Here is a 144,179-nt window from a genome sequence, read left to right on the forward strand (position 1 = left end):
AAGGATTCCCTGTTCTCCACGTCCTTACCAATGCTTGTTATTTCTTGTCTTTTTTATAATACCCATTCAACAGGTATGAGGTGATAGCTCATTCTGGTTTTTGACTTGAATTTCCCTGATGATTAATGACTTTGAGCACCTTTTCATGGATGTGTTGTCCATCTATATGTTTTCTTTTGAAAAATGTCTACTCAGATCCTCTGCCCATTTTTAAATCAGATTGTGTGTATTTTTTGCTGAATTGTAATGAGTTCTTTATATATTTGGTCTTTATATATTTGGATATTATCACCTTATCAGATACATGGCTTACAAAATTTTCTCCCATTCTGTAGGTTGCCTTTCCAGTTTGTTTATGGTTTCCTTTGCCATGCAGAATCTTTTTTAGTTTGATGTAGTCCCACTTGTCTATTTTTGTTTTGTTGCCTTTGCTTTTGGTGTCAATTCTAAAATATCACCACCAAGACAGCTGTCACATAGCTTACTGCATATGTTTTTTTCTAAGAGTTTTATGGTTTTAGTCTTACGTTCAAGTCTTTAATCTATTTGTAGTTAATTCTTTTGTATGGCGTAAGATGGTCTAGTTTCATTCTTTTGCACGTGGCTGTTCAGTTTTCCCAACACCATTAATTGAAGAGTCTGTCCTTTTGTCGCTATATATTCTGGGATCCTCTGTCATAAATTGATATGTAGATTTATTTCTGGACTCTCTATTGTTCCTCAGATCTATGTGTCTGTTTTTAATGCCAATATCATACTTTTTGATTACTATAGCTTTGTACTATAGTTTGAAATCAGGGAGTGTGCCTCCAGGTTTGTTCTTGCTCAAGATAGCTTTAGCTGTCTGAGGTCTTTTGTGGTTCCATACAAAATTTAGGATTGTTTGTTCTATTTCTGTGAAAGACGCCATTGGAATTTTGATAGGGATTGTATTGAATCTTTAGATTGCTTTGTGTTGTATGGATACTTTAACAATATTAAGTCTTCCAATACATGAGCATGGAATATCTTTCCATTTATTTGTGTCTTCTTCAATTTGTTTTATCAGTGTCTTATAGTTTTTAGTGTACACATTTTTGGTTAAATTTATTCCTAGGTATTTTATTCTTTTTTGTTAATTTCTCTTTCTCATTGTTTGTTATTAGTGATAGAAAGGCAACAGATTTTTGTTGACATTTATATTGACTCTATATCCTGCAACTTTACTAAGTTTGCTTATTCTAATAGGCAGCAGCTTTTAAAATATGAAAATATATATAGTCCTGTGGGACCACAAGCATAAATCCTACTGGCCATCAGAGCTAGGTGACCTGAAGCCATCTTCTGGAAAGCAGTTGCAAAAATTGGGGCATGAGATGAGTGTGCAAGCCCCTTTCCAGGAGATACTGGCAACCTGGAGTGAGGCAGAGGGAAGCACACAGATGGTGTCTGCTTGGCCTCCCTCCCCTACACTTCAGTAGACCTGTAGATATATGCGAAGTCAGAAGCCTGCCCCATAGGTTGCAGCTCCAGGACAAGCAAATAGGCCTCTTTCCCATAAAGACTGGGGGTGTGTTTCAATCTGCTATCTGCGCTGTTCCCTGGTGGTGGTAACCAGCTAAGAACTCTCTCTCCATTTGTTACAGTCCCATGAAACCCATGAATGAAAGCCCCATTTGCTACCAGAGACAGGCAGTCAAGGGGCATCCCCTGGTTGACAGACAGAAAAACTGGGCCACCAGACGTGTGTACAAGCTCCCCTCTGGCAGGTACTGTCACTCAGGAGCTCAGCAGAGGGATAGTGAAAAGAAGAGTGCCAGCCTTCTGAAGTCTCTGGAGAGGATTAGAGTTGGCCCTTAGATGTGTGTTTAATAAGCAGCCTGCCCCTCAGGCTGCAGCTATGAAGATGAGCTAATGTAGCACTTTCACAGAAAGACAGGGCACAGCAGTCTCTGGTCTCTGGCTGGGCCCTGGGGATGGTAGCCCGTTAAGAACTCTTTCTCTGTTTGTGACAGTCTCTTGGGAATGGTGAGTGTAAGCCCCACTGGCCACCAGAGCCAGGCATTCTAGAGGTGTCCCCTGGGCAGCAGCTGCAAAAATTGGGGTACCAGATGAGGGTGAAATTTCTTTTCCAGGAGATAACATGCGACCTGGAACAAGGCAGACGGAGCCCACTGTCCTCTGTCCCTGGAGAGTATTTCAATAGGTCCCTAGATGTGTGTTACAATAGATGCCTGTCTCTCAGGTCCATGCTTTAAGATAAGCATAAAAGCTTCTTTCACAGAAAGTTTGGGTGCTTTTCAGTCGGCTGCCCCTGTGGATGGGCCGTGGCATTGGTGCGTCTGTGCTCCATCCCTCTGAGAAGTGTTTCTGTTTGCTATAATCTTGTGGGTCTCATGGACGTGAGTCCACTAGCTTCAAAGCTAGATGTTTTGGGTGCTCATCTCTGAGGTGCAGGCCTTAAAAGTTGGGGTGCCCAATGTGGGGTTCAAACCCTTTGCTCGTCAGGGAGAAGCCTGGGGTTTTGAGTTCTGTTCTGATTGTGTGTTGCCATCCCGTGGCTGGGTTTTATGACAAGATTGTGTCTCAGTTTCCCTTACCTGGTTCGATGTGGGGTTTTTTCTCATTTGCCCAGTGTGTAGGAGTTGCTCAGCTAGTTTTTCGGTTTTTTTCCAGAAGAAATTTTTCCACATGGAGCTGTAAATTCAGTGTGTCCATGTGAGGCGGCAAGTTCAGGATCTTCCTATATTACCCTCTTGAACCAGAACCCAGGATTATTTCATTCAATGAAAATTAAAGACAGAATTGTTTAGAAGTAGCTTTGACTTCACTCAGTTTTGATTTTCAAAAGTAAGGAAAAGGATCAAAGTTGAAATTACTGTGATATTTTCACAGAAAATAAAATTCAAGAGGGCATGACAGAAAATTCCAGGTAATATCCAGTCTTCATAGTGGCTTATTTGTAAGACTAGCTTTACAATGAAATTGTACAAATATGTCAATTTAGTAAAAATTAACTACAAAATCGTACACCTGTGTTGGAAAAGGAATTTCTTTGGTTTGGATTCTTAGGTTCTCAAGAGTTCTACTCCATGTACTTACTTTCAGGTGAGGCACTATGCAATTCAGAAGGATGTGGTACCTTCTTTTGCTAAAAGTGGCACTACCGCCTGCTGAAATAATAGTTAAAATCTGCTTTGACTGATCGTCTATGCATCGTTTGCTAAATACTAGCATCTCATTTTTAATCAGTTACAGTGCATTCTTAATTTGAACACTATCCCTTGGCAATGTTTCCATTCAGTTTATGGAGACCCAGGAAGATGGCCAGTGAATCAAAGAAGTTGAAAATATTTGACCTTATATATGGTGCTCGATATTTATAACACGGTAGGCCTGTCCCAGTTCAGGCCTCCTCAGCCCAGCCCTGGCCTGCTAGGTTGCAGCAGATTCCTGCCTGTGCATATTTGGGTGTTTCCGGACTTGATGAAATGTGTTTCATAACTTTTAAAGTAACTAAAAAATCCAAGTAAATAATAGAACACATCACAACAGACACCAAAGCAAGCAGTTATTGGTTAAGGGAAAAATGCCTAGGAAACAGGCCAGTGGAGTTGTAAAACATAAAAGTTTTGATATAAATGCCATTTTAATAATTAAGATGGGGGTTTTCAGAAGCAAGAGAAAATTTCCCAAATGAACTTTATAATAACATAAATCTCGCATATTTTTGGTTACGTTAAATAACATCATGACAAATAACGCAAATAATTTAAAAAAATAAAGATAACAGAAGTGTCCTGAAGTTAAGGAGGTGCATTTTTTTTCTTCTCACATTTTTCCGATATCATTACCAATGTGAGACACTCTGAAGTTTTAACTATAAAGATCAATTATGATAGTTAGCTTGTTTGGAGACATTTCATTCAAAGCTCATATCAACAGCTGCTGGTTAAGCACTGATTATGACTTTAAAGGCACCCCCAAGTTAAATAGTTTTTATAGTCAAATAGCAATAATACTTACTGAATGTTTACCACATGCCAGGCTCACTTCCAAGTACTGAACATGCATGTGAACTTAATTTTAATGGTCTGATTATTTAATCCCTATTTTTTCAGATGATAAAAAGGAAGCCAAGAAAAATTAACTTGCCCAGGTTTACTCAATTAATAAGAGATAGAGCCAGGGTTTGAACTCAGACTGAATGCCAGGGCCTAGGCCACCCCCACTACTTTCAACTTCTCTCTAAAATAACACATTAAGCAATGACAATGCTAACATCTGTAATAGAGATTACATTATTAAACTCCTTTACACAAGGCACCGTGGGTGGTTCTGTAGACAATAAGTGATGTAAAAATGCCCATCACTGTCCCCTTAAGTGCCTTCAAATCTAATGGGTATTGATAACATAAATAGCTTTGATACAAGATATAATAATTATCATATATATTGTTTGACGTTTTTATGTATTTTTATTGATCATATAACATTGTATTAGTTCATGTGTACAACATAATGATTTGCTATTTGTATATATGGCAGAATGGTCACAATAAGTCTAGTTAACATCCATTACCATATAGTTACATATTATTTTTCTTGTGATGGATGAGAACTTTTAAAATTTACTCTTAGCAACTCCCAAATATGCTACCCAGTGTTATTAACTATAGTCACCATGCTGACTATAGTTAGTTAACTATAGTTAACTGACTATAGTTATTAACTATAGTCACCCATGACTTATTTCATAGCTGGAATTTTGTAGTTTTGACTTTCTTCACCCATTTTGCCCACCCACACACCGCCTCTGGCAACCACCAATCTGTTCTCTGCATCTATGAGCTGAATTTTTTTGATTCATACACACGATATTTTTCTTTCTCTGATTTATTGCACCTAGCATAATGTCCTCTTCAAGGTCCATCCGTGTTGCCGAAAATGGCAAGATTTCATTTTGTTTTATGGCTGATATTCCTCTGTATATGTGTGTATCATGTTTTCTTTAGCCATTCATCCATGGATAGACACTTAGGTTGTCTGTCTTGGTTATTGTAAATAACGCGGCCATGAACGTGAGGGTTCATGTCTTCTTAAGTCAGTGTTTTCACTTTCTTTGGATAAATACCCAGAAGTACAATTTCTGAATCATATGGTAGTTCTATTTTTAATATTTTGGGGAACCTTCATCCTGTTTTCCATAGTGACTGCCCCAATTTACATTCTCACCAATAGGGCACAAGGGTTCCTGTTTCTCCACATCCTTCCCAACACTTGTTACTGGTCTTTTGAGAATAGCCATTCTAACAGGTGTGAGGTGATAGCGCACCGTGGTTTTAGTTTGCAGTTCCCTGATACTTAGTGATGTTGGGCAATTTATCATGAACCTCTTGGCCGTCTTTATGTCTTTTATGGAAAACATAACTTCATATTCTCAGGCCATTTTGTAATCAGGTTGTTTTTTTGCTATTGAGTTGTCTATTTTGGATATTAACTAACCCCACATAAGATATATGATTTGCAGTTTTTTTCTCCCATTCCCCAGGCTGCTTTTTCAGTTTGTTGATGGATTCCTTTGCTGTGCAGAAGCAGCTTCTCAGTTTGATGAGGTCCCACTTATTTTTGCTTTTATGGCCTTTGGTTTTGGTGTCAAATCTAAAAAATTATCACCAAGACCAATGTCTAGGAGCTTACTGCCTATGTTTTCTTCTAGGAGTTTTATGGTTTCAGGTCTTCCATTCAAGCCCCTAATCCATTTTGGGTTTTATTTTTGTGTGTGGTGTAAGATAATGATCCAGTTTCATTCTTTTGCATGTGCTGTCCAGTTCTCCCAACACCATTTATTGAAGCGACTGTCCTTTCCCCATTGTGTATTCTTGGCTCCTTTGCCATAAATGAATTGACCACATATGCCTGGGTTTATCTTTGGGCTCTCTATTCTGTTTCTCAGATCTATGTGTATGTTTTTATGCCAAAAGAACACTGCTTTACTCTAGTTTTCTAATATAGTTTCAAATTATGGAGAATGATGTGTACAGCTTTGTTCTATCTTAAGTATTTTTATTCTAAAAATATTATGATTCAGATAAACTCAGAAGGCGAGAGTGGGAATGGTTAAAAGACTATTTAGCCATTTTCTGGAAATAAGGTAGCATTATCTGGAGTTCTCTGATAGGCAGGAAGTCAGAAGTCATAGGTTTGAAACCTTCATCTTGCTCGTTAATTAACCTCTCTGAGCCTTTTTTGATGTATCTCACAGTTACTGTTGGCATTCAGTAAGAACATAAGCATTTTATAGTATGGATTTTGGGGGGGAAAAGATTGAAACTAAATGAATGTGATGAAGCATGAAAGTATTTTTTAGAAGGGTACTGAAATAGATGGAAGGGGATTTTAGAAACCAGAAGAGCTTTAGGAACTTTGGGAATGGGAACTAGGACTGTGTGATTGGTTCAGCTGGGGTGCTCGCCCAGTGATTCCCCAGTCGAGGGAGGTAGAACTGTGATTGGCAGCCCTATCAGAACCATGCCGTTCCCAGGAGGGCGGGCTGAAGAACAGATGCCAGTTGATCTAAAAAAGAGACCACAGGGCTTCCCTGGTGGCGCAGTGGTTCAGAGTCCGCCTGCTGATGCAGGGGACACGGGTTCATGCCCCAGTCCGGGAAGATCCCACATGCCGTGGAGCGGCTGGGCCCGTGAGCCATGGCCGCTGAGCCTGCGCGTCCGGAGCCTGTGCTCCGCAATGGGAGAGGCCACAACAGTGAGAGGCCCGTGTACCTCAAAAAAAATAAAAATAAAAAAGAGACCACAAACAAAAGTGCTAAGAAGTAAAAATAACAACATTAACAGACCTGAATGAACATTTCCCCTGTTCCAGGTATTGTTTTGAGCATATTTCAGGTAGTATGTAGTACAATACTTGAAGGAAAGCCCAGGCTATGCACAAAGTATTATCAGAATGTGAGGGAGAGAGAGGGGATGTAGTGAAGTGGGCTCAGATGATGAAGAGCCTGGAATGGAAGGCTTAGATTTCACTTTATTGACAAGTCAGAGCCAACGCACAGAAAATAACGCAGCCAGAGTTCTAGATTAGGATAAGTAACCTGGATTAAAGAAGGGAGAAACTGGAAGTGGGGAATGTAATAAGCCATTTTAAGTGGAAGTTAAGCAAAGACCTGAATTCAGTAGGTGGTAGTGGGAATGGAAAAGAGAAAACAAACAAAAGACACATGCGAGGCACTGGGAAAGTAGACTTGTGAGCAAATGGTGACTTATATGGCTGAAAAATTCCCCACTGAGGGATTAAATGAATGATGGTGCAATGACAAAGTCAGAGGGTGAGAACTTGTTGGCAGGGAAAATGATGAATTTGGTTTGCACATACTGAATTGGAGCAGGCAGTCACTTCTCAGAAGGGGGTATCAAGCAGGCAATTCCAAATGTGGTACCACATCTCAGGAGGAAACTTGGGGCAGGGAAAACTCAAGCTTCTGGAGTAGATGAAATTGCAGAAGGACAACACAGAGAAAGAAGAAATGAACACACAATAGACTGATACTTAAATGCTAACGCAAAACATGTATTAGCCAACAGGTTTGTAAAATTTTAAAAATTCAAATTTATTAGGTTTTATTAGTAACACAATTACACAGACTAAAGTTCAGGAATTCATCAATTATGGTCACCAATATGTGCTTCTTGTGGCGTTTTAAACTTATTTCTCATGATTCAAATTGACTTACAGGATAGTTGAACTTCATAGCTTCATAATATGAATACAACAGGTCTTCCATCCATAAAATTAATGAAAACATATCTTTCCTCAAAGGCACATAAAGAATCTAAACTAACACATTTGAAGAATTTTGTTAAGAAATTTTTGAATTTCTCTACATTACAGAGAAGAAAAACAAATCCCCAAAATGAAACGGTTATACACACACGCGCGCACACACACACACACAACCACAAAGAGACTTCAACAGAATGAGAGCACACAACTAAATTTAGAAACTACTTACCCATGAAGCTTACTGAAAGACTAACTTTTTCAAGATGAGTAAAAAAGAGAAGTAGGGTATGGAATGCTATTCACTTTGCTGAAACAAGGTCATACAGACACACCATGAATAATTAAAAATGACTATCAAAATTCAGTTATCTAGCAGAAATGTAACACTTACTTGAGGATACACACAATCACTGACTTAATTAAATCCTGCTACTCATTTTCTAAGTGTAATTGCCCATTTCATTCTCAGAAATAATAGCACAGTTTAAAAAGAAATAATACAAACTCAGGCAAGTGGAGGCAATTTGAATAATCTAAGGGAAAAAAGTAATTTTAACATAGCGTGATAATTAAATTTGAAACTAGTTACTTACATATATGAATTTAAAGCTTGCATTTTATCATCAGCAGAATATTCAAAGATCTTTCTTGTTATCTTCTAAACAAGGAGCTATCATGTATAGTAGGTACAAGGGATTTCCCAAAGGAAATACGCAAATGAATGTCTCAAAATTCATTATGCTAACTTATTTTTTACCCACAAAAATGCTCTCACACCCACCTAAACTTAGTTATAAATAAGTGTATAAAAATCTGGCATCACCTTTAAGGCAATGCATGAATACCATCCAAATATTAAAATTCAAAGTGAAAACAAACCAACCGAATAAAAATTAAGAATTTATAATAAGTCTGTAAGTATATCCTCAAAAATCTGAAATTTGTTTTCAAACCAAATCTAATGTAGAATCAGATTAGCATGCATTCTTAAAAGAAAAACTGAAATGCATACGATGTTTAACTGATCCAAAGGCAGGTATACTCCTCCACTTCAAGAACGTTTCAATGAAACACATTAAATTTAAAGAACAAATCATGTTATTAAAATAGTCTGTGCAATGTTTGTACAAATAACATTTTTATGATTACAAGTATACATATAATCAAGACAGGGCTGCAATGTGTCCTAATATTAATTACTGTACTTAAAAATTTACAGGATATGAACATAAATAAAGCTGTTTAAAACTGGCAAACATAATAGTCTTTCAGTACAAAGTACTTAATATTTCTGTTATTTCCCAAGCCATCACGCTAAAATCATAAGTTGCCACTCTTAATACCTAAAAGTAATGTGGAAAACTAAAGTCATAAATACATGTATACATACATTTGCATATTTACACTTACACAGAAGTCATCAGTACACCAGAGTCCAGCTTTAACACTGCCCTTAGTTTCACACTGCAGGACCACCTCTCACATTTAAGAAAGGACCTTCCATTACTTCCAGTTAAAAAAAAAAACAACAAAAAACCAATTTTGGTCAGGTCCCAGATGCATTTCCCATATACTACATTCTGTGTTGCTGCACGACTCTAGTGTAGAGAGATCCACATATAAGTACTCATTTGGTTTGAAAATGCATTTTACCATTTACTGCAAAACTCAGAAGAGACCACAATCTTTTAGATTATTTTTTATGATGACATCTGTTACAGCATCAAAGACAAACTGCACATTCTTGGTATCTGTGGCACATGTGAAGTGGGTGTATATTTCCTTCGTGTCCTTTCTTTTATTGAGGTCTTCAAACTGACATTGAATATATGCAGCTGCCTCTTCATATGTGTTTGAGCCTGATACGGGAAAAGGAAAGAAACATAAGGCGAAGTTAAAATGAGTATACCACTAAGCAACATGGACCTTAAAATACTGACATCAGTTTCTTATGTGTAAAATATGTGGACTCTATAATCGTCCTTGCCCTTCGAGACTAAGATAAACTATTTCTTCTAAGTGAAGAATACCCAATGTTAATCACCCTGTAATGACTATAAGTTACCCTTAAAAACAAAAAACAAAAAAGCATGGTATTCCATGTTCCCCATGATCTTTGTTCCTGCCTCAATCTCCAACTGTCAGAGTCCCTTTTTTTCTAACCCCTTACACTCTACATCCTAACATGGTGGCAGCACACTATTTCACTCCTAAGCCTAGTGGCTGGATCAAGAAATGTTGGCCGATGCTGATCGGTATTTTTTATTCCCCTTCCTATATATACATTAATTAGCATTTCTCAAGTTTTGTATTCAAAAACTGTACAAGGGTCTACAATGTGGTTTATGCCTATGAGGTTACAAAAAAGTGAACGACACACTTCTGCTTTCAGGTGACTGAAGACTCCTGAGTACAACACTTTGATACTTGGCAGTATCTAAAGATAATCACACATACTCTGTGACCCAAGAGTTCAGTTTTCCAGGTGTGTCCTTGACAGAACTATATGCATATGTTCACTAGAAGACACATAGAGACTGTTAACAGCAGAACTTCTACTTTAGGAAACAACCCAAAAGTTCATTAACGGTAGACTGGCTACTAAATCCTGTTATATATTCATACAATGAGCTGCCATAGAGAAATGAGAATAAAAGAACTACTGCTACACACAATACTATAGATGAGCTTCATAAACATACTGTTGAACAAATGAAGGCAGACACAAAACAGTATATACTGTAAACAACTAATGTTTAGAAAACAAGTTTGGAAACAATCAAAATTAATCGATGAAGACAGAAGTCATAATAGTGGTTAACGCTTTGTGTGAGTAGGTGGGTGGATGGAAGTTGATCAGTTAAGACTGGGGAGGGGCATGACAGGGTTTCTGGGGACCTGGAAATGCTCTATTTCTTGACCTGAATGGTGCATATTATCAGTGTTTTCACTTTTTAAAATTCAGTAAGTTTCACATTTGTGCTAAGTATGTGAGTATCTATATACTTTAATCTCTATAGTTCATATATGTATACATATGATACTTTAATAAAATGTTCCTTTGAAAAAAACGGTTAATTCTGTCTCTTGCAGTAATAACACAAAATTATATGCCTGGACTTCAAGGTCCTCTGTTACCCAGCCTGCTTGGTAAAGCCATTCTAAGACCCTCTGTTCCACATCTGAGGCTCACTCCATGTCAGGAGGAAACCTGTATTCAAAGTACCACCTGTGTTACTGCAGTGCTTTCCCTCCCCTGTACTTCACCAGCTGTTTTCATAGCTTGGCTACTCTAAGTAATGCTGCAATGAACAGAGACGTGCATGTATCTTTTCCAGAAAGTGTTTTCATTTTCTTCAAATAAATACCCAGAAGTGGAATTGCTGAGTCATATGGTAGTTCTATTTTTAATTTATTGAGGAATCTCCATATTGTTTTCCATAATGGCTGCACCAATTTACATTCCCAGCAATAGGGTACAAGGGTTCCCGTTTTTCTACGTCTTTACCAACGTTTGGCATTTCTTTTCTTTATGATAACGGCCATTCTAATGGGTGTGAGGTGATAGCTCATTGTGGTTTTGATTTGCGTTTCCCTGATTGTTAGTGATGTTGAGCACCTTTTCACGGACATGTCGGCCACTGGTATGTCTTCTTTGGAAAAATGTCTATTCAGATCCTCTGTCCATTTTAATAGTGAAATTGTGTTTTTGTTCCTGACTTGTATGAGTTCTTTAGACAGCTGGCCCTCTGTATCTGTGGGTTTGTAACCAGCAAATATGGAGGACCAACTGTACTATGCCACTTTATGTAAGGGACTTGAGCATCCGTAGATTTTGGTATCTATGGCAGGTCCTGAAACCAATCTCCCAAGGATACTGAGGGATGACTGTACATTTTGGATATTAACCCCTTATCAGATAAATGTTTTGCAAATATTTTCTCCCATTCCTTAGGCTGCATTTTTATTTTGTTGATGGTTTCCTTTGCTGTGCAGAAGCTTTTTAGTTTGATGATATCACCCAACTTGTTTATTTTTGCTTTTGTTGCCTTCGCTTTTGGTGTCAAACTTAAAAAAAAAAAATCACGACTGTCAAGCTTACTGCCTGTGTTTTCTTCTAGGAGTTTTATGGTTTCAGGTCTTACGTTCAAGGGTTTGAGGTCTCACGTTCGAGTCTTTAATCTGTTTGGGTTTATTTTTGTGTATGGTGGAGAAAGCAGTCCAGTTTCATTCTTTAGCATGTGGCTGTCCAGTTTTCCTAACACCATTTACTGAAGAGACTTCTTTCCCCGTTGTATATTCTTGGGTCATCTGTCATAAATTACTTGATCATGTATACACGGGTTTACTTCTGGGCTCTCTATTCTGTTCCTCAGATATATGTGTCTGTTTTTTATGCCAATACCACACTGTTCATTACTGTAGCTGTGTAATATAGTTGGAAATTAGGGTGCACAGTGCCTCCAGCTTTGTTCGTCTTTCTCAAGATTGCTTTAGCTTTTGGAGTCTTTTGTGATTCAGAATTTTAGGACTATTCTCTTTCTGTGAAAAATGCCATTAGAATTTTGAAAGGGACTGCACTGACACTGTTAGACAACTTTAGGTAGTACGGACCTTTTTAACAATATTAATATTCCTCCAATCCATGGGCATGGAATATCTTTCCATTTATGTGTATCTTCTTCAGTTTCTTTCATCTATGTTTTAGTTTTCAGTGTACAGGCCTTTCCTCTCCTTGGTTAAATTTATTCCTAGAAATTTTGTCCTTTTAATGCAACTGTAAATCTGACTGTTTCAGTTTTTCTTACAGTTCATTACTAGTGTTACAGATTTTTGTATACTGATTCTGTATCATGCAACTTTACTAAATTCACTGATTATGCGTTTTAAGTTTTTTTGTGAATTTGAGATTTTCTATGTATAATACCATGTCTTGTGCAAACAAACAGTGACAGTTTTACTTCTTGCTTTCTGATTTGGATGCCTTTTTCTTGCTTAAACTGCAGTGACAGGACTTGTAAATACTATGTTGAATGAAAGTGGCGAGACTGGGAAACCTTGTCTTATTCCCTATCTTAGAGGAAAAGCTTTCAACTTTTTACTGTTGAGTATGATATCAGCTATAGGCCTTTATTATATTGAGGTACATTCCCTCTGTACCCATTTTGTTGAGTTTTTATCCTAAATGGATGTTGAATTTTGTCAAATGCTTTTTTTTTTGCATCTGTTGAGATGATCGTGTGATTTTTAGCCTTCATTTTGTTTTGCAGACAGTGAACTATATGCTTGCATCCTCGGAATAAATCTCACATAGCTGTGGTGTAATGATCCTTTTAATGTATTGCTGAATTCAGTTTGCTAATATTTTGTTGAAGATTTTTGCATTTATGTTTATCAGGGATATTGGCCTGTAATTTTCTTTTCTTGTGGCATACTTGCCTGGTTTTGGTAACAGGGTAATGGTGGCCTGGTAAAATGAGTTATGGAAAAGGAGAGAATGCTTCCAATTTTGGAAGAGTTTAAGAAGGACTGCTAACAATTAATTCTTTTGTGTTTAGTAGAATTCACCAGTAAAGCCATCTGGTCATGAACTTTGTTTATTGGGAGGTTTCTGATTACTGATTCAATCTCCTTACTAACATAGGCTGTTCAGATTTTCTATTTCTTCATGATTCAAACTTGGTAGGTTGTATGTTTCTATGAATTTTTCCATTTTCTCTAAGTTGTCAAAATAAGTTTAAATTTTATCTCTTAAGTTGCTAGCAGACAACCATATACTCTACAAATCAAATTTTAACTTATTAAATCATAATAAGGTTGGTACTTTGAAATTCTAAAGCAATAAACAATGTCTTCTTGACTCACAGAAGCTAATACAACCTCTAAATTAAAAACATGTTTTGAGAAAACAGCTTGCCCTGAGTGCATGGCTCAATTTGCTGTAGCTATTGTGGGCAGCTAGTTAGATTACTGAATCCCTAGAACTACAAGATACATTCCTCAACTTGATTTTAAGTTTTGGAAAAGAATGACTAGGGGGAAGCTGACAGATCTTTTCTAACATGATAGAACTGTCTTGAATAAAGGTTAAGTACAGATGATAATCTGGTTCAATACTGGAGAACTAGGTGCCTGGTGATATAATTCAAAGAGAGCTAAAGGAGATTTGAATAAAAAAAAATAACATGAATTCAGTTGGAGTCTCAGGTGCTAAGACACATGGACAGATTCAACAAGCAGTTGGAAATGCAAGCCTGAGTCTCAACAGAGAAATTAGAGTTGACAACTGAATTTATCATGCTGAGAATAAATATGACTATGAAAGAATGGAGTGCTAGAAGATTATAAGACTACAGATGGAATCTGGTGAAATGCCAAAATGTAGACAGATAAAAAGAGGAGAAGACAGGAGCAGAGAGAGGTAGGGGATCAATCAAGTGAGTAGTCTGGAGGCTACAATGGGTTCTCCTATAGCAAACACAGCCACAGGGATTAAGAGTTGAGGGTGCAACAAGAGCTGACAGCATCAATACTTAGCGTGTGCAATGAAGTTTTTAATTATAGTCTTAACAAACACTGGGACTATGAAAGAATTATGTAATACTCTCCTTGCTCACAGAGCCTGAGATCAGTGATTCTTATTAACTTGACAACATACGAGAAACATTTTGAACACAATGCGTACCTGGCAAAAAAAGAGCTAACAACTATCTTCTTGGCTGCTCTAAACATCCCTGTAAGTATGTAATATCTGAGGATTGATCTGGGTCCTCTGATAATATTAGCACAAAAGGGCTACTTCACAATAGAAAATGACAAAGATGAACTGAAAGACAGGAAAGTAAAGGCCAAACGGAGCCACCTTGATTCTGGGGAACTTCAATCTTGGAATTAGAACTATAAATAATTTTATTCCTATAAAGCACGAAAAATGTTTCTGAATAAGGTGACTTAGGACACTGACTTTCAAAAAGAAAACAAAACTAAGTTAATTCTGTGCAATTCTTTCAAAGTATAACTTTGCGATACATAGAAAGGGCTGTAGTAATGAGAGGAGGATCATACTGATGGGAGACCCTCCTGCTTTGCCTCCACTGAAAATATATAATTAAATGTATTCTGGTTGTTAATGTCCTGGATGCAGGAGTGCAACAGACTTGGGTCTGGATTTGGACTCTATTGCTTCATTAAATCACAGTGCTCTCACCTACGTAAGTGGGATGTGAAAGCACTGATATCATATGGTTGTTTTAACACTGCCTGTGAAAAGGCAGTACAATTTACTGAATACAAAATTGACAAATTTTCTTTATAATGAAACAAATTCCTGCGACTTGGGCAGCAGTGGGGGAAGCCGGATTCCATGACAGCAACAGCAGGGATCATGGCAAGAATCACGGCTTGAAGGCTGCCCCGGGTGGTCTCATCTTCCTGCAACTTGTAGACCCTCAGGCTTAGTGGAGCTGTTAACAGAGGCGGCGGTCACCCGGAGCAGCAAGAGTAGCACCAGCAAGCTCCTTCCCCTGGAACTACACTCAGCGTCGCGGCATCAAGATGCCATTTGTCTCCGTGTGGCTGACAGGGACTTGGCGCCTGGGCCTGGAGGCAGGCCTGAGCCGCTGAGGTGGGAGAGCCGAGTTCAGGACATTGGACCACAGAGACCTCCTGGCCCCATGTAATATATCAATCAGCGAGAGGTCTCCCAAAGATCTCCGTCTCAACGCTAAGACCCACATCCACCCAACAGCCAGCAAGCCAGAGATCTCCATCTCAACTCCACCCAAAGGCCAGCAAGTTCCAGTGCTGGATGACCCATGCCAATCAACTAGCAAGACAGGAACACAACCCCACCCGTTAGCAGACAGGCTGCCTAAAATCTACTAAGTTCACAGCTATCCAAAAACACACCACCGTACGCCACCCCTCCCACCAGAACACAGGCACCAGTCCCCTCCACCAGGAAGCCTACACAACCCACTGAACCAACCTCACCCAGTGGGGGCAGACACCAAAAACAACGGGAACTACGACCCTGCAGTCTGCGAAAAGGAGACCCCAAACACAGTAAGTTAAACAAAATGAGAAGACAGAGAAACACACAGCAGATGAAGCAGCAAGGTAAAAACCCACCAGACTAAACAAATGAAGAGGAAACAGGCAGTCTACTTGAAAAAGAATTCAGAGTAATGATAGGAAAGATGATCCAAAATCTTGGAAATAGAATGGAGAAAATACAAGAAACATTTAACAAGGATCTAGAGGAACTAAAGAGCACACAAACAGTGATGAACAACACAATTACTGAAATTAAAAATACTCCAGAAGGAATCAGTAGAAGAATGATTGAGGCAGAAGAACAGATAAGTGACCTGGAAGATAACATAGTGGAAATAACTATTGCAGAGCAGAATAAAGAAATAAGAATGAAGAGAATTGAGGACAATCTCAGAGACCTCTGGGACAACATTAAACACACCAACATTCGAATTACAGGGGTCCCAGAAGAAGAGAAAAAGAAAGGGTCTGAGAAAATATTTGAAGAGATGATAGTTGAAAACTTCCCTAACATGGGAAAGGAAATAGTCAATCAAGTCCAGGAAGCACAGAGAGTCCCACACAGGATAAACCCAAAGAGAAACATGCCAAGACACATATTAATCAAACTGTCAAAAATTAAATACAAAGAAAATATATTAAAAGCAGCAAGGGAAAAACAACAAATAACACACAAGGGAATCCCCATAAGGTTAAGAGCTGATCTTTCAGCAGAAACTCTGCAAGCCAGAAGGGACTGGCAGGACATATTGAAAGTGTTGAAGGAGAAAAACCTGCAACCAAGATTACTCTACCCAGCAAGGATCTCATTCAGATTCGACAGAGAAATTAAAACCTTTACAGACAAGCAAAAGCTAAGAGAATTCAGCACAACCAAACCAGCTTTAAAACAAATGCTAAAGGAACTTCTCTAGGCAGGAAACACAAGGAAAACATCTACGATAACAAACCCAAAACAAATAAGAAAATGCAAAGAGGAACATACATATTGATAATTACCTTAAATGTAAGCAGATTAAATGCTCCAACCAAAAGGCACAGACTGGCTGAATGGATACAAAAACAAGACCCGTATATATGTTGTCTACAAGAGACCCACTTCAGACCCAGGGATACATACAGACTGAAAGTGAGGGGATGGAAAAAGATATTCCACGCAAATGGAAATCAAAAGAAAGCTGGAGTAGCAATTCTCATATCAGACAAAAGAGACTTTAAAATAAAGAATGTTGTAAGAGACAAGGAAGGACACTACATAATGATCAAGGGCTCAATCCAAGAAGAAGATACAACAATGGTAAATATTTATGCACCCAACACAGGAGCACCTCAATACATAAGGCAAATGCTAACAGCCATGAAAGGGGAAATCGACAGTAACACAATCATAGTAGGGGACTTCAACACCACACTTTCACCAATGGCCAGATCACCCAAAAAGAAAATAAATAAGGAAACATAAGATTTAAATGACACATTAAACAAGATAGACTTGATATTTCTAGGACATTCCATCCAGAAACAACAGAATACACTTTCTTCTCACGTGCTCATGGAACATTCTCCAGGATAGATCATATCCTGGGTCACAAATCAAGCCTTGGTAAATTTAAGAAAATTGAAATCGTATCAAGTATCTTTTCCAACCACAATGCTATGAGACTAGCTATCAATTACAGAAAAAAGTCGGTAAAAAATACAAATACATGGAGGCTAAACAGTACAATACTAAACTACCAAGAGATCACTGAAATCAAAAAACACCTAGAGGGCTTCCCTGGTGGCGCAGTGGTTGGGAGTCTGCCTGCTGATGCAGGGAACACAGGTTCGTGCCCTGGTCTGGGAGGATCCCACATGCCACGGAGTGGCTGGGCCCGTGAGCCATGGCCGCTAAGCCTGCACGTCCAGAGCCTGTGCTCCGCAATGGGAGGGGCCGCAGCAGTAAGAGGCCCATGTACTGCCAAAAAAAAAAAAAAACAACCCTAGAAACAAATGGCAATGAAAACACAATGACCCAAAACCTATGGGATGCAGAAAAAGCAGTTCTAAGAGAGAAATTTATAGCAATACAATCCTACCTCAAGAAACAATAAACATCTCAAATAAACAACCTAACCTTATACCTAAAGCAATTAGAGAAAGAAGAGCAAAACCCCCCGAAGTTAGCAGAAGCAAAGAAATCATAAAGATCAGACTTAAATGAAAAAGAAATGAAACAGAAAGATCAATAAAACTAAAAGCTGCTTCTTTGAGAAGAAAAACAAAATTGATAAACCATTAGCCAGACTCATCAAGAAAAAAAAGAAGACTCAAATCAACAGAATTAGAAATGAAAAAGGAGAAGTAACAACTGACACTGCAGAAATACAAAGGATCATGAGAGATTACAAGCAACTCTATGCCAATAAGAGAGACAACCTAGAAGAAATGGACACATTCTTAGAAGAGCACAACCTTCTGAGACAACCAGAAAGGAATAGAAAATAAAAACAGACCAATCACAAGCACTGAAATTGAAACTGTGATTAAAAATATTCCAACAAACAAAAGCCCAGGATCAGATGGCTTCACAGGCAAATTCTATCAAACATTTAGAGAAGAGCTAACACCTATCCTCTCAAACTCTTCCAAAATATAGCGAAGGGAGGAACATTCCCAAACTCATTCTATGAGGCCACCATCACCCTGATACCAAAACCAGACAAAGGTGTCATGAAAAAAGAAAACTACAGGCCAATATCAGTGATGAACATAGATGCAAAAATCCTCAACGAAATACTAGCAAACAGAATCCAACAGCACATTAAAAGGATCATACACCATGATCAAGTGGGGTTCATCCCAGAGATGCAAGGATTCTTCAATATACGCAAGTCAATCAACGTGATACACCATATTAACAAATTGAAGGAGAAAAACCATATGATCATCTCAATAGATGCAGAAAAAGCTTGTGACAAAATTCAACACAAAGTTATCATAAAAACTCTCCAGAAAGCAGGCATAGTGGGAACCTACCTCAACATAATAAAGGCCATATATGACAAACCCACAGCCAACATCGTTCTCAGTGGTGAAAAACTGAAACCATTTCCTCTAAGATCAGGAACAAGACAAGGCTGTCCACTCTCACCACTATTATTCAACATAGTTTTGGAAGTTTTAGCCGCAGCAATCAGAAAAGAAAAAGAAATAAAAGGAATCCAGATCACAAAAGAAGTTAAACTGTCACTGTTTGCAGATGACATGACACTATACAGAGAGAATCCTAAAGATGCTACCAGAAAACTACTAGAGCTAATCAATGAATTTGGTAGAGTAACAGGATACAAAATTAATGCACAGAAATCTCTTGCATTCCTATACACTCATGATGAAAAATCTGAAAGAGAAATTAAGGAAACACTCCCATTTACCACTGCAACAAAAAGAATAAAATACCTAGGAATAAACCTACCTAAGGAGACAAAAGACCTGTATGCAGAAAATTATAAGACACTGGTGAAACAAATTAAAGATGATACTAACAGACGGAGAGATATGAGAGATATACCACGTTCTTGGATTGCAAGAATCAACACTGTGAAAATGACTACGCTACCCACAGCAATCAACAGATTCAGTACAATCCCTATCAAACTACCAACGGCATTTTTCACAGAAGTAGAACAAAAAATTTCACAATTTGTATGGAAACACAAAAGATCCAGAGAAACCCCTTACCTAAATGTAAGGCCAGACACTATAAAACTCTTAGAGGAAAGCACAGGCAGAACACTCTATGACATAAATCACAGCAAGATCCTTTCTGACCCACCTCCTAGAGAAATGGAAATAAAAACAAAAATAAACAAATGGGACCTAATGAAACTTCAAAGCTTTTGCACAGCAAAGGAAACCATTAACAAGATGAAAAGACAACCCTCAGAATGGGAGAAAATATTTGCAAACAAAGCAACTGACAAAGGATTAATCTCCAAAACATACAAGCAGCTCATGCAGCTCAATACCAAACAAAAAACAACCCAATCCAAAAATGGGCAGAAGACCTAAACAGACATTTCTCCAAAGAAGATATACAGACTGCCAACAAACACATGAAAGGATGCTCAACACCACTAATCATTAGAGAAACACAAATCGAAACTACAATGAGGTATCACCTCACACCAGTCAGATTGGCCATCATTAAAAAATCTACAAAGAATAAATACTGGAGAGGGTGTGGAGAAAAGGGAACCCTCTTGCACTGTTGGTGGGAATGTAAGTTGGTGCAGCCACTATGGAGAACAGTATGGAGGTTCCTTAAAAAACTAAAAATAGGACTACCATACGACCCAGCAATCCCACTACCTGGCATATACCCTGAGAAAACCATAATTCAAAAAGAGCCATGTACCACAATGTTCACTGTGGCTCTACTTACAATAGCCAAGACATGGAAGCAACCTAAGTGTCCATCGACAGATGAATGGATAAAGAAGATGTGGCACATATATACAATGGAATATTTCTCAGCCATAAAAAGAAATGAAACTGAGTTGTCTGTAATGAGGTGGATGGACCTAGAGTCTGTCATACAGAGTGAAGTAAGTCAAAAAGTGAAATACAAATATTGTATGCTAACACATGTATGGAATCTAAAAAACTAAACAACAAAAAAGTGGTTTTGAAGAACCTGGGAACAGGACAGGAATAAAGACGCAGCTGTAGAAAATGGACTTGAGGACACAGGGAGGGGGAGGGGTAAGTTGGGACGAAGTGAGAGAGTGGCATGGACATATATACACTACCAAATGTCAAATAGATAGCTAGTGGGAAGCAGCCGCATAGCACAGGGAGGTCAGCTCAGTGCTTTGTGACCACCTAAAGGGGTGGGATAGGGAGGGTGGGAGGGAGACGCAAGAGGGAGGGAATATGGGGATAGATGTATACGTATAGCTGATTCACTTTGTTATACAGCAGCAACTAACAGCATTGTAAGGCAATTATACTCCAATAAGGATGTTAAAAAAATAATGCAATAAATGTAATATTTCACTTTCACATTTTTCAACCAAAAAAATTCTTGAGACCTTTTTTTTTAAACAGTGAGGATGGAGTGAGGGTAACTTGTATCAAGCTAAATTAACCAAGCTTCATAATGTTTAGATTTAGAGATGAGATAAACTATTGGTAGTCAAACTTTTTTTTTTAGGCATCGAACTTTCTTCATTAAAATAAAATAAAGCCTTATTCAGAAACCCAATATGCAAAACAGATGAAAGCTAAATTACTCTGCCTTAGGGAGGGAGAAGTTGAGTGTGGAGGGGGGCAGGGGGTGGGGGGTATCACTGTTCCTTGCACCCACTTTCAATAGCAGCCAGGGAAGTGTTCCAAGGAACTAAACTTAACCAATGTTTTAGCCCAACTTCTGATTTCACAGATGGGGTAGTGAGACCCCATTAACTGCCTTGTTCAAGATCAAAGAGCTAATTATGGAAAAGCCAGGACTGCATCTCAGGTCTCCTTTTCTCACTGCAGACCATTTTACACAGTAGTAAAATTAAAGTACCACTAACAGTCTCATTACCAAAGCCTGGATTTCTTGTGAAACCTTTCCTGACTCCCCTGAGGAGTTAGCTAACTCACAGACTCCTTTCTAATTTTTCCCCCTTCCAATTACTATCCATGTTCCTTTGTACTCGTGTGCTGCACTGCTATTGTTTAGGAGTACCTCTGTCTTTGACATTAAGTCAGTGACCAGAGACACATTTTATTTATTGTGCATCACACAATACCTGACATAAGATCTGTTAACTGGATGAACCAATCAATACCGTAAGTTTATGAAGACTTGGAGTCATCATAGAAAATTATCTAACAGCTTTTCCCTAAAATGAATGTTATTTTCAATCATCTCACCCACAACTCAAGGAACTACTTGTGCTTGAATGCAGTTTGATAAATAATTTCTCTTAAAGGTTAAGAATTACTAAGCCAAAAGATTCAAATCGACAACTGAAATCTTGCCTTAGGGGACGTTCACTTAGAAATATACGAGCTGACAAGTTATCTACAGAAAGTAAAATACCTGCATATTCTGGATAGCATATAGTGAGAGGGCTCTTCTTGATTTTTTCTTCGAAGAGATCCTTCTTGTTTAGAAAAAGTATAATAGATGTATCTGTAAACCATTTGTTGTTACATATGCTGTCGAACAACTTCATGCTTTCATGCATTCGGTTCTGTAATAGCATACAGCCAGTTTGTCATAATGGCAAGGATTTTAAGAAATATTACTTTTAAAAAATGAGCGTGGAAAAAAAAAGTATGGTAATACAATAGAACTTAGCTGAAAAATAGGTAACATCCCACAAAAACATATTTTTGCCATTTAAGAACAAGCACACACTTTGATTTTAGGCAAGATGAGTGTCTACATCACTCATCACTCAACCAGTACTTGCTGAGTGCCGGCAGCGTGTCACTGTGCTGCAGGACCCTGAGATCTAGAAACGCAAAGTGCAAACGTTTCAAAGGAGACCTCATTATTACAGAGTGAAGTGAAGTTTCCATTAAAAGATAAGTAGAGTTTTCTAAAGATTAATAAATTAAACTGAAAAAGCTGAAACACAATTAGCCCAATACCCTAAATATAATGGTATATGAGGGAAGGAAACCTCCAATTCCTGTTTCCTGCCCTTCCAGTATCTGTGGTTTCAAAAAGGGCACTAATATATTTTATAGTGCCAGAATGACAGAAATGAACATGTGCACTACACCTACTGCATGATAATTGTATATAACTTATTTTAATAAAAGAAGCTGACACTTATAGCTTTTTTCTAATTAAAAATATTTTCCCCAGATTAATGGTACACTGAAACACATCTGAAAATTACATGACAGTAGCAAAGTATAACAGAGATCAAGGATTACTGAGCTGGCAGAAGTAATAAGAAAAATAAGCCTTGGACTATAATGGAACTAACTTTATTTTCATTTAGTATGTAGATACCAGATCTCATAAATGCCTAGTTATTAAGCAACTAGGGTTGAGGTGAGATTAACTTTTTGTGTTTTCCCTTTTTTCAGGATCCATCTGTTCTTTGTATTCTAAAAGGGAAATATACTAAACAAAAGTTAGAGGAAACAGCCTGAACTTTCAATTAATTTAGGCATTAGTACGAATTCTTCAAGAATTTTTCACAGAAAAATTCTTGGCAACATCTCCAGCTCTTCATATGCCATGCTCAATCTTTAAAAGTGGTTCTACTTGCCATTTCTTCATCTTCAGCTAGAACCAGGTCATAGTCACTCAGTGCCACACAGAAGATGATGGCGGTCACTCCTTCAAAGCAATGAATCCATTTCTTCCTCTCAGATCTCTGTCCTCCCACATCAAACATTCTGTAAGAGGAAAAATAATGAGTTTGACATCACGCTGAATGTTCAGAGGCTCTGAGGAGTTCTATAAAAATCAACAAAAAAGCTCCAAATCGCATAGGGAATGTGGGATGGAAAGAAAGGAGAAAAGGATTTTATGGGAGGAATATAATGTCACAAATTGATTTTCACAAAGGAAAAAAAGTCTGCTGGTTTTTAAACCATTTTGTTTTTATCTCACAGTAAAACAAAACAAAAAACCCAAAATACCCTAAAAAAAAATAACACATTCATTAACATATGAGAACACTTTAGAACAGAACATGAAAACAAATACAAAAGAAGGGGCAGCACTATAAGAATGCAGAGATAATAGAATATATTTAATTTGCTGAAGTCACAGAACATTAGAGGCAGAGAACATGGTCCCCTCATCCAACTACAAAATGTTTTCTCTCAGAAGCAATACAGCAGATGTAAAGGAGAAACCATCCCAGGTAACAGAAGCTGGGCAAGCAAGTCATATTTAAACAGGGGCAAACAAGCTGCCTAAATTAAAAAGTAAAACCATGGTATAGAAAAAAAAAAAATGAGATGAGATAAATGGACGGCCTACTGAATAGTCTGAAAATTAGGACTGAAAAAACTCAATTTTTACGTGATACACAACAGTAGACCATTGTAGGTTACTGTACAGGGTAGTAACACAAACAGTATAAAAACAATAATCTTCCTCCTTTCCTTGTAAGAGTTTAAGTTAAGCACAAGTTGAAATTCACATAGATTACGTTATGCAACCTAGAAATAACCACTTACATAATGGAAACACTATGCAAACTGGTACATTTTTAAAGGCTCCATTTATCTAGATACTGCACTAATTAAAATAGTCCCTATTTAATTCTCAGGCAAAAAGAATTTTCCCTGTAGAATAGTTTTGGCCTATAAACCAAATCTGAGTACATAAGATCTGTACTCATTACAAAAGTGACTAGTATTGTTACTTTTATCATCATTTAAGTGCCATTCTTTCTATTAGTTTAGCTAGTAAATTGTTCATTAAGTTTAAGTATGCTATATAACAAAATGATTCTACTACACACTAAAATGCGTAAGATATAAAAAGGACAGCTGGTAATAAAGATCAAACAAGAACAAAAGAAATTAAAATGATTACCCATTTGTTAAATTGCCAAGGAACACAACTGGAAGACAACTTTACCAAAAAGATAATATATTTTAGCTAACTCCTCTGATCAAATGTCACATATTTCCTGACCACTCCATGTAAAATAACAACAAAACCCACGCTGTCCCATATTATCCCTCTGTTGGTGGCTGGTTTTATGTGTCAATCTGGCTAGGCGATCATACGCAGCTATTTAATCAAACACTAATCTGGGTACTGCTGTGAAGATATTTTCTGGTTATGGTTAACATCTATAGTCAGTTGATTTTCAGTAAAGGAGATTATCCTTGATAATGTGGGCAGCCCTCATGCAATGAGTTGAAAGGCCTTCAGAGCAAAAACTGAAGTTTCCCAGAAGAAAAAAAAAATTCTGCCTCAATACTGTAACATCAGTTTCTATCTGAGCCTGCTGTCCTGCACTACAAACTTCCAATTCGCTGGCACCTACAGTCACGTTAAGCCAGTTCCTTGAAATACACAGAACCTACTGGTTCTGCTGCTTGCAAGAACCCTGACTGACACAAATTTTAGTAGCCAGAGTGGGGTAATACTGTAAAACGAATTCCCAAAACTGTGGAAGTGGCTTTGGAAATGGGTAATAGGGAAAGGCTGGAAGAATTTTGAGTTACTTGACAGAAAAAGCCCAGAATGCCTTGAAAGATAGTTGGTTAGAAATACGGATATTACAGGTGATTTTTTTTTTTTTTTTTTTTTGCGGTACGCGGGCCTCTCACTGTTGTGGCCTCTCCCGTTACGGAGCACAGGCTCCGGACGCGCAGGCTCAGTGGCCATGGCTCACGGGCCCAGCCGCTCCGTGGCATGTGGGATCTTCCCGGACTGGGGCACGAACCCGCGTCCCCTGCATCGGCAGGCGGACTCTTAACCACTGCGCCACCAGGGAAGCCCCTACAGGTGATTTTGATGAGACTTAGATGGAAGTAAAGAGGATGGTAGAAAAGCTTCTATCTTAGAGAATGAATATATATCATCATGAACACAATGTTGAAAGATATATGAATGTTAAAGATGTTTTTGTTGAGGTCTCAGAAGGAAATGAGAAGTATATTATTGGACACTGCAGAAAAAGTAATCCTTGTTATAAAGTGGCAAAAACTTGGCTTAACTATTCTAGTGCTGGGTGTAAGGTAGGACTTGTAAGAGATGAACCTGGATATTTAGATTTAGCTGAGAAAATTTTCAAGCAAAGAATGCAAGGTACAACCTTGGTTCTCCTTGCTGCTAAAGTAAAATGCAAGATGAAGGAGAGAAACTGAGGAGTGAACTAATAAGCAAAGAGGAACCAGACCCACACAGGGAAGAAGGCCAAGGACTGGAGTGATATGACCATAAGGCAGGGAACACCAAGGATTGCTGACAACCACCAGAAGCTAAGAAGAGGCAAGGGAGGATTCTTTTTTCGAGCCTTCAGAAGGGGCACAGTCCTGCTGACAAACTGATTTTAAACTTCTAGCTTCAACTATCAAAGAATAAATTTCCATTGTTATATGCCACTAGTTTGTGGTAATTTGTTACAGCAGCTTTAGGAAACTAGTATATCCCCACCATCTTGCTTTATTTCTCTTTGTAGCAATTATCACCCCCCGAATCCTCAATAGTTATTTCATCTCCTCTCCTCCCCCATCCCTAAAACAACATAAAGGCAAAGACTTTGTTTTGGCCATGTTATAGCCCCTCCACTGGACAAACACACGCACTTCATAAACATTTGTTGAATGAAAGAATGAACAGTGTCTACAGAATATTTTAAAACACTTTCAATCAATAACTTTCAAAACACTTTCAATCAACTATTTTTTACCAATGGCATTTTTCACAGAACTAGACCAAAAAACTTTAAAATTTATCTGGAAACATGAAAGACCCCGAATTGCCAAAGCAATCTTGAGAAAGAAAAACAGAGCTGGAGGAATCAGACTCCCTGACTTCAGACTATACTACAAAGCTACAGTAATCAAAACAGTATGGTACTGGCACAAAAACAGAACTATAGATCAATGGACTAGGATAGAAAGCCCAGAGATAAACCCACACACCTTTGGTCAATTAATCTATGACAAGGGAGGTAAGAATATACAATGGAGAAAAGACAGTCTCTTCAATAAGTGAGGCTGGGAAAACTGGACAGCTACATGTAAAAGAATGAAATTACAACATTGTCTAACACCATACACAAAAATAAATGGATCAATAATAGGTTAGTTTTACCATGTTGAAGATCTAGACCTTCCAGTTATGCTGTGGGAATGTTAAATATAAAAGCACTTTAACTTGATAATCAAGTAATATGAATACAGAAGAAATCTTCAATTTATTTAATGTAGAAATGAATGAGGGTCATTCATATACTGGTCATAAAGAACCTTTAATCTAAGCCACTGCTTCTCAAACTTTAGTGTGCATTAGAATCACCAGGTGGGTAAGTTGATGCTGCTGATCTGGGGACCACACTTTGAGAATCACTGGCCTAATTCATAAGTCAAGGAGCAAAAATGACTAAGAACTAATATGACAAAGGATCAGACTGTGCACAGAGCACTTTCATTATTTCACAAATACAGGAGAATTATCTTCAAATTCTGAACTTCTATTTCTTTAACCCAAAACAAAGCAAGATTATAGTATGTTCTCCTTCATATGAAAAGATGAGACTTTTGACTGGTATCAAATAGGGAGTGAAATTGCGTTTTCTTAGGTTTCTCTTTTTAGAGGGAGCAAGGGGAGGGAGGGAAGATGGAAGGGGATATATTGGCTATCCTGAGCTATGCTGTCTTACCCTCAGACTGTCATCTAATTCCACTGTGACCAAGACTGAGACAATTCTAGTTGACCATATATAAATACCAACCCCATAAATGACATTCCACCCCAAAACCAACTGCACATTACATTACTAAAGAAAAGGAATAGAAACATGTTATGATGATTTTCTAATAGAAGGGATGCTTTAATTCTATATTCGGCAAAAATATAACAAGATAAAACTGTTAATCCTTTAAAGCAAAATAATCTTCATAGACACTTTCCATAAATGCCTAGTCACAGAGGTGATAATATATATTAAGTTATAATGCCTTATTGCCTCAATTTGAATTTGTTAATTCCCATACCAAAAAATAAGTGAAACTGAAATTTTATATCAGCAGTTAAAAATCAGACAATGAATTTATACCACAAAACACACAAAATGATTAAGCACACTCGAGTTTCCAGTAGAATTATTCTAAGTATATTTTTGCCCTCATTCTTCTGAGGCTCACTTAATATATAAAAAGCAAAGTTGGAACCATATGTTAGCAATGATAGTAATTTAACAGAATTCAAATCCAAAATAAGACAAAGATTATTTGAAGTTCCTGACAGACCTATGTTTATCTGTAAGCCAGCGAGTGAAAACAGTAACTAAAAACATCCTGTGAAATTTTACCTCACCCAAGGAGACTAAATAGAGCAAGGTAAGTGGACTTCCTGGAAGGATCATGATGACAGACAACTCCTGATGTTGAAATCGCAACTTTGAGAAACCTAGGCTGGAAGTGAAGTGTATGGTCTGGAAGCGAATGTTTAGGGCGCATCTACTGAAGAACGAAACTGAATTTTACACAGTTAGATTGCCCAAAGCACCAAATAATTGATGTGACATTTACCTTTGCCGTTTCCCATCATTTACAGAGCTCACACCTCTATGTTTCCTTTTATAGACAGTAACCATTTTACGTATAAACCTCTGACAATGAGCAAGATTGAAACAGTCTGTTAAGAATCTTAAACAAGTTTGCCCTTACCTAACGAGGGGCCTATGTCCAGAATCCTTACTTGCTAACCCTAACCCCATGCACTTCCTCCTGAAACTTCATGGTTAGAATAAAGTCATCATCTGAACGTAACAATTTAAATTTGCTATAGAATATGGTCTTAAAGCAAGGTAAATAGAAACCAAAAAAAAATCAGAATTTAAGGTGTACTAGGATTAAAAAAAGACCCAATAAAGCTTAAAATCTAAGAGTGAATTTCCTTATAATTAAAATCACTTTATAATTTTTAAATACATCTGGCAACAGTTATCAAATAAGACAAATCAGATTATTTAAAATAATACTATTTTAATATTCCTCAGTTTGGTTATTTAATATTCTCCAAATAGTAAGCAAACTATAAGATTTTAATAAGAGATCATACCAGCAGGGAAAGGAAAAAAAAAAAAGCCCACTGACAGCAAAGAAAAAAAAAAAAAGAAAACAGAAAAAAATTAAAAGCAAATGCAAAACAGTACCATGTTACAGTACCAAAAGTTACACGGTCAGAATAACTAATTATGATCTATATCTCTGTTTAAGAAAGCAGGGCAATGTTTGTTTTTTTGGAGGGAAGCTGCCAGGGAAAACTGAAATTAAATTTTAGTTTTCTGGAAAACTTAATTACATTAATCACTGAATGTGGGATAATGTAGTGATAAATGATAGTAACAAATGTATTATGTTTAAAATACTTATGGAGAGAATCAGAGTGTATAGTTGCATATATTTAGCTGTGCTCCCCACAACTTGTAATATTGAGCTTCTTTATGAGGTGAGCTGATGAATATCTGTTTTCAATCTTTCACTAGGAGCCTTTCTTTAAGATGGTTTCAGAAATTCTGCTTTACTATCATACTGTTTCAGAGCACTGGAGTTAACTGAAGCAAAATTCAGCAGTTTTTCTCATACTTTGAAAACTGTTGCTTATTGGAAAAAGAAAAACATAGTTCTGTAAATCTGAATGCAATGTTTAAATGAACTTCCCTCACCCCAGTTCATTACACAATGAGCGGACTAGACAAAATGAACTCCAGATTCCCTTTCATTCTAAAGGCTACCACTTAGTGCTTCTCTGTTCAGACTTCAGTTAAGTTACAGTACACTGTAAATTAAATGAACATTTTTCATCATGAAATAGTACAAACATGAGTTTGCATAAATAAAAATCATCGTGAAAAATTTTAAAAAGGTAACTTTTTAAAATATTTCCATAAATAAGCATATATTCTATCAGTAAAACCTAAAACTGGATGGCAACACTTTCCCAAAATATAAAATATTAGAGCAGTACTTTCTTTTAAAAATAAAAGCCAAAAACTATTTTTATTTAAGTCACTGTGAAAAATATAGGCAAAAGGAATTTGCATGGCTATTTTTTCTTAAATAAAAATATAAATATTCCTCCTGAATGTTTCTTGACCTCTTTCAGCCCAAAATTCTTTTGTCCAATCAGGTGTGAAACATTTTTTGTAATTTCAAACTCTAAACATTTTAAAACTTTTATTAGTATACCTTTTTTTCCTTAAACAATGTGTTCTGTATCTAAATTCATAAATCATATGTTTTGAAGATACTCACTTAAAATGAAGATCTTTGAAAGTAAAATGGGTTTCAACAATTCCTGTAGTTTTCACTCGGGTTCTGAGAACATCTTGTTGGGTTGGGATATAATTTGGTTGTGCAATTCTGTCCAAGTCATTCAAATAGCTGAAAAAATAAACAACAATATGCTAATAGCTAACACTGTCAATAAAGATCATCTAAACCAAAGAGTAAAACATTCTGATGCATGCAATACTCCAGATTACTGAAGTTTTTATATTTCTGTGGAATTATGTAATTTTAAGTCTATATCTTACACAACTCTCACAGAAATGAAAATTTTTATACTTCTCCAGCCACAAAGTTCCTTAAATATTTCAGTAATTCTCCTTGTTGGAAAAGAAAACAAAGTAATAACTTTATGAATATCCAAACTCACGGCACACCATGAATTTGTCCCTTAAAACTCTTTATTACACTTCTTTGATGTAGCACTGTGTTTATGTTCCAGACATTATTCGTTTGTTGAGAAATTAGAAAGCCTTCCTAAGTAGTGAGGAAACCTCTGGCCAAAGGCTGAATTCAATATTGTTCCTTTTCAACCAACCTTAAGTAACATACAGGAAAACATGACACATGCTCCTTCCTATACTCTACGTTTTACTGCCTCTGTGAATCAGTATTCATATTTTACTTCTCATTGATTTCAGTCACTCATTCAACACTTTCTGCCAATGATGCAAAATATGTTGTGCTATAAAAATGTAGTGGTGTCGTACCATGCAATTCTTTCATTTTGTGTCCACTTATGTAGTAGAATCAATAATGTTACAGTCCAGGTATGGAGAGATTAAGGTGAACCTGAGTGGTTCAAGAGGGCTTCATGGATAGTGAAGGGCATAAATAGAAATCTGACAGGTGCAACGGATAAAAGGGAATGTCATTCACATCAGGCAAAGCAGTAGAACAGTGTGGAGGTAGGAAGAGTCACGTCTTGTATCTCAGAAAGTAAGTCCACTAGTAGGCTACGCATGGAATTAATCCTAAGGTCAGCTGAATGTGGGGAGCATCACTGAAGTGTTTTCTAATACTAGAGTGGAAGAGTCCAAGATAATTTAGACGATACTCTAGGTTTATTATAGAGAGGCACCAACTTTTGCAACTTTAATTGATGTTATCAATTAAACATCAATTAAAGTGGCAAAGATAAAAAAAGAATCAAACAGTCTCAATATAAGTCAAATCACCTCAAAATAAATGTAAATCTGTGAGTAGTATGGAAAAAAATACATCACATCACGAATACCTAACAGGGAGTCAAAGGCCTACGCACTGAGTCGAAGAGTATTTCCTTGTAGAAGTGAGGACACCAGTTGGAGAGATGGGCTACACAGCAATAAGAAGATGTTACATACACATATATAAACTATGTATGTAATAATTTATATGTTTATACACTTGTAAAACACTAAAAATACATATTGAGAAAAATATAGCATTATAAAAACTGTGACGGGTTACACAGTAATTTGTATTACTTATTCATTCACACTAAATCATTTACCTAACACTGAGTACTCTGACGTGCAATACATGACATGCTATACGATAATAAGGTCCTCAGGAGCCATAGCCCGTTGGTTTTCCACTGTGGCAAACTAGGTTTATTTACCTGGACCTTCTAATACCTGTCATCTTCTATTTAATCCTCACTTGTGTTCCTAAGAGCCAATAGCTCTGTCAAGAAGACTGAGTAATTTTGGAAAGTAAAATGAGAGCAAGGCACATGTCTCTAGTCATATCATCTTTGACATTTCTGAGTGTGTGCGCCAAGTAACGGAAACAAATCCTTGATTTTTTTTTTTTTTTTAAATTCTATGTGGATCATCAAACAGAAAGCTCCCTGATTAGGTTTTATCAAAACTTCCTTTATAGACTTTTCTGGAGCCACCACCTGGAAAATCAGGGCAGATTTTTCTTCTAAAAAACTAGACTTAGATATCTGTAAACAATGTCCAATGCAACAGGGCACATACAGTTGACAACTTTCAACTAAATCATTTACCTGAGTACTCTGTGTCACTGAGTACTCTGTGTCTGTCACTGGACAAGTAACTTCTCAGGCACTTAGTAAACAAAAAGCACACAAATCAGTTACCCTCCCCTTTGGCTAGCCCCAGGTAAACCAGAGATACACCCAAATTCAGAGTGAATGTTCGCAAGTTCCAATTACTTTCTTGGAAATATACTGGAAACAGCTCCATTCGGCATGTTTCTATTAGTTACCTGAGTCCCTTGAGACAACTTTTGAACACAAGGGAAATATGAGCCTTGCTACCTACAAACACACACAAAAAAGACAGAAGTTTTGAAATACTGTCATCCTAAATATCCTGAGTTGTATAAGAATGTGTCAGCCAACTCTGCATTAAAAGTGACCTGGAGGTATACCTGACTTCCAAGTAATTATTCATGATAGTGTAGTTCTGAAGTTATGATTACTTACTATGCTGCAGAATCATTAAGCTGGTACTCTCGGGACCTGTTGAAGCAGGCTTGTACACCACTGTCTTTCCACAATCTCTTTATAACTCCAGCAAGTTCTGCAGTCATAAAACCTTCCTCAGCAGCGCCAGCAAGCACAAAGAGTTGGCGGGCATCATCCTGAAGATTCAAAGTCCATTTTTATTTAAAAAGTAAAAAGCCAGACACTACAGATAAAGTATATTATAGATTACCAAAAGTGCAATAGTGAATTTCCTTTATGCCTTTTATTGGTGTCATAACTTGGATTTCTCTAAAAGAACCACTTAAAAAATTGGCTTAATCAAAAAAGCATAATCTTAAATCATGAGTCCATGTTTTGTGATATTAGTAACAGCTATCAAGGCACTAAGGAGCTGAAAGAATGACGACACTTGCAGCTCATGAGAGAATATATTAACCAACTACCCACTGACAGTCTGTTGTACCCTTCTGAGAAAACAGAAGAATGTATGCTTTGCCTCTCCCTTACCAAAATGTTTCTAATCTAAAAAACACATTAACACCATTAGAGGTTATTTTTAGAATCTAATTAAATGTTAGCTTTGTGATATACTTCACAGATGCAAAATAAGTTCAGAGAAGGGAGAAATCAATGTGGGATAAAGCAAGAAGAGTTCCACAGAATGGTGTGAGATTTTTCAGAAGACCTTAAAGTATGTATACCTTCAAATCAATGGGCCAGGAGATGGGGATAGCTGTTTGCTAATCCAGGCAAGGAAACAAAATAAACACAGCTTTGGAGTGGAAATACTCATGACACATACAGAAGAGAGCATGCAAAGTTTTTAAATGAAGGAATACTACACATAAATTTAATTAAATTTTGCTTAAGTTTTGAGGCTACAATATTTAGTTATTCTGATCCATAGTTAATCAAGCCCACAAAAGAGATATGAGCCACTGACACAATTCTAAATTTTCCAAAATTTAGACAAATTTAGACAAAATTTGGACAATTTTTAGAATTGTCCAAAAGAGATATGAGCCACTGACGCAATTCTAAATTTTCTAATAGCACATTTTAAAAAGTGTAAAAAAAAAAGTAAAATTAACTGTAACAATATATTTTATTTAACCTGTATATAAAATATCATTTCAACATGTAATCAATATAAACTTATTGAGATATTTCATATTACTATAGATATTTAGTCTTTGAAATGTGGTGTTTCTTTTATACGGACAATGCATCTCAATTCGACACATTTCCAATACTCAGTAGCCACATATAGGTAGTAGCTACAACAGTGCTCTATAACACAACTCTAGTCTTCAGGTAATAACACAGTTAATACAAAAGTAAGGGATATGTGAAGTTACCATCTTCACAAAGATTCTTTCTGGCCTGAGATATGCGGCTTTATGTTAACTGGATACAGTCCATAATTTTTCTCTAGGGGCATTTTTTCCAATGTGGTGTAGTAGCTCTTCACAAAGTGATGGCACACATTATGATAAGGCATACAGAAGGGAAGCATTTGGTGACATGGGCTAGCAGAGGGTACTAGCTGACAGTATACATTCATTCTACTGCCAGTTCGTGAAACATTTTCTTTTCAGATGGAACCCATCGTGAGAAATAATTAAGTCACTCAGCATGGGAACGTTATTATTCAAGCATATGTTTCCCTTTTTAGTAAATCACAAGAGAAATGCATGCAAGCAAGTAACACTTGTACCATGTCCTTAATAAACCCCAACAAAACACAATTTCAAGTCGTTTTTAGCACCATTTACCGAATTCCAGTAAACAGTTATTCAATTTTCCAAATGACTTATATGAGAAATTTCTAAATTTGGTTATTTTTATTTTTAAGTGACATCAAATGTACTTTTCTCCAACCATTTTAGAAAAGTGCTTTTCACTTAAGTGAGCTTTAAAATGAGCTTTCATTATGATATATTTATTCAATTTCCATAAAATGTGTTGACAGAAAAGACTAATGCCCTCTGATGTGGGTCATAAGATCACGTTCTCTTCAAACTTTCCAGGAAAGAAGCCTGAAGAAGAGACCTGGGAAACTGTAGCTCTATTTATAAACTGCGGCATTCAAAAATGTCTCCTCTTCACAAAATGTAAAGAAGTCTCTTTTCCTTAAAAAACGAACTGGAATACTCATCTCCATGTCATTAGCAGGACATTCAGATGTCTGCAGATGAGCTTTAAGTAATAAATTTAAGCAGGAAGGTACTTTAGAAATTATTCTACCTAATTTTTTGTTTTGTTTAAAAAGAACCTGAGACATAGAGAGATTGTGCAATTTAAAGTTCCACAGGTAGTCACCCAATCCCACATATTAGTCAACAATTACTAAGCAGCCACTTCCTAAGACAAGATAAATTTGACAACTGCAGAATGATGACAATAATCCTATCTTGTCATGGACTGAAGTCTTTTCAAGATTCATTTAAAATGTTACTTAAGAACATTTAAGAAAGAAAGACAAACTTGAGTGTACTAAAACAGTATGACATAGTGTCGAAAAAGGGTAGGGATTACTAAAGGGCTACAGGTACGTAAAGCAGTTTACAGGAACTCTTTTTGTAGTGTTAAAAAGAAATTTATTTGCCAGGCAATTATTTGCAAGTAGCAAGGAAAAAAATCCTCGGATGTAGCCGAGTTAGTATGTTTTCAAACGACTAAGAACTAAATGAAAATAAGATGGTTTAAAGAATGTAAATTCTAGTTCATATAACTGCATGTTTGGGGAACTCAGAAAGGAGATAGAAAATGCTATCCTGTCAAGAGACACATAATAGCCTCTTCTCACACAGTGATGGTCAGGGAGCACCTGTTAGTTAGTGACAACACATTTTATTTGAAGCCGTCACCTATTTTGTGAGAATTACGGGGAAGAGAGGACTTTGAGGGACCATGATGGCTGTCTTCTGATAAATCAGGAATCATCAAGTAAGAAAGAACTGACTTTGTGCTTAGGCACAGAGCAGAAAAAGAATTCTGAGGGCAAAAGACATCAGATTTCAATTCAATAAGAACACTTTTTCACAACCAAAGCTATCCAAAAACACAAAAAAAGGAGGGAGAGTGAGAGACTGAAATTGTTAAGCAAAGGCTAGATGAGTGTTTCAATAGAAAACATCAGAAAGCCCTTCTACAATAGAGTCTAAGTAATATGATAAAGGAGTGTCAAAAAAAAATAGTGCACCTTTGAATTTCTGACCACAGGGATAATGTACTGATGTCATGATTGATACAGGTATAGAAATCCTTTGTTTCAATGCTTTAGGATAATTATTTCATTAATAACATTAGGCAACAATACCGAACACCACATACAATGAGAATTACTGACATATTTAATCTCCCACATTTCTAGAGCATACAGTCACTCCTATAAATTTAAGCCAGTTATACTGCTTTCACCAAAGTTAGTGTACTGGTAAGGAAATCTTGAGAACTTTAGTGAAGTCACCTCTCCATGGCGGCTGGTGCTAATCCCAGATGTTAAAGAACTGCTTTAAGAAATAAACAAATCTAAAACTTTTTTTCTCTAAAAACACAACTGTAACCAAGGTAAAAATGACTGAGGCAAGGAAAGAGGAAGTTGTTTTTCTTTTTTTGCCCCGTAACACTGCTTAAGGGGGAAGGGGTGGGGGAAAAAAGTAAAATCATCTAAATTGATTTTTGACTAAATTGCAGAGAGCATGAGCTTCGTTATGTCAAGAAGAGAAATTATAATAAGTATGTTACACAAATATAACTTTTATGTATATATATATATGAATCTTATAACTATATAGCTTTAATTTTCAAATTAATACAATAAACATTAAACTGTTCTTTGTATGCACAATAGAACCTATTGTGAAAAGAAAGACAAACATGTAATAAATAATACATGAACTGAGCAAGTAGAAAAATACTGTGCTGGAGGCATATAATACATTTCAAATGAAGGTTAGTATCACTTTGTCACATATATAAATCAGTATTTCTCAGAATCAAAAACAACATAATATTATAACTTCTTCATCTTAGTTCTCAACGATAAACCAGACTACTATAAATAATTCAAACATTCATCTGTAAAAATGATAAGTAGAAATAACTAGAAACATTTTGAAAAAGAATACTGGGGACAGAGGGCTGAAATGATCAGATATTAAAAGTCTACATACAATATGTAGAACATCTAGTATTAATGCAGATCAACGGGGGAGAAAATCCCAAATGTGAACTTACATGACAAAGGTGGCAAGATAAATCAGTAGGAAAGAATACAATTATTAAAGAAACACTTGTGAATAATTACATAGCCATATGAAAAGGAAAAAAAATAATGCAGATCCTTATTCCATGCATACAACAGAGTTTCAGAGGGATTAAAAAACTAACATAGAAACGATGTTGAAATTCACTCCCTAAAAAACTTTTAAAATAGCACAAATATTCAGTAAATCTTTGGTTGAGAGAAGGTTTTCTAAATTTAAACACAATGGAAGAAATAACAGGGGAAAATTTTTAAATGACAACCTAAGATTAAAGGCAATAAGCCAAATGTGAGAGAAAGGGACAAAGGGACATGTGGACAAAGGGTTAATATACAAGTACATACAAACAAGCCAAATACATAATCAAAACACCAAGACTCCAATCCGTAGATGAATAAAGGATAAAATAAGCCACTAACATAGAGAAATAAAAACAGTCAATAAAGAAATGGAAAACTGCATAGTTATATTAAAAAATTGAAAACGCAAGTTAAATTAAAATAAGACTTACTAATAAATTAGCCAATATTTTAAACATGTCAGACTCCAAATGTTGGCTACCCAGAGTGCTAAGAAAAGGCACTGCTGCTAGGAAAGTAAATTGACACAGCCTTTCTCAAAAGCAATCTGGCAAATCTGGCAGAGACATAATCTAACTAAATAATGAAATTAATTTTAAAATTAGAGGAAGAGAAAAGTGGCCATTATGCAGGAGCACGCTGAGGTTTGTGGGTGAAAGGGAGCTTAAGTCAATTCTAGGCAAGGTTTTCTGTTCCTTACAGCCCAGCTTATTCCAAGGAAGTGCTTCTCAAGCTTTCTGGGATGAAAGATCTGTCTTGTGTTTTATTTGTTTCATTTTCTTTTATTTCCAATCTTTCAAAACTAATACTATTGGAAAAATAACATTTAAACGACGTAAAATATAAATACATTTTTGTAAACTATCAGAGTTAATATATAAATTACTCTGTCAATTGCTGTAAAAGTTGGTCTAATCGCTTCCTTTACTTCTGTACTCACCTGTGCACATGCCTGTGTGCAGGCACTGTCCACGGACCACACTCTGAGCAGCACAACTCTAAGTGATGCAGTGACATGTTGATAGGCCCCTGTTCAACACTTCCCTAACTGTACATTATTAAAAACAAAATAATCTAATTTATCAATAAACTGTCATCCACAGATTGACTACACGCATTATAAGAGTTTTGAAAGGATATTAGGCACAAATTTTGATTGCTCTATGCCAGCCTTGAAAACAGTTTTGTTTCCTCTTATTTTAAATAACTAATGTGTAATCTGCTTTGCATATCTGGTAGCTGCCAAATACGAAGCAAACCACAGAAAATTGTCACTGTCTCTTAAAATTTTACATCTTTTAGTCAGTTCTCACCCAGTTAACCTACATATTAAAATGTAATTCCAATAAAGATACTGACAGGCTTTTTTTGTTTGTTTCAAAAGGGATGTGAGGAATTAAGTTGATTCCCAAGTTTATCTGGAAGAGAAATGCATTATAGCCTTTATATTTTGGTTAAAAAAGAACAATGGGATGGGTGCACTTACCCTACCAGATACCAATATCCTATGAAGCAAGAGAAACTAAAATAATGTGACTCTGACAAAAATAATAGTAGTATAATCATTATAAATAACAACAGCAATAACAAACATTTACTGAGCATAGATTATGACCAAGGCATGGAGTAAAGGCTTGTCATTATTTCTCAGAACGCTGTGAGGTGGATGTTATTATTATTTCCATCTTATTATGAAAATAAGTGACTGAGCTAGGGAAGAAAAGAATATATCAATTAAAAAAAATGGAGTTCAGAAAAACAGTCAATTTAATGCTAAGGGTAGCATTTTCAAGTCACTCAGGAATGGAGTATTTAATACATGGTTGTAGGCAAGAGATGATCAGATTATAAAATATACTTAGATTCCACCTAGAAAAAGGAAGATAATTTTTAAAAACTAATTGTAAGCTGAAGAATGTCTGACAAGGCACAAAACACAGAAGTCACAACTGATTGAAGAAAATTAAAATTTCTGTAACAAGAAAAATACTGTTTCAAAAAAGTAAAAGAAATATGCTGAATACAAACATTTGTAAAACATAAAGAAGTAATATCCCTAATATTCAAAGAGATTCAGTGTGAAAAGGACAAGGAATTTAACAGAACTGAGTAAAGAATACTAAGAGGAGTCCACAGAAGAGATACAAAAAGACAAGATTCTCAACCTCACTACAAATCAGGAAAATAAAAACTAAAAAAGAAAGATATTTTTTCACTAAGATATTAAAAAATTAAAATGTTAATGTATCTAAGTTAATGACACTCTGGGAAAGTTGACACTGATGCATGGTTGCTAGAAAAGATTATTCACTTCGTGTTTTTTTCTGAAAACAGAAAAAACTATGGTACCTATCAAACTTAAATATCTGCTTATCCTTCAACTTAAAAGGCTAATACTTCCAGGAATTGATACTGTAGAAAAAGAAATATATTCAGCCTTTCTCTATACTGTTTCTTCTTTCTAGAATGCTTTTTCCTTGTTTTTGTCTAGAAAACTCTTAAGACATGTTCCAATACCAAGCTCAAAGTCCCCTCCTCCTGTCTCAGCCATGTTTAATTCATCTTTGTATTCCTTAGCACAATTTCAATAGCCTCATAGTATTTTAAAATTTGCAGACTTCCCTGGTGGCACAGTGGTTAAGAACCCACCTGCTGATGCAGAGGACACAGGTTCAATCCCTGGTCTGGGAAGATCCCACATGCCAAGGAGCAACTAAGCCCGTGCGCCACAACTACTGAGCCTGCTGCGCTCTAGAGCTCGCGCGCCACAACTACTGAGCCCATGTGCCACAACTACTGAAGCCTGCACACCTAGAGCCAGTGCTCCACAAGAGAAGCCACCACAATGAGAAGCCTGCTCACCACAACGAAGAGTAGCCCCCACTTGCCCCAACTAGAGAAAGCCCACAAGCAGCAACAAAGACCCAACGCAGCCACCAATAAATAAATAAATAAATTTATTAAAAAATAAATAGAAAAACAAGATTTGCGTAGAGGCAAGGCAACAAAGACACGGAGTAGAGCAATCAGAACCAATGAGAGAGACTGAAGATGTTTACGTGGAAGAGTTAACAATGGCTAACGGTAACAGAAGTAACAGTCGGAAGGTAGGAAGAAAACAAGGGACCCGGGGACAGATAGAGAGAGCCTAAAAAGAGTGGGTGAAACTAGAACCAGTGAAACAAAAATGACCAGCTCAGGCCCCCATGTAGATTCCAAAGCATCAGAAAACCAGTTTTAAAAAAAAGCTTGTGGTTAGAGAGCAGTTATTTCCAGTCAGTCCTGAAACAGCCCAAATCTGCCCCAGAAAGGACAGAAAATGACAATATTCCTTGAGAGAAAAATATGAAAATAAAAAGACCTCATAAAAAGCAGCTTGCATCGACCCATCATTACCTCAGACAATGGAGGCTACAAAAACCTCTCTCTCTAATAATCACATGTAAGATCTGAACACAGAATACTGTACACATGAATTGGAATTAGAGTACAATTTATTCAATTCTTTATCATAGGGTAGCTCTCTTTTGTGTAAGACTAAGAGCTCAAAAAAAAATTTGCTGAATGAATAAAAGATAAATGAATAAGTTACAGCCTGAATGCATAGTACTGACAAGGCAAAAATTGTCTGGATATGATCAAATCTTATTTCGGATAATTTAGAAGAATGCTATGAATTAGTATCAAAAATGATCTTGAAATCTATTTGAAAATTTTAATTCATCACACTAAGCTTTTTAATCTGTTTAAAAGCTTAGTAAATTAATATGGCCTAGCAACTTATAAAGAAATATTAGATTAACTTATAAAAAATAAACCAGATTTGCTTTACAGATTTCTCCAACGTATGTTCTCTACTGTTGCTTTCATTCATTTTTTTTCCTGTTAAGCACAAATTGAGCCTCTATGTAAAAATAAAAACCTAGCAGAGATTAAGAGGACAACAAGTTACAGTCTCTATGCAAAAAATCTTCACAGTATTATCAGGGAGATAGCACACACATATTGAACACATAAAAATAAAAGGGAACTATAAAAAGGGGTAACAGTAGTAGCAGTAATAATAAATCTACTTTGTACAAAAATATTAAAAATTAATCTAGAGATTCAGTTAAAGGTTTCTGGGAAGGTCAAGTTTTACATCAGTTATTAAAAAAAGAATCAGTGAAGAATTAAACCATAATAAAATAATAATAAAACTTGAAATAAACAGATTAAGCAAGCAAACTGGGACTGGGGGAAAAGGAGAAAAAGAAAATACCCTATGGACTGGCTGGGCCTACTTCCAATCAAACTGAAAATAAGTTACACATTGGGCCAAACAAGGAAGCACAGGCACACTGCCTTGGTTACCACCGTGTGGTAATCTTTCCTTCGTGTAATGTCTTGGGTTCCAGTTTCTTTACTGATAAAATAAAGAGGTGAAACTAGCTTGTCTCCTAAGGTCCTAGCTGTGAAATTCTGAAAGATGTTTTCTAATAGCCAGTATTCTCTGATTCCAAAGATTAGCAAACTTGTATACTGTTTTCATTATCTGAGACTAGACTGCTTTTTAGTCTGGGCATGAACGCAAATAATTAGATCCTCTCAGCACTCCAAATCATAAAAACAAATTCTGAAGAATGCCAGTGTAGGCTGTATACTAAACTCAGTAGTAACTACTAAAAACTGCTATGGAGGTACAGAGGTGCCCAATATGCCATGTTATACAGAAAACACTGCAATGGATATTGAGTGGTCCCAATCATCTTATGGATAAGGAAAGTATTCTAGCTCTAAAGGGAAGATGATGCAAACCTGTGTATTCTTAGTTCACTCACTTCTAAAGCTTCTGACCTACTTCACTCACTACCATCCTTCTGGTCCTGAGACAGTTGATAAATCTATGTTATACGATATGGTGTCAATCACGCAAGTTGTTTTTTTACTCATCAGGTCTGCTCCAAGGACTTTAGGAACTTACAGCCCGGGCCGAGTCACCGAAGTCTATCTTCAACCTCCCCATGGCCCTAATGATAGCAATAATTGACTGGATGGTGTTACTGTAGACCACTGCTTTGTACTGTTTACATTCCTCTTCTGAATAACCAGCTTCGTGGATAATTCTAACAAGACAAAAAGAGAAAAGTTAACACTTACTTCCTTTGATGGAACAGTACACTTAAACATAAAAAAATTTAATGTTTTAAATCTACTTACTTCATTTGCTTCACAATTGTACTTTTCCCAGATTCACCAGCACCTAAAAAAAGGGAAATAAATGAGGGATTTCTAATTTTATCACTTATGTATATCCAACTCCCAACACACACACTCTCTCTCTGTCTCTTACAGGTAATTTAAAAAAAAATTTTATTGGAGTATAATTGACTTACACTGTTGTGTTAGTTTCTGCTGTACAGCAAAGTGAATCAGTTATACATATACATACATCCACTCTTTTTTAGATTCTTTTCCCATATAGGTCATTACAGAGTATTGAGTAGAGTTCCCTGTGCTATACAGTAGGCCCTTATTTATTTTATATATAGTAGTGTGTATATATCAAGCCCAATCTCCCAATCTACCCCCCACTTCCCCCAAGTTTGTTTTTTACATCTGTGATTGAATTTTTTATATCAAAATGATCTTTATTGGTTTCCAAACATACAGAAAATTTCTTAAAAATAAGTCCCATCTGTTTATTACATCATAATCCTTAAACTCAGCTAAAAAAAAAAAATGCTTTCATCGATGCTTTTATGTATTCCCTGAAGTATTAAAAAAATTCTTTCTTCTATAGCTTAAACTGAAGCAGTATAAATAAATTTTACTCAAGATTTTGCTCCCCACTGGAAGATGTTTAACTTTCTGGCCAATTATCGTAATTTCAACCTTTGCCTCATGTGAAGTGGACAGACCAGTGGTGCCAAGAAACCACGAAAATTATTTTTAAATATTACGTTATAATAAAATAGCTATCTCACGCATTATATAGTCAACCACCATTACTGAACAAGTGACACACAGCCGGCATGCTTCGCTAACACTGGGGATGCAGTGGTATGGCAGAAATGTCTCCCCCTATGTTTTTCTTTATTCCCTGTCATAAACCCATTCTCAAAACTCTCCTTCACTCTCTACATATTGATGACCTCCTCACAATTTGAGTCTCTAGAATTATGCCATCATAACACGAAAATATCACTAACAAAATGGCCCTTTATAAAATTAGAGCCCTCTAGATACTGTGAACATCTGAGCACAGGACACAAAACAAGGAAGGTATGACAAGTCTACTGTTTGGCTTCATACTGTCTTTGACCAGGGCTACAGATCATGGAGCTGTTATTTCTGTCTGAGAGACAGGGCTCAGGATTTTCATTATCTAGGCCTCATATTCCCATTTTTCCAGAGCCACTGCTACATGCTCTATGCTCCAGTGTCACTGAACTTACAGTACTGACAACACCTACTGCTGATGACGCCACCAATCTTCAAACATACTGTTCCTCCTGCCAAAGTGTAATTTGCTCTGCTTCCTAGAGCTCCACTGGTGATATTGTATCAACCACCAAACCTACCCCCTTCCTCAGTCTTTCCTGACCCACTCCCGCTATGATCCCTGTTGCCTCTCCCTTTGAACATTTTCTACTTAAATGCTCAGCAGCTAACTTGTGCTAGACACACAATCAACCAGAAATGTACCTGAATGTATTCAAGCTATCTGTGACGGATCAGTTAGACGGCAAACTTCTGGGCCTCATTCCCTTCTCCCCTTCCCCCTCCAGCTACACACATCCAAATCATCAGAGGCATCTGAGAATAAGTCATAGTTAAATGGCCTATTTGAAAACCTGGGGGGGAAACTGCTTAAATTTTACTTGTGATTTGATATTCAAGAAATTTTCCCAAGATAGCTGCATATTAAGTAGAAAAGCAGGCACTGAATAAACAGTGAGGGCATTATTCATCTACAGACAGCCTTTGAATCTTGGCAGGGCAACTGCCAATACAAACAACTCCAAGATAAACAACCCATTATACCTTAATCAACAAGCCATATACTTGGCTCTATGAAAAGCACAATCGTAGCCATTATGGCTCACACATTTCTCTAATTCAAGAGAAGCCCACCCAAGGAACACACCCTCGGCAGTCTCCAGCAGGGCTATCTTCAAGGGGGCCCTCTGTGCTTCTAGGGCACAGCAAGTTGACTCAGCAGCAGCCGTGTTTCGCTGATAGGACATTTTAGATCCCAACATCCATTCACGGGGTGGTGATTCCACATGCACAGTGAGCGTCGATGAACAGCCACCCATGGCCCATTCTGTTAGTGAAACAACTCAGAGGTTCAGAGGAAGGCTCACATGATACAAGCTCATGAGGTCTGAGAGCCATACAAGGGGAAAATCAGAAATAGTAAAGAATAAGATGGTTCCCAGCTGAACTCTATGGAGGCAGATGAGAATTTTTAAATCTTAATGAGAAAAAAGCAAGTTTTCCTAATGTTAGACATTATCTTTAAATTCTAACTCACTTCCTGTCTCATAGAATAGTTGGTGACATGGGACATTGAGCTTACTCCACAGTGAGCATCTAGTCAATGGCTTGAGGTTCCAAAAAATCCTGAAATATGTTTAATATTAAAGATTGGAGATGGCAGTGTTACTGGCTGGATTTCTTCCTAATTTCTTTGCTAGTTAGACAAGGTACTCTCTGTGGACCAGATTTCCTAAGGACAGAAATACTGGGGAAAAAACTTTCATAATTTAGCAGTTTATATAATTAGAATTTTCAATTCTTACTTCCATGCAGAGACTCCTAATAGGAAAATTAGAAATGCTGCACGGTTATGGTTCCAGCATTCTAAACACTGGTATTCTTTCCACATAGCATAAAGGAAGAGTTAAAGGTTGTCCTCCAGAAATCTCAGTCAGCACAGTCCTGTTTGAGAGACTGACAGGAAGCAATATTGTAAAAAAACAAAACAAAACAAACAAACAAAAAACCCCTCAGGGGTAGTGGAGGCAGGAGAAAGGAGAAAAGGGTAAATTTTCCTAGCAGTATTCAGCAAGGCAGCTATTGCTTTTCAGTTCAATCCATAGGCAAGATTAAAAGAGTGAGAGTACCCTGCTTTCAAGAAGAAACAAGGAATATGTAACACGTATCAGTCAGGAAAGATCAAAGCGTGGGACCGTTGCGGTCACAAAGCTGAGACGGTCAAGGTGACTAGGTGGCCTGTAGAGTAACCGTTGACAAGCTGGTCGCTGTGAAATGAATGAGACTTTAGGGTAGTGGGAAGGGAGGATGCAGCTCCCCAGGGCAAGAATGTGTGCAGTGTCGCCACAGTGGGCCAGGAACCATAAAGCCACGGAGGGGGATCCCCCAGACCTCTCTTCAAGGAGGAAGTGGCGGATGGAAAACTGCATATCTGAGAGTAAATACTGAGCCCAGCAGGTGTGTGAAGTGGAGCTGGGCACCTGATAATGCACCACACAGATAATGGGAGGGCAAAGGAGCATCACCACAGTAACACGGACAGGGACCCACCTGCGGCTCCGGGCTACACACGCAGGGCCGCTTATTAACAGGGCTCGGAAAAGCAAAATATATCAAGTGAGGACAAGTAGAAGGATGAGGGAGGGGAAAGACTAAAAACAAATCACGGTCTAAGTAAAGCAACCCCATGGCTAGATTATAAGTCCTTGAACAGAATTATATAGGTTACCATTATAAAAATGATAATCAAATCGTGCTCACCCCTGATTTCTGTTGAGGGGCAGTCTAGAGAAATTTGGAAGTTTAACTGTGGTGAGGTTTAAAAGAAAAAAGAAAACACCTCTGACCCCAGAAAACACATACTCCACCCCCCGGAAGAATATTCTTTATCCAACTTTGCTTGGGTTCACATTTGTATCATTTATTTCCTGGTTTCAGCTGCCTAACATCAAGGCTGTTCGGCATTAAAACGGTGATTTTGTCAAAGTCACCTTATGCTGAATTCCTGACGCCACTACTCCACTTTTAAAAACGCCCAACTTTTACGTACAATTGAACCATTTTTACGTTCAATAAAACTAAATAACAGTTCAGTTTAAACTGGAATAAAACCAAATTTACAAGTGCATTTAAAGTCGCTTCTGTTTATCATAATGCTACTGTAAGATTAGTAAGATCAAGGTCCTTATTTTTAAGATAGAAGCAAATAAAGAGGATGCAAAGGCAAATACTAATTAAAGAGGCTTAATTATCCCCCTGGAAAGTAAAGGAAAATTTCCCTCCCTTTTTCTTAGGACATTTACTTTAGAAAAATTTTAAATGTAAGTGCTTTCTCCTCTTTGAAATGTATATACAGTTGACCCTCACCAACCTCGGTTTGAACTGCATGGGTCCACATATACGTGTATTTTTTTTTCCAATAAATTCATACAGCACTACACAGTCTGAGGTTAGCTGAATCTGTGGCAGGTCCTGGAACCAATCCCCTGCAGATACCAAGGGACAACTGTATATCCTTTTGAAAACTAAACAGGCCTTTTTTGTCAGCTTCATGATCAAGAATGTCTTTCTCAAGAACCTGAGAACCATCTCTTTGAAAGGTAAACATCACAGGAGATAGCACCCCTATCTTCCAGTTTCTGCAGGTAGGTAGGAGTCTACCTTGGGTGGGGGTCTTGCTCCAAGTTGCAAAACTACCTCTTGTCATAAGATAAGTTTCTTTCTCTTCTGGATAAGGTCAATTAGCTAAAAGATGGTTACCTCAATTACCAGGCAAAGTTAGGATGAACTGTGTGTGACATAAGGTGTTGTAAAGCCTCTCATTTAGGGACTAGTTGTCATTTATCTCGAAAACATGCACGTAACCGGTTGAATCAGCTTGGCTATGTTAAGTGGATGACATACCTTTCTGTCTTGCAGTCTCTTAATGGACTGCTTGTGATGCAATGCATTCAATAAAAAAATGTTTTCTTTCTCCACTACCTTTGTGAAGATGATTTCTGGGTTGGGAGAAGACTTTGTTTTTAATTATTATTCCCCAACATGGGAACAGTCTAGAAATCTTTATTATTCAGCCGTGAGAAGCTCTGGACTTACATTTATATAAATATATATGTATTTATAGGCTATATCTGACATTCTGGGATATAAAAATAATGACTGTAAACAGCAGAATCTAGATTCCCCCAAATGATCCCCTTTCTCCAAATATTAACTCGCCATAAAATTACTCCCCGAGCCATTCATGTCTGAGGTGAGGATCACACTATCACACTGCACAAGGATGATTACACACACACGACTACTCTAGCATCCAGGTAGGACAAAAGAAAGGAGAATTGTGGGCAACACAGGAAGCTCTTTCCTGGCAGCCTAGTCAAAGAGACCACAGAAGGAACTAATTGAACTGAGAGATCAATGTTTCTACAAGTCGAGCCTCAGGACTCACACGGTGAGGGTAAGGAAGGATGGAGGACTGGGGGCCACAAGTATACGCTTCGGGGTCTACAAGTTTGCTGCAAGAAATTTTAATTCAGTGTTTTTATTTGTATAACAAGAATAATTTAAGAAATGCTGCATCATCTGAATGCCTCTATCTAACTGAATTTCAGGATCTATATTTGAGTTTGTGTTTATAGGTCCTGAGATACTCAAGCAAGTGCCAAACACTGTACCTTGCTTGAGAATCTATCCATCCATCACTCTATCTGGTTTGGCTGTCAATCACTAGACCCTCTATCCAAAGAAAGGGCCATGTGTTTCCAGCAGGCCAATCCGAGCTGTGTTTGAGAGTAAAATTCCCTATGCTTATCCATCTTATACAAACCATCAAACAGAACATTTTACAAATTAATATATGTAAACATATTTATGTATAATATACATAAAATATACTAAAAACTTAACAAAATAATCACTTTGGATACACTGATTTTTTTTTTTCCTCCAAGAAAAGAATGAGATCTAGGTGCCAGAGATTTTCCCTGGCCATTTATGTGAAGATAATGTGAAGATTATCAAGAAAAAAAATCACAGCACTGCAAAGCATAATGTGAAATCTGGCCCACAGAAGTCATTTTCCATGATCACATCATGGAAAACAACATTAAAGGATGGGGCCAAAACAGAGGGAAGCAACACTGAGAGAAAACTAGGATAAGAGAAGCCAGACAGCAACCCTTGAGCCTTTAGATATAGTCATATTTAGGGAGTCATATTACAATTGACCATCCAGAGTGGAAACACTGTTGAGAGTTAAAGGGGGCACAAGCATAAACTAGGACTGACCTGGGAAAAGGAGAAAATATATCACTCTAGTCAGAACTGAAGACAATTTCAACTTGATTTCCAAGCTATGAGTCAGTTATGAGTTTGCTTTCTGTCACATGGACCCGAAAAGAGTTTTGGACTAACCCTGTGCCAAACAGTATTACTTTAATTATCTTTAGCTAATGAAGGGAAAACAAAGGAGGTTAATGATGCATTTGCAGCAAGTAAAGGTCAAATGATAATTACTGCGTGCTTTACAAAAGAAAGTTACAGAAGTTCAGACAGAGAAGAGATGTGGGAAAGTCAGTCATTATATAGCCCACTGTAGAAGAGGGATGCCTTAATCCAAGAGTCATACTTGTAAGTACAATTTATTGTGACTTATATTGGGTTGGCCAAAAAGTTCGTTCGGGTTTTCCTATAATGTTACAAAAACCCGAACGAACTTTTTGGCCAACCCAACCATCATTATTTGTCTTACTAAATTCATATTAACTTTACTTTTTAAATGTTCATATACATTATGTTATAAAATTGTTTGTTTTTATAGTTCATAGAAGACCTATAAAGCATAAGGAACTTTGTTCCCAATGACAGTTACACACATTTGTGAAAATAATTTAGAATTACACAAGGGGGAAAGGTTTTCCTTTATCAGGGGGCCATACACTGCACTGTCTAAAACTCAAGTCTAACTGCGCTCCTGTTTTTGCTCAGCTGTTTACTATTAAGGACCAGTAAATAATTAACATATACAAACTCTCAACTTTTCCTATGTTGCCCTACAATTCTCCATGGGTCTCTGTCACATTTCTGAACATATGTGAGCAGAGGCACCGACTGCCTTTATTCTCAACCATCTTTTCAAGGATGTTTATATAGAGAATAGTCTTAGAAGACAAGAGATAATGCTTCCCTCTGGAACGGAGAGCAGGTCTGTTTGTTGTCTACCATCATAAAGATAACATGCTCTGGGACAAAGATCAGGTGGGCTTACTGCACATTATGAAAAAAATACTGGGGATCCCCAACTTAAGGGCTCCTCTACTGCAACATAACCCATTGCTTGTGCAGCCACGGCTCTCTTCGTGTTGCCCTTAGGGAACTGGGGCTGGGTAAATCGCCATAAAGGCTGATACTCTGGCAACTGCAATTGCTATAATAAAGTCATTTTTGTCTCTGAACCAGGCCTCTCATGTCTTCTGTCAGCAACCATGAAACTGGGGTGGGAATTCTCCAGCAGTCCAGTGGTTAGGACCCCATGCTCTCGCTGCCATGGGCCCAGGTTCGATCCCTGGTTGGGGAACTAAGATCCTGCGAGCTGCGTGGTGTACGCCCCCCTCCCCCCCCAAAAAAAAGAAAAATGCAACTGGGGTAAGCTAACTTGTTAGTTTGTAAGTAGGGTAAAGTCTCAGGTACTGAATAATTCTTGACATGCTCTTCTGCTTAATTTTTAATTAATTCCCAAATTTCTGACAACTAAGGACGCTTCCAGCCATGATCTCTACACCTGTACTACTTATCTTTCCTCAAATGGCAGCTTAATCAGGTTTGTCCAATAAACCCAAAGAAACAGCTAGAATAGTGGTTCTCAAAGCATGATCTAAGGACCAGTAGTATCAGCAACACTTAAGAAATGTACATTCTCAGGTCCCACCCAGAGCTTACTGACTCAAACTCGGGGAGTGGGGCCCAGCAGTCTGTGTTACAACAATCCCTCCAAGGGATTCTGAGAACAAGGGAGGTAGAAGAAAGGTCTCCTCCTTTTTTCTTGATTGCGATCAGAATTATTATAGGATTAAGTTGCTGACGAGCTTTAACAAACTATTATTTTTATGAAATATTTATATTTCCCTCCTCCCCCTGAAAGTGAGACAAGTAATATTGTTTTACATTTCTGCAAATAGCTTATTAAAAGACAGCTTAACTCTCCTATCTATGTCTGCATTTAATATGATACAATGTATTACTTTGGTTGAATGAAGAAAATCCATTTCCACATATTAATGTAGTTAGAAAATGAAAGAGCATTTTAATAGCATTTGCAGATAATTGTGGATAGTCTTCTTTGATTCTATACCAAACTTTGAAAAGGGTAGCTTAAAGTTTGGTTATAATGCATTTCTGTGAACTTTGGTAGCTTAAAATCCACTGGTCTATCTTGTACTTGGAATGGATCTCTTACCCATGTCTTATTTGGAAATTAGTTCACTGACTTATGGAGAACTGAATGTTGACATATTTTCAATATAAAAAAAAGAGCATTTATTTTTAAATTGCCTTTTTAATATTATACATAATTTCACCAGAAAAAAGCTTTAGGTCATAAGATGATATCAAGCTCCCAGTGGTAGGGACATGGTTTTTAAATTTCTTTTTTCTTTTTTTTGGCTTGAAAGCTCAAATTTTATTATTGGCAACAAATACTGTTTGCTGTTTTCCTTGAAGTGACAACTGACTAACTGCCAAATCCCCAAGTCGGATTAACCATATTTTTCTATCAGTCTTTCTTTCAAGTGAAAATGGAATGGTATTCCAGGAAAAGAGCAACTAGTTCAATTCACAACTCGATCAATCACACAGCTGCTCTTCCTCACGACAACCAACGTGCTCTGGCATATGCAAAAGTAGTTTGGGAGTACTTCCCATTTGGTCACACAGAATATTAAAGACATATGTACTTAATGGTCAAGATTTGATAAAAATCATCATGCTTATGACTTCAGCATTTTTTAAATCACAAGTGCTTAGTAGTGAAGAATACAATGACTACTGGTACAATCTCATGCTACTGACATGATTCAGCAGTTTGACCATTACGACTTTTGTACCATTAGAGCAAACAACGCAATAGAAAAGGCAAACAACATCTTAGTATTACTATGAAAATGGTCTCAGGGCTCCCAGGGTCCACAGATCCCTCCTAAAACCAGATTTAACGTCTTTCTCACCCACTGGACTATGAGCTATGAGGGAAGAGAGCCCCTGGTTTCTGTCACCATGATATCCCCAAAGCTAACTCCTATGGCAGGAGCACAAGACACTTATTCACCAGCTGGATGACAGGAAGAGAGGGAGGAGAGCGGGAGGGGAATATACAACATGAAGAAAGCATAAGAAAATGTAACGGAATATTTACATGAATTGTGGAAAGGGAGAATTCTGTCAGAAGACCAGAAGAAACAAAGAAGTGGGTGGAAGCTTGTGACTGCCCCTTAAAAACAGGTTCTCACACACACACACACACACACACACAAAACAAACAAACCCAACAACAACAAAAAAAAACAGGTTCTCTCCTTCTTCTATTGTAATAAGAGTAGCGGCTTGGAACATGGCAGCTAGAGACTACATCGCTTATCTTTCCTTGCTGCTAGGTGTAGCCACTTCACCCCATTTCTCACCAAATCACGATGTGTGTAAAAGGAAAATGCAGCCTTGGACGCTCTCTCTCCTGTTCCTTCGTACGAGCTAGAAAATGGGTGTCCCTGTCGTCTTGTTCCAACCATGTGAATTAAGACAATGTCCAGGGACAGTAGGGCAATGAGAGGGCAGGAACTCAGGTCCCTGAATGGTCATGTGAGGCAGAGCACCCCAGCTCTAGTTAACCTTGGATCCGTTACACAAGAGAAATAAACACCTATCTTCTTTAGGCCACGGTCAGGTTAGGTTTCTCTAATACAGAGCTAGGCCTTCATGCTGACAATTCTTTAAAAAGTGGTCTAGATTGAAATATACAAGCAAATATAAAACAAACTAAAAAGTCCCCAAACCTACAAATGTTTTAAAAAATTACCATAAGTAAAGTAGAAAGGCAAACTACAGAATAGGGAAAACTATCAGTAATGAGTATCAAAATGTAGATTTCTTTTTTTTTTTCCAGTGCACAGCAAAGTGATTCACTTATGTGTGTGTGTATGCTTTGTCAGATTCTTTTCCATTATAGGTTATTACAAGATATTGAATATAGTTCCCTGTGCTATACAATAGGCCCTTGTTTATTTTATATATAGTAGTGTGCATATCTTAACCCCAAACTCCTAATTTATCTTCTCCCCTCCCCCACTATCCCCTTTGGTAACCATAAGTGTGTTTTCTATGTCTGTGGGTCTATTTCTGTTTTGTAAATAAGTTCATTTATATTGCTTTTTAGATTACGTATGTGATAACATATGATACCTGTCTTTCTCTATCTGACTTACTTCACTTAATATGATAATCTCTAAATCCATCCATGTTGCTATATATATATATATATATATATATATATATATACACACACACACATACACACACACACCACATTTTCTTTCTCCATTCATCCGTCAATGGACACTTAGGTTGCTTCCATGTCTTGGCCATTGTAAACAGTGCTGCTGTGAACACTGGAGTGCATGCATCTTTTAGAATTAGAGTTTTCTCCAGATATATGTCCAGGAGCGGGATTGCTGGATCATATAGAAGCTCTATTCTTAGTTTTTTAAGGAGCCTCCATGCTGTTTCCATAGTGGCAGCACCAATTTACATTCCCACCAACAGTGCAGAAGGGTTCCTTTTTCTCCAACCCTCTCCAGCATTTACTGTTTGTAGACTTTTTAATGATGCCTATTCTGACTGGTGTGTAGCTGTCCAGTTTTCCCAGCACAACTTATTCAAGAGACTGCCTTTTCTCCATTGTATACTTGCCTCCTTTATCATAGATTAATTGACCATAAGTGCATGGGTTTATTTCTGGGCTTTCTATCCTGTTCCACTGATCTATATGTCTGTTTTTATGCTAGAACCATACTGTTTTGATTACTGTAGCTTTATAGTATAGTCTGATACAAAAACAGAACCCATATATATGCTTCCTACAAGAGAACCATTTCAGTTCTAGAGACACATACAGACTGAAAGGGAGGGGATGGAAAAAGGTATTTCACACAAATGGAAAGCAAAGAAAGCTGGAGTAGCAATATTTATATCATACAAAATAAACTTTAAAATAAAGCCTGTCACAAGAGACAAAAAAGTACACTCCATAATGATCAAGGGATCAATTCAAGAAGATGATATAACAATTGTAAATATATATGCACCCAACATAGGTGCACCTCAATATATAAGGCAAGTGCTAACAGCCATAAAAGGAGAAATCGACAGTAACACAATAGTGGGAGACTTTTACACCCCACTTACATCAATTGATAGATCATCCAGACAGAAAATCGATAAGGAAACACAGACCTTAAATGACACCTTAGACCAGGTGGACTTAATTGATATTTATACAGCATTCCATCCAAAAGCAACAGAATATACATTCTTCTCAAGTGCCCATGGAGCATTCTCCAAGACAGATCACATGCTGGGCCACAAAGTGAGCACCACAAAGTGAACATCAGTAAATTTACGAAAACTGAAATCATATCAAGCATCTTTTCCAACCACAGTGCTATGATATTAGAAATCAACTACAAGAAAAAAACTGTAAAAAACACAAACACATGGAAGCTAAACAATATGCTACTTAACAACCAATGGATCACTGAAGAAATCAAAGAGGAAATTTAAAAATACCTAGAAACAAATTAAAACAAAAACATGAAAATCCAAAACCTAGGAGATGCAGCAAAAGCCATTCTAAAAGGGGTGTTTACAGAGATACAAGCGTACCTCAGAAAACAAGAAGAATGTCAAATAAACGACCTAACCTTACACATAAAGCAACTAGAAAAAGAAGAACAAACTGTGAAATTAACAGAAATCATAAAGATCACAGCAGAAATAAATGAATAGAGATGAATAAAAAAATAGAAAAGATCAATGAACCTAAAAGCTTGTTCTTTGAAACGATAAACAAAATTGATAAACCTGTAGCCAGACTCACAAAAAACAGAGAGAGGGCCGAAATCAATAAAGTTAGAAATGAAAAAGGAGAAGTTACAACAGACATCGCAGAAATACAAAGCATCATAAGAGACTACTAGAGCAATAAAATGGACAACCTGGAAGAAATAGACAAATTCTTATAAAGGTACAATCTCCTAAGACTGAACCAGGAAGAAATAGAAAATATGAACAGACCAATCACAAGTACTGAAATTGAAACTGTGATTTAAAAACTCCACACAGGGGCTTCTCTGGTGGCGCAGTGGTTGGGAGTCCGCCTGCCGATGCAGGGAACACGGGTTCGTACCCCGGTCCGGGAGGATCCCATGTGCCGCGGAGCGGCTGGGCCCGTGAACCATGGCCGCTGAGCCTGCGCGTGCGTCCGGAGCCTGTGCTCCGCAACGGGAGAGGCCACAACAGTGAGAGGCCCGCGTACCGCAAAAACCAAAAACAAAAAAACCCCCACAAAACTCCACACAGGGCTTCCCTGGTGGCACAGTGGTTGAGAGTCCGCCTGCCGATGCAGGGGACACGGGTTCGTGCCCTGGTCCGGGAAGATCCCACATGCCGCGGAGCGGCTGGGCCCATGAGCTATGGCCGCTGAGCCTGCGCGTCCGGAGCCTGTGCTCCACAACGGGAGAGGCCACAACAGTGAGAGGCCCACATACCGCAAAAAAAAAAAAAAAAACTCCACACAAACAAAACTCCAGGACCAGATGGCTTCACAGGCGAATTCTATCAAACATTTAAAGAAGAGTTAACACCCCATCTTTCTGAAACTGTTCCAAAAAATTTCAGAGTTAAGAAAACTCCCAAACTCATTCTATGAGGCCACCATCATCCTGATACCAAAACCACACAAAGATACCACAAAAAAAGAAAACGTATATTTTTAAAACTCATAATGAATTAACATTAACTGACAAGAAAAACACCAATACTCTAAATAACAAAAGACATAAACACAATTCATAGAGGGAAAACAGATACAGTAGTTTTAAACTGTATATAGATATATATATCTTCATACTATAAAAAGTACCTTGAAAGAAATACACTGAAAAGTGTATCTGACTAATGCAATTTTTTGCCTCAAACATTTGTGTAATTCCAAATTTTTAAACTGTCAGACCGAATCAAAATTATGCAATTTATTTATAAAAATTTGGTCATCTCTCTCCAATGATTAAAGTTGAATAAGATCATCTTCTTTAATCTCATTTGTTTCAACCCACGTTCCCATCTCATCACTCATGCACATAAATCTCACATTCTGATCACAGCAAATTACTTTTACTTCCAAAGTTTCACAACCATCCCCGCCTCCATTCCTCCCCCGTACTTTCTCCCAAGTGGAGCCTTTATCAACATCGGCACTACAAAGGACCACACCACGTTCAGGCAGGGAGCATCTGGGATTGAATTTTCCCAACCAAGGCACGTCCAATTCTCAGGGACAGTAAAAACTGAGCAGACAGACACCAGGCCTGCTACATGGCCCAGTATGGCAGGCGGGAAAACCACCCAGCCCGCAGCCATACAGAGACTCAGGTGAGAGATTCCGAGGCCTGCACTTTGAGGCAGCTCAAACAGGCAGGCTCTAAGCAGGCCATGAGTTACAACACCAGAGACTTCAACTGTGATACCAGGAGCACCTAGGTGAGAGCCATTACCTCCACGATCAGAGGAGGAAGAGGGCATTACATCTAAGGGACTAGACCCTGTTCCCGCTGCAATGAGCTCAAGAGAGTCACTCTTCCCTCCCTGCCCACTCACAGTGCCCCACACCAATTAGGGAGAACAGCAGGAAGGAAGGATGACAAGGGATGAAACATTTTTATCTGAACGCTACATAAGTAGACTGTTTAAATAATCAGATTGGACCAAGGCTTAAGCAACATTGAACATTTTGTAATTTTCCCTGCTAATCAGCAGGAAGTAAATTGATTTTAGGCTAAATTAAAATTAAAATAGTGTGAATCAACTCTTGTAACCCTCACTATTAATATACAGGCAATGATCTTTAAGCATATTTTTAAAAAGACAAGGATATTATACTTTCCCCTATCAAACATCCCAAATTTTACACACTATCTCCATAGCCTGTTCAGAGGAATTATTAAACCAGACTTGGATGACCACATGTCTCATATCTGATGTGAGCTGACATCATCCTTTCACCACTTTGAACACTTCCCTTCAGTACGTAATCCGATGAAGATTCCCTTTTCTACTTTAACCAACTCAGAATAAATCAATTCTGTGTGGTGCCAAGCTTTTGCCAAGTTTCCATGTACCTTAAAGTTTTAATCAGGATCCTGGTTCAGGCAGTGGAAGTGGTTTAAACACGAGAGAAAAGAATTCCATCGCTCTTTCACAAAGCAGTCCAGGGCTTGCGGTTAGCTTGATACTGTGAGAGACCCAAGCACCTTCTATCTTATTGCTCCGCCACCTTCATGACACGGCTTCCGACTCAGGTTAGGTATATCTGTTCAGGATCCCACTGGCACATGAACTTGCAGTCAGTGGGAGGGACAACAAGTAGAGGAAGTGAGGGAATGTGCTTTCTCTTTAAGGGGACAACCCAAAAGTTGTAACTCATTTCTCCTCGTATCCCCGTGACCAGAACCTAGCTTCCTAGCTTCACTTGGCCACCAGTATAGCTGGGAAATACAGTCACTAGCTGTGTAACTCTGTGTCTAGAAAATAGATATGGAGGGACCGTGCATACTGGGGAATAACCAGAAATCTCTGCTTAGCTAGCCCATAAGCGTATTCTTTTCTTTCTTGTGCCATCTGTTCCACCTTTAAGTTAAAAAAAAGCAAAAACTTTTTAAATGAAACATTATGCCAGTCAATATATACAAAATGAAAGAGTTGTGTTTTGTTTTTTATTTGTTTTGGTTTCCTCCTGAAAACTAAGTTGGATGCCTTGGGAAAATGTAATAAAGCAAGCTATTTTAAAAGGCCACTGAATTAGGTAAGTGTGAGAAACTGTCCAACGGAGACAAGCAAAAAAATTAAATCTAAAAGGATTCTTCATTCATATTTCTTTGCAAGTACCTTTAATTGAAAAAAAACTGGACACAAAGGGTTCATTTTGGATATGCAAAAAAGACAGCTGTGAACTACAGTCAGTGATTCATACTCCCCCCAAAAAGGCCATGATCGTACATCAAAAGATTGCTGAATGGCATTATACCTGTGTTTTCAACTAAAACAAAATATTCAAGTTATATTTGCAGAAGTTTTTTTTAGGGTTTCCCCTCAAGACAGGTAAATTCTGATCCCATCAGCACAGAGAATTTCTACGAAGGAAACTTCCCCCTGCATATCAACATATTCAGAATTTAATTACCTTTATCTCCCAATTTCTATACTCCTCCCACAACTATTTTTCTAAAATGTTTAAATTTGTATCAACTGTTTAACCAAAAACTTCTGAGCATGGCATTGCAAGGATGCTAGGAGTCGGACCCACATGCCTTTTACCCTCATGTCTTCTATACTATACACCTCCAATCATTCTCTAGCCATGTAAGTCTTCAAAATAATCTAACCTATACAGCCAGAATTCTAGCATCTATGCGTCAAGGATCATGTTAGGCAATAAAGTCAAAGTTGAATAAATCATGAGTCCTGACTCTAGAGAGTTGTATCCAGAATCAAAAGAGATAGTCAAGAAAATGAACAATTTCAATATACTTTCTTTCATTCAAAACATATGAAGTACCCACGTGATGGCAAGCACAACTCAGGGCATCAAGGGCAGAGAGAGCGGGAGTAAGAGCTGTGGCCCCCATCTCATGGGGGGAGGAAAAGGTGGCAGGAAACACTTCAGGTCTTAGGGTGAGGAAAGGCTAGTTAGAGGGGGTGACTGACACATGCAGATCATTTACTTAAAATATCAATACCTGCTACTAATATATCTCAACAAATTGATGCATCCAGTAAGTCAGTGGAAGAGCTCAATTAATGAAAGGAAGAAAATGACAGTAAAAGGTTACAGAAAAGTTAGTACAAACAAAACATGTACAACTATGTAATTCCAAAGTATAATAACTACAGCCCTAATATACTTTTCACTGGTCCAATAATGTCTAAATTACCCTCTTTAACCACTCTCCTAGGAAGGACACCAATAGGATTATGTCCAGAGAGGAGGTGTAGAGGACTATAAAATCCTTCATTTGAGCAAAGGCTGATGGAGGGAGGAATGTTTAGAAAAAGACCAGGAGACAACAGGATGTCTGATAAACAGCTGAAGAGCCCTCTCATGGGAAGAGAACTTATACTGTGTGACACGCAAGAAGGCTGAATTAAGATCAATAACAAATTACACAGAAGCAAACCTGTCTCAGTAAAAGGAATAACCTATTAATAAAATGATGCCAGAATCTATAGAAACACATCATCTGTCAATAGGATTATTATTCCCCCCAGTTCTTTATAGCAGGAGGCATATATATATATATAATATAAAATTTTGTTAGATGTCATTTTACATCATTAAGATATAAGTTAAAAAGAAATGGTGCAACTCCCCATTTCCCACAGTTAAAAATATCGTACACTTAACAGTTTGTTAAGAGGGTAGATCTCATTTAAGGTATTCTTAGCACAATCAAAGCAGGTGTGTGTGTGGAAGGAATGGGGCAATACAGAACTCTGGATTACACTACTGGAAATCTTTAAAATTACTTGTACCACCTTGATTTATGCAGTTGTGTTTAAACGGTAGGTTTCATACAAACAACAATAATAAAAGATTATGTTGAATTCATACATTCTGGCCATAGCCAGTTTCTGTATGAGGTCAAAGTCCCATGGAGATGAATAAAAGAAAAGCCTTCACTACTTTTTCTCATCAGCTCTCTCCACCAAACAAGAGTGAGTCTAAAAACTATCAAATGATGGGGCAGCTTTAACTAAATACCCTACTCTATGCAAATTGACACACAGACACCTAAAATTTATAAGTAATAGAAAAAAAGTCTTCAGTAAATATCCAATAAATTAATTTTTGCAAGGAAATAAAGAAATATTTTTAAGTAAAAATGAGAATAAACAATGCATCAAATCCCTCATGACTGGCTAGGACATAAAATAGGTTGGCAAGTATTGGCACACTAATCAGAAAAGATTTATTTAAGCAAAGAGGCTTCACATCACTTAAAAATTTAGTCTAGTTATCTGTAAGAGAAGGAATTACTTGATGCTAATTTGAGAACCCTTTAGTTTCTAGTTGAACCGGTTGCTCTAGGACTATGGAACCAGAAACAGTAAAGTTCTTAAATGCCGACTGGGTTTTCTTTTCAAATTGTCTTTATTATAGCCATACTACACTTACTATAAGATGTGCTAATTTCTGTATGTTAAATGTGAAACACGTGTATAATTAATGAAATACATGTCTTGATTCGTCCTCTCTAATGGATGTAAATGCCAGATTAGGGCTTCCATTAGGGATTTAGTATACTTAAATTTTAAGAGTTAAGTAAGAGTTAATAAACATGAAAAGATAATACTGATACATCAGTTGTCATCAGGGAAAAGCAAATCAAAACCACAACAGGAGGGGCTTCCCTGGTGGCGCAGTGGTTGTGAGTCCGCCTGCCGATGCAGGGGACACGGGTTCGTGCCCCGGTCCGGGAAGATCCCACATGCCGTGGAGCAGCTGGGCCCGTGAGCCATGGCCGCTGAGCCTGCGTGTCCGGAGCCTGTGCTCCGCAACGGGAGAGGCCACAACAGTGAGAGGCCCGCGTACCGCAAAAAAACACAACAGGATACTACTTCACACCAGGATGCCTGCCATATAGCACAGCGGTCCCCAACCCCTGGGACGGGTTTCGTGGAAGACAATTTTTCCACGGACGGGGGGCCGGGGCTCAGGAGGTAATGTGATCGATGGGCAGCGGCAGATGAAGCTCTGCTCGCCCACCGCTCACCTCCTGCTGTGCCGCCCAGTTTCTAACAGGCTGCAGACCGGTACCAGTCCATGACTTGGGGGTTGGGGACCCCTGACATAGTGGGTACCAGGATGGCTAGAATCTAAAGGTCAGATAATAACAAGTGTTGGTGAGTATGTGAAGAAATCAGAACCCCCATACACTGGTGGTGGGAATATAAAATGGTGCACTGACTTTTGAAAACACGCTGACAGTTCAAAAAGTTAAACAGAGTTACCATTTGATTTAATATTTCCACTCCTAAGTATGTACCCAAGAGAAATGAAACATAAGTCGATGCAAAAAGCTGTAAATCCATGGTCAAAGCAGCATTATTCGTAACAGCCAAAAGATGGAAACAACCCAAATATCCATCAATTGATTAATGGATAAACAAAATGCGGCATATCCATACAATGGAATATTATTGGGCATATAAGGAATGAAGTCCTGACAGAGGCTACAAACATTATTATGCTAAGTGATAGAGGTCAAACAAAAGGACCACAGAGTGTATAACTCTATTTATATGAAATGCCCAGAAATGTCAAACAGAAACAGGAGTAGTGGCTGCTTAAGCCTGGGGATGGGGGTGGGGGGGGAAGAAATTGAAGGTGACTGCCCAAGGATACAGGTTTCTTTTGGAGGTTATGAAAATGTTCTAAAATTGACTACAGTAATGGCTGCACTACAATGCGAATATACTAAACAACACTGAATTCTACACTTAAAAAGGGCAAATTGTACGGTTGGGGAATTATACCTCAATAAAGATATTTTAAAAAGTTAGTAAAAATTTGATAGTCAATAATTATAATTAAAAATGTAATTTTAAGAATACTTTAGTAGAAAACAAACTTATGACTACCGGGGGGAAAGCTGGGGGGGGGGAGGGGGGATTAACTGGGAGATTGTGATTGACATATACACACAACTATATATAAAATAGATAACTAATGAGAACCTCCTGTATAGCACAGGGAAGTCTTCTCCATACTCTGTAATGACCTATAAGGGAAAAGAATCTAAAAAAGAGTGGATATATGCATAACTGATTCACTTTGCTGTACAGCAAAAACTAACACAACACTGTAAACCAACTATACTCCAATAAAATTTTTTTAAAAAAGAATATTTTAAATACCAGATTACAGACATTCCATTTACCTCCTTCCTATGAAACTGTCTTGAAAATTGACTAACACTTGGTTCCCTGCTCATAGAAGACCAAATCTTTTCTAAATGGAAACTTTGTTGTACCTTTCCTTCTATAGTGTAGCATTTCTGACCACAGTTTGCTAAAAGACTAGTGATTTTATCTAAAGCAGAAATCCAAAGATTTTTATACGTAGCAGATTAGTGGTATCTGTTATGAGAGAATGATGTATTTCTACTATTTTAGTCTTAATCTAGTACTAGCAAAATACTCCCTGAGGAGGAAATTTTAGTCTGTAAAGTCTCTAGACTTGCAGAAGTTAAATGCTTTTAGACCATTAAACAGTCATTTTAGAGCTTCATTAAGGAGAGCCAGAGGGTTCCTACAGGGGCAAGTGGATGGAAAAAGCCACCCCAAGTGCCAGATGTAGGACAGGATATGGGATCTTCCTAAAACTGTCATCTTTAAGTCATGATTCTTGCTCCCTCTTTTAAATCCAGGAATATTTAAAAAGATAGAAATAATTATTTTTTCAATTCTGATAGACAAAATAGTTAAAACTACAAGAATCGGGAAAAGAACTACAGAAAGAGGGTAATGAGAAAACTATTATTTAAAATACTTAAACTAGGTAAGATGAAACCAACGAACTAATATAGAGTAAGCAACAATAAACAAAAAATAAAGCACGAGAATGGCAACAGAGGAAATATAGAAGCCCTGTAAACTTAAAAAGATAATCAATCTCACTAATCACCAAAAAGAAAAGTAATAAAATATTTTTAGCCAAATCAGTATGGTAAATTGTAAGAAATGGTGTGGGAGTGTAAGTACACTCACATACTATTCCTGAGAGTAGAACTGTTAACAACCTTTTGGAGGGCAACAGACTATATATTTCAAAAGCCTCAATAAATACCCTAATCCAAACACTATGATCCTTTTTAGAGATCTGTCCTAAACATATTTATACATTTTAACAATATGAAAAGAATATACTCAACTTAAACGTCCAGTAACAGGGAGCTGATTAAACAAATCATGCTATAGCCATATAAATGTATTTTTATAAAAGCATTAAAAACGTGATGGCTCTATATGAGTCAACATAGAAAAATGTTCAGGATACATTATGTGAAAAAAAGGCAGGATGTAAGAGTGTATGGATAGATTAAATATGTGTGTATGAATACACACATACACAATCAGTATCTAGAAGGATATACACAAAATTGTTATTATCCCTTGAGACTAGGATTATGAATGCTTTTCATTTTCTAATTTACATATCTTTTTTGGTAAGTCTTTTTCTAATAATCACATATCACTTTATAATAAAAATAATATTCGAAAAATAGCATTCAAACCAAGTAAATAATATATCAAGTGGGCAAGTGCAAAAAGAGATAAGACATATCATGGTTAAAAATAAGATTGAAAAAGAAGACAAAGCTAAAATAATTTCAAAATTTAAGAAGAATGTGCTTATATTTAAGAATAAAAATGACTGCATAACACAAATTAGAAAATAAGTAAAATATTTTAAAAATTAAGTAGAAAAATGTATGTGAAAGGAGACTGATATTTTAACGGTGAGATAGCTAACAAAGACTGATATTATAATGGTGAGATAGCTAACAATTCTGAAAGTGAAAAGTTTAAAATCTGGTAAATTAAGGAGTTCCCTGGTGGCCTAGTGGTTAGGATTCCAGGCTTTTACTGCTGTGGCCTGGGTTCAATCCCTGGTAGAGGAACTGAGATCCTGCAGCCTTGCGGTGTGGCCAAAACAAAACAAAGCACACACATACACAAAAACCAAAAAACATGTAAAAGAACGAAGTTGGGGGAGTTCCCTGGCAGTCCAGTGGTTACAACTCTGCACTCTCACTGCCAAGGGCCAGAGTTTGATCCCTGGTCAGGGAACTAAGATCCCACAAGCTGCAGGGCGCAGCTAAAAAAAAAAAAAAAAGAATGAAGTTGGATCCTTACCTTGTACCATATAAAAAAGTTAACTCAAAATGCATAAAAGGTCTAAACATAAGGGATAAAACCATAAAACTCTTAGAAGAAAACACAGGGGGAAAGCTCCATGGCATTGGCTTTGATAATGATTTCTTGGATAAGACACCAAAAGTACAAGTAACAAAAGAAAAAATAGCTAAATGGGACTTCATCATACTTTAAAACTTGTGCATTAATAGACAGTAAAAAGAAAAGACAGCCCACAGAATGGGAGAAAATATTTTCAGATTAAGTATTTGATAAAGGATTAATATATCCAGAATATATAGAGAGAAATACAACTCAACAACAAAAAGACAAATAACCCAATTAAAAAATGGACAAAGGACTTGAATAGACTTTTCTCCAAAGAAGATATACAAGTAGCCAATACGCACATGAAGAGATGCTCCACATTACTAATCGTTTGGGAAATGCATATCTAAACAGCCATGGGATACCATCTCACACCCATTAGGCCAGGTACTTATCAAAAACCCATAATTAACAAGTGTTGGGAAGGATATCATGGGAATATGAAATGGTGCAGCCACTATGGAAAATGTTATGGCAGTTTAAACTTAAAAAATATAATTTTTTGATTCTAAAAAATGAAAATAAAAAATAGAATTACCATATGATCCAGCAATTCCACTTCTGGGTATATACCCAAAAAGAATTAAAAGTAGCGTCTCAAAGAGATATTTATACACCCATGTTCACAGCAGCATTATGCACAATAGACAAAAGACTCCACAGCTGAAATGTGTATCAACAGATGAATAAACTGTAGTATATACAAACAATGGAGTCTTATTCAGCCTTAAATAAGGAGATTCTGATACGTACAACAAAATGGAAAGACCTTGAAGACGTTTTGCTAAGTGAAATAAGCCAGACAGAAAAGACAATTATTGCATGATTCCAATTATATAAGGTATACAGAATAGTCAAATTCATAGAGACAGAAGGTAGGATAATGGTTGCCAAGGGCTGGAATGTGGAGTTATTGTTTAGTAAGTACAGAGTTTCACTTCGGGATATGTAAAGGTTCCAGAGATGGACAGTGGTGATGGCTGAACCATGTGACTACACTTAATGCTACCGAACTGCACACTTAAACATGGTTAAATAATGAATTTTATGCTCTGTGTATTTTACCATAATTAAAAAAAGAAATTTAAAAAGTAGTATCTGGTGCTCTAGGTGTGTTTTCTTATGCATGGGGGCTTGTTTCTAATATATTTCTAAGTAATTTAAAAATAAAATCTAGTAAATTAGTGAAAAGGGGTTAAATAAAGACTAAAGATTTCTACAGCACATTTTACATGCACAGGTTCATGTAAATTTTTTGACCTAAGGAAGTTCCCAGGGCTTCAAGGTGCTGGTAAAGTTATACTGGAATCAACACAGGGCAGAGATTCTCAAAAGGATGGTGCGGCCTCATGGGCATTGTAAAGGAAATTTATGAGAGCATTTTTGGTTATTGGAGCAGCTGGGTGTATTACTGAAATATACAAAACAATCCTATCAATGACGCATTGTCCTGTGTTCTGCACAATTTTCTAATGAACTTCTGGACATCCCTGTTGCTCAAAAAAAAAAAAAAAAACAAAACAAAACTCTACTCAATACTGTGTAATGGCCTATATGGGAAAAGAATCTAAAAAAAGAGTGGATATATGTATAACTGATTCACTATGCTGTGCACCTGAAACTAACATACCATTGTCAATCAACTATACTCCAATAAAAATTTAAAAAGAAAAGAAAAAAAAAGAAGGCAAACAACAAAATATACAAGGGCAGAAGGCTGGAAACCTCCAATAAAATGTTAAGAAAATATGTCATCATGGCCAAACAATATTTATTCTGGGGATCAACGAATGACCCAGTATTAGGAAATCTATTAATATAAATTATTATGTTGACTGTTCTGAGGCAAATAATTGTACATGTGTCTCCACTGATATATTTTCAAAATTCAACACAAAAGAGAAGCAAGTGAGCTTATCTGTATATCAACTGACAACGTATCCACACAGAAAAAATTAACACAAGTAACTGGATCATATTATTTTAAATGTATACCCTTAATAAAACAGGTACTAAGAAAAAAAGAAACACAAAGATATCTCGAACTTAAAAAAAAAAAGTTCATAATCTGAGTCTAGAACCTAATGCCATTGCTCATATAAACACAAAGGCCTTTTTGCATGGTTTTAATATATACTGGATATTTCCTGGAAAGTAACTACTGCATAAATGGAGGGAATAAGTCCTTATCATTTAGAAATTTCAGGAAAGTTGAGCTCCATTTCTGACAATCTCATGTATCAGCGGCACACATACTGCACTTTGCAAGCGTAGCAAACTACAAATGATTCCACACGCAGAAACAAGTATCTGACTTTTATGCAGTGTGGCTGAGTCACATACTGAAAAACATAGTATAAATTACTTTGTTTCTCTTAATACATTTATAGTTAAGAGTGTTATACGGATTGTTTTTTTAATAAGTATATAAATATAGGTTATTATTATCTACAAATTTTGTTTCAGAAGATTATGAGGCACATTAAAATTATTTGCCACGAAAGGGGGCATTGGGTCTGATAAGGATGGGAACCATTGCTCTAGAGCAAGTAAAATATAGACCCCTTTTCCTTTGTTAGACACTGGACTCCATCTTCACTTCAGAACACTGACCCCTGTCTCAAGTACAGAAAAGAGAAGCTAGACTCCACGTGACTTTCGCTGCACATTAAGGACATTGTAAATGTCTGTTTCCCACAGAACGCCAAGCACTGCAAGGAAGAACTTTCTTTTCTTCCTTCCATCCATCCATGTACAGTGCTCAGAGGCAGAATGCCCACCAATCACAGATGCAGAATGATGAAGGTCATTCCTACAATAGCTGAGGGCAGGACAAGGGTCAACTCCAAGTTTCTTTCTAACTCCAAAAAGTCTGTGAAACTCCCAATGATTCTAAGGTAATTTTAGGTTACCGAACCCCAGAACACAGCAAGCCATTAAACTACCCACTCTCAATGGTTTTTGTTTATAAGATGTCAACCACTTCATCAACTCCCATGGTTAGCAGACATCTGGTCCTGTCCAAAACATCCGTAAGACATTTGGTTCATAAGACATTTGATCCATGCCAAAACGTCCTTGATAGTTGTAGGACCATTTAGCCCTAGTCCAAAAAGTCCATCAAACATTTATTCGGTCCATGCCAAGAGGTCCTTGATATTTGGTCCTGTCCAAAACCATGTGGCATGGACCGAATACACTCATGGATATTTTAAATAGGACCAAATGTCCTACAAAGGCTCTCACAGGCAACATACTGCCCCAGGTGATACATCCCAATGATTGCAAATAAACCTGTCATGACAACCTTTATAGATCTTGTCAACCTATAAACCAGAAGACTGGAAAGACCATTTGGAACCTGCTTTGGGAACTGTAGCACATCATTTTTAAAAACCACAGGTATATATTTTATAGAGGATAATGTGTAGAAGAAGATCCATTTTTATCCCCAACCAATGACATTAAGAATGGTGGGGGGGCTTCCCTGATGGCACAGTGGTTAAGAATCTGCCTGTCAATGCAGGGGACACAGGTTCGAGCCCTGGTCCAGGGAGATCCCACATGCCACGGAGCAGCTAAGCCTGTGTGCCACAACTACTGTGCCTGTGCTCCAGAGCCCGCGATCCACAACTACTGAAGCCCGCGTGCCTAGAGTCCATGCTGTGCATCAAGAGAAGCCACGGCAATGAGAAGCCCGCACACCGCAATGAAGAGTAGCCCCCCGCTCGCCGCAACTAGAGAAAGCCCACGCGCAGCAACAAAGACCCAACTCAGACATAAATAAATTAAAAAAAAATAAATTTATTAAAAAAAAAAAAGAATGGGGGCAGGGGGGATGACACTAAAAATAAATTTATAAATGTATATATTACTGTCAAACTCCCACATAGTTTGAAAAGACTAAAATTAAATTATAATAGAGTTAAAGCAACAAAATTAGAACGGAGACTCAATCCAAGTAATCATAAAGTCAACCTAGAATACTAAATTAATATCAATATGTAAATATTCACAATGGAATTGTCTGTGACAAGCACTATGCTAAGCATTTTGCATTCATTTTTCATCAATCTTAATAAGCACTGAGCCATTACCATGTTATATTATAAATGGTAAAACTGAAGCTTAACAAAGATTAAACCAATTGCCCAAGGTCACACCACTTGTAAGGAGAGATCCAGAAGTCAAAGGTTTTATATTAATTTACCTTCTCTGTCTTTAATTCTCAATGAACTACAAAGTAATGAAGGTCAAGTGGAATGACACTTCCTGTCTAAATGGTGCAGTAACTGTTATGGAAATATTTTATGGATTTACTTTGATATTTTGACTATATCTATTATTTATTTTATTTCCAAACCAGAAAAAATTTGGGATATTCTCAAATACCATTTGTTCTTTTGAGATAGATAATATGACCAGCTTAAGAGTAATCTAGTTTCTAAAAAAGTACTATAGTGAAAAATACCTCCAGTTGTAGAATAATTTAGCTAAAAAAAACTACCTACTAATGAAATATTTGAAAGATGAACTAAAAATAAATGTATGGCATATTCAATTTCACGACAGACAGAAAAATGTTCAGCCAAAACTCTTTTTTTTTTTTTTTTTTGCGGTACATGGGCCTCTCACTGCTGTGGCCTCTCCCGTTGCAGAGCACAGGCTCCGGCCCAGCCGCTTCGCGGCATGTGGGATCTTCCCGGACCGGGGCATGAACCCATGTCCCCTGCATCAGCAGGCGGACTCTCAACCACTGCGCCACCAAGGAAGCCCCCAGCCAGAACTCTTAAGGTGAACTGAAAAATAAAGATTGTCATTAAAAACAATTTTCAAGTATCTCCTGCCATTTAAATTACTGAAATATTATACGAAGCATTTATATTTTACATAAACATATTGAGTTTTATTTTTATACAGAATAGTACACTAAACTGCATAGTTACTTTTCCATTAGCAGATTCATGATGGAATGTTAATAGCACTTTAATTGACAGAAAGAGAAAAAATAGGAGTGGCTCTAAGGCATCGGATCTCTAGGTGTGAGGTGAGATTTGTCAAAAGACAGAATCACTGGGCCAGAAAGGACTTGTAAACGTCAGCCAGTATCTCTGTTAGCCTTGGGAAGCACTATAAGGCTACACCATTATTGAGAGATGAAAATCTGTTATTTTTAGAGACTTTAGAGGGGAGGGAAAAAAATCCTACTTCCTCTAAAAAGTCACTCCAGAGATGAACAATTTATTTAGAATCATAAAATCTCTATTTATACTCAATATAAATCTTTGAATAATCCAGCTTAAATCCATTTCCTTTTGTTCGGTCTTCATGGAATGTGCAAAACAGCTGGCCATCACACTACAAGTAAAGTTTTCAGCTTTCTCTTCTGGGGGGACAAATATGCCACCTTTAGCTTTTTCTCATAGGCTTTATTTTCTAACCTGTTGTAAATCCTTTTCTCTTATCCCTCTCCATTCCTCTTAAAAGGCCAAGTGAGGAGGTAGGTGTTTTCTCATGCTCTAAAATGTCAACCCGCTGTTATTAAGCCACCATTCTTGCTCCTCCAATTGCTGGTATCTTTGTAAAGTCATCAAATGAAAGCTGAGAAATCATGGAGAATGCTAGAGAAGAGAAGAAATGGGCAAGGAGGAGTGGAGAAATTAAATAAGCCTGGAATCAATTTCTGACGATTTTGAAGACAACTCACTGAAAGGTAAACTGTGAGCACTCAGAACAGAAATCCCTGACATGAGGAAGTAGCACAAGGTTCACTAAAAAAAGTCGTCCTGTATTGATGAGATTATTAGACAGAGAAAAAGGCATGACTACATTTGAGCCCAAGAGTAGCTTTAGTTTCAGAAAGGCTTTAACAAATGTCCCATAATATTCTTGTGCTCAATACAAGAATACAATGCTTGATTCTAGTTCATTTAGGTGGGTTTGTATCTGGTATCTATTTAAAGAATGTTGATTAATGAATTATTATTTGTGAATAATGTGTTATAAAATTTATACTTTAATCATGAGGTAGGGAAAAAAATAGAAGGAAAAGCAGTATCTCTTAGTATCTCAAAATTCAGTAATAAAGGATTAGAACAAATTGTCTTCACATATGTTAAAATGGATGTAAAATACAGAACTTAGACTCAAAATGTCCAATTTTTCAAACATGTGTTACGGGTTTGAGCTAAGTAGTTACGTAATGAATTTTAGTGGAATACAATTAACGTGTTAACAGTGAAGTTTGCTAAGCACAAAATATAGTGATGGAGAATCTACCCTAAACAGACCATATTACTAGAGGATGTGTAGAGATCAAGCAGGGTCTAAGTACTTACTAATGTACACATATATCTGGGGTTTGCAAATAGGTGTGGGCCCGCCTACGGAAGGGCTATTAGGATGCCAGTGTGTGTGGGGGTGATGTGATAATGATGATTACAGAACAAAAATTATTTAACTTAAACAAAATATTGAGAGGTTTTAGGGTAGGGGCCATTCTGTCCTTTAAACATCTAAAACCCTTTCAGATGCTATATAAAAGTGAAGTGATACGTATACTGCCAGAGGGAAATGAATACAAGGACCACAGACACACGTGGAACCTAGATGTGTCAGCCTCCCTTGGGTCATCTCAGCGAGTCAGCTCTGAGTCTCCCATGAAACTGCAGTCAGTACTTGGCCTAAAAATCAAATCCAGGTTCCCACATTATTTTTTTAAAGTTTAATAAAGATTTTGTGGGGAGACAAGGAATAAGATTTGCATCACACAATGCATACCAAAAACCATCCATTCTTCCTTCCCCTGTTTCTCTTCACTGAAAATCACCACAACCCTCTCCCATTCCCTTCTCATATGCTTTCTCAAAATCCAGCCACCATGCCCAGCCACCGCAAATCCGAGTCTGTGGCTGAACAAGGACCATTTATTATTTCTCCCAGTTATCTTAACATCTCTCCCCCAAACTCGAGGAGCTGTTCAAAGTACTCCTTCAACCAAAGAAGGGTTTCTTTTCTAGGTGGAGAGATTTACCACTGCTACTGAAATAACAGCTCCAGGAGCAAAACCTCTTTGAAAACATGAAACTGAAGACAATTCTGCTGATTTTGCTTGTGTATCAACAAAGCCAAGTCCAGAAGAGGTAGCAGAGAGTTCTTTTCCTGCCTTTGGTATTAACATTGGTATTCAGGTATGTAGTCTCAGTCTGAGATGCATGAGAAGAGTATCCGTTTCCTCATCTATGAAATGAGTATAATAATACAAACTTCCTCAGCCAGTTGCTGTAGGATTTAATAAAATACCTTAAAGATCCAGGCAAACTACCTGGCATATTAGCAGACACTCGATAACTATTAATGAAATAAGCTGATATTTACAGATCCCCTGGGACACTGTCTGGAAAATGCTAAGCAATGTATAAGCATCTGCTAATAAATAAAACAACTGTGCACCTTTCCAGTGACTTTCAATCATGCTATACAATTCCATGATCCAGTAGGAATGTTGCAAGGATAATTCCAGCTTTTCGAAAAGGGAGATGGACTAAGGGACATCGAAAATCTCTTTGAACTCAACTTCCTATCAGTCTATGATTCAGTGTTTTGGATTGTGGGGTTCACACTTTAGAAACAAATACAGCCTGCCTTAGCAAACAGTAGCATTATACATTAACACGTATTTTTAAATTTAATAAGAATCCAAGGAGTTTATATTGCAGAGCCATAATGTACTTTTAAAAACATACAACATTTAAAGAAATTCCTTCTTGTTGACACAAACGTAATTAAGGAGTGGCAATTTTCACTTGCGTGCCTAGTGGTAAATAGCTGACATTCTTAAACTCTCATTCTCTAAATCAATGTCTTCTAACAGATTTCTTTTTAATCACCAAAGCTGTACTCAATTAACTGCTAAAATACTTCTCAAAACAACACGCTACTGCTGATTTAAGATCAAATTTCCTTCTCAACATAAGTCTCCAGCTAAGTAAATACATGCCTTTATAACACAGCCACAGTTTCTCCAACATTCAAGTACCTGACTAGTAAAACAATACCTAACAGGGTTGTGAAAATCAAAGGAGGTAATAATGCAACAGTACTTTTATAAACTGCTAAGAACTACATGACTGAGCTTCTCGTAAACTATATCCTTGGAACACTAATATTATGAAGAATGCCCGTAGGTGTTCTGTGATAACCAGGCTGTATAGTACAAAGTGCGTACTATACCTACTTTTTGAGGATATACACAATGCACATTAGCATATTAAAGACTCAGAAGTGTCCTACATTTTAAAGTCTGTTAACTCTAACTCAGCACTTCCTAGAGGTAATTAACTGAGAAACCATTTTACTTGATTTATGGAAATTCAGAAAACTGTTCCAAGATATACTATACAATATCAACTATGATGTTAGCTATCAAAACATTTTCTTTTCTGAAAAACAGTATTACTAAATGTAAGGAATATAAAAAATATACTTCCTGTCTTCCTTAGAAAATACTCAAATTATTTTATCAAAATATCCCCTTTAATAGATTTTCACATTGCTCTCAAGAATATGCTATAACAATTCAAGGTAATATTCTTCTTTAACTGGTAAAATCACTCCAGATAATACTCTGGCAAATAACTTGAAATGAAGTCTGATTTGCAAATGGATATCATAAGTACTATCCATTTTTTAATTTAATGAAAACCTTCAAAGGCAACAACCAAAACGGGTCGGATGCTGTTGGATCAATTTCCAAACTCTGACTGGTATTAGGTTTCTCCTGGATACTTCCTTATTCCAGGCTGGGAACACCAGAATACATCTTACTTACGTGCAAGCCACCTGCCTAAAATACAAAGTTGAGCAAAGTAGATCTTGTCTTACAGAATAACAAATTTTTATTTTTTTTTTAGCATGGAAAAGTTCTTCAAAGATCACTTGCTTCATTCATCCTATTTTTTAAAATAACCAAACTGAGGTCTAGAGAACTACAGAGAAGCTGGGCTCTGTGAGCTGCTGCGTTTTAATCTAGACTCTGCTGAGTGTCACATGCTCACATCATGTGCAAACAGTTCTAATGTTTCCCGCCACATTTGAAAGGAAGATTGTCTGCAGTGAGCTACCAATACATTATATGTAAAAGTCACTTCTGGGGTGGTTGGTGGGATCATTTAAACAAGGAGCAGTTATTTTCCAGAGAAGCTGCAGGGAACTGATTTGCAGTAGAGCCGCCTCTAAGCTCAGATCTATGAAGCAAAGTAACAGGAGGAATTCATTTATTTACTGATGATTAATGAGCAATCCAACCAACTCAGGAAGGTCAACATTAGCTATCACGTAATAAGCATCCAGCGTGTGCAGAGCACTTGACGCATACCTAATCCTCACAACAAACACTATGAGACAGATATTTTCTTACAATTTCACAGATGAGGAGATTATGTTCCCCAGAAATGTAGAAATGTGTCATGCTCATCCCACCAGTGAAAGTCTTGAAGTCGAGATTCAAGCTGAATTCTGCTTGCTTGAAAACTAGGATCTTTTAGCACAGAAAAGTGAAATGGAGAAAATCGACCTGGAGACAATCACAGTTGAAGATCCTCAGCCACCCAAACAGGAAACAAAGCATAATTCAAAATGTTAGAACAGTTTGCTGGGGCTTCCCTGGTGGCGCAGTGGTTGAGAGTCCGCCTGCTGATGCGGGGGACGCGGGTTCGTGCCCCGGTCCGGGAAGATCCCACATGCCGCGGAGCGGCTGGGCCCGTAAGCCATGGCCACTGAGCCTGCGCGTCCAGAGCCTGTGCTCCGCAGTGGGAGAGGCCACAACAGTGAGAGGCCGCGTACCACAAAGAAAAAAACAAACAAACAAAAAAAACAGTTTGCTGAAAAACAAAGAACTATGGAGCCTCAGAGCTATGGTTCTTAGCATGATGTCACACAGCCAAGCCCATCTGAACTTGGGCCTGAATAGGGCACAAGGGCACTGCAGTAAACAAGCAAGTAAAACTTAAACAGAACTCCTTCACAGAAGTCTCTGTGAGCATGTGAGAGCACAAGGCTCCAGAACCTGTGCCAGCAGCTGTGGCCGAGGACAGTACTCTCAACTTGACACGGGAAACATCACAAGAGACTTGGAGAGATCTTGAGACAGACAAAGCAAACTCAAGCCTGGGCACCGACAGTACCAGCACGTCTGAGTGGGCAGTAAGCAGTGGCAAAAGCTAGGCTGCCTCTGACCTCAACAGCTATTTAGACGACATCACCACTGTGAGCCACAGCAAAAGGGCTGGGCAACAACAGAGTTCACGTGGAAGCCAAGAGCAAAGACACAGCAGATTTGATTCTCCCTAACAAATCTCAGGACGGACCTGGAGGAATTGAAAAGGGATGGATTTCCTGAGGCTGGCAAGAGTAGCTTGGTGCATACTGAGAATACAGTGTTTTGCCACTTGCACTGTGACTTTTTATTTAATGTCACTCTTAGGAAAAGAAAAGTTTAATTACATATCTAGAAACCTTGTTAAACATTAGTATACTGATTAAGCATGCAAACACCTCATTAAGAGTCCTGGAATTTGAAGGAAATGATGTCATTTCAGTACTCAAAAGCCCTTCTTTAGAATACCTATACTTATACCTGGGGGTCTGTTTCACCTAGAAGGATAGCTAAATCTCTTACCACTAGATACAGGGTGCAAGAGCCTTCTCTTCCCTTGTTTTCTTTCACTTCTGCCAACAGTATGCATGGCACATGATAAGCCCACAGTGAGTGCTTACCGATACAGCATATTTATTTAAGACAGAGGGAAAGTGTTTGGGAGAATTATGCAAAGGAGCATGGCATCCTCGACAACTAAAGACTGCTCTCCAACAGCTCTGATTTTAATGTCACCGGGAAAAGAGGCAAACGTGCCTGCTCATATGTACATTCGCTTTCTAATAGTCTGCTCAGTGACACACTGGATTGTTCTCTTAAACATCTAGCTGAATAACTCTGTTATCATTCTTTCTGGAATGCCATTGCTACTTAAAATTTCAAAACCTCAATTATAACCACTGATCTTTAATAATAAAGACACCAGCCTACTCGCTGTCTTTGACACCTTAATGACTAAGAGTGCAAAGTCTTGAAAACTAGACTACATAAAATATATTTAAGGAAGGTAAGCACATACGAGTTTTTGTTTAACCTTGATGAAATCATATGATTCAGAAAACAACACCCCCCCCAAAAAAACAACACCCCAACAACCAAATTCTGAAATCACTAAAATCTTTAACTACTATAGACCTGGCACACACCCCCCCAAAAAAATCATTTTTATGCTTTATACATGTATTGTCTGATAGAAATACAGAATTAGAAATTATTTGAAATTTATAATACTAGCAAATAAAATTTTGTTTCCTTTTTTATGCAGTAAAAAGCAATTCAATTATGATTAAGATATTCAAAAACAAAACAATTCATGTGCTTGATTAATATCAACTCTCGGAATGCTTTATCCTTATTCATGTTAAGGAAATTCTATTAAAAACATTAAACTTGGGCTTCCCTGGTGGCGCGGTGGTTGAGAGTCCGCCTGCTGATGCAGGGGACGCAGGTTCATGCCCTGGTCCGGGAGGATCCCACATGCCACGGAGCAGCTGGGCCTGTAAGCCATGGCCGCTGAGCTTGCGTGTCCGGAGCCTGTGCTCCGCAAGGGGAGAGGCCACAACACTGAGAGGCCCGCGTACCGGAAAAACAAACAAACAAACAAACATTAAACTTTTCCTTTTGCCAAGAAAAGCTCAATAATTCAAAAGTTGGATAATCCCACTTATTGAATCAATAATTTTGGAAAATCTCTGCACTTTAGTTACAAATACAACATTCAGAGGCAATCCACTTAAAAATGAATTCAAAAACTGGCTAAAACTGAATAAATAACCAGCACATTATTTTATTTTCCCCATAACATGTAATAGATATTTCTTCTGTAGCAGTACATCTCATTAAAGATGAAACAATATTTTATAAAAAATAATCTACTTTAAAAAATATTGTATCTGTAACCTAATAAATAAGTCCAAGTCTTTCACAATTAGACTCCGCGTATAATTCTCGAACACAGGCCAGAAAGCTATTGCTGAGGCCAAAGCTGTAGTTACAATAATCGAAATCTTTCTAAGTTCTTGCAACTTGGAAAAAACATCATTTTCAAGAGATATTTTATAGTTTTCTCTTAAATGTAAAATGTACCCATCATTTGCTTTATTATAACAAAGAAAACAACCTTAATGATATAACTGAAATGTATTATTTGTCAACCATGAACCTATATAAAGTTACTCTGGTAAAGAATATAAATTATGGTACAAGATTATTTATCTAAGAAGTACCCAAATAAAAAATGAAAGCTCAGATAACTTCAGTCTGGAAATTAATGCATACAAGAGTTCACAGAATCAGGTTCTGTCACCCCATCCCTGCCCTTCTTTCCAGGGCAAACTCCCCAGAATTTGGGGAAGATTAGGGCTTTATTTCTCAAACCCCTGTGCACAGAATGCAATCCTAGTTTACCATAACTGCACCAAATACAAAATTCACCGTATTTGCATAGAGGCTTTAAAGTATAACCTTAACAAAACATTTACAACCCAGAACTCAAACACAAGCCATTATAACCATAAAGATAACAATTAAAATAAAGGTATACCTCACCATTTTTCCTTAAAAAATCAAATCAGTTGAGAATATAAACCTGATTTCCACAGAGACTTTGTAAATTGGCTCCTTGAAATATTTCTAGGAATTATACTAAAGGAAACAAAATAGAAGTCACAAAAAATTGAGAGTAAGAAAACTAGACAATCTTCTAAACGCGAGGGGAAAAAAATGTATTACTTTCAGCTCATTAAAAATTTTTTCCTCTCCTCGACCATGGAACAAAGGATGTATCTCTTTTTTTGATGGTTTCTGGAGTAAAGTATCTAGGGCCATATTTCAGAATGTTAAGGCCATTAACTAATAGGACCCCTCAAAATAGGCTCACCAGAAACACTCCTTTATATATTTACAGGATTTTAGCATTCTGGAGGGAATAAGCATCCTAGCCCTAGAACCTCTGACATACTAATCATCTCACTGTTTTTCTTATACAGAATCAGAGCAAAAATAACCAGGTTATTCCTGGTTAACCTGCAGAAATGGAAATGGTTTTAATTCCCATTTGATAATTAAACATACCAGTGTTCAAATATACTTACAAAGTTAGAAAAATACAAGCATGAACTACGCTTACCAATTTTTAAGATATACATTTTATAACCAAAACCTTAAACTAAAAATGTAAAACTGTGTATTATGCCTATATCAAAGAAAAAAGGAACTCAAAGTTAAAATGAATACTTTGATTCTTCTTGAGGTGTACTTTAGACATGACAGGCTTGATTATTCAATCTGCCCTCTTAGAGTCTCCATCATTACCAAGCAGGGGCCACTGTGTCAATGAGACGGGTATTTTTACATTGTGGCATATTCTTAAAAATTAAGTATTTTAGTTACCTTGGTTAATGGGAAAGTCACTGATGTAGAAAAAAGTCGTTCTAAAATAAAATAGCCCATAATTTTTCTATGGTATAGTAAAATTAGTAAATATGGTATAGTAAGTGTAATTAACTCTTTCTTCAAAGATTCAGGATATTTAGTTTTATCAGTTTTTTAAAAAATAATAAATTTAATTTTTCATTTGAAATACTTCGGCTCTAGATTTGGAGATGGAAGAGATGAGACTGAATCTACACTAACCCGAGATTAGATCCAGAGGTTGGTTTCTCACACTCAACACTGACACTATTTTAATGAACATGTATGATTTAGTCTCCCCTTAACAAATATCTAGCTAAAACATCTCATTTTGCATATCAGTTAATATTGGTGTTTTAAATTATAGTTATTAATTCTTTCAACGTAACGCATAATTGTTAATTTATTCAACCAACATTTACTAAATGTCTGCTCTTTACCAAGCCCTGTCCCCCTAATGTACCCTTTAATTTCACAAATGCAAAAACCCACATGAAATAACAGAACAGTAGTTTACTTTAGATCTAAGCTAAGAAAGTACTGACAGGCAGTATGTGAAGAGTGTTAAGAACCTGGAATGTGATCAAGAGATATCCAAGACCCAGCCTGGCTACTTGCTAGCTGTATATCCTTGGGCAGATTACATACGAGTATAAGCCTCAATTTCCTACTTTGTAACATGAGGTTAAAATTACCTTCCTTAGTTCTAGAAAACTGAAGGAAACAGGTCCATGAAAAAGAAATGAAGAGAGGCAATGAAAGGAGAATGAAGAACATAAATATGAAAGTAGAGAAAGCAACTCAAAATAAACACATTGACCTAATATTTTTCCTTGTATCCTTTAACAGCTTAAGGGCTATTAAATGAACAGCTCTGAATCTGAAATCCAGGTGTCTCCCTATATATGTTCAAATACCCAGCATTTATTCCTCCTATAAATAACGTTTCCTTTTGCTCTATATTACCACTAAACTCCTTGAGGGCAGGATCCACGTCTGATGTGTGTATGGATCCATACACTTGACAGAGCCCACAGCAGATAGTAGCTAATTTAATATTTATTGGTGATACCTGGATTGAAGTCTAGATATACTTTTTTTCACATACAAAATTAGGCCACTTGGTGGGAACACTATGGAGCCTTATGATTCATGATATCACAGATGATGCCTCAGCGAAGCATTTATACCAATGAAGGTGGGAGAACCACAGAAATGAGGGTTTTCCAATAATTCAATTACAGAAGGGGGAGGAGAGAATTGGGACATTTTGTGGCATCCGGTAGCATAGGCATGCCAAATGCAAAGGCGATACATACCTGACTCATACCACAACCAGCACAGAACAAATAATGTTAATGACAATTGTATACATGGTTTTGTTTGTAAGTCTTTTGGCTTTGTGGTTGCTTAAGAGTTGCTTTGTGGTTGCTTAAGAAACATGATTTTTTACACCTAATTACAGGTTTGCACAATTGTATATATTTAAGTGATACTGCAATACATTTAAATCAGGAATCTATAAGAATTGTTAGGAATCTATAGGAATATAGAATTAGGAATATTATTAGGAATATTAGAAATCTATAAGAATTGTTTCCTCTTTGTTAAGGATCCAGATATTATTCAATTTTGACGAAAGTTGTCCCAAACTCTACTCATGAACATACATGGGCAGGACTGGAAATAGGTAAGGATGGAAGGGTATTCCTAGAAAGAAAAACAGCATGAGGAAGGGTATCAACATGGGAAAGTATGTGAAGTGCTCAGAGACTGGCAAGGGATCATCGTGGGAAATATGGAAAGGCAGGGTGGAAGCCAAACCGCAGAGGCTCTTGATTACCAAAGTAATAAATGGGGGGATATTCTGTCAGTAATCACAACTACTGAAGACTTCTGAGCAGTTACTGATGAGATGAAAGCTGTCACTCACGAGGATTCATTTAGAATGAAGTGCAGAAAGTGTGTGAGTAGGAAGTCCAGGTAGGAAGGAATTACAACAGACTAATTTATATGAAAATGGAAAAAAGAAGATGACGGACAAGGCAATGGAAATGAGAGTAAACAAGGCTTGGGAAATAACAGATGTGAAAGCACAAAGAAAGAGGATGCCAAAATTGACATGAATTAGCCTACAGTAACAAAACTTCTGTGTACTTATGAAATATTTCAGTCATACAGAAATACCTAGAAAATAAGAGAATCAACACCTGTGTAGTGCATCCAGCATGAGACATAAAGCACTACACACCTCTCTTACATCCACTTCCCTCTCCCTCCTCAGAAATCACCAGCGCTCTGAATTTGATATTTATCCTCCCCATGCATTTCTTCATACTTTGCTATATACGTGTGTACCTATAAACATCTGGAACGGTTCTGAAGATTTTAACTTTACGTGGATGTGCCATACAGCATATCATTTAACGAACTGCATGTGTAACTTAACATTATCACTGAGATTCATCATACGCTCACTTTCTCTGGATAGGATTTCATTTGTATATATATTTCATTTTTAATATATACTCGTATTTATTCATTCCTGCTCATTTATTTATTCACTCCTGAAGATGAGTAAATTCTGGTATTTCCAAATTTTGCTTTTACTACTAACAATATTGCAGAAAATATTTTTCTTGGTATAAGTATACTTACACTAAGTATAGTATAAGAAAAAGTTCTTAGGTTGTATATCCTGAAGGCATATATAACTAAGTGAATATAAAAATATCAAGGCATAGTTATATGGTCTAACAATTTAAACACTTCTCAATCTTTTTATTAACTTGAAGTAAGACAAGCAATGTATGTCAAAAAGCAAAATCGAGAAAGAAGCACACAAGTGAGGAAAAATATATGCAAAAGTATGCAGAGTATTACAGGACAGGTTCTGATGAATCTCAAAATGGACCAGATTAACTTCTTTAGAACAGAAAGCCCTTCTACTGCCTTTTAGTACATCCAAGATTGCAGATTAAAGTAACAATGTGAAGCCATTTTATTCAATTTAGTACTTTAGTATTTATGAGAATACTCAATGCTAATGAGTGTGAGGTGAAACAGCAGCCTCACATACCACCTGTAGGGGTACAAACCTGAACAACTGGGGAAAGCAATTTACCTGTATACATAAAGACTTTAAGCTGTTCAAACCTTTTAAGCCAGTAATTTAAGGAAATAATCAGGAATACAGGCAATGATATATGCATAAAATATGATCATCTCAGCATAATACCTGATCATAAAACTCAAAGATCTCAATTTTCAAGATTAGTGTGATTAAATAAATCATAGCAGATCTATAAAATGGATTATTATGTAGCCAGTGCACTTGAAATTTACAGAAAACATTTAATGACAGGTAAACAATTAAGACAAACAGTTTTTTACACACACACACAATTATGTCAGCTGTTTAAAATGCATCAAGAGGACTTCCCTGGTGGCACAGCGGTTAAGAATCCGCCTGCCATTGCAGGGATCACAGGTTCGAGCCCTGGTCTGGGAAGATCCCACATGCCACGGAGAAATTAAGCCCGTGCACCACAACTACTGAGCCTGCGCTCTAGAGCTCGTGAGCCACAACTACTGAGCCCACACGCCACAATTACTGAAGCCCGCAAGCCCTAGAGCCTGTGCTCTGCATCACGAGAAGCCACCGCAATGAGAAGCCCGCACACTGCAACAGAGAGCAGCCCCCGCTCGCCGCAACTAGACAAAGCCTGCACACAACAACGAAGACCCAATGCAGCCAATTAATTAATTAAATTAAAAAGTGCACCAAGAGAAGAAACTTACTCAAAGGTTTATTTTCCCAAATGTCCAAAGTGCACATATAAAGGATTTGGAAGCACACACCATGCTTTTTTTTTTTTTTATAAACAGAGTCTGACAGCCCTTTCCTTGGCTTTACTGAGAAGCAGCCTCAATGACCCTGCACTACTCTCACACCACAGCTGCCTAGCCCAGAGAAGAGTGAGCACTTGACCGAAAGGTAGCCCAATATTCACCTACCAAAGACCTATGAATCCACAGCTTGGGGAAAAAGCTGAGATGGGCAGGTGATTTGTCTGATTTTGGAAAACTAATTAAGGGTTTGAGGCAGAGAGGGGTTTGAGCTGAACTTAAAAGCTCTAGGAATGAGGAAACCAAAGGCTGGATGGAAGTCACTGAGGCAATGTCATGCAGCTCCAGAACCAAAGGCACCAGTCTTGGTTCCTGACACACCAGCTTTAAAGAGTTTGAGCCTTGGGCTTCCTCTGAGTCTTCTGCAATAATGATGCCTTCTTTGCAAGAGCTGGTTTCAGGAGTATCACTCCCTAGCCCATAAAGAGCCCCACCTAAAAAAAGAAGTATTCTTCACACACTTATCATGTCAGATATTTACTATACCTATCAGCACAGATGCCAATTTATTTTTAAGAGAATGATATATAAACATTAAATATCACATTAGAGAAACAGCTAGGAAGGAAGAAAAAAACACTTTATGGACGTTTTACGCCCAAGAAAGTTGAAGAATGTATCTTTTATAAAATCTCAATACTGAAACTGTAAAAGTAGACTGCATTAAAGTATGAAACAATCTTGGATCTATATTATATAATCCAATACTAGCAGAAGAAATGCATTCAAAGAGTACTTTTAATAACTCAGGTGCTCTGGCTGACTGCTCCAATTTAAGACATATACATCAAGTTTTAGAAACTTTATAGTAAACTAAACTGTGAAAATGCAACAAATGTAAATGCTATATACATTACTAAAAACCAGCTTTTCTTCAATCACAGACTACTTATATGGGAAACACATGACAAGTAATTATACCTCTATATTTGTACTCAAAACGTTCTATCAAATAAGGTGACTTTCTTGGTTGCAAACTTATCCACATAATATTTAACGATTAAAACTGCCATAAAATCTAAATACCTAATCTTAACTTTCAGAATCCAGATGAAACCATGATACCAAATTATTTTTTAGAATACCATATGATTCTTAAAATACTAAAGTCCAACTCTCAACTTATTCCCCCATGTACATGGATCCATTCTAGAAATTCCTCATGGCATTTGCTATCTTTATTCAGAAAAAATAAGTTGCATATCTGACAGACTCATTCTCTTTGAATTTTCTAATGCTTCTGTTTTTTAAAATAACATTTGTCCACAACGAACAAAAACATCCACACACCCCCCCCAAACAAATTCAAAATCTACACAAGTCTGTGCATTATAAAGCCTAAGTTCAGCTGACTCTCAAAAGGTAGCTACTAGGAAGCGTCTGTTTAGAGTTTCATATTTTTCATAAACACTCTTTGTATACTTCTTAGATTAGAGCTTCAGCTATTTCAGATGTGACTGCTAAAACTACCATGGGCTACATTTGTTGACTGATAACATTTCAGGAAGTTTGTTCTGAAATTACACTAAGCATCACTATGTGCACAGTGTAAGTTACTGTGGAGCTCATTACTTATTCTCTGCTCTGAAAGTTTTTTAATAGCTTTTGGCAAAAAGCAATAAAATTCAACTTGATGTACAAAATGCAATCATCTAAAGCAAAGTTAAAACGATCTACCACAAAGGCTTACTAAGACAAACAGCAGAGTGGAAGAAACCCAGAACCCATTGTTTTATACTTAAACTTATAACGAAACAAGCCAAAATAACCATATTGTTTTTATCTAATAGTAAAATGCTTAAAGAATACTTTCTCTAATGAATTTCCTCTTCCCAAAGATTTTTCCATTCCCAGATACCTAAATGCCGGCCATAGGGCTGGCATTCCATAAATATTTGTTGAATGAATTTACACATTTCATAAGAACCAGATGTCATAACTAACTTAAAGTAAGCCCAACCAACTAATGATACTATGATGAAAGCAGAAGTAATAGAACATTTATGCTATATTTAATCACATTTTGTAGGTCCCTGTCAGTAAATATTAATGTGACGGATAGTTTTCTAAGATCAGAATTCCCTTTTAAGGGCAGTGGAAAATGTGTTGTATGTGCACATAGATTAGGAGAGCTGAGATTGTATACAAATAGCAATGGCTATAAACTTGCTCCGAATTTGCAACCATCTTTTACTTACTTCTAACAAAGGAATTTCATCATGAACTTTACCAGATGAAAATGTCCATAAAAACATTATTATAAGGTCACATTCACCCTGACCTGAATAATCATATCATCACAAGAAGCAATCCACTGTAAAAATTCTTACTAAATACACAGAAGATTCATTATCACTAATTACAGTTTTTGATCACTTTCCAGGAAGCGCATGTTCCAGGAAGCGCATGTTTCCGTGCAAGAAAACATCAAATAGTTTTTTCTCAAAATGCACCTACAAAAACAAGGTTCCAGATTAACATCAGAAGTTAACTATATAATACTAAGTGGGTAGGCATTATATATGTGTGTACATACATGTGAATGTATAAAACATAATGAGTGCTTACTTCGTGCAAGGCACTGTTTTAAATACTTTATTAATAAGGTTATGGGAGGCTTCATGAATGTGGCAAAGACCAGGTAAGTCTTGAAAAATGCTTACGAAATGGATAAATGGAGAAGATCCAGGAGGATCACCTCTAGGTCTTTGCTTCTCGAAGTATGGACTGGACTGGGGGTCTGCAGCCAAGGCATCCCCTCTGAGCTTGTGAGGAATGCAGCAACTCAGGCCCCATTCCAGACCTACTGAATGAGAACCCATTTAAAAGATGCCAACTTATTTCTGTGTGTATTAAAAAGTTTAAGAAGAGCTGCTTTAGGAAAACGAGGTGAGCACATATGGAGCAGCAAGAACATACAACTGGAAAAAACCAACTTCGGAGCAGGAATGTAAAGGATAAGAGAGAATGTAATGCGAGAGATACTTTGAAAATCACTGTGGTTTTTTTTTATCTTTTGCATGTACATGAATAAGGGGAAAGAGGCAGACAGAGTACCTTAGTGTCATCTAGATACAAATGGTTGAATACAAGTGGTGTACTCTCCAGCCGTCACATGGCAAGACTGTAACCCTGGCAGCCACAAGGGACCCAGTGGCCTAGGAGCAAACTGCAGAAGGCAGATGGGGATAAAGGAGGCAGGCAGTCACCTCTATCCTGATCTCCTCTTTGGGCCAAAGTTTCAGGGGTGAATGGTACGTGAGAGAGGATGAGGAGATGGCTAAAGGCAAAGGGGCCTATTTGGGATCCTGGGAGAAGAAAGTCGCCTGGGCAGCAACACATCCACGCAGCCTGGCGGAGACGTGCAGTTCTGCCGAGAGAACACCTGAGCTCATCTCCCCCAGCACCGTGGCACCGCCCCAGAATCGATGCAACTCAGAACCTTCAACGTGCTTGAGGGGCTGCAGAAAGCAGAGCACTCAGGGGGCTAAGAGCCTCCCTTCTCAACCTAAGCAGAGACCACGTGAGCAAAGGGTGGAGGGAGGCAAAAAAACAGCACAGGAATAAATAAGTTCAGTGCTGCTGGATGATAAGAAGTAAGGCAGGGAAATAACTAAAATATTTAGAAAATAAAGTCAATGGAGATTTTGACTAATGCGGTGTGAAGACAAATAAGAAGTCAAGGACTGGTGGTGCCGGGAGCTTAAGAAGAAGAAAACAGGAAGAAGGAGAAAGTGCTAATAAGTGGGTGAGAGATGATGCCTTCAATTTTGGAACACCATGTTAGGTAAATGAGAAATAAACCTGCCCTCCACCCTCCACCCACAGGACTGAAAGGAAAACTGCAGCCAGGCCAGGGTGCCCAGGATTCACACAGGCCACGTGTTGGTTAAAATATGCTCACAAAAAAAAATTACAAGAGGATACAATTTACTTACCATGAGATACAGTCAAGACCCTACAAGTAGCTGAACAGCAAGATTTTTTTTTCAAAAAATCTATTTTTTGCAAAGAGATTATGAAGTAAGTGTAGTATTGATCAAAGTTACTTTTTAAAAAAGATAGAAAATACAATAAACTATTTTTAAAGATTAGAAATAGTTTCTAGAAATAAAAATGTCAGCATTAAAAATAAAGACTCAATTATGTTAAAAGGCACATTGGTTGATTACTGAAGAGAGAAGGTAATTAGGACATATCTAAGTAGCACACAAAAAATAGGGAGAAAAAAGCAGGAGAGAGGAGAGAGGTTGAGAGAGAGAAGTTAGAATGAGAAGCCCAAACTAATTATAAAAGAAACTCCAGTGGAGAGAGAAAAGTCACAAGATACTATCTCTTTAAAAAAATATATTGATGTGTGTTCCATGAGTGTCTGTGATATTTCCCAATACTTCTGTACCACTGGAAAAGTCCACAACTTTAAAATAAAAAGCAGTTTAAAGACTGAATGGAAGGTGAAAAAGATGGGAATGCAGCCTAATATTTTGAAAAGATTAGATCACAAAATGTGGGATGAAAAATTATTTAAGGAGGGTACGAACAGTTTTGTCTGGATTTTATTACTTTTAATGCTGGGCATGTCTTGAGAATGCTTACGGAGCAGGACACAGGAGTCTTTAAAGAAGCGTGAAGATGGTAGAGAGAATCATGGAGGATGGGAAGGTCCTGAGGGTAAGAAGGGATGAAGGAGTGGGGGTGAGTACAGAGCGCTGGCCTAGAGTTGGGGGGGGCACCTTCTCATCAGTTCCAGCAACTCAACTGACCGGCATCACCGCTTTGTACTGTCACAACACATCTCTTGCAGGCATGTCTTGACATGGTTGCTGATGACATTGACGTGCTCAGTTTGTGAAAACTAAGTGGATCAGTTTTCAAACTGCATAGAAATATGTTATGCTTCAAAAGATTAGCTTCAGAACTACCGATCAGAAGGCAGTTTTCTTCTAACTCCTATCATATTATATTAATCTTAAATGTGGTTTCCTTACAGGTTGCATGCTTCTTAAATACATGAAACGCTATCAAATAAAAGGCACAGGCCCAAACAAGAAAAAATATAATGTACATTAGGTAAGTATATTACCAGAAAAAAAAAAAAAGAATCTGGAGGGTACCTTAGAAAGGCAAGGTAAACAGAGGAATTCCAGGTAATTCAAGGCTAAGTCTTAAGTGACTCTTTTGAAAAATTATTAAAAGGCATAAATACTGTCACAGATTCAATGCTTGTTTCTATTTCAAGGTTACGACCACTTTTCAAGAGATGTTGCTTCTCTTTTAAAAGTAAATTCATTGTAATTCTGGAGTTTTATCAGTAATCTCTTTATCAGTACAAGGAGTTTCAGAAAAGTTTTAAAATTTGTAGGAAATAATCATAAGCTCCCCTGATAAACGGCACATTCATTTGAGTCAACTCAATGTTTCATAACTTATATCAACAGCTGTGTTTTATTTTCAAGAAAGATAAAAGGAAAGTTTGCAGGAAATTACTGCATTTATTCTAAAAATGGGTAATAAAATGGAGAGAAATTACTTTTAAATCATTTGTAAAGTTTTCTAATTACTCAAAATTCATGCTCTATAGAATTCTTAACCTAGCACAGATATTTACCTGGTTTATTCACAGTGGGGAGTCTGTTAACAGAAATCCAAGCCCCAGAAGGAAGCTGTGGTGGGGTCAGAAACTAGTAATTACAATTGATTTTATATTTTTTGAAATCTTTGCTATGTGCACACCCTCTGCTAAGAAGAGCCAACTAAAGGATTTAATGTCTATGACCATAAATGGATCTATCCACAAGGAGGCAGGGAGGGAGGGCTGATCGAAAAGAGTCTCTAAAGTATTTATATTAACAGCTTATATTTAATAAAAACTTGTGCCAGGTACAACTGCTCAAAGTACTGTAGATACATTAGCTTACCTTGTCCCCAGCCCTATAGGGTAGGTACATTTATTATCTGGAATTTATAGAAAACTGACGCTTAAAGAACTGGATAACTTGCCCAAGGTCTTAAGGAAAACATTTTACAGCCCAAGTTCCTTATATGTGGAAAAAGTAAGAAAACTAAACTATAGATGGCAAAGTCTCCTCTAGATTGCAGGTTTCTGTATAATACAGAGCTTACAACCAATCAGGATCCAAAAGTCTGCTCAGAAATACAGGAAGGGGTTTCCCTGGTGGTCCAGTGGTTAAGACTCCGCGCTCCCACTGCAGGAGGTGCGGGTTGGATCACTGGTCGGGGAGCTAAGATCCCGCATGCCGCGAGGCACGGCCAAAAAAAAAAAAAAAGAGAGAGAGAAGTACATGATGGCAATGGACAGATCCTTAACTGCTTAATTTCTGAGAGGCATGCTACCTACACCCTCATCCCACAAGATCAACAATACACACTCCGATATTACAGCTCATGTCCCCGGGTATCTGTTTATACCACTTCTTCCCCATTTTCCCTTATAAGGAGTTATCTTTATGCACACATTTTCTTTCCCTAAGTACTCTGTAAATTCTCCTAAGGATTTAGTAAACTTAAGACATAACTGGATACCAAAAACATGAAAGACACTTTACAAATGCCGCCAATGACAATTCTCACCACACAAGGACAGGCAAGGACCTCCCTGGTGGGGCAGTGGTTAAGAATCCGCCTGCCAATGCAGGGGACACAGGTTCGAGCCCTGGTCCGGGAAGATCCCACATGCCGTGGAGCAACTAGGCCCATGCGCCACAACTACTGAGCCTGCGCACCAGAACTACTTAGCCTGCACGCTGCAACTACTGAAGCCCACGTGCTACAACTACTGAAGCCCGCACGCCTAGAGCCCATGCTCCGCAACAAGAGAAGCCACCACGATGAGAAGCCCACATACCGCAACGAACAGTAGCCCCGGCTTGCTGCAACTCGAAAAGCCCATGCGCAGCAACAAAGACCCAACATAGCCAAAAATATAAATAAATAAATTTATTTTAAAAAAAAAGGACAGGCAAGACATAAACAGACCATGGTGAGCTTCTGAGTGCCCTGCTGACTCCAGAAAGCCAGAGTTACACATAATCGCATCATCCTGTAGGACAGATATGGTTGTGAGAATATATTTAATGCCTTGTTATTAAGAAAGCATTCAGAACAACAAAGCATTCAAATAACATGTGGAGTAGCAATGTAACAATCCTGTTAAAAACAATGTGTTCAGAAAATACAAAAATCACGTTTCACTCCACCACTTAATTTACCAAGAGTCAAAATATTTTTCTGATCATGCAGCAAGAATTTGTTCCTCCAAATTAATTTTATTTTTCAGAACTCTGTTAGGAATAATGTAGTAGGCTTTAGTTACTCTAAGTAGCAAGCTAAGAAACATATAAATAAATGGGGATACAGTGGGCCTAAATTTACTAAAATTACCCAAAGCCCAAGGAAAATGTAGCAACTTTTTCCCTTTAAAAGACTATTACTCAAGGGGCTTCCCTGGTGGCACAGTGGTTAAGAGTCTGCCTGCCAATGCAGGGGACACAGGTTAGAGCCCTGGTCCGGGAAGACCCCACATGCCGCGGAGCAACTAAGCCCGTGCGCCACAACTACTGAGCCTGTGCTCTAGAGCCTGCTAGCCACAACTACTGAGCCTGCGTGCCACAACTACTGAGGCCCGTGTGCCTGGAGCCTGTGCTCTGCAACGAGAAGCCACCGCCATGAGAAGCCCGTGCACTGCAATGAAGAGCAGCCCCCGCTCGCTGCAACTAGAGAAAGCCTGTGCACAGCAGCTAAGACCCAACGCAGCCAAAAATAAAAAATTAAATAAATTAAAAAAAACAAAAATAAAAAAAGACTATTACTCAAAATTAATCATTTAATTAGTCACTCATTTAATTACCATTTATGAAAAGACTAGTACGTGCCACCTCATTAGGTGATAAACAAGTTGGACAGGATTCGTGCTCTGACGAGCCAATCCCCATGGAGAGATGCAACAGACAATCAAAAAGTAAACGCACAAGATGATTTCAAAACGGTCTAATTTGGAAGGGAGAGCAAAGAAGACTAATTTAGACTGGATGGTCAGGAAAAACTACACTGAAGAGGAGGCAAACAAAGGAAAGTCTTATTCGTTCACACTAATCCTCAAGTGAAATACCATGAGTTCAATAAGAAACACCAGAAACTGGTGGTTTTGCTATTACCATAACAGTCACATAAATTATAAGGGACCAAAGAATATAAAATAACCATCGTTATGCATTCCCTAAATTTATACATGAGGTATCAATGAGGGTATCTGGAAGTAGGGTGTTGCCACAACAAACACTAAAAATGTGGAAATGGCTTTAGAATTAAGCAATGGGTAGAAGCTGAAAGAATTTTGAGGACCATGATAGAAAAAGCCTAGATTGCCTTGACACGCTGTTAAAAACACAGATGTTAACGGCTCCCCTGGTGAGAGCTCAAAAGAAAGTGAGGAACATGGCAGAGAACACTAAATACGGTCATGAACAGACTGTTGGTAGATATGTGGACTTTACATGTGCTGCTGGTGAGGACTTGGGATGGAAAGGAGGAACATATTATTAGAAACTAGAGGAAAAAGGATCCTTGTTATTTTGTGGCAAAGCATAAGTGAATTATGTCCTGCAGTTATGTGGAAAGCAGAACTTGTAAACTATAAATCTAAATATTTAGACAAGGAGATTTCCAAGCAAATTGTTGAAGTCGTGGCCTGATTTTTTCTTACCGATTATAGTAAAATGGGAGAGGAAAAGATAAATTAAAAGAGTACCTAATGCGGTGGTGGTGGTGTGATGAATTGGGAGATTGGGATAGACATATATACACTAATATGTATAAAATAGATAACTAATAAGAACCTGCTGTATAAAAAATAAAACTCAAAAAAAAAAAAGGGTACAAAATGAAAGAATGCTGTCAGATCACCATAATACAGGCAAGAAACAGGCTGATAACATTACTCTGCTGCAAACATGTGCTACCTTTGATTGAAAAGGAAGGATGACTTGAAGGGCAGAGTCCAGAGGCCAGAAACTCAAGCAGCGTCACCAAGACTATCTGTAGGCCTTGAAACCTAAAGTAGTTTGGAAAGTGCACAGGACTGAATACTCACTCCTTTTTCTTTCCACTTTCTCCCTTTCTGAACGAGAGTGACTATAACTGGTATCCTCTGCCGGCTCTATCACTGTGCCCTCCTACTGTATTCTAGGAGCAGGTAATGTGTTTTCTAGCTTCACAGGTTCACAGAGAGAAAGAAATTTGGTCCCAGTATGGATTACATGGAGAATCTCACCCATACCAGAGTTAGATTCTGAGATCTGGATGAGATTTTGGATGTTGAGTTGATGCTGTAAGGGGATGAGACTTTGGGAGATGTTGGGATAGGATAAGTGCATTTTCCATGAGAGCAGACTAAAGTAGACAGAACAATAGCCCCCAAAGATGCCCATGGCCCCAGTCCCTGGAACCTATGAGCATGTTATCCTACACGGCAAAGGAACTTTGCGGGTGTGATTAAGATAAGGATCCTGAGATGAGTCTGTTATCCTGGATTATCTGGGTGTGCCCAACTTAATGACAAAGGCCCTTAGAAGTGAAGGAGGGAGACAGGAGAGTAATGTTACATGAGAAAGACGCCACTAGCCATTGCTAGCTTTGAAGATGAAGAGGCCAGGAGACAATGAAAGCAGGTAGCTTCCAGACCAGGGGTCCCCAACCCCCAGGCCGCAGACCGAGAGCGGTCTGAGGCGTGTCAGGAACCCGGCCACAGCAGGAGGTGAACGGCAGGCAAGCCAGTGAAGCTCCACCTGCCGCTCCCCACTGCTCACGTTACCGCCGGAATCACCTCCCTGCCGCCCCGCAACGCCCGTGGAAAAACTGTCTTCCACAAAACCGGTCCCTGGTTCCAAAGAGGTTGGGGACCGCTGCTCTAGACAGAGGTTGGAAAAAGCAAATATACGGATTCTCTTCTACAACCCGCAAAGAAAAGCGGCCCGGCTGACACCTTGATTTTAGCTTGGTGTAACCTTCTGACCTACAGAAACGTAAAGTTAATAAATTGTGCATCGTTTTAAGCCAATAAGTTATGGTAACAAACATTTCGTTTTTAAATTATTTTTGCCCCATTTCTGTTAAGATTTTTAACCCTATTTCTGTTAAAGTTTTTAATTAGTATTTAACAAATTACGACAGAAAGCAGCCTAAGCGCTCCAAGATTAGGTGCAGTTGACCTTAGCTCATTCAACTCAAATGCCATCCGGGATCTGAGCTTCAGCAATGTCACACTCCGGGAAGTCAGACATTGGGTAACTGCGTGCCAGAACATGTGACCAAGAAATTTATGCGTCCTAGAAATGTGACAGATACATCAGGTCCTCCCATGTGAATCTGTGGTATCTTGAATTTTCCAAGGCAGAGAGAAATGCATAAGAAAATACAAATTAAGATCGTGGTTGGATACTCAATTTTTGTCTTAAAAATTACAGTGATCTTTTTCAGGTTTGAATAACATCTTCGACTAAATCCTATAATGTAGGTATTGTATTTCCTATCATTGATAAGTTAACAAGATTCATGCTCTTTATAGCTAAGAGGCCAAAAATAAAGAGTAAAAAAACCTGAGATCTATCCCTACCAAAAGAAATTATTTTAAGGACTGACACTACACTATAACACTATAACAACATAGAAGACCCTCCTCCAATGAATATCCATTGTCATTTTCTTGAATTTATCTAACCTGTCAAATAAATATAACGACTGTGAAAAGTTCTTATAACTATGAAAAAAAATCTTAAACCAAACAACTTACTTTTAGATACCGCACGCTTACTTTGGTTGTCATTTACTTTTACTGTTCCCTTTTTGTTTACATTCCCATCAATACTGAAAATGGCAAAGTATAAGGTTTATATTCTAGGTAAATCCTAATCCTACACAAGATGTTAACATAACTAAGAACTAAATATGCTCATGACAAAAGGAAAGGGTTGTTACGATGACCTACAAAGATCCTGCCCCTGAAGTCTCACGCTAGTGCGGGAAGCAGGCGGGGCATAAAGCTAACTCACACTAGAAACCAGAGTGCAAATGTGCTCCGCCATATGCCAACTATTCCTGTTTGGAGAAGAACGGTGCCCTGAGGAGAAGAGTATGAGGCTAGAGGGAAGCCAGGTCCAGGAGAAAGTTTTTATTCTGCAGTCAATGGAGAAGTCAAGAATGGTTTTCCGAGCAAGGCATTAGCATGATACCTACTGCAGGCTAGAGGCAAAGACCAGAAGCAGGAAAGTCTACTGGAACTAGGCTGCCAGAGGCAGAGGAGAACTTGAACTATAAAAGTGAGAAGGAAAAACAAAAGATACAGAAAAACCAGCACTTTCAAAACATATGTTAACACCACCTGTGGCTTCTAGTAAAGTAATTGCTAATACAAAGTAGGTGAGGGAGAGAGAAGCACATAACCCCTGTAGAAATACCATATCCATTCACTCACTCAAGGAAAGGGGCTTTCTGACATCTAAGGTCCTGAGCCAACTCTAAGGAAACGGCTAAAGCAATGCAAAATCAAAAGTTCTGCAATGCCAGAATTTCTCAACTAGGCAAGTCACAGGGCAAGTTTAAAGAAAGCCAAAAACATGAACGGTTTAGTTTCTCAAATAGCTGGTGGGTGGTAGCAATGTAAAAATATTCACCAAGCAGAAGGGATCCAGTTCCTCACCTCATTTTAAGAAGTTAAAGAGATAAAGAATATGGATTTGTATTTGTTTGTTTGTTTGTGGGGATGAGTTCAGTGGAGGGAAGGATAATGGGTGGAAGGAAGGATAATGGGAGGAGTAAAGGAGAATACAAGCGCAAAACTTCAAAGTGAAGGGACTTCCCTGGTGGCACAGTGGTTAAGAATCCGCCTGCCAATGCAGGGGACATGGGTTCGAGCCCCGGGAAAATCCCACATGCCCCGGAGCACCTAAGCCCCTGCACCACAACTACTGAGCCTGTGGTCTAGAGCCCGTGAGCCATAACTACTGAGCCCGCATGCCACAACTACTGAAGCCCGCACACCTAGAGCCCGAGCTCCGCAACGAGAAGCCACTGCAGTGAGAAGCCTGTGCACCACGACAAAGAGTAGCCACCGTTTGCTGCAACAAGAGAAAGCCCACGCATAGCAACGAAGACCCAATGCAACCATAAATAAATTAATTAATTAAATAAATTTCAAAAACTAGAAAAAGAAACTCCAGAGTGAAATAATTTAAGAACAATTAATTCATAAAAATTTTACTTGCATGTACCCTACCCTCATATATCTTTGAAAATTACCGTAAGATATTTAATAAGTACCCATATGTACAATGTAGTCTCACTGAAACAACAACCTAGGCCTAATGCTATACCCTTAAAAGGATAAGTTGTAACATCCTCAAAGATATAACAATAAATGTTTTCTCTTGAGACAATCAGCCATATACAATGGAAAGAAAACTTTAATTATTAAAATAAGTTTCATTATTTAGGATTATTATTCTAATACTAAAGCCTGAAAGCTAAATCTTTAGAACCACTCAAACCCTGACCTGATTTCCTTTAGGTCAAGGATTAGACTAGGTCCTCTTTTTTTTTTTAAGGCCTAATTCACTGCTCCTAATAAGGATAGTGAAATATCTCTGAGTTAAAAAAAATATATATATATACATATATATATATACACACACACACACACAATATATATATACACATATATCTACATATATAGTATATATACACATATATGTATAAAATAGACATCCAGTGCCCAAATCTTTGTATGTGTCTTATACCCGAATCTCTCAACCCAATGTCTAAAATGACAACACATGCCTTAAGAAAAATGAAATACAATGAACTATTTACTATACCATCTTAAATGTGCTGTATACCTTACATGAAAAAAAAAATCATTTGATTAGAAAAAAAAAATAAGTGAAGAGGAGGAAAATCTGATGTAAACAGAATTGACATTGGTTATAGGTTACCTAGAGACCATTTTACATTTCACATTTCAACTGATTCAGTTGCCGTGTTTTACATGGACTGATTTCACTGAGCTCCTTACACGTATAACTTTAAACCTCCAAAAAGGAACCAAAGGTCAACCCTCCACTGCTAAAGTCAAACTAGGAAAAAGAAAAATGTTTTCAAACATTCCAAGAATAAGCCAACATTCTGTTTACAGGAACTAGAATGCTGGAGCTCTGGGCAAAAGGGTAGAGCAGAATGGGAGTAAGACAGACAAAGAGGATGACTGCTGGGCCAACAAGACAGGGATGCGGTGACGGGAATTTCTACAGAGAAAAGGTGTAGGGAACAGCGAGAGACTAAAGCTAGAAAAGAGAGCTGAAGAAATTCAGTTACCTGAAGATTTGTAAATCACTGTGAAAGCTTTCTAATGTTATTGGTATGGAGAAAAAAATTCCCTAACTTGAGAAAATCGCAACTCTGCCACACCTTTCTCACGGCTCTCACTATAGTTCGTGGTAGAGATGCAACTTTGGGTTCTGTGTTACACACTGAAGTATATTTAATTGTTAGTCTAGAACAGTGATTCTCAGTCAAGATTAAATTTTGCCCCCAGGGGACGTTTGGGGGATATCTGGAGACTTTTCTGGGTCACGAGTGGATGGGGGCTGCTCCTGGCATCTAAAAGGTGGGTGCCAAAGATTCTGCTTAACATCCTACAATGCACAAGACAGTCCGCACAACAAAGAATTATTCCACCCAAAATATTAACAGTGCTGAAGTTGAGAAACACTGATCTCTTCTGAATATAAGCAAAAGCCAACTTGTCGGACCTTGATCCTAGGCCATCTCTCTCTAACAGACATCTATGTAAAGCATAAAACACCACCAGAGGACTCATTTTCCAATGCTTTAAACATGGTGGATGGCTGACTCAAACTCAGAGTCACACAACACACTGAAATAATATAACAGAGCAGGAGTGCAGAAACTGCAGGAAAAGAACTTTTCAACCCTTTTTTCCATTTTTATCGCAAGCACATTGAATTCGGAAGAGGAGGACCTACACGTTTCTATACAAAGGTGTGTCTCTTCTGTGCTCAATACGCTAAAATACACTGACTTCCTCAAAAGACAATATTTCTCATTAATGTAAAAACCTAAGTAAACAGTATTAACTGAGAAAGATTTACGTTGGGGCGCGGGGGTGCAGAAAACCACCAGGTCTTTAAAATGCAAAGTTATTTCACAGTTACTTGCAGAATGACTCAGATCATTATTACTTTTAGTCATGCCAAGTTTGCTGCTTCTAAGCCTACTAGTAATGGAGAAAAAACCCACCATTTTTCCTGCAGTCATTAAACCAATGAAACAGAAGCTTACCGAAAACAGGTTTGTGCGATAGTATTTGTTTTATTGTAACTGTTACAAAAATAAAAGCAGTCGCTGCCAGTGCAAATAAAGATTCTGAGAAATCTTTCACCTACTTCACTGCCTACAGGGTGTGTTTGGGGGGTACGGGGATGCAAACAAAAGAAAACCCTAACTCACACATCAACAAATCTTAAGCTGCGGGTATTTTCCTAATGTATCCCTTAATCAAAATCCTGGCTTACTCTTTTTACGTTCCCTCCCTTCAAACAACTGCAAAAGACCTCCACAGAGCGTTTCACCAGGAGTACAATACTAAGAACAAATCAGAGCCTTGCGTGTACCTGGCAAATCTCATTCATCTGAAGCCGTGGCAGCAGAAAAGAGAATCCTGTTGTCCAATGTGACCCACTCACACCTTTCACAACGGTTTTCACCGCTCGAGTATCATTTTTGAAGCCAGTGTGACCTAACTTTGATGGTTTCCATGTCCCCACCGTAATAAAAATCCAGCGTCCAGCATAGCCTACTTCCTTACGCAAGATAAATATAATCAGTGCTCCCCTAACACTTACTGAGTCGCCACAGGAAGTTCAACAGAAAAACACAATTCAACCCTACGGAGACCCCACAAAAGGTGCACTGATTTCACAAAACGTGGCACTCGTGACATGAGGAAACCACAACCGCGATACGACACCTTGTAGAAAGGGTTTTCGCGCGGGGGAGGGGTGGAGGGTGGGATGTGCTTTTACTTCCTTGTAGCCAGTGCCCTTTCATCTTCACAAAGCTGAGCTAACTTCAGAGAAAAGGGGCTCCTCGCGATCCGCTCCTCGGCTCCTGGCGGGATCCACACCGAGGCACGCGAGTGAAGCCCCTGCTCCCCGCGGGCGAGTTTCCCCCAGCCAAGGGAACAGAGAGGAAGGGGACCGGGGAGAGGGGCACCCGCCTCGGCTCTGCGCCGCGCCGCACAAGCTCACGCTCCGAAAGCATCCTCGGGCGCTACAAGACGAGCCCTCCGCCGCTTTGGCACGTCCCCTCCGGGCTTCCCAGTGCCGAGGAGCCCGCGCCCAGCACACCCGCCAGACTCCCTGGCCCCAGGCCGGCTGGGGGCCCCCGTCCGCCAACCCGGCCCGGCCGCCCTTACCGAGCAGCAGCAGCTTGACCTCGCGCGCCGCCTTCTCGCCATCCTCGCGGAGGTTCCGGTCGATCATCTTACTCCGCTCCACCGCCGCCTTGTCCTCGGCGCTCAGCGTACAGCCCATTGTGCCAGGAGCGAGAGCTGGCCGCCGCTCCCTTCAAGTCCGGCGCGCTGCCTTGAAACACAGGTGAATTCTTTCTTCCTGGATGCCGGCGTTCGAATTCCTCCCGACGCCGGCCACACCACCCCCACCCACTTCCGAAACGGACCTAGGGAAGCGCTGTCTGCAAAGGAGCTAGCAGCACCGCGCAGCTCTTGCCTACGGCCGGGCTCCGCGCCTCGCTTCCCTCCGCGGCCCCGAAGTCTTGCGTTTCCAGGCTCTGGGTACAGCCACCGGTGGCCTCCTGCTGGTGGCCGCGCCGCAACCTCTAGAAGCCCGGCGCTGCTCGGCGTCCGCGCGCCGCCGCGGCCCCGCCCCTGCTCGCCCCTCCCGCCGCCCCGCGACCACTCCCAGAGCGCGCGCCCGAACACGAGCCCTCGGACATTACCCTCTCGGACGGGTGCGCGCGCCCACGCTGCCGCGGACGCCGGCGCTCCACAGCCCCAGAGGGCCGGCGACCGCGCGCGCCCTTGGGGAGCGCCCCCGGAAGGCCGAACGTCGCGGCGAGGTCCCCTACCTTAATTCCTCCGCGGGAGTGTGATAATTTCTTTCCGTTTACTCACACCCAGGGATGTGTTCGGACCTGCCCCTTAGGGGTGCGGGTGGGAGAGCTGCCAAAGTTGGAAACCGAAAAAAGCCAGTCCTGGGCGTTTGAGCATGCCCAGCTCGGGCAGGCGCGCGAGGGTTTTTCCAAATGTAAACGCGTGTCAGCTGGCCTTCAGGGGTGAGGGAAATAGAGGGAGCTGGGGCCGGGAATGGAACCGTGGAGAAAGCAGAGAGGGTAAAGTGGGGAACAGAAAAGTCTGGGGACGATAGGAGGTCAACTTTCTTCCGCTTTTTTCTTTTTTCCTTCTCTCCTCCCTCCTTCCATCCACTCTCACGTCCCTTTCCACAAGCAAAGAACATTTTGAAGGATTTCCTCAAACCTGAGAAAATGTAAGATAAAGAATCAAAGAGCATATTTTTTTCTCCTATCCATGCAATTTTATGTGCCATAAATTTTATTCAGAAAGTCTTTTCCATACTGTGTCCATTCATCCCACTTTCAAAATTATCCACAAAATGTCCAAGGATTGCCAAAATGATGGGATACTCTACAGCATTAAAAGTTATAGAATAATATTTAGTGATATAGGAGAGATATTTATATTTTAAATGAAATAGAATTTTTAAAGCAATGTGAAAAGTACGATAATGTTTTTCTTAAATAACAGATACATGTTGATAAAGTTATTTGAAAGAACGCCATTTAACATTAGAAGAGACCATAATCGTCACTTAGCCCAACCTCTCCATACGACGCAGATTTCACAGCTGCTACCTATTCCCTCCTGCCACAGATTCAGACATATTCCTGGCTTACATGTTTTCATTGACTGAGAATTCAGAAACGCAGGGGCATCAAAGTCTACTGCTAGATTGCTCTCGGATATTTCTTACTTGCATTAAACAAAATCAACCCTTAAAGGATTGAAACAATAGAAACGTTTTATTTTCTCTACAGTACCAGGGTAATTATATTTTCGAATGGATAAGCTTTAAAAAGGAGCATATTTTAAAATAAGACCAAACAACACACCCACACAAACAAATCTCCACACCTTAACTGAACTCCTCTGGGGCGACATGGAAGCTTCCAGGCCAAGTTCTGAACCAATATTTATGACCATGTTAGTAAATCATAAGCCACTGGGCATGTCATTCCTTATTGCAGGCCTTGGCTTCCTCACCCATGAAATGAGATGGAGTTGATCCAGACCATCCTCCATCCATCCAGCTCTACCTGGTCTGGGGGAAATAGCTTCTGTGGCCCTTAGAGGCATTTCACCCAGCACGGTATGAATGAGCATAGGTTTAAGGTCTGGTCTCTCCCGGTCACTTGTACGACTACACTTTTCCCTTATAGACATCACAGGAAATGTTAACTGATTATAAGATGGGGTTGGTAGCAAAGAAAATCATCTTTGATGTGTTCAAAAATTAGGAAATTGCTCTGATGGAAACCAAAGAGCAACCATCTGGAAGTCTTATTTTCTAAAAAACATTCGTAAAAACTGGGCTTGAGTTTTCCAGGAAGGTAAGGCTGAGCTGATGCTACAGGAAGAACAGCCTTAGAGTGGGTCTCCTAAGCAAGGCCTGTGGGCTAGCAGAGGTTGCCAGTTTCCTCCTTATTGGACATGCCCTCTCCTGTTCTCCTGCAATAGTCAACACTGCTGGGCTCAAGAGCTGCAATTTCAAGAACTGCCTCAACTTTTCCTATGGCCTTTTGTAATATACCAACAAAAAGGAACAAGCTTTAAATTGTATTTAATCACCTCCTACCCTCTTTGTATTTCTTGGCAGTCTAAATGCTGATGTTCATCAGAGAGTCTGGAATTAAACTTGACAGAGTGAGCTTTCAACATAGTGTTTACATATTACCACTCGGGATTATCTGTGAGTCTTTCCTATAAGCTTTCACGCCATATGGAGTATGGGACCACCAACTGCAAGAAAAGAGGAAGCAATCATGACTGAGTACTAGTGGAAATGACTACAAAACTTGTGTTTTGGAGAAAAGAAAGCTGAACAGAATGGTACACGTTACCCCTCTGATTTGTCAAGTCGGTGAGGAGTTAAAATACAATATATGGATGAATAAGAACTGAAAATTAGCTTTATTATGAAGCTAAACTTCTGAGAGGATGCAGAAAAATGGAGTGAGCAGTATGAGGGGAAATTCCAAGAGGAGAAAGTTTTGAAAAAACTTTAGAAGGAAGACATGACTGGGAATTGAGGGGGAGTTTCCAGGGCTTTGTGTTGGTCAACTCAGGCTGCCATAACAAAATACCATAGGCTGGGTGACTTAAACAAGAGGAATTTATTTCTCACAGTTCTGGATGCTGAGAAGTCCAAGATCAAATTATGAGCCAATTTAGTTTCCCGGTGAGGACTCTCCTCCTGGCTTTCAGATGGCTACCTTCTCGCTGTGCTCTCACTATGTGGAGAGAAAGAGCTCTATTCTCTCTCACTCTTCTTATAAGGACACTAATCCCATCATGGGGGCCCCACCGTCATAACCTCATCCAAACCTAATTACCTACCAAAGGCCCCACCTCCAAATTCCATCATACTGGAGTGAGGGCTTCAACAAATGAATGGGGTTGGGAGGGGGGCACAAACATTCACTTCATAACAGGGTATATTTTAAGAGGAATAATCAGCTAAAAGGGTTAAGTGCAAAGTACATGATGGAAATAACAGTTGTTTTATAATCAAAATGTAGTTTGGTTGTAAAGAATGATAGGAAGTATGGCACAAAGTTGAAAGAGAGCTTTAAATGTTAAGGTGAAGAGGTGGACTTTTTTACAACGGACACTAAGTGTTCCCTACATTCTCCTGAGCTGGGTAATAGGTGTAAAAAAAAAAAAAAAAAAAAAGCTTTTACCCAACAAAACAAGTGGTGTTACCAGCAAGTGGATTGTGTTAATAGTCCAGATATGAGGTGGTGAGAATCATTCAAATTAACAATTTACATAATTATGATGTTGAAAGATATGATTCAACAACCTTGTCAAGCAGGTGGAAAAAATAGTATTAACTCATCTATTTTATAGAGAGTGAAATTGATATACAGATGTTGAAGCAATCTACCTCAGAGTACTGTTTTCCCTTATGGACATCATATGTTTTAAGCAACTATATTGAGATATAATTCACATACCATATTATTTATCCATTGAAAGTATAACATTCAATGGTTTCTAGTATATTCACAGAGTTGTGTGACCATCACAACAATCATTTCTCAAACATTTTCATTACCTGCAAAAGAAACCCCATACCCTATAGCCATTATTCCCCTAATCTTTCCACCTTCCCTGCTACGCCCAGTCCTAGGCAACTAATAATCTACTTCCTGTCTCTATAGATTTACGCATTCTGGACATTTTATATAAAAGGAACCATGTATGTGGTCTTTTGTCTATGCCTTCTTTCACTTAGCGTAAAATTTTCAAGGTTCATCCATGTTGTGGCATGTATAGTACTTCATTTCTTTTTGTTGCTGAATAACACTGAGCATCATATGTTAAGAAAGAGACATATGTTAAAAGACAAATTGAGACACATTCAGCTGAGAGCATCTAGGTCTTAAAGTCCCAAACCGTGTCATAAGGAATAATTGAAGAAACTAGGGACATTTAATGCAGGAATGAGAAGATACAAAGTGACATGATAGCTATTTATAAATGGTTGAAGAGATATCATAAATCAGAGGGAATAGACATCTTCCGTCTGGGTTCAAGGTGGTGGATTTAAGACCTATTGGAAGAAAGCTATAGGCAACAAATTTTACCTTGAAGTGAAAAAAAAAAGTGTACAATTGCCGCTGAAGGAAATAGGGAACCTCAGAAACACGTTTATTCTTGACTAAGATGTAAAACTCTAGACTGGATGATCATATATTGGGAAAGATCTAGAGATCGATGAACTTTTGGGATCCCTTACAACCTTGAGATTCTGTATCAGTCAGAAGCCAAATGGGATTAGTGTGAGAAATGATATTAAAATCCAGAAACTCCTTCTGTTCTTCAACCCTTTTCTTACTTATCCTGCCATGAGATATACAAGCAGAAGGGGGAAAGGAGAGTTTACGTGAGACATGTTGGCTTGGTGTATTGATGGATTAATGTGGGGATGAGGATGAACCAGAGAAGAGAGAGTCAGGACAACCAGATGTGTACACACACACACACACACACACACACACACACACACACAGAGAGAGAGACAACCGAAGGGCAGTGTGTGTCTTTGGCTAAGTTGGGAGCAGACGTAATATGAGGACACCTTTCCATTGTCTACATTGAGGGTTTTGCTCTCTAAGTAAGGAGAGAGTCTGGTTTGGGGAGAGGCTATAAATAACTGGAGAATAGCGGGGCTAGCATGGCATCCGTACCTGTCCATAGTTAGAAAGGCCCCAAACCAAAACCATTTTTGTTAGAGATGGTGTGAGATTCTGGGCAAAGGTTGAAATACAAAAGCTCATTGAATTATTACTGAAAGACTTTAAAAGACAAGCAGCACCCTTCGGTTTGCAAGTTACAACACTGTGGGGCAGAGATAACATAAAGGCCATTGTCTCTGCATGGAGCATATCACCACCCAGGCACCAGCACGTTGGTGGACTGAAAGCACACAGAGACAGCCCTTGAGTATGGACATTTACATGCTCCTGATGGGCACTGCACCACTGGCAATGCTCAGTCTCCCTCATTTAGCCTCACAGACAGCAGCCATGACAGAAGAGAACTGGAAAAGAAGAGGAAAAACATGTAAGGTATTAGGCAGTGACTTCAACCATCAGACTGGTTTACGAGCACATGTGAATATGATGCCAATTTCCTGCTGAAGCAGGTAGATCTTGAAGTCACTGCCCATGAGGCCAGGGGGCACTGAGGAATATAACAGTACATAAGTAAAGGAGGGAGATGTTTAAGAAAAAAAAAAAGGTAATATATTATTTCAAACGCATCAAAAATACTCCCAGGGACAAGTATAAACAAAAGAGAATTGGAAATAGTATTATGGTAGAAGAAGCTCTAAGCAGGTAATCAAATAACCTTGGAGCAATTCCAAGCTCTATTTTCAACTGCATATCTATCTTTGAAAGTCCCTTAACTTATATAAACTGCAATATCCCTACCTATAAAAGTGTGTTGAATTAGATCATCGGCAAGATACCAATAATTCTGAATTCCTTTGAGTCTGTCATTTCAACAGTAGATGGTTGGTACAGATGAACCGGTTTGCAGGGCAGAAATTGAGACACAGATGTAGAGAACAAACGTATGGACACCAAAGGGGGAAAGCCACGGGGGGAGGGGGGCGTGGTGTGATGAATTGGGCGATTGGGATTGACATGTGTACACTGATGTGTATAAAATTGATGACTAATAAGAACCTGCTGTATAAAAAAAAAATGTGCCTTCTTGATAAAATGTTTTTGCGGGCTTCCCTGGTGGCGCAGTGGTTGAGAGTCCGCCTGCCGATGCAGGGGACACGGGTTCGTGCCCCGGTCCGGGAAGATCCCACATGCCGCGGAGCGGCTGGGCCCGTGAGCCATGGCCGCTGAGCCTGCGCGTCCGGAGCCTGTGCTCCGCAACGGGAGAGGCCACAACAGTGAGAGGCCCGCGTACTACAAAAACAACAACAACAACAACAAAAAAAAAAACCCCACTTTGCTCTATGTATTTATTAAGAACTTTGGAAAAAAAAAAAAAAACAGTAGATGGTTGGCAAATATACCAAAGTACTTTGATGTACTGCTGTGAGTGGAAGCCATACCATGTAAAATTAAGGAGTAAGTAAGTGCTGAGAATGCAGAGATTAATGAGGAAATTTTCCAGAATTTTTAACCATGGAAAGTGGTAGACACATGGGATGGTAGAAGGAGAAGTGGGTTTGGGATTTGTTGTTGTTTCATTTAAGCCATGACTCTTCTTCCCAAGTATTAGGCAGGGGTAGAAAAGGAAATTGTTACTATGCTAAGGAAAGAACATGGCTGCCCCACTCTCTGACCTCTACCTCTGATTTTTCCATCTCACGCCCTCTGAAACCTCATCACCATCAATTCTTCAATCCACAGAGACCTTCCATCCATTGACCATACGCCTTTGCCCTGTCCCTCATGCCCTGTCATGTGATAATTTCTCTCCTTAAGCAACTTATGCATCTTGTGCCAGGATAATCATTCTTTTGCAGATACCCTCAAAACATCCCCACCGTTGTATTCAACAGAAAAACCTCAAATTTGGTTAAATCAACTCTTGGCCTATCTGTGTCTGTACCTGTACAACTGAGCTTGACTGGTAGAAAACACAGTACTCAGCAGTTCTATCCTTCCATTTGCTCAGGCCAAAAAGCTGGCATCATTTTTGATTCCTCCCTTTCCCTCAACCCCCGGAGGAAATCCTGTTTACTCTGCCTTCAGATATATTCAGAATTTGGCCAAACATCACCATCCATTGATATATCCTAGTTTGAGATATTGATGGAATATCACAATAGCCTGCTTTCTTGGCCCTCTGTCTCCACCATTATCCCCTCCTATTTACTATCTAGCAACCAGAGTCATCCTTTTAGAATTGTCACTCCTTTACTAAGAAATACACATCCATTTACTTTCCATCTTACTTAGAGAAAAATCCCACCTAAAGTTCTTATGATGACATACAAGGATTTACCTGGTTTATCAAGTTCACTTCTTTCACCCTAAATATTACTTCCTACCATTCTCCTCGCTCTCAGTGGTTCAGCCTCACTGACCTGCACGCTATTCTTTGAACTTGCCAAACATGCTTGTCATGGGACCTTTGTACTTATGTTCTCCCTGCCTGGAACACTCTTCCTCCAGATAGCTGCTTGGATGACTCTCTTACAACATCTCAGTTAAATGCCACCTTATCAGGGAGATATATTGCTTAACCGCCCACATGTCACTCTTCATTCCCTTACTATGCACTGCCATTTCTTTATAACTCTTATCATATCACAACTTATTTTTGTGATGTTTACTGCCTGTCTTTGCTCACTTGAACATAAATTCAAAAGACAAAAAAAAGTGTCTCTTTTGTTTACTGTTTTATCTCCAATCGCTAGCACAGTAAATACCCATATTAAATAAATAAAGGGAAGGAGCTGGATTTAGAATATAAATCTAGTCTTCTATACCATTCATTCATTCGTTCAACAATATTAATTAAAGACCTGACATGAGTCAGGCAATGTTCTTAGCACTGGAAATGAGGGGGTGAATAAGACTTATTTTGTTGGGATGGAGCAATGGTAGAAGAGAGATGTTAAATAGGTAGGTAAGTGGATCAATTAAACAGGATACAATTAAAAATAGTTGTAAGTGCTATGAAGATAAAGAGTTTTATAAAAAGAGTATACCAGTTCACGTCTTCTGAGAAGCAAACTCCAAGACAGAATCAGACGTGCAAGAGGTTTATTGGGGGAAATGCCTGTGAAGGATAAATGAGAGCAGGGAGAGATGGGGAGGACCTTCAAATGGGATGCAGCTCTGACATCTGGGGAAGGAGAGAAGGAAAGAAGAATTGGGTAGGAGGAGTCTCAGACTATGGTACGACTCTGAGAAAGTCTTGGCCAGGCCAAGTGGGCTCCCTTCCCTGACTCCTGAGGAAATACTGCTCATTAGAGGGGTCCTGCCTTGGGCAGAAACGGCCTGGGTCTAGTATCCCTGTGATGCTCAGGGATGGACTCTGGGCAGCCTCAGATGTGAACACTGCAGTGGATCTAAAGACGGGGCAGTTGGAGGTGGTCAGCCAACCACACTCCCCTAAAGTGGGATCTTAGTGAGACGCTTTCATGGCTACAGCAGGGAGTTACTCTGAGGGAAGAATTGCTTTCAACTGAGGGTTCAGGGAGATCAGTCTGAGGAGGTGACACTTTTGAACTGAGAATTGGAGGAGAAGAAGGAACCAGATGAGGGGGAAGAGGATTCCAAGCTCTCTCATTGCAAAGTACCAGTGCCAAGTCCCCAGGATTGAACTGAGGTTGGCCTAATCGAGGAACCCACAGGTCGGTTTGGCTGAAGCGTAATAGTGAAGCAGAGAGTGGTGGGAATGAGAACGGAGAGGGCTGCAAGGGAGGTGGGGCAGATCCTGTAGAGCTGGGCAGGCCATTCTCAGGTGCTCAGAATTTCTTCTAACTTTATTCTAAATTGGAAGCTGTAAGCCTCAGTTTCTTCCACAAAACTGGATATATCAGCAGATGTGTTTTCATGATTAAATAACATCAAGTGTAACACAGTTCCTGGCACATCATGTGCTCCTAATTATAGTACTTTTTCCTTCTGCTTTGTCAGATCCAAGAGTTTAAGTATTTTACTTTTACACAAAATAGGAGAGAGAAGAGATTAAGGTGAAGAGGACAACTAAGGGCATTGAGGGCCAAGATGAAGGGTTTGGGTAAGATCCAGAGAGGAGAAATTATATAATAGTCAAATTCATGATATACTATCTATGTGTATCGTGATGGACAATGCTAAAAAGTTTGAATGTTTCTGGGATTCCTATTTGTCTTCTCTATTCCTGGTTCTGCTTCTCTTTGTGAGAGAATAAGCCTAAGAATAAGGTCATGTCTTTTTTTTTTTTTTCTCCCATTTATTTGTTTGACCTTGCCAAAATTTCAAAACGCGGTTCTAAAAAAGGATCAAGCAAACCTTGGGCCGAGCTTGAAGCATAAGCTAACTTCTCAAGGAAAGAGCTACCTGGCTTTATTAAAGTCTATGTGTTTATTTACTACACTGGATTAAAAAAAAATAGGTATGTTGACACCTTCCCCGCGGTTTATGCTTCCTGCTGGCTCAGCTGTTCTTCTGTAGCTCTCTCTTTAAACTGTGAAACTGGCATGTGTGTCTCTTGTTCAGCTCAGCAGGAACTGCAACAGAAGGGTTTATAAGGACTGGAATTAGGAGCCAGGCCAAGGGAATTCAGGGAAGCACTTACTGCTTTTCTGTCCTAATTACCAGTATTGGCAATATTATTCCAAATCACGGTAGTAAGGAGTTTAGCATTCGTTGACTATCAACACCTTATTAGGCTATGTATGGATTAGGGGCTAAAAGGGACAAAATTATGTTTTATATTAAGTTATTAAGAAATGAGTTCTTTGTAAGAGTTCAGGGTCACTGAATGGGGAAAAAAAAACGTATGAGGAACTTCAAGGCATGAAATTTTCAAGGTTTTCCTTGAAAAAGAACCACAGTACTCAACCACTAATTGACTATTTTACTCAACCACAGGAAAATAGAGAGTCAATCAGTCAAATGCTGAAGATCAGACCTTAAATCTTCTATGAGAATAGCGACTGGGGGTAAAATTTATGTGTTGGCAGAAAATCTCTGGTCACCCCACCCTGGGCCTGGCCTGTCCTTGCGCCCTCTATTCCCAGCTCACTGTTACTCTACGCTTAACACCCAGGAAGAGAAATTCAGTAACTCAGGAACATGGCATGGGTGCTGGTACGTACATTGGTTTCCACCTGGGATCCACGCTCTCCTTGCATATCCTGCTTCTAATTCCCGTGGGCTGGGCAGATGGAGGCCTGGCCTCGGCAGAGCTGCTCTCTGCCCTTTGATGCGCTCTGGGTAGGTGCGTGGGCTCAAGGCCTGCCTGGGGTACACTGTTTTTCACAAGCATGCTGAGTGCGTTGGCCCACAGATGTTTAATATGTGTTGACTGGGAAGTGCTGCTTAGCCCTCAGGCTTCAGCCACAAGTTCACCCTCATCGTTTTACCAAAGCTCTGCTTCAGACACCTGGTGCTGCACAGCTGCTGACAGAGTGGGGCTCTGATTCACAATGCGCTCCTGTTCCTTTCCGAAACAGCTCCTTTCGGAGACCTGGGTGAGCGAGAGCGTCTACGTTGGTGGAGCACCTTCCAAGCCCTTCTTGGTCCTAGAAAGTAAAATTTTAAATAATTATCAGAGCTTTACCCTTAGCTTCTAAAATTGTCAAAGCAGAGAGACAACTGATCTATGTTGAGTCACTAGCAATTGCTTTTTCAACAACAAGAAGAAGTTTATGCTGAGAAAAGTATCTAAAAATCCCAAAACAGAGCCAGAATATTGAGAAAGGTAAGGTAAAAAAGGGCACTGGCTCTTTTTTAGAAGTTCATCAGATTATTCAGACTCCTTTTTAACGTATAGTGGTTGAGGGAATTTCGGCGAGCATAGGAAAACAATGAAAAGGAAAATGTAGCAATGGAAGTAGCGATTGCAGTGGAGTCAGTGTTCATTTTCAGAATGATTTTATTATTCTGAATTTATACACAATTTGAAATGTGATGTTGTTAGTTTTTTTTAAATTGGGATATAATCCATGTATACAATTCACCATTTTAAAGTGTACAATTCAATGATTTTTAATAAATTTATAAGATTGTGCAACCATTACCACTAAATCCAAGACACTTTTATCACTCCGAAAAAGAGATCTCATGCCCTTTAGCAATCATTCCCAATTCCCTACCCACCCCAGCCCTTGGCAACTACTAATCTACTTTTTGACTCTATGGAGTTGCCTATTCTAGACATTTCATGTAAATGGAATCATACTATATGTGGCCCTTTGTGTCTGGCTTCTTTTATTTAGCATATTGTTTCTAAGTTTCCTCCATGGTGTAGCCTGTATGAGTCTTCATTTCTTTTTATTGCTGATAATATTATCCCACTGTATGGATATGCCACATTTTGTTTTTCCAGTCATCAGTTGGTAGACATTTGGGTTGTTTCCACTTTGGGGCTATTGTGAATAGTGCTGATATGAACATTTGTGCATAAGTATTTGTTTGAATACCTGTTTTCATTTATCTTGGGCATATACTAGGAGGGGAATTGCTGGGTCATATGGTAACTCTATGTTTAATTTTTTGAGGATGTGCCAAGCTGTTTTCCAAAGTGTCTGCACCATTACATTCCCACCAGCAATGTATGAGGGTTGATGAGGTTAGTTTCAGAATCTTAACTATTCAGTTCTGCTGCTGAAACCGGATCAGGCTTTGTGTGACACTGCGATTTCAAAGAGTACTTAAAAAAATCAAAAACACTGTGAACTGCATGGTCCTCCATTACTATTTAGTCTTTTTTATTTTACAATTGTAAGATTCACTTTGGTCAAACTATTCTTGCTCAGAAGCAAGGGGTTGTCACCTACTACAGTGCTGGTCACAGAATAGAATTCAACAAATATATATTAAATGAGTAGATGAATGAATAAGAGGTAATCTTAGTGGTTTCATTGAAAGCGTTTAAAAAACATTAAAAGCATTTTGTGAAAAGCAATGTCTTCTTGATTCTTGCCACTAAGGTATGCTACCCCTGTTCTGTTAGTGTCATAACATTTGAAGGAAATAAAGAAAATTCAGTGCAGTAACATGAGCCCAGGAGTCAGGGAACATATAGGCTTCGGTCCTGCTCTGAGACTAATTGCCCATAAGACACTGGGTAAATGATTTTTAGTTTCCTCATCTGTCAAACACTAATGATGTGTTTTAATTACTTGACAAGTTGTTGGGCAGATCATAGGGAATAATATATGTATAGCCCTGACTCAGCTGCTGCCTCGCTGCCCTTGAGATCCTGGGTGGTGTATGCTCTGCCTCTCATAAGCAAGGGGCCTTTTCGTTTCTGCATACATTTCTTCTCTTCCTTACTGATCTGGTCCAGACGAACTTAAGTTACACACACACACACACACACACACACACACATACTTACCTCATTTACATAATGTCTACAGAGCAGACATATAACCCAAATTACACAGAATCAATTAAAAACCATATTGAGTTATTTTCCTCCTTAAAGGACTTTTTTGGGTTAGATGGAAGCTGAGGCTTATTCTACCACCAGGGAGATTTTTTACAACTTCTTTACTCCATGCTGCTTTGATGCACAGCATCTCTTGGACTCTTGGCCTCCCTGTCTCCTTTCTTCTTTTTCCTCCCCAGTTGTCTTAAGAGCTGAATCCAATGCCTTTCATTTTCTGGAACTGAGAACCCTCAAGCACTCTTTTGTTCTTGGGACTCAGGTGGTACCCACACCCTCAAGATCTCACATTTCTTTTGAATAGCTTGCCAAAGTATTTTTTTCTCCTCAACAAAAATAGTTTCATCCCTCAGAGAATTCTATATGTTGTTTATTAAAACATTTTTTCACCTCACTCACATGCGAAAATGCTTTCGAAAGTAAAGGGGAATAGTGGATACCTAAGGGATTTGATGTCTGACAGCCCCTTTTCTAGGGAAGGAGAAAGGGTCTATCCTTCCAGTCTATTGGAGAAGAGCAGTATTCACTGAACAGCCGTTTCGTTTGTCTTGTCCTTGATCATTGCTCACAATATAGGGCATGGGTGGGCACGTGATCCAAGCATAACCAGATTCCCCGTGAATTTGTAGTTGGAAATGAAAGAGATCAGTGTCTTTAGGTGGCTGGATCTGTAAAATATATGCTCTGGATCTGTGGGTAGCCGCATTTTCATTCATGGAAAAGCAGAAGAAATCTATCTTTAGATTAAAAAAAAAAAAAAGCTTCAGGCAAATAGAAGAGAAGAGAGAAGTAACTGGTTTCAGTTTTTTCCCTAAGATCTTGATGTGCTCCTGGTTTCATATACCAAGAGATGATTTTGCATCCTTATATTACAAACCTCTCTCCATGTTTTGCCCCCCTGAAGCTTCTTTGAGTTGATTTCTTTTGCTTGCAATCAGAAGATTCCTAATAAAAGAAATACTTACAGGGCTTTCCTGGTGGCGCAGTTGTTGAGAGTCCGCCTGCCAATGCAGGGGACATGGGTTCGTGCCCCGGTCCGGGAAGATCCCACTTGCCGCGGAGCGGCTGGGCCCGTGAGCCATGGCCGCTGAGCCTGCGCGTCCGGAGCCTGTGCTCCGCAACGGGAGAGGCCACGACAGTGAGAGGCCTGCGTACCGAAGAAAAAAAAAAAGAAATACTTACAAAATGAGGACTTGTCATTGTTATTACTAATGAAATTTTTCTAAGCTTCCAAGAATAATCTCTCTTTTTGTTTACAAAATGTATTTATATGTTTTACCTCATTTGATTCTCACGACAACCCTGTGAAGTAGGTAGCACAAGATGTACTGTCCCCATATTATATATGAGGTAATTAACTTTCAGAGATTAACCGACATACCCTTGCTAAAAATCAGTAACTGGCAGAGCCAGAAATAGAGGACAGACCTTCTTTCTGGTGCTTCTATGACACTGTAGGAAGGATGCAGAGATGAGTGGCTTCTAACTGAATTACAATGTGTTTATATAAAAGGTGTAACTGTTAGAAATTTAACAATGCCTAGGTCCTACTTATTATCTATTTAACTTGAGTGAAATGTGGGACATAGGAGGCAAAACCCTTACTGCTGAAATAAATGGATGAAAAAGATTCAACTGTACTGCTCTTAACCAAGAAAGTCATATGATTTTATTTATGGGGTAAGCAGCATAACTGGTTCAAATTTTAAGAGACTTTTTCTAGCAATGCTAAATATGGTATTATATTTTATTTCCATATAATACCATAAAATATTTTTTCTTCTGTATCTGTAATTTTCTCTATATTAAATTTCAATCTTTTCTGTCTAGGAACCTACCAGTGGCCTGACAACACTGGAATTTGTAATTCACACAATACTGAAACACTGAGTATATACTGGACTCAAACCTCTTGGAAAATCAAGACAGTCCTACTCTGTTTATCTCCCCTAATGTGGAAAGTATCAGAAGTTCTCTGGAGACAATATTGTTACCTATTCTGGACACCTGGAGCAGATCTGACATTTTGGAGCACAAAGGATAAAGGCCTCCCTGAATTGGTCTGAGAACCATTCCATTCCACATCCCTTGGCAAACCCCTGAGGTTGGCCTAGATGGGTATATTCTGATCTGTTCTCAGTGGGGCTGGACCAGAGTACCTGTCCACACAGGCTCTTTGTCTTCTGACGTTGTACTCACAGCATCTTCTAGAGTCAGGCAAAAATGACAGATATCAGCCAGAGCATTCAGCCTCTTATATCCATGAGCTTATATTCTGTTTTTAAAAATAGCAGTATTTCATTTATCTAAAATTATTTTTAAAGTGTTCTCAGAGAGATGAAATCATCATATAACATATTTTTCCAGAAAATTAGAACTGTCTTAAATAGAATTTTAAAAAAGAATTTAACTGTTGTTGATAGAAATCTTCATAATATGTTATTTACTTTCTGTCTTAATAAGCAGAAGGTATGAAACATATAAAATCTCTCTCTTTTTTTTTTTTTTTGGTACGCGAGCCTCTCACTGTTGTGGCCTCTCCCATTGCGGAGCACAGGCTCTGGACGCGCAGGCTCAGCAGCCATGGCTCACAGGCCCAGCCGCTCCGCCGCATGTGGGATCTTCCCAGACCGGGGCACGAACCCGTGTCCCCTGCATTGGCAGGCGGACTCTCAACCACTGCGCCACCAGGGAAGCCCTAAAATCTCTTAATTTTTATTCGTAGGGACATGAGTCTATTAGAACAATATGTGTAGGAGTTGGGTAAGGTCATTTGGACCAAATGTCTTCAGATAACCTTGATGCCCTTGATTTTAGCCACTTCGGTCTTCTGCTTGTTACTGCTCCCATTGTCATTGAAAACTCTTCTTGCCACCACTTGTGTTCCTCCTGGAACCCACTGTGACTGATTCTCCATCCATTCTTTCACCATTATGCATAGTAATCCACTACTTTTGCTTTCCATTACTTTCATTACTTCAATGATTATTGAAAAATTTCTCCTTACCTTCTTTAATTGCTTTAAAATTTAGCATTGAAGGTGTTTGGCCTTTATAACCATCGCTTATGCATAAACATCCCTTAAATTATGTCCCTAGCATTGTATTTAAAGTGAAAATTTAGAAATCATCTAAATGTTCAGTAATAAAAAATATATCTAATATTCCACACAGTGAAATACTAAACAATCATTCAAATAAGCTAAATATAGATCTGTATTTATTGACTTCAAAGGATGTTTGTACAATATCATTAAGTCAAGGAAGTAGTTTATAAAAGAATATGTTTTATAAAAACCTATATATGTGTAAGTATATGTATATATAAATATAGATGTATATGTATAAAGTGATATTCAATAGAAGTATAACGTAAGCCACATATGTAATTGAAATTTTGTGGTAGCCACTTCAGAAAAAATAAAAATAGATTAGATTAAAAATATTCTACTGGGGCTTCCCTGGTGGCGCAGTGGTTGAGGGTCCGCCTGCCGATGCAGGGGACGCGGGTTCATGCCCCGGTCCGGGAGGATCCCACATGCCGCAGAGCGGCTGGGCCCGTGAGCCATGGCCGCTGACCCTGCACGTCCGGAGCCTGTGCTCCGCAACGGGAGAGGCCACAACAGTGAGAGGCCCGCGTACCGCCAAAAAAAAAAAAAAAAAAAATTCTACTTAGGGGCTTCCCTGGTGGCGCAGTGGTTGAGAGTCCGCCTGCCGATGCAGGGGACACGGGTTCGTGCCCCGGTACAGGAAGATCCCACATGCCGCGGAGCGGCTGGGCCCGTGAGCCATGGCCGCTGAGCCTGTGCTCCGCAACGGGAGAGGCCACAACAGTGAGAGGCCCGCGTACCGCAAAAAAAAAAAAAAAAAAAATTCTACTTAATCTATTATATCCAAAATATTAATATTTGAACATGTAATCCATAAAAGAGTTATTACTAAGATTTTTGGAGTTTTTATATTGTCTTTAAAATGCAATTTATATTTCACATTTACAGCACATCTCAATTCAGACATTGTATTTTCAATAAAGCAAAATGTAGTCATGCCAAATAATAAAGTGGTGTTTGGAAAAAAAATATTTTATACTGCCTTAATTAGAATTTTAGTTTTATTAAAAATAAATAAGTAAACTAAAAATTCAGTTCCTCATTTGCACTAGCCATGTTTCAAGTGCTCAATGACCATATGTAGATCTCCATGGGAAAAATCTGGAAATTATGTAATAAAGCATTAATTGAGGTTTTGACCAGTTGATACGATAGCAGGTATTCCTAGATTATTTTTCCTTATAATATTTTCTAAGATTTCTGCAATTATATATACATTTCTTTGTAACTTTTCAAAAAGGAATAATGTGTCCCTTTAAACTTAGTATGTTTATGTTTTGTTCTCTCAGCTGTACTGTTGTTCCATATGTTCTTGGATTATTTACATTTTCTGAATTTTCTAGACAATTGAGGGTATAGACCACTTAGTTTGGGTTAGATTGTGATGTCATCCAATTTCACACTCCTTGACCTTTTTCATATAATAAACATACTTTATAAATAATCTATTCATTTAGTCATATATTATTCAACAATTACCTATCAAGCGCTATACAGGGCAGACATTGGCCTGGGCTTAAAAAAAAAAAAAAAAACTGTGATCCAGAGAGATAATGTCCCTGTTCTCCAGAAGCTTCCATTCAAGTGAACATTCAAATGGATAGAGTGAACAAGAAACCAAATCAGGGTACTTCCCTGATTGGTCCAGTGGTTAAGACTCCGCACTCCCAATGCAGGGGCCACAGATCTGATCCCTAGTCAGGGAACTAAGATCCCGCATGCTGTACAGGGCAGCCAAAAAGTCAGATGTTTTCAGGTGGTATGAGATAGGTGTAGGGCAAAGTAAACAGAGTGAGAACATAAAGAGTAGTAGGCAGAAGCTACTTTAAATGGTTTGGGTAGCGAGGAGGACTCTGCAAAAAGGAGACATTTGAGCTGAAATATAAAGGATGAGAATGAGCCAGATGAAGGTTAGGACTGGGAGGAAGATCATTTCAAGCAGAGAAAGGCAACGTGGATACTGGAAGGGCAGTATGAAGGCCAGGTGGCTGAAGAATGGAATGTAAGCAAGAGGTGACACAGAGGACCTGTATTTGCAGAGGTAAATAGGAGCTTGATCATGGAAAGACTCCATGGGGAACAATTAGAGGAGAATAAACAGATAAGTGATATGATCTTATTTATTTTAGAACATCACTCTTAATACAGTTTGGAGAATGGAAGAATTGTTCATGAGAGCAGGGATTATAATTAAGAAGTTTTTGTAATATTTTAGGCAACACAGGGAAGATAACTTAGAACAGGGCTGGTGCAGTTCAGAATCACAATTGACATCTTTTAGATAAATTCAAGCCATATTTTAGAATTAATTGGACCAGGAGGACTTGATGATCAATTGGATTTAGGGATGATGGTGTAGAACAGAAAGGAATCAAGTATGATTTTTAGATTTGTTTGTTTGTTTTTGTCTTGAGTAACTGGCAGAGCCATTGCGTAACATGGGAAAATAGAGAAAAAAATAGGTTAGTGGAGAGAATCATCAGCTACGTTTGAACATTTCTTACCAATTAGGTATCTAAGAGATGATGTCAGATAGGCAGGTGAATACATGAGTCTCGACTTCATGAGCCAGGATTCAGATATAGAGGATAGGTATGACATGGAAAAATAGACATGGAATGTGGGAGAACAGGAATAGTATCTAAAGCTATGAGAAAGAAAAGGCAACCTAGGAAGAAGATGTGGCTAATAAAGAGAAGGAGGCATACTAGGAAGGCATTTAGGAAGATCTAAATCAGAAACAGACTTTGAGGAGACTGTGAGGTAGGAGGAAAAGCCTGAAACTATTAGGTCAAGGAATCCAGGAGGGAAGGTTTCCAGAGGAACAGCATTTCCAACATGTTGAATACTGTCAAGAGGCCAAGTAGGTTAAACACAGAGAAATTCCTCTTGGAATTGGCAGCTCGGAAGTAGTTGGTGACCTTGAAAAGAATAGAGTCAGTTGAAAGGAGAATGAAGTCATATATGTGTAGTTTGATGTATGAGTTGCAGAAATGAAGTCGGGGAGAGTAAGTAAAGCCGCTAAATAAAGAATGTTTTCTGGGAAGAGGAGTAGAAAAATAGAACAGTAACAGGAGGAAATGAGGGGTTATGGAAGGGATTTTAAAATAGAACTAGTGGAGAATATCTGTATGCTGATAGAATTATGCCAATACATAGGAAGAGACTGATGATGGAGAGATGAACAGATTGAGGAGGTAGGGGAGAGGAGGCATGGCTGAGGAGTGAAGTTCTTGATAAGGCAAGAGGGCATGGAGGCCAGTGCATGCAAGAATAGACTTGACAGGACACTCGTTACTACTCTAAGTAGGAGTGCAGAGAAAATGAATAGATTTGCTGCTGGGAATGTGAGGGAGTTCCCCTGCAGTAACTTTTCTCAGTGAATGATGGGGTGGGGTGTGCATCAGCTGAGAGTTAAAAACTGTGGGAGAGGGAAGGCAAGTACCAAGGAAATGGACAATGCGAGGAACAGTGAACTGGGAGTGGGGTGGGGAGGCAGCATTCTCACTAAGAAGGAGGGGATGTTTCTGTTGCGTTTTAATGTCATAATGAATGGGTTACTTTTCAAGACATGAAGGATGAGTGCATCAAGTAATATGACTGACATATTTTTAAAGGTTCAGGAAAATAAGGTCCCATGTAAATTTTAGCATTAGCTTTCTAATATTTGTTAGAATCAATTAATTCTGTTTCCATTTAGGTCACTTATTTTCTGTTCCATTTTTAGTGATCTGGGAAGCACTTGATTATCTGTATTTACTGACACCTGACCAGACTAAACGTCTGTCTTCAATAGAGTGATGTTTAAATAGAGTCCCTGAGATGTAATGAAAAGTCTTAGAACTACTATTTAGTGTAGTATTATTGAAGGATTTACATCATATTTTATATTATTGAAGAATTCTATATCCTATTTCCCACAAGGATTTTCTAAAATATGTACATATGCACACACATGAAAATTCCTTTAAAAATATTCAAATAAATGAATAAGATAAACTATAAAATAATCTGAGATCCTAAAGGACAGAAATCACAAAAACATGGATTTTAGTAACCATAATAAGATTACATAAATAAAAAAATCTAATACAAACTAAAGCAATATCTAGTGTCTTACTAATCAGACAAATTGACCAGATTAAAATTTAAAATAGTCTTTTTTAAAACACTTTAAAACACCAAATTGCCCCATCTTTTTATGTATCTGTCCATTTTCAACGGGGGTAGTATATGAGCTGTGATTCAGTATATGTATGTGCATGTACATTTGTACATAGCAGAACTATTTTTTTCACGAGTAGTAAAATAAATCAATAGAGAATGTAAATATGTTAATTTTTAATTTCCTTAGTGCACGAAACGCCAATAGATTTATTTTTTGTTGAATTATGCATTATGTTCACTGGGTAAATGAAAATATAAAATTACCTTTCTCTGTATTATCTTACTGGGCTCATTTGATTTGACTAGGTCTCACACAAAATTAATATGTAACATCAGTATTTTTTTCTTTCATGTTTATTAACTTGTTAGTAGTCTGTCATACCAACATAAATACAGAAAATGTATTTTTTTATCCTAATACTGTTTTAAAACACCTAAAATAACTACATTCAGAGGCTTCAAATGAACAAAACTCAGTACCTTTGGTAGGAGACATGCCTTTGATACGGTCATTAGCAAAGATGTTGCCCTTCAGTTTGTATCAAAACCTCATCTCCGAGGCTTCAGCCCACCATCAAGAGACCCAATGTCTCTTGATCCTCCCCACTTGAAAACAGTCTCCTACCAAACTGTATCTTTATCTTTTCTTTTTTTTTAATCCCATGAAGGTCAATACCAACTATTAACAGATGACTTCCACTAACCAACTAACTATACTAACTAGTTCCACTAATCACAATATACAATCTAGAGATGTCTACTTCAGCTCCTATTAATTTTAATTAAATATAATTAAACCCTATCAACATTTCTCTCTGACAACTACCATCTACATAGTTCAGACAACTATCATGCCATGCCTATACTACTGACATATAGTTTTGACTATTTACTTTAAATTTCAGTCTGGGATAATTTTGAGAATGAAAGGGTAAAAATTACATTGCATAGTTTTAAAATGAGAAGACAACCAACAGAATGGGAGAAAATATTTGCAAATGAAGTGACTGACAAGGGATTAATCTCCAAAATATACAAAGAGCTCATGCAGCTATGTCAGAAAAACAAACAACTCAATCAAAAAACAGGCATAAGGTCTAAATAGACATTTCTCCAAAGAAGACATACAGATGGCCAAAAAGCACGTGAAAAGATGCTCAACATCACTAATTATCAGAGAAATGCAAATCAAGGCTACAATGAGGTATCACCTTACAAGGGTCAGAATGGCCACCATCAAAAAGTCTACAAACAATAAATACTGGAGCGGGTGTGGAGAAAAGGGAACCCTCTTACGTTCTTGTTGGTGGGAATGTAAATTGGTAACAGCCACTATGGAGAAGAGTAGGGAAGTCCCTTAAAAAACTAAGAAGAGAGCTACCGTATGATCCAGCAATTCTACTCCTAGGCATATATCTAGAGAAAACCATAATTCGAAAAGATACATGGACCCCAATGTTCCTTGCAGCACTATTTACAGTAGCCAAGACACAGAAGCAACCTAAATGTCTATCAACCCCGGAATGGATAAAGAAGATGTGGTACATATATACAATGGAATATTACTCAGCCATAAAAAAGAATGAAGTAATGCCATTTGTAGCAACATGGATGGACCTGGAGATGATCATACTAAGTGAAGTAACTCAAAGACAAATATCATACAATATCACTCACATGTGGAATCTAATTTTTAAAAATGATAAAAATAAACTTATTTACAAAACAGAAACAGACTCACAGATATCAAAAACAAACTTATGGTTAACAAAGGGGAAACATGGCAGGGAGGGATAAATCAGGAGTTCGGGATTAACACACACACACTACAAGATATAAAATAGATAACCAACAGGGACCTACTGTATAGCACAGAGAACACTATTCAATACTCCATAATAACTTATATGAGAAAAAAAAATCTGAAAGAGAATGAATATATGTAGATGTATAACTGAATCACTTTGCTATAAAAACCTGAAACTAATGTAAAATTGTAAATCAACTATATACCAATAAAATTTTAAAAAAAGAATTTAACTAAAGATATGAAAAAAAAATTACCTTGTTTTTTGAAATGTTTATCTCCTTACTCCCCCAATTATTTTACTATAATGCTGACACTATGCAAAGATTTCTAAAAATAAAAATAGCATATATCCGGGCTTCCCTGGTGGTGCAGTGGTTGAGAGTCTGCCTGCCGATGCAGGGGACACGGGTTCGTGCCCCGGTCCGGGAAGATCCCACAAGCCACAGAGTGGCTGGACCCGTGAGCCATGGCCGCTGAGCCTGCGCGTCCGGAGCCTGTGCTCCGCAACGGGAGAGGCCACAACAGTGAGAGGCCCGCATATCGCAAAAAAAAAAAAAAAAAATAGCATACATCCATGTTCATCAAAGCAAAAATTTTAACAATTATTTATATTGATTATATAAACGTTAAAAAATATAAGCAGAATAATTAATTTTGGCACATATTCATGTTCTTTAATCGGTTTTTTACATAATGTCACTGGTGGTTTTCTTAAGAATGTATTTTTTCAACATTTTTTCTTAAAACTGTCTTAATTATTTTGTTTTCATACAATTACCTGCAATATTCTTTGAGGTTGTATTTTATGTATACTAAATTTGAAATTGTTGACAATTTATATAAATATTTCTCTGTGGACCATTGTATTTTTAATTAAATAAACAGTCTCTCTATAGATGTTAAGATGCCTGGTAAGATCTGAGCAAATTTTGCTAAATGGAGGATATTGTCAGTTCTTCTTTTTGCCATTCAGCTGTGCAAATATTTCACCTAAATATTTTGACAGGCTTTCTTTTTGCCTCCGTTCAGGAAACCTTTTTTTGATGTATATTTTATAAGAAAAAAACTTGTCAGTTATCTCTTTCTATTATTTTTTGATGTTTTACCATATTTATAATTGTAGGTCTTTTATTCAATTTTTGTGGAAATTATAAATTTATCCATTAAAAATAAGGCCTCTGTCAAAAGATTCATCCCACAACTTGTGATATTCCAAAGTGCAATTTTAGAATTCAAAAATTACCCCGTTGGAGCTCTCATCCTTTATTCAATTTCTCCTTTGCTTTTAAACAGATATATTTTAATGCCTTCCTGATTTTAGCATTGTTTTAAATAATTTTTCTTTTCTAAAAGTAAGTTTTTTATTGTTTCACTTGCAGAAAATTTTGGTTAAACATTTTCAACTTTAATTTTGAACAAGGGTTTCCCTGGTGGCGCAGTGGTTAAGAATCTGCCTGCTAATGCTGAAGACACGGGTTCGATCCCTGGTCTGGGAAGATCCCACATTCCGCGGAGCAACTAAGCCCATGTGCCACAACTACTGAGCCTGCGTTCTAGAGCCCGTGAGCCACAACTACTGAGGCCGCGTACTGCAACTACTGAAGTCCGCGTGCCTAGAGCCTGTGCTCCACAACAAGAGAAGCCACAGCAATGAGAAGCCCACGCACTGTAATGAAGAATAGCCCCCGCTCACCGCAACTAGAGAAAGCCGACGCGCAGCAACAAAGACCCAACACAGCCTAAAATACATAAATTAAAAAAAAATTTTTTTGTTTCAACAAAACGCAACCACAATTTAGAAGCCTTTTATTTTTTTTTAAGAAATTCAATTCTACTGTAGGCCTTTTAGGTCGTTTTACAAAATTGTGTCTTCCAAGTCTCAGATACTTTTAAAAATCAAACTGATGATGAGCAGCAAAGAGAAAGCACATACTTCAAAGCTGAAGTGTGTTTATGTTTATTTAACATCAGCTTTATTCCTCCAAATTTTGTAGTTTACTCTGTGAACATATTAAAAAGTGTAAATTTAGGGCTTCCCTGGTGGCGCAGTGGTTGGGAGTCCGCCTGCTGATGCAGGGGACGCGGGTTCGTGCCCAGGTCCGGGAGGATCCCACGTGCCGCGGAGCGGCTGGGCCCGTGAGCCATGGCCGCTGAGCCTACCCGTCCGGAGCCTGTTGCTCCGCGGCGGGAGAGGCCGCGGCAGTGAGAGGCCCGCGTACCGCAAGAAGAAAAATAAAAAAATAAAACAATAAATTTAAAAAATTTTAAAAGTGTAAATTTTGACATCTACATCCTCTGTTTTGACTATAGAGCGCAGTACTTTATGGGATGCAGTCAATTATGTATGAGCACAGCCAACTCCAAGCTTATCTGTTTAAGAGCTTATTGCTTCCAAAAGGGTTTGTACATTGAGTGACTGGCCCAAATCTTTGCATCCTTTTTTGCATCCACACCCGTGTCATCCTGAGCAGAATCTACTTCCCACCCCTTGGCTTATTTTGGCCAGCGGCATGTGGATAGATTTGATAGTGTGCTAGTTCTGACCTCTGGCTTTAAGAAGTCTGCAGCATTTCTGCTTGCTCTCCAGAGCCTTTGCCATAACCATGGGAAGAACAGGTCCTTGTCTATTCCACTGGGTTCACAGGAAGGATGAAACAGACATAGAATAAAGTGGCAGTTGAATATAGCCCAGATCAGTTGACGCAAAGCTGACCCATGTATTTAAATTCAGTCACTTCTTATCACTCCCCAAGTCCTAGCCTGAGTCACCATCATCTCACTTTTTTTTTTTTTTTTTTTTTTTGCGGTACACGGGCCTCTCACTGCTGCGGCCTCTCCCGTTGCGGAGCACAGGCTCTGGACGCGCAGGCTCAGCGGCCATGGGTCACGGGCCAGCCGCTCTGCGGCATGTGGGATCTTCCCGGACCGGGGCATGAACCCGTGTCCCCTGTATCGGCAGGGGGACTCTCAACCACTGCGCCACCAGGGAAGCCCATCATCTCACTCTTGATTACTGAATTCATCTATTAGCTGGTCTTCTTACAGTCAGCTAATCATATATCCATGCAAATAATTTTTGTTTTAAGCCACTGCATTTTGGGATGATTTATTAAGCAGCATTAATGTGGCAATAGCCAGTTGATAAAATAGGTTTCTTAAATTAGCCACAACATTGTTTCTATCACAATGCTTGCTCCACCAAAATTTGTATTCATTTTATCATTGTACAAATAAATAATTGTATCTTAAACGTTGAACTTTTTAATTGAATTTACAACTTTTATGTAATGTTGTAAATGTCAGATGTTTCACCTCCAAAATTGTTCCTTTGCTTGCGTGAGCTGGTGGAAAAAATCTGAAGCATTACTGGAATCAACTTAAATGAATTCTTATTTGAAGCATATAATGACACATATAAAACTGACATCAGAGCTACTGCTTCACTTTACACATGTGTCCAAGAAGAACTGGGATTGAAAATAAATTCAGCTATTTAGAAGGACACTCATTTGATCCAAATGAAAACTCATGCTTCTCAGAATGAAATGTATCAGCTGTATATATTAAATTGTTGTCTTTGGGAACATTCTTCTTAAAATGAGTATTAACTTTTCAAATAGATGATGTTTCTTCAGAGATTGTGTTTTCTCGCTTTGTAATGAGTATTAGATTTACTCTGGCTCCTGGGATGAATGGTACCCATTGATAAGCTTTCTGTGCAAGTTCACATTATATCTACTTGTTTGAAAAGTAGATGTTTAGTACTAAACTTTTCATTAAACATGCCTTTCATATTTTGAGTTCATTGTTGCCCAGAGTCTATTGCAAAATTTAAAAAGCTTTACCAAACAATAAAATAAATATTTGTAATTTACAGCATTTAATAAACGACCAAACTACTACATCAAGAGATTTTAAAGTACACTATACTGCAGAAGTACCGTATGCATCTAACCTTTGATATTCCATATTTCCCATTGACCCTATTGACTGGTGGCTTCATGCATCTGCCAGACTGTGACACGTGCCACCAAACAGTTGACTAGTTTACCAAATGTCTGGCAGAGGCTGCAACTTCAAAACCATCTCCTGTCAGCACCTGAAACTGCAAAGTTAACTATCCCTAGCCTTTCATGTCCAAGTGTACTTGGTTTTATCGGTGTGCATACTGTATGCTCTTCTTGAAAGGGAGGGGCTTGTTATACTGAATCTGAACAGACTCAGGAAAAGGTAGGTGGTTATTAAAGGTTATCTTAAAGGTACAACCGTGTTCCTGACAGACAATGACAGACCTGGAAACACAAAGAGTAGATCTAACAAACTCATCCCTGATTATTTTAATATAAATAGTAATACTTTAAGAAAAATAAAAAGTTCTGAACAAATGCTAAGTAGGTGTAAGTGAGGCCTGTTCCAGCTAAACTGGGACAGAGATACACACACACACACACACACACACACACACACGTAAACACACATACAGTGGGTCAATGGGTTCCTAATAGGATGGGGTTCCCTCAATCCACTCTTCCTGCCATTCAAAGCATTTCTCCAAAAGAAAGAAAAGAAGAAAAGGAAGAATAGGTAGGGCAAATAGTAATAAAATGTCTATTGTACTAATCAGATGACGATTTAACCTGAACCCAGGCAATCACATATCCATTCTGTGGGTTTAGTATATTCTAATGGTAAAAAACTATGTATCAGTTTTTCAGGCTTGATGGCACAAGCCACTACAATCACCCATCGAATGTCTTTGGCTCACAATAACTTTCGGATTATAATATTGCTTCCCACACATAGCTGTCCCAGGAAGAGACTGGGCTGATCAGCGCACATGGATATCCTTTCTTCTTGACAATGTAATTCTTATCTTTAACAAATTGCCTTTCTGGTTTTATAAACAGTCGAACAAAAACACTTTGAATGTATCTTCCTTTTGGATATTGCCCTATATCTTTTTCTGGTCCAGTCTATCCTTGAGAGAATAGTCTTTGTCTCTAACACTGATTCATTCATTCAGCAAATGTTTGTAGAGGACTCAGTGTGAAGGGAGGAAGCCTTCTAGCTATCCATTTAGCGAACTGCTAAAACAGGACCGAGTCATGTGCACTTTCCCTATTACAGCTTCTTTAGATTTGGAAATCTTTTCAAGTCATGCAAGGAAAGTGAACAGAATGCTCAATCACTTGACTATTTAAGGATATTTATATTGAGTTCAGTGACATATTAAATATTATTGAAATTATGATTTAAAATAATGAAGAAATTAGCCAGAAAATATATCACTAATAATTACTTGATATATTTTTCTATTTTTTAAAAAATTTTCCAACTTAGAGTACTATGCAAATAAAGTCTCTTGTTTCCACTCAATGCTATACCCATTTGTTTAAACTGACTCATCTAAATGGCTCACTTATAATTTATTGATTATAAAGAAAACCCAAGATGTGAAAAAGTAAAGTTGAATATGATTTGAGCTACATTTCTTTGAAATGTATTTTCTTTCCACACCACCTGGGACCTTTAAATCTTCCAGCATACTAGGTTTTTACTCCCTCAAGCATTTCTGCTCAAATTCTAATGTGCACGCAAAGCATCTGAGAATCTCATTAAATTAAAATTCTGATTCAGCAGGTCTGGGGTGGAGCCTGAGAGTCTACATTTCTGACAAGCTTCCAGGAGATGTAGATACTGCTGATCCCAGGGCCCACATTTGAATAATAAGGTCCTAAAAGACAGACCAAGATACAAATAACTTGGAATGTTTTATAAAGAGAATTCTTACCAATAAAAACATATGCAAATTATGATAAATAATCTTGGTAATATACACTGGTGTATCCTGAGGGTCTAAGCCTTAGGCCCAGCGACGTCCAGAGATGCAGAACCATAGAAATGAGCTTTTTGTTTTCAAAACTGAGAGTTCACCCAAATTACTACAAACCAGTAACTTAATCATTCTATGTATTATCAGATATTTAGGCATGTACAATTTAGGTTAATATTTAGGTATGCACTGATTTGGGTTAATCAGTAAAACTGACAAATTTATAGCTTGTCTCGGTTTCTTAGCTGCAAACACAAAACTCAGTTTGCACACCATACTTGTGGAAACTTCTTTAAACATGAAAAATAATCAAGAATTTGAGAACAATAGCATTATTCACATCCTATGTGTGTGCTCTTATTCTATTACAAACTATTTAACATATCATTATTAATATTTGTTACTTTCCCCCTTGGTTGAATTATTGTATATTTAAAAGAAAATTTCTATTGTATAACATAAATGTTTTTTAAAAAATAACTTTCATCGTTTCATAGGAAAATAACAAATCCAGTATACAAGTACAAAATACAAAATATCATGAATGTAATGCTTTATTATCAATTAATTATATGTTGAACGAAGTATATGTAAGATCTTTCTGACGACATACTGTTTCTTCTACCTCTCAGTAAACCTTGAAATGCCTTGCTGTATTAAGAAAAGAGGAATTAAACGAACTCAGTTATTCTATTTCTATGGTAATCAGAACCCTCAATTTCTATCTGATTTTTGAGTTAAAGCAGTCTCATTTACATGAGTACAATAAACGTTTTTAAGTGTGGCTAGGACCATTTCCATAATTCTATATTTTTTCCCTTTCCTTAATCTTCTTGAACCCAACAGTGGGCTATAATTTGCAAAACTAAAATCCAATCAGAAAAAAAAATCTTTAGTAGAAAAGTAAAAACCAAGAAGACAGGCACCACATTCAATGCTGCTCTGCTCTTTCATCATTAACCCAATGGGCAGGAAGAAAAGCATCACAACGTAGTTCAACATAAGGGCAGGATTAATTAATTTGCTAGAAAGAGACATCATTTTCATACAAGTTTGAATTGGCTCATACCAAATACTGTGTGATTTCACATGGAAGTGGAGCCAGCTACAAGCGGCCATGTGCCCGAGCTGAATACAGAAAGTATACCTGTGCTATTACTCTTCTTTTTGGTCTAGATTATATAAACATAATGATAAAAGCAAAGAGAAAAGGCACGAATGTGAACAGCAATACTAAAGTACAATTTTTCCTCGGGTTTGTGTGCTTCACAAATATCTCTATACAACTTTTTTTTTTTTCAAACAACAGTCTTTTTCTGAGTGTCTCTTGGCATTCTACCAAACATTTGTGTCTTGTTTAATTATGAATGTGTTCATTTAATTGAGAGGATTGAATAAATTATATGCTTAGCTGATGAAATCGCTTTCTTTTCTAAATAAGCAGATTGGCATAAAATACTTCAGTCAGTCACTTACCTATATTTGACTGATTTTGAAATTTATGTCAGGATCTTACAGTTTATCTATAGAAGCTACATATTTAATTAACAGTTTTTTTTTTCCTAAAATAAGGAACTGTTACCAGATGAAGTCACATAAAATTTCCATGCAGCTTTTCCTTATACCCTGAAAGGCAAGCACTTAGGCAAATAAAGTAAAAGTGTGTCACAAAGCCACATCCTCAGTGGAAGTTTTTTAGAGGAAGCACTTTTTTTTTTTAATCGAAACGGGACACTTAGAGCCTTTAGAGATAAAATAGCAGAACCTACCCGTCTCTTAACATCTGAAACCACAGTCTGTTCTTGTCAGACTGTACTTTATTGTTTTGTAAATCAACTAAATATACAAGGTTGATGGACTGTGTGAAATCCATAATTTCTGTTAATGGCCTAAGAAGCCATGGGTTTAGGACTCTTGTTATTCAGTGATCCTCCTTCCACATTGTTTTACAGAGAGCTCTCAGAGCACTTGTGTAGTCATTTTTTGCTATTTCACCTTTGAAATAAAATAATAATTTTAGCTTATTCAATTTAGTTTCTTTCTATAAATATTTTTAGCACGTGATATTGCTTTCTAACTTCACAGAAAGTCAAGAGCTCTCAATTTCCTGTCCCCTCCCCATTTAACTCTCTGAAAACAAATTATTTTTCTTTCTAGTCTCAGGGGCTGTGCTTATGTCCAAAGCTAGTGCTAATATATATCGTTGTCTGTATATTAGTGCCCCCTTCTGCTCAAGAAAATATACTAATTATCTTCTCGCCCCACCTCTCATTCTACCTCTCTCCCTCTCTCTCCGTCTCCCTCTCTCCCTCTCCCTCTCTCTTTCCCTCTCCCTCTCTCTCTTTCTCTCTCTCTCTCTCCCTCGCTCTCGCTCTCTCGCTCTCACACTCTCCCTCTCTCTCTCTCTCCCTCTCTCTCTCTCTCCCTCTCTCTCTCTCTCCCTCTCTCTCTCTCCCTCCCTCCCTCTCTCTCCCTCCCTCCCTCTCTCTCCCTCCCTCCCTCTCTCCCTCTCTCTCGCTCTCACGCTCGCTCTCTCTCCCTCTCTCTGTCTCTCTCTGCCTCTGTCTCTGTCTCTCTCTCTGTCTCTCTCTCTCTCTCGCTCTTGCTCTCGCTCTCACGCTCTCTCTCCCTCTCTCCCTCTCACGCTCTCTTTCTCTCTCTCCCCTCCACCCCCACCTCCCTATCCTTATCTCTATCTCATCTCTCTCTTTCCCTCTCTCTAGTATTTCAACTTCTTCAGCTCCAGATGCTTTTCCTTTCAAACTCTTTCCCTTCTAAATGTAACACTCCGAGTCTCTTGTTCTAAAAATAATATCCTATGCCCCCCCACCCTTTTCCTTCCTTGCAAAACCAAACTTTTCCATAGAAAAGCAAAGAGCACTCCCTACTTCATTTCCTTACCTCTAATTCAATCACAAGCTTACTGAAATTTGGTCTCTGCTCAGAGAACCCCTCAAGGCACCAAAGATGTCAATAACTTCCTCCACACAAAACAGTTTCCCGACGGTATTTTCTTGGAGTCTGTGGCATTCGATAGAGTTGACTCTTCTCTTCTTGAACACATCCCTTTCTTTTTTGTTTATACATTTCCTTCTATCTCTCACTAGTCTTGAACCAAATATATTTAAATAAAACTATGTGTAGAGCTTAACAAATTCTTAGGTATAAAAGAAAAAAAATGCCAATCTCATTGTACAGAAAAAGGCATCAAATTGCCAAGGTCCTAAAATTATATATGGAAAGCAGTCATCATCTACACTTCTAATTAGCTAAATGTATAAAACTGGAATTTTATCTTCAGTTATCAGCATAGGAAAAACTATTTTATTCTATGCACTTATCACTGGGTGCTTGAGCTGACCCGACCAGGAGAAACTGCTACGGAGGAAAAAATCAACACTAAGTCCTTGAACATTGTATGATTATAGGGAAGAAGTTTTAGATTCTCAACTGTCTGCATTTTCTGTTTCTCAAAAAGCAAGGTTTAAAAGGTACTAATCTGACACCAGTTTTTCAAAAGCAACTTAATCTATTTTTGCTAAATTATAAATTCATCTTAATGGGGAAAGATGTATTCGTTTCCTAGGGCTGCTGTAACAAAGTACAGAAACCAGACGACTTAACAGAAATTTATTCTCTCATAATTCTAGAGGCTAGTATCAATTGTTCAAAATCAGGGGGTCAGCAAGCCATACTCCCTCTGAAGCCTCTAGGGAAGAATCCTTTCTTTCTTATCTCTTCCAGCTTCTGGTGGTTGCCAGCAATCCTTGGTGGTCCCTAGCTCATACATGTATCAGTCTAATATCTGCCTCTTGCCTTCACATCCCTTTTCTCCTGTGTGTGTCTCTGTGCCCAAATGTTCCTCTTCTTATAAGGACACCAGACATTGGATTTAGGACCCACATGACCCAGTATGACCTCATCTTAAGTTGATTACACCTGCAAAGACCCTATTTCCAAATAAGGCCACGTTCACTGGTTCGACATGTGTTTTGGACAGACACTATTCAACCCAATACAAATAAAAAAACAAAAATTAGTATTCTGGAAAATTAAAAAGGAATTTCTTTTTTTAACCAAATGACTGATCACATGTTGTTATTTTTCTTCCTTTGCAAACCTTACTAAAATACTAGTAAAGGAATAAAGCAATAAAAAAATACCATAAGAGATAAAATCCACTGGAAACAGAGATAACGTAGGGAATACTATTTTTCAATGTGGAAATACTATTTCTCAATGTGTATATTTTTCAATAGATATATGAATAGGATGCTATGAAAAGGAAAAAAATCAGAGCACAAAAATAATAGAAATAAATAACATTCTAAAATAATTGAAAGATAAATCCAGGACCAAAAGTAAAACGAAACACAAAGAAGTGAAAAACAGGAAGTAGAGAAAAGAAAATAAGTAGATAAGTCTATGGGGGTTTAGAATCCACTTGTTAAGACACTTTGGAGCAATGTCTTCAAAAGTTTTAACAAAAATGGTATTTAGTGAACAGTTCTATACTCAAGACAAGCTAATGTTCAAGAATGAGAGTAAAGGGAATTCCCTGGCAGTCCAGTGGTTAGGACTCCGTGCTCTCACTGCCCAGGGCATGGGTTCAATACCTGGCTGGGAAAGTAAGATCCTGCAAACCGCATGGTGTGGCAAAAGAGAAAGAGAGTAAAATGAGGACATTTTTAGGAATGCAAGGATAAATATATACACACACACACATATATACATATATATATACATACACATACACAGCGTTCAGTCATTCATTAACGGGAAGCTACTACTAGAGGATATCGCTGAACAAAGGCAAATGCAAATTAAGCAAAGAGACAGATACAATATACAGTAAACAGTGGATAAAACCTAGAAAAATGACCGAATTTTTGAGGATGACAATGAAGGGAAGTACCAGTACTGTGCAGCTAGCCTGGAGGGCAACCAGTCCACACTGGATGAGGAAAATGGACACTTACTGTCAGGGGTTCTTGGTTCAAAGGAAACGTCAGAACAGCACAAATTATTAAGGAATAGAGGAATGTTCAAATGAATTGCAAATGGAGACAAAATTAGTTTTCCACAGAGGGGAGGAAGTCAGTTAAATCACTACCAGACAAGACAATTTACTTATCTCTCAGTTACCTACAACCTACAGAGTTGCAAATTAGCTCAAAGAAAAGTAACAGGGCTGGAATATGATAACCTAGAAGGGTATACTACAGAAGATGCACAGTTTTCCATGGAAGCACACAGAAAAAATATTATACAATGTATATAAAATAAAATATGAAACAACATATAAGGTAACTTCGTGAGGCAGGCATTCTTCATTGAGGAAGAAACTGAAGCTTACAAATTGGTTACACAATTTATATTCCCATAGTCAGCAACAGCATAATTAGGACTGTAAATTATATGTGTTTGTATGTGTGTGTTTTCAGGAATCACCCTTGATACTACTAATTGTGTTTTTCTTTTTAATTTTAAAAAATAATGAAGAGAATGCTATCAGTTTCTTCAGTGGCTTCTTATTATTTTCAAAGCTGATATTGTCAGTTTATCACCTGGGACCCAGTCAAAGTAAAATAATTTTACTTTTCAGAGTCTTTACCTACAGTGAATAATGACATAATCTTTTTCTACTTGCTTCTAAGAAGAGGAGGCAACTTCCGGACAGCCAGGGAAGGAACATGTACCTCTGCCAGTCCTTGAAGTGGCTGTGAAATGCCACAAAGATTCCACCTTCTTCCCAAAAGAATGGTAGCTCTGGAGAGGCAGGAACGTGCAATGACTTTCTCTGGGGACACAAAGGCTGGTGGGCATTATTTTTGGAGCCCTCCCTCTAGCCTGCTAGCGCCCGTGGGAATTCTCTGCACACCACCCACCCACGCAGCTGCCGAGAACCCACTCTTAAAGGGCTCAACTGCAGACCAACTTGCCCTGAGATCCATCAAAAAGCAACAGTTTGAAAAACACCCAGACAGTATGTGAGGGACACCCAGTTACTAATCCCGAAGTGTCTGTCAGAGAGGCAGAAAACTGAAGTGACTTTCTCCAGGTTTGAAAATGCTGGTGGGTATCATTTTTGCAACCTCATTCTAACTTGCTGTTGACAGAGCTGGCGGGAGCCATTTTTGGTGCCTCCCTCTCACCTGCTAGCATGGTAGGCAGCCTCCATGCCCCACCCACCCCACACAGCAGCCACGACACAACCAAACTGGGCAAGTGCACCATGCCCCGCCCCACACACTAGCAGGGCTGCAGCTGGGCAAGCTCCCTGCACCCAACCCACCTGGCACAGCAGCCATACCACAAGCGGGCCAGGTACACGGGCTGTACTCTAACTTCCCTGTGCCACAGCCACGCCACATCTGCACAGGGAGACTGCATCACACCCTGCCCTCCCTATGCAGCAGCTGAGGCCCCAGGACAGTCCACAAAGGGATTCCTCTTGAGCACCTGGCTCTGGAGGGCAGGGAAGACAGCACTTCTGGGCATCACAGATCATCTCCTAGACTCCTACACTTCCAGACTACTCCTTCAAGACTCGGAAAGGTAGATGTTTTGCCTAATACATATAGAAAAACACAGAGAGTCAGACAAAATGAGGAGATGGAGAAATATAACAAATTCCCAGAAAAAAAGACCTTATGGAGATAAATAACCTACCTGATAAAGAGTTCAAATTAATGTCGTAAACATGCTCACCAATCATAGGAGAAGAACGGATGAACATAGTGAGAACTTCAACAGAGACAAAATATAATAAAGTACCAAACAGAGAATATAAATGAACTGAAAAATGCACTAGAGGGGGTTCAACAGCAGACGGGATGAAGTAGGAACACAAATCAGCAAACTCAAAGACAAAGAAATACATCTCAACCAGTCAGAGAAAGACAAATACCATATGATTTCACTCATATGTGGAATCAAACAAAAGAAAACTAAGGAACAAATAAAATAAAACAAAAACAAACACTTAGATACAGAAAACAGATTAGTGGTTACCAGAAGGGAAGGGGGTTGGAGGTGAGCAAAATGGATAAAAGTCAACTGTGTGGTGATGGATGGTAACTAGATTTATGGTGTTGATCACTCTGGAGTATATACAGATGTTGACCTGTAATGCTTTATACCTGAAATTTACATACACACACACAAGAGTAGGGCAACCCTCTTTACGTGTACATGTTTTTCCTGTGTATAATTAGCACAGCTTCATTCATATGCCCCTTGGCCCCCACTGCCCCCTTTTTTAAAAATTGTCTTTGTAAATTCTGTCTCTTCCACTGTGTTTTGCCTCACTAGTCGGATTCTGATATCCTAGCTCTGGTCTGAACCTGGCTAGAATTTGCTAACTTTGGGTACAAACCTGCCATAACTGGCTTAGACAAAGGCAGCAAGGACCACAGGGACAGTGCTGGTCTCTCTCACCCTTAACCAGTTTAGTTCTTGTGACATTTATAACCACCAGGCAACAAGTTACATTAGTAGGTTCAAATGTCATCCCTTTAGGCCTATACCTCTCCATGGGAAGCCACAGAACTGCCCCCCACACCTCCCATATTCATACAGTGTGCTAGAAGGGCTACTGGGAAAACTAGATATTTAAAGTAAGATATCCTTGAGAGGGCAGACAGCAGAAGCTAGAAGAAGAACAAACTTGCAGCCTGTGGAACAAAAACCACATTCACAGAAAGACAAGATGAAAAGGCAGAGGGCTATGTACCAGATGAAGGAAGAAGATAAAACCCCAGAAAAACAACTAAATGAAGTGGAGATAAGCAACCTTCCAGAAAAAGAATTCAGAATAATGATAGTGAAGATGATCCAGGACCTCGGATAAAGAATGGAGGCAAAGATTGAGAAGATGCAAAAAATGTTTAACAAAGACCTAGAAGAATTAAAGAACAAACAAACAGAGATGAAAAATACAATAACTGAAACGAAAACTATACTACAAGGAATCAATAGCAGAATAACTGAGGCAGAAGAATAGATAAGTGACCTGGAAGACAGAATGGTGGAATTCACTGCCACAGAACAGAATAAAGAAAAAAGAATGAAAAGAAATGAAGACAGCCTAAGAGACCTCTGGGACAACATTAAACACAACAACATTCGCATTATAGGGGTCCCAGAGGAGAATAGAGAGAGAAAGGACCAGAGAAAATATTTGAAGAGATTATAGTCGAAAACTTCCCTAACATGGGAAAGGAAATAGCCACCCAAGTCCAGGAAGTGCAGAGAGTCCCATACACGATAAACTCAAGGAGAAACACACAAAGACACATAATAATCAAATTGGCAAAAATTAAGACAAATTATTGAAAACAGCAACGGAAAAACAACAAATAATATACAAGGGAACTCCCATAAGATTAACAGCTGATTTCTCAGCAGAAACACTACAAGCCAGAAGGGAGTGGCATGATATATTTAAAGTGATGAAAGGGAAGAACCTACAACCAAGATTACTTTACCCGGCAAGGATCTCATTCAGACTTGATGAAGAAATCAAAAGCTTTACAGACAAGCAAAAGCTAAGAGAATTCAGCACCACCAAACCAGCTCTACAACAAATGCTAAAGGAACTTCTCTAATTGGGAAGCACAATAGAAGAAAAAGACCTACAGAAACAAACCCAAGGGCTTCCCTGATGGCGCAGTGGTTGAGAGTCCGCCTGCCGATGCAGGGAACGCAGGTTCGTGCCCCGGTCTGGGACGATCCCACATGCCGTGGAGCGGCTGGGCCCGTGAGCCATGGCCGCTGAGCCTGCGCGTCTGGAGCCTGTGCTCCACAACGGGAGAGGCCACAACAGTGAGAGGCCCGCGTACCACAAAAAAAACCCCAAAACAATTAAGAAAATGGTCATAGGAACATACATATTGATAATTACCTTAAACGTGAATGGATTAAAGGCTCTAACCAAGACACAGGCTTGCTAAATGGATACAAAACCAAGACCCATATATATGCTATCTACAACAGACCCACTTCAGATCTAGGGACACATACAGACTGAAAGTGAGTGGATGGAAAAAGATATTCCATGCAAATGGAAATCAAACGAAAGATGGAGTAGCAATACTCATATCAGATAAAATAGACTTTAAAATAAAGAATGTTATAAGAGACAAGGAAGGACACTACATAATGATCAAGGGATCAATCCAAGAAGAAGATATAACAATTATAAATATATATGTACCCAACATAGGAGCACCTCAATACATAAGGCAACTGCTAACAACTGTAAAAGAGGAAATCGACAGTAACACAATAATAGTGGGGGACTTTAACACCTCACTTACACCAATGGACAGATCATCCACAATGAAAATAAATAAGGAAACAGAAGCTTTAAATGACACAATAGACCAGATAGATTTAATTGATATTTATAGGACATTCCATCCAAAAACAGCAGATTACACTTCCTTCTCAAGTGTGCACAGAACATCCTCCAGGATAGATCACATCTTGGGTCACACATCAAGCTTCAGTAAATTTAAGAAAACTGAAATCATATCAAGCATCTTTTCTGACCACAATGCAATGAGATTAGAAATGAATTACAGGGAAAAAAATGTAAAAAACAGAAACACAAACACATGGAGGCTAAACAATATGTTACTGAATAACCAAGAGATTACTGAAGAAATCAAAGAGGAAATCAAAAAATACTTAGAGACAAATGACAATGGGAACACGCCTATCCAAAACCTACAGGATGCAGCAAAAGCAGTTCTAAGAGGGAACTTTATAGCTATACAAGCCTACCTCAAGAAACAAGAAAAATCTCAAATAAACAATCTAACCTTACACCTAAAGGAAGTAGAGAAAGAAGAACAAACAAAATCCAAAGTTAGCAGAAGGAAAGAAATCATAAAGACCAGAGCAGAAACAAATGAAATATAAACAAAGAAAACAATAGCAAAGATCAATAAAACTAAAAGCTGGTTCTTTTAGTAGATTAAAAAAATGGATAAACCATTAGCCAGACTCATCAAGAAAAAGAGGGAGAGGACTCAAATCAATACAATGAAAAAGGAGGAGTCACAAAAGACACGGCAGAAATACAAAGCATCCTAAGAGACTACTACAAGCAACTCTATGCCAATAAAATGCACAACCTGGAAGAAATGGGCAAATTCTTAGAAAAGTATAACCTTCCAAGACTGAACCAGGAAGAAATAGAAAATATGAACAGGCCAATCACAAGTAATGACATTGAAACTGTGATTAAAAATCTTCCAACAAACAGAAGTCCAGGACCAGATGTCTTCACAGGTGAATTCTATCAAGCATTTAAAGAAAAGCTAACACCCATCCTTCTCAAACTCTTCCAAAAAAGTGCAGAGGAAGGAACACTCCCAAACTCATTCTATGAGGCCACCATCACCCTGATACCAAAACCGGACAAAGTTACTACAAAAAAAGAAAATTACCAACCAATATCACTGATGAATATAGATGCAAAAATCCTCAACAAAATACTAGCAAACAGAATCCAACAACACATTAAAAGGATTATGATCCTTGGACCATGATCAAGTGGGATTTACCTCAGGGATGCAAGGATTCTTCAATAAATGCAAGTCAATCAATGTGATACACCATATTAACAAATTGAAGAATAAAAACCATATGATCATCTCAATAGATGCAGAAAAAGCTTTTGACAAAATTCAACACCCATTTCTGATAAAAGCTCTCCAGAGTGTGGGCATAGAGGGAAACTACCTGAACATAATAAATGCCATATATGACAAACCCACAGCAAACATCATTCTCAATGGTGAAAAACTGAAAGCATTTCCCCTAAGATCAGGAACAAGACAAGGATGTCCACTCTCACCACTATTATTCAACATAGTTCTGGAAGTCCTAGCCATGGCAATCAGAGAAGAAAAAGAAATAAAAGGAATACAAATTGGAAAAGAAGAAGTAAAACTGTCACTGTTTGCAGATGACATGATACTATACATAGAGAATCCTAAAGATGCCACCAGAAAACTACTGGAGCTAATCAATGAATTTGGTAAAGTTGCAGGATACAAAATTAATGCAGAAATCTCTTGCATTCCTATATACTAATGAAGAAAAATCTGACAGAGAAATTAAGGAAACACTCCCATTTACCACTGCAACAAAAAGAATAAAATACCTAGGAAAAAACCTACCTAAGGAGATAAAAGACCTGTATGCAGAAAACTGTAAGACAGTGATGACAGAAATTAAAGATGATACCAACAGATGGAGAGATATACCATGTTCTCAGATTGGAAGAATCAATATTGTGAAAATGACTGTACTACCCAAAGCAATCTACAGATTCAGTGCAACCCCTATCAAATTACCAATGGCATTTTTCACGGAACTAGAACAAAAAAATCTTAAAATTTGTATGGAGACACAAGAGACCCCGAATAGCCAAAGCAGTCTTGAGGGAAAAAAGTGAAGCTGGAGGAATCAGACTCCCTGACTTCAGACTATACTACAAAGCTACAGTAATCAAGACAATATGCTACTGGCACAAAAAGAGAAATATAGGTCAATGGAACAAGATAGAAGGCCCAGAGATAAACCCACTCACCTATGGTCAGCTACTCTATGACAAAGGAGGCAAGGATATACAATGGAGAAAAGACAGTCTCTTCAATAAGTGGTGCTGGGAAAACTGGACAGCTACATGTAAAAGAATGAAATTAGAACACTCCCTAACACCATACTCAAAAATAAACTCAAAATGGATTAGAGACCTAAATGTAAGACCAGACAGTATAAAACTCTTAGAGGAAAACATAGGAAGAATACTCTTTGACATAAATCATAGCAAGACATTTTTTGATCCATCTCCTAGAGAAATGGCAATAAAAACAAAAATAAACAAATGGGACCTAATGAAACTTCAAAGCTTTTGCACAGCAAAGGAAACCATAAACAAGACGACAAGACAACCCTCAGAATGGGAGAAAATATTTGCAAATGAATCAATGGACAAAGGATTAATCTCCAAAATATACAAACAGCTCATGCAGCTCAATATTAAAAAAACAAACAACCCAATCCAAAAATGGGCACAAGACCTAAATAGACATTTCTTCAAAGAAGACATACAGATGGCCAAGAAGCACATGAAAAGCTGCTCAACATCACTAATTATTAGAGAAATGTAAATCAAAACTACAACGAGGTTATCACCTCACACCAGTTAGAATGGGCATCATCAGAAAATCTACAAACAACAAATGCTGGAGAGGGTGTGGAGAAAAGGGAACCCTCTTGCACTGTTGGTGGGAATGTAAATTGACACAGCCATTATGGAGAACAGTATGGAGGTCCCTTAAAAAAACTAAACATGGAATTACCATATGATCCAGCAATCCCACTACTGGGCATATACCCAGAGAAAACCATAATTCAAAAAGACACATGCACCCCAATGTTCATTGCAGCACTATTTACTACAGCCAGGTCATGGAAGCAACCTAAATGCCCATCGACAGACAAATGGATAAAGAAGAAGTGGTACATATATACAGCGGAATATTACTCACCCCTAAAAAGGAATGAAATTGGGTTATTTGTTGAGACGTGGATGGATCTAGAGACTGTCATAAAGAGTGAAGTAAGTGAGAAAGAGAAAAATGAATATCGTATATTAATGCTTAGGGGGGAAAGCGGCGGGTGGTGGTGGTGGTGGTGTGATGAATTGGGAGAATGGGATTGACATGTGTACACTGATGTGTATAAAATTGATGACTAATAAGAAACTGCTGTATAAAATAAATAAATAAATAAATAAATAAAGTGAGATATCCTCTAAAACTATAGCAACTCTCAAACAAACAAAAAGCACAGAGGATGTTTTTAAAAGGATGGTAAATGTCCTTTAAAAGATAGGGAAGCAGGGTATGTAAGGTTTAACTGGTCCTCAGGTTTGCATGTTTAGTCAGTCATTCCACAGAGTTACTGTGTATCTATTATATGCCAAAGTCACAGTTTTATCAGGTTACTCAGAGATTATTATGATTTTGGGAAATTATTTCATATGAATAACCAGAGAGGAATAAAATAGAAGTTTTAATTGGCACATTCTGGAAATATTATCTGCTTCCATCCAGGTTACAGCTTGGGAAGGAACCCCCCAAAGGGTGAAAACCATTCCAATCAATGGAATTAATCACAAAACAAAGGATAACACAGCCAGATCTCCCTCACATTCTAGTTTACTAAGAAATAAAGCTGATAAACACTCATTTTAAGAGCTTTCAGTAGGAATTTTAGTATTATTCAGATAAAAGGCATATATTTAGATAGGCTTGAAATAGACCATCACTTTGCCAAGGTTATTATTATTTGTATGTAATATAGAGTCATGGTAGAGAGAGTTGAGTGATTTCAGAAACAATGTCATCAAGCTATTATATCCTAAGTCACCTATTTACTTCTGTTAGTAAAGGAAACTGCCTGGATAGTATGAACATACAATGACAGAATCAACTCACTGTTTCTCTTTATAGACTCCATGAAATCATTATCCTTGCCCTATGACAATATTACCTTGAATATTCAAAAATTAAATTAGTTGTCTAATAATCAGATGATAGCTTAATAGTCAACATCAGTTTTGGAAAACCTTTTAGTAACTTTAAGACACACGATCTATATCTTAGACTGGACTTTAGAGTTATTTGGAAAGTATAAAAAACTCATTTATTTACAACTTTCCACCAAACTTCCATATATATTCAAATACCATGTTCTATGCCAAAGCAAAGGGGCACCAACTCTACCTGACACTAAGGGATTACAGTAGTGATTTTATTTAGGTTTATTTTGAGGAACAAATAGAATCAGCCCTTATAACTTAGCATATTTATAAGAAAAAGGCCTTCTGTATTTGGCTATCAATGAGTTGCTTACTTCTGAAGATAATCTCTACCTTTTTTAGTTTTGACATGGGCCTATTTATATCCAACTTTGGGTCAATGCCAATTGACAGATTAAGGAGAGTTTCCTTAAAACTAATTTTCCTACATTAACTTATATGTGATTCCATTTCTAATTTTCTGTAAGCTATCATGTAGGAAAAGAAAGTATTTTGGAACCAAGCAATATGTCTCAGTTTAAAAATGCTTATGCAGCTATCTTATCACATATATTCAAATTACTTAAGTTTTCAGTTCATAAAACCTTTGATTACTGATCAATGATGATTCAGCTCTAACAGCCAAAGATTTATATTGATAATGGTAATTTTTTTTGCTTTATCACTTCTTTCAAATATTGCATTATTTTATTTTGGCGTGAGTTTGACTAATCCAAGACAAAGAAATATACTCATTTTAGAAATATGATATGCCAGTAGCCCAATTCAATATGTGACTTTAAAAAAAGAAAGTAATAAATTAGAAATCAGTTATAACATTTAATGAGTTTTCCACAAAACACTGGCACCTAGTGGCTACACAAGTGCTCCTCATAGCAGCTTCTAACTTGTCTTTGTTATTAGTTTACATCTCGCATTCGTTGCCTAATGGTTCAATTGCCATTGAGGTTTACTGAAGATCACCTGCTTTACAGATTCAAACCTTTGCAATATTAAATCAATCTTTTATTTAGCAGTTGGGTGCTTAGCCTAATGTCCACAGTGCTATTTTTCTTACTAAAGAAGTTATTCTAATATAGAGCTTTATATGTAGATGGTGGTAATGACTTACTGCTACTTAAAACAGATAAATTACTTTTGAAACATCAAACAAAAGACTACCTTATTACAAAGAGCTATAAAAAGAGATTCACCTTTGGAAGTTATAAGATTTGCCTCTCTATTTCTATAGCAGAAAAGAGTAATGTAAGCTATTTTATCGCCACTTTGTATTAATAGTATAATAAATATTCTTTCACCTATTGCCTAGCAGTCTGTAAACCTGACCACAACATGTCTGTGTTTTGAACTTTCTCGAATATTGTTCAGAAGAAAGATGCATTATCTTTTATTTATTATGACTAAGTATGGTATACACCAAGTTGATTTAGAAAAGACAAATAAAATACTGTCTTCTTTATGTAAATAAATCGATGAATAAGAATAGTATATGTTTTTCTGGGCTTCCCTGGTGGCGCAGTGGTTGAGAGTCCGCCTGCCGATGCAGGGGACACAGGTTCGTGCCCCGGTCTGGGAAGATCCCACATGCTGTGGAGTGGCTGGGCCCGTGAGCCATGACCGCTGAGCCTGCACGTCCGGAGCCTATGCTCCGCAACGAGAGAGGCCACAACAGTGAGAGGCCTGCGTACCGCAAAACAAAAAAAAAGAATAGTATATGTTTTTCTATCAAAGTGACACAAATACACACACATACACACATATATTCTTTTAAATACAGGTGTTTCATTTTTGTTTGAGAATGTCTGTTCACTCATGTAACCATTACATGTGAAACTCAGATCTTACTATCACTGTGCTCTAACTATAAAAATGATTTTAAATAATTCTGACTGGAAATAAACTCAGAAGCAGTTAGATGGCAACTATTAATTTAAACAAATTCATATTTGTATCTAGTTTCACGTTTACTTTACAAAACGAGGAGAGACTGTAATATTCTCTTTCTTGATCTGGAAGCTAGTTACACTTGGTGTAAATTCATTGAGCTCTATACTTAGGATTTGTATATGCAATTATGTATAACACATATATTATATACAAATAAAATTTACATTAAAAAAACTAAGGGAGGAGAAAATGGGTCATGTTTTTTAAGAAAGTTCTTGACAGTGTGAGCACTGTTTGAAACTTGCAGGCTTAATGGAGGCCAATTTTTTAATTAAAAGAATTATTGCAATCTCTTTTTAAAATTAATATCAAATTTTCCCTATCAATATAATTTAAACAGATATTTAATGTTTATTTTTATACTTAAGGAGAATAACTCAATTATTTATATGGAAAATAACTTATAGATCTTTTAATATTAACCCATCCCTAGGATTTAGAATTATTTATTTAGTTAACACTAGATTGTGACCAAAGTTTGAGGTTTTAAATTACTTAGATAGGTTCACTTATTCTTGAGGTACCTTTAAGGCAAGTTAACATTACCACTCAGTAGTAGCCTACAATAATTTAATGCCAAAATAAGTTTTTTTGTTTGTTTGTTTGGTTTGTTTTTTTTTTTTGCAGTACGAGGGCCTCTCACTGTTGTGGCCTCTCCCGTTGCGGAGCACAGGCTTCGGACGCGCAGGCTCAGCGGCCATGGCTCACGGGCCCAGCCACTACGCGGCATGTGGGATCTTCCTGGACCGGGGCACGAACCCGTGTCCCCTGCATCGGCAGGCGGACTCTCAACCACTGTGCCACCAGGGAAGCTCAAAATAAGTTTTTTAATAGTGATATTTTATTTGTAAATCTGCAGATCTCACAACTAATTCATATAAAAATATTATTTTGTGCAGTTGGTACCAAAAATAGAAAAGATAGAAATGAAAAGAATCCTTGCTGGAGGAGTTCAAGCTGAAAACTTTATGAGGAAAATATTGCTTTATGATTAAATATTAAAAAGTCACATAATTCATTTTAGTCATCAACAGTCTAAACATCAAACAGATTGAGAGGTATAATTAGATGAAAATATAGTAATTTGGGAAAAATATTTTAGGAAATAATTAAAAAACTCTGAGCTGTAAATATTCATAAAATGATAAGCTGATGATCTGAAATGCCTATTTATTTTCAAACTATTTCACAATTATAAGCCACATATAAATTCGTCAGTCATTGTTAAAATAACTAAGAGATAGTACTGCTATATGGCTTACCCTCTTTTAATTAAAAAATTACCTAAAATTACTCTAAAGTATTGACGCATAGATGGTACGGGTGTTTACGGGACATTAACTATCAAATCTACTGATGCAGTTATATGGGGTTTATCAAACACTTTTCACACTTCTCCTCTGAGATTCCTGGCCTTACCAAGCTTTCAGAGCCTGGGCTGCTTGCCCCACACACAGCCAGCACTGCAAAATACGGGATATGCCTGCCCTAGAGGCCGTCACAGAGACCAGGTGACACAACACAGAAGTGCAGGGTAAAGTTTTCTCATGGGGAAACCTTTGACCAACGGTTGGCAAGAGACACAGAGACAACAGCAGATAAATTTGCTCTCTATTCTTCCTGCAGATGGACTGTTCCATTACACAGGCTTTCCATGCACGTCTTTTCAAGGCTTGTCAAATAGTGATGGCCAGCAGAGCACCACATCACCTGCATTTCCTTTCTTTACCTCTCTTTACCTCACTTCCTTTTCCTCTCACTCTTGGTGCCCTGGGATTGTACTCCTAACTAATTAACATGAGGGTATTCTCTCAGGTTTTTTTTTTTTTCTTCTCTAAAGGACCCAAACTTAGACAGGGGTTCCTTGAGTTCAAGTTATATAAGGAAATAATATATTATTAAATTTAATCCATAAAAATGATATCTTTGGGCTTCCCTGGTGGCGCAGTGGTTGAGAGTCTGCCTGCCGATGCAGGGGACACGGGTTCGTGCCCCGGTCTGGGAGGATCCCACATGCCGCGGAGCGGCTGGGCCCGTGAGCCATGGCCGCTGGGCCTGTGCGTCCGGAGCCTGTGCTCTGCAACGAGAGAGGCCACAACAGTGAGAGGCCCGTGTACCGCAAAAAAAAAAAAAAAAAAAAAAAAAAAAAAAAAAAAAGATATCTTTAATAGTGAAATGGAATAGCTATAGCTTTAATATTTAACTACATCTACAAGGCAACCTCCACATTCTTCAAATTATCTTTATAGAGTTAGCATTTGGGGGGATAGAAAGTCTGTGGAAAACATTTTTGTTTTGGTGGTGATGGAGGAGAAATATTAGTAGTTTAGTTTTGAACATTTAAACTTGAGGTGACTATTGGATACCCAAGTAGAGATAAAGAAAAGGCTGTTGGACATAAGTCTGGAATTTGGAAGAGAGGTCCAGGATAGAGTTATAAATGTGGGAACTGTAGCATATAGACAGTATATCATATGATGAGACTGGATGAGGTTTCCTAAGGACTGAATATTGATATAGGCAGATGATTCCAAAGGACCAAACCCTAGAAAATTCCTACATCTGGAGGTCAGGAAATAAAGAGGGAACAGCAAATAGACTGAGAAATTGTCCAGAGAGGTAGAGGAGAAAAACTCAGAGTGTGATGTTTTGGATGTTAAGAGAAAAAAAGAATATTTCAAGGGGGAGAAAGTCAGCTAATGGGTTAAATTATATTGACAAGTCAAGGGAAAAAAAACAAGAACTGAGAACACAGATTGGATACAGTGAAGGGAATGAAAAGTTGATTAGAATAGATTCAAGAGAATATGGGAGGAGGAAAAGTGGGTGTATAGACAGCTCATTGAAGAGATTTTGATACAGAGGAAAAGAAAGAAATGAGATGTCAGCAGGAGGAGACAATGAGGTTACGGGAGAATTTTTTTTCCAAAGATAGTTTTGAAAGAATAGTATGGTTTTATACTGAAGGGAATGATCCAGAAGAGAAGGAAACATGGATGATTCAAGGGAGAAAGAGGAGAACTGTCAGTGCAATGCCCTTGAGGGCATGACAGGAGATGGCATCTAGCGGACAATGAAAACTGGCCCATAATAACAAACTGAACAGTTCACCCATAGTAATAGGAATGAATTCAAATATTCAGATAGCTTTATGCTTTAGTCTTGTGAGCCCATGCTCCATCTTTTCTGGCTGCTTCTATTTTCTTAATCAAATAGGAAGTCAAATCAATAGCTGAGAGCAAGGATCAAAAAGGAATTGCTGCATGTTGGAGAATAGAGCAGAAAGGAAGGAACAGTGTCTAGGCGAATAAGAGAATGAATGGTCTATGAATTGATGATATAGTAATCATCGGCATTAAAAATGATTTGGGTTAGTGTTCATGAATTTGAAATGACACAAGTGTGACTGTATATTTTTCTCTAGTTATGCTCAGTTACGGAATTACATGCAAGGAGTAGACATAATTGGTTTTAACTAGGGCTATGGATTAGCCATACAAGTAAAACAAATGAGAAAGGGATAGAGAATTGAATATAGTCAAGGGAGTAATTATAATGAACGAACAGAAGATTTAAGCTAGGTAAATGAGAGGAGTAAAGACACACGGGAGGTGGGAGAAGAGTGAGAGGGTGGTATTCTCAGTATGAAAATAATGTTGGTGTTTAGGGAGTGATCAGGAATGATTTGGGGTAATATTGGAGGGAGGGGTAAAGATTACCTAGGAGGTTGTAATTATCGGTATTGATAAAGTCATAGTAGTGAGTGGCTGAGGAGGGTGCAAGAGACCACTGGCTGAGAGGAGGTCCAGGAATTAAAAGGCCAGGGAATGGAAAGGATCATCTGCGTGGATGTTCCAATCAACAAAAAAACTGACAGAAGTAATGCTGGAGGGCTTGACAATGATCTAAACAGCCAATGATCTTTATTTAAGATAAGGGGAGGATGAGCTGACCTTGGGAGTTAGAGATGACTGCACAAGGGACAGATAATGGGAAACACAAACTGATGACACAAGTTTGAAAGCTGGGAACTTTTAGGGAAGAAAACAGGGAAATGGGCTGGAAGCGACAAAGAGGAGTGAGGAAGATACCAACTACTTTTCTAGCCCTACTTTAAGAAGAGAGTGGAGGGCTTCCCTGGTGGCGCAGTGGTTGAGAGTTCGCCTGCCGCTGCAGGGGACGCGGGTTCATGCCCCAGTCAGGGACAATCCCACATGCTGCGGAGCGGCTGGGGCCGTGAGCCATGGCCGCTGAGCCTGCGCATCCGGAGCCTGTGCTCCGCGACGGGAGAGGCCACAGCAGTGAGTTGCGGAGAGGCCACAGCAGTGAGAGGCCCGCGTATCACAAAAAAAAAAAAAAAAAAAAAAAAAAAAAAGGGTGGAAAAGAAATCAGTCATCATTTGAGAAGACTATAAAAAGGGAAAGTCCTCAGGAAGAAAACAGGTTTCCATTAAAGCAACATGACACAATGAAGCCTCACAGAAGAGACATTATTAATAACCTAGCATGAGTTTCAGTGGCCACAGTGAGAAAAGATGCAAAGAATGGAATATGGGGTCAGAAAAGGCACCATATGGGCAGTATTATAACCCAGCTAATCTAGGAATCTTAGGTTTCTTCCGGTGATTGACATCAACTGGTATAAGAAAAGTAATGAGTTTAGTCCTAATATTTCCAAGGCAGAGAGTGTCAGCCAGGCTGTAAGTGGAAGGAGTTGGAGGGTGGACAGTCTTAGGAGGACTACGGCTACTTCTGGGCTCCCATTTTACTCCTGACATGGAAGCACAGAGCTCTGCAGACTAGGGTCTTCCTCCCAGGGCAATCTATCCCTCTTGACTTCTGTAGAAGGAAGCCTGCTGCTGGGTAGTGAAGCAGTCCTACCTTGAGCACAGGGCATCCCATCCTGTGAGAATACTGCTTTATAGGTTAAGTAGTTTTATTTAGAATTAGGAATATGCATTTCAGCGCTATGATTAGTGCAAAAAATAGGGAAAGCTGGAGGTGGGGGGCACAGATTGGGAGCAGGTTGTGGCAAGAGGTGAGATAGAAGAAATAAACAGAGATTAAAATATCATATGCCTTCATAGCAGCACTATTCACAATAGCCCAGATATGGAAACAACCTAAATGTCCATCGACAGAGGAATGGATAAAGAAGAAGCGGTTTATATATACAATGGAATACTTCTCAGCCATGAAAAAGCTATAAAAAAGAATGAAATAATGCCATTTGCAACTACATGGATAGACCTAGAGATTATCATACTGAGTGAAGAGAAAGACAAATGCCAT

At 38.2% G+C, this 144,179-nt stretch overlaps 1 protein-coding gene across 3 annotated transcripts; it reads right to left on the reverse strand.

The window, feature by feature from the left end:
- Positions 1 to 7,587: 7,587 nt before the first annotated feature.
- Positions 7,588 to 96,736, reverse strand: GNAI1 (G protein subunit alpha i1). 3 transcript variants are annotated; one of them, XM_060304740.1, is made up of 9 exons: positions 96,583 to 96,736; positions 95,912 to 96,080; positions 41,805 to 41,847; positions 41,569 to 41,710; positions 32,252 to 32,409; positions 29,782 to 29,910; positions 23,094 to 23,223; positions 21,905 to 22,058; positions 7,588 to 9,635 (listed from the first exon to the last, which is right to left on the reverse strand). In XM_060304740.1, the coding sequence occupies exons 2-9, from the start codon at positions 96,027 to 96,029 to the stop codon at positions 9,445 to 9,447; spliced, it is 1,065 nt and encodes a 354-aa protein (XP_060160723.1). In that variant the 5' UTR covers positions 96,030 to 96,080; positions 96,583 to 96,736; the 3' UTR covers positions 7,588 to 9,444. The 3 variants fall into 3 exon arrangements, with proteins under 3 accessions (XP_060160723.1, XP_030690146.1, XP_030690145.1); XM_030834286.3 differs by lacking the exon at positions 96,583 to 96,736 and adding an exon at positions 96,454 to 96,552; XM_030834285.2 differs by lacking the exon at positions 96,583 to 96,736 and adding an exon at positions 96,175 to 96,359.
- Positions 96,737 to 144,179: the final 47,443 nt, after the last annotated feature.

The sequence above is a fragment of the Globicephala melas genome, chromosome 9 (genome assembly GCF_963455315.2).
Source record: "Globicephala melas chromosome 9, mGloMel1.2, whole genome shotgun sequence".
NCBI classification, from domain to species: Eukaryota; Metazoa; Chordata; class Mammalia; order Artiodactyla; family Delphinidae; genus Globicephala; species Globicephala melas.

Excerpts from the sequence above, each read along its gene's own strand:
- GNAI1 (XM_060304740.1), bottom strand. The coding sequence starts at position 96,029 with ATGGGCTGTACGCTGAGCGCCGAGGACAAGGCGGCGGTGGAGCGGAGT. Across the intron at positions 41,848-95,911 it reads GGTCAAGCTGCTGCTGCTCG|GTGCTGGTGAATCTGGGAAA; the intron begins GTAAGGGCGGCC and ends CCCTTTTTTTAG. Across the intron at positions 29,911-32,251 it reads CTTAATGATTCTGCAGCATA|CTATTTGAATGACTTGGACA; the intron begins GTAAGTAATCAT and ends TTATTTTTTCAG.